This window comes from Pogona vitticeps, chromosome 3 (genome assembly GCF_051106095.1).
Source record: "Pogona vitticeps strain Pit_001003342236 chromosome 3, PviZW2.1, whole genome shotgun sequence".
Taxonomy (NCBI): Eukaryota; Metazoa; Chordata; class Lepidosauria; order Squamata; family Agamidae; genus Pogona; species Pogona vitticeps.
This window is the reverse complement of record NC_135785.1, coordinates 55,324,640-55,468,818: the sequence shown is the minus strand read 5'-3', so window position 1 is coordinate 55,468,818 and position 144,179 is coordinate 55,324,640. Positions and strand designations below refer to the sequence as shown.

The following is a 144,179-nucleotide window of genomic DNA, read 5'->3' as shown; positions in this document are numbered from 1 at the left end:
CTGGACCTAAAAAGCAGTGCTCCTTAAAGCGACAGAACATTATAAAAGCATGTTAATTCTCCTGGTTATGCATCTTGTATTTTTCTTGTTTCAGCCATATGAGACTGCAACTACATCTCAGTTTACCACAGACAGTTTGCCACAGACAGAAATGATTGTTTCAGAATCTATCAGTATATCTATGTAAGTACCTCCATCATTCTTTGTTGGGTGTGGAAAAGGAAAATTCTTTCGTTGGTGCCCAGATGGAATAAAATTGTGTTTTGCTGAAAGTGATGGAAAGAAAAGACAGGTACATGCAGATTCTATATTCCACTCCCCCCCCCCTTTTTAGCACAGTTCTCCTTTGTAATAGAAAGCATCTTTTTCCTGGCAGACAGCTGGTTGCGACACAGGCATTGTATGACAGCAATAGAGAGGGATACAGACAGAGGGAGAAAAAGAATTGAACAATGGAATCTTGAGGAATATTGCCAACACGCAAGCAATTGATAACTGAAATGTAAACACTGGCTTCCATTGTAGGTCTGACTGCATATGCATACATCACAAAGACAAAGCTGCTGGAGTTCAAAACTTTGTAAGAACAGGAAATGTTTGCTTTGAACAGCTGCTTCCAGCCTTGCCTCTGAAAGACACATCCAGGATGAGACCATAGACCACCAAGGATAAAATGTTTTAAATACAGATGAACAGCATATACTGTTTTAAGTAAAAGTCCCCTCTAACATTGGAGAAGGCTTTCTCCATGCAATGCCCAACTATTGGTTGTTTACATTTCTGTTTATGTGCAGGAATGTAGTAAGAGCTTAGGACAAATAGACCTGGCCAGCAACCCCTTGGAATGGAGAATGTGCTTGAGAATTCCAAGCAGAATTTCAGGGAGCCGGTCGTAAATAAGTCAGCATATAAAGCATGTAATACCAATTGTTCTGCATTTGGAGACAAACTAAGATTTGCTTACTGCCAGCTGTTCTGGTGATGAATTTATCAGTGTCTGGATTGTGCTGTTCAATCACAGAGAGATGAGGGACATGCGGTATTCCTAAGGAAAAAATGGGCAACAAGGAATGGATAGAAGATTCTGTAGTAAATTCCGAAACTAGGACTAATGGTTCAGTGGCAGAAACTATATCATGCAGCTATGTTTAGGGTTATGGGAAGGGGAACAGGGGAAAATACACTTACCATGTGCCATTATGCTCTTCACATGTCGAGTACAGGTACACAAACATTATCTGCTTTCAGATAAAAATTAATATGCTGCAGAATTGAATCATGAATTTCTTGCATCTCATTTCCTGCAGCTCTGCTGCTGTAAACTTGTTTTCCATTGTCTCCTGTTCATTAACTACTCTATATAGAAAGATAATAAATCTCTTTTGTATTCAAACAAATGTGGAATTAGCACAACACTAAAAACATTATCTAAAAATAGTTTCTAAGATACGTAACCTGTATTTCTCACAGAGGTAATACAGATTCCTTTCAGAGAATCCCTATACATTTTCTAAAATGTAATTGTTTATATTAAAGTACAGTGTACATCCCCTTTTTAGATTAACAGAGCCAGTATGGTAGAGTAGATAGAATGTTTGACTAGGACTTAAGAGATCTGAGATCAATCCCTGTTTGTCCATGGAAACTGTTGGCAGTGGAAGCAGTAAGACCACTCCTTAAATATCTCACCTACCTTGGAAATATTATTGAAGTTACCATAATTCGAAAACAGCTTGATAGCGTATAGCACACAATAGTTTACTTGGTGGAGAGAAACCACTGATTGTTGTACCCTATGAACTAAATTTCTATCCTGGTATCCTGATTACAGATGCCTCACTGTTTCTAACAGAACAATCAAGGACACAAGTGATTTTACAATCATAGACTCAAAGTGCCTCTAAAACGGGAGTTGATATATGATATATCATAATCATTATCTATGTTGTACCTAGTGCACTACTTACTATAGTGTACTACTTACGATTACCTGCTTAGGGTTCAACTATATAGCCAGGAAAATATGCTTGGACCCACTGTGATCTAGTTTTTCAAACTGAATTTCTAGGGTAAAATTTCTGTAGCTGCCCAAATGACAAATAATTAATAGGAGTCAACAGGAACAGAGGCAGAGAGCTGTGATTGCAAGGAGCTCCAGGAGAAGAAGTTGCCTTGACAAGATGCTAATTGCCGATTTCCACTTCTTAATGTTTATTTTGTCCCAGTGTCAACTTGAAAATGTCCCAGTGTCAACTTGAAAGCCTAAAGAAACCACCAAACCCACAAATACTTTTACTTACTTACTTACTTACTTACTTACTTACTTACTTACTTACTTACTTACTTACTTACTTACTTACTTACGTAAGCAAGCAAGCAAGCAAGCAAGCAAGCAAGCAAGCAAGCAAGCAAGCAAGCAAGTAAGTAAGTAAGTAAGTAAGTAAGTAAGTAAGTAAGTAAGTAAGTAAGTAATGTGTATATATATACATTCCATCTAGAATGTGTCTACTCTGGGAGGTTTACACATAACATAAAAATAAAATCCTGATTGATGACAGAGTCCAAGATGGGAAAGGAAGAAAAGAAGAAAAAGAAGAAGGAGAGAGAGAAAAGAAAAGGGGATATAGGCTAGGTAATGGCTGTAGAGAATACCTGCCTGTATAGCCATGTCTTCAAGTTAGTCTTGAAGGCCCTCAGTGAGGGAGCCAGGCAGATCTGTACAGGTAAGTTGTTCCAGAAGCAAGGAGCCACTGCCGAGAAGGCCCAGTTTATAGTTTTTTCCCAAGGGGCCTGTCTTGGCGTTAGGCCCCTCAGCCACCCGGCCTGACTGGAGCGGGTGATACTGGGTGGAAGAAAGCGCTCTGCCAGGTATTGAGGGCCTAAACCATTATGTAATTGTTAACACCTTGAAATCAATGCAGAAGCGGATAGGTAGCCAGTGTAAGGTGGCCAAGGTGGGGGAAATATGGTGAAATATTTTTACCCCTGTTAATAGCCTGGCCACTGTGTTCTGGACCATCTGGAGCTTCCGCATCAGTCTCAAAGGAAGCCCCACATAGAGAGTGTTACACTAGTCTATTCCTGAGATAATGAGCGCATGGACCAGCGTGGTGAGCGTCCATACATGTAGATAGGGATGCAGCTGGGCAATCCGCTGAGGATGTAAATGGGCAGCCATAACCACAGACGCTACCTGGGTTTCCATGGTAAGCGCCGGGTCAAGATGGACCACCAGACAGCGAACAGAATTCTTTGTGGTGAGAGTCACACACACCCCAAAAGAGAGGGAGTTCCCCAAACCACTGACATTTGGGCCACCCACCCGCAGAACCTCCATCTTGTCCGGGTTCAACCTTAGTCCATTTGACTGAGTCCATTGCAGAACAGCCTCCAGGCAGTGCCCAAGGGATGGAATGGCATCCACTGCAGATAGAAAAAAGGAGATGTAGAGCTGGTGTCATCAGCATACTGGTTACACGAAGCTCCACATCCATGGATGACTCCCCCCAACAGCCTCATATTGATGTTAAACAGCATTGGGGAGATGACTGAACCCTGCGGGACCCCACAACTGAGGGACCACAGTGCCGACACATTCTCTTCGAGCTGAACTCTCCAGGGACAGCCCTCCAAGAAGGACTGAAGCCAAGTGGGGGCAAGCCCACCAATCGCCAACTCAGAGAGCCTCCCCATGAGGATACTGTGGTCAACGGTATCAAAGGTGGCTGATATACAAGACCCCACTGTATCAAGGAGGCCAAGCAAGGACATTTTGCCGCTGTCGGCCTCCCTACGTAGGTCATCCAGCAGGGCGACTAATGCCGTTTCTGTGCTGTGGCGTGGCCTGAAGCCCGACTGAAGCAGATCCAGTGCATCAGTTTCATCACAAGAGTGTAAAGCTGGTTGGCCACCACCCTCTCAACTACTTTGCTAAGAAAAGAAACATTGGCTACGGGCCTATAATTGCCAATGTCCGCTGCCAAGCTCAGTTTCTTTCTAATGGGCATAATGAGCGTTTCCTTAAGGCCTCAAGAAGAGACCCATTTATTATTTCAGTGGCCCATTCAGTTATCACTGGCCTGGCAGCTATGATTAGCCAGGCCGGGCAAGGGTCAAGGGAGGAGGTGATGGCTTGGCAGCGATCAAGAACCTTGTCCACCTCTGCAGATGTCACAGGTTGAAACTAAATAATTTTCAGCGGATAAGGCGCTGTGCTGGACGTCTCAGCTCAATCCACTTTCAAATAGGGTGCAAGATCCCGGCGGATGGCCTCCACTTTTGATTTTAAAAATGCTGCAAATTGGTCACAAGAAATGTTAGATGGAGGCCAATAGTTGTGGCCAATTCCAGATATGTTGCGTACTATGCGGAAAAGTTCCACCTGCTGATTGGATGCTTCACTTCTCCGGACAGCAAAGTATGCTCTTCTAGGAGCCTCTACCTTAGCAAGGTAGAGGTTAGATGTGACCTTGGCAGCTTTTAAGTTATTTTCCGTCGGGTTCCGCCTCAAGACACTCTGTAGCCTTCTCCTATTCCGCTTCTTAGCCCGCAGCTGCTTGTTAAACCAAGGTGTTGATTGGGCTCTGCGGTGGAGAGGGTGTTTCAAAGCGATTGTGTCTACAGCCCTGGCAGTGGCGGCATACCAGCCATCCTGGACAGGTCCTCAACAGGAGCGCCAGCCATGTCATTTGGAAACCCATGCATGGCATCCTGGAATCCAATAGGATTCAGTAGCCTGTAAGGGCGGACCATGGTCTCTGCCGCCCATGGAAGGGAGGGCCACTGTGAGATTGCAGTTTATCAGGTGGTGGTTTGACCACGACAAGGGGACCAACCAAAGGTCAGTCACCATCAGGCCACGCGCTCTCTGCTCAGTGGAGAAAACCAGGTCCAAAGTGTGGCCACCCACATGTGTGGAGCCGTTAACATATTGGGACATGTCCAAGGAAGCCATGGTTTCCAAGAACTCAAGAGCCGGACCACTAACTTCTGTCCCTGCATGGATGTTGAAATAACCCAAGACAATCAGTCTCGGGGATCCCAACAGAGCCGCAGAGTCGAAGTTGGTTAGCTGCGGTGGGGAGGTGTCTGGATCGCGAGGAGTTTGGTATCACAGCAAGATCCCAGTACTGTCTCTGGCCCCAATCAACACGTGGAGGGCCTCTAGGCCCAGCATCACCACAGCGGAGAGCCTGAAAACCTCAAGGGTGTCCTTATAAACAATGGCAACTCCCCCTCCAACCCTCCAGTCTACCCTGGTGCTGAACAGCATAACTGGGGGGACAGGCAAGAGACAGGGTTACACCCCCTTCACTACCCATCCACATCTTGGTTATGTCTTCTGGAGACAAGGGGTGTTTGGTTGAGGAAAACCAACACCCTCACAAGCACCCCTTTGCCTTTGAATCAGGTGATCGCACATAGCAGGAAGCAGAGAAACATTATGCCAATCAACGGACGCAAATTTAAACCACCTCTGCTGGCTGAACAAACAAAAAAAAAAGATAATCCCCCACTTTAAAAATACAATTCCACAATGGACTTGCATCTATTGATCTTTACATTGGGTAGTCACTGGGTTTTAATCAAGATTAATTTTTAAAAGACATTTCCAGTTCAAACCTCACTTTTGCTATGAATTAATTAGATGACATTGTCAGTCTGTCAGCCTTAGACCTCCCCATCTACTATTTGGAGATAACAACTCTGTAAGGGAGAACAGTTATGACTCAGTATTTACAGATTTCTACCTGTAATTGATTTGTACCTGAATTTGTCCAGCTTTGTATTTGAGTTCTTGAAGAAATGTTCTTGTCATCTACTACTACCAACAATGAAACCATACTTTGCCAGGTTTCTGTAAACAAGCTAGCTAATCAGTCTCATGCAACCTGGAGATTGGCACATCAGCTTGAAATAACATTGGCACACACTGTATGTTTCAAGCAGTGTCTTGTTAATGATGGGTTGTTCATTCCCCTTTGCATGTGAGTACAGATGCAGCTTGTACATACAATTCCATGCTTGGCTTGGGTTGGCTGTTTTTCATATGCGGATCAGTGTCATTAATAAAACAAAAAAAGCCTTTGTGCAGGAAGCCAGAAATTAAAGGAAGGGCTTTGTCTGTTCTTTGGTCTTCACCCCATCAACATTCAGTGGAACCTGTTTGCTCTCCAAAGCTGACTTGTGTCAGAAGCAAAACTAAGACTGACGCTTCTATTCCAGTTTAGTTGAAAGTTCTGGGAGATATAGCCCAGATGAAATGCATTTTCCAAGGTCTAGATGGGACATAGACGGACTGAGTAAACACGTGTCAGATTGACCTGGACCTTATTTCTAAGAAAACACACTTTATTTGTCAACTTGCCTGCTCATTCTTTGAGTCTGCCTTACATGTTTTATAACACTACATTTTAAATACATATTTGTTAAATGGGTGTACTCTTTTTTTCCTCCCACAGTTTTTGACATATTATGTAAGATCCGCCCACAAATCTGATGAAGCAGTTTTGTTTCTACATGTAAACAGGGCAGTAGGTGGTGAACTAGAAAGGAGAAGGAGGGAGGGGAGGGATATTGTTCTGAGCATGCCCAGAAGGATGGCGAGGAGAGGGGACTCATGAAAGAAAGCAGGAGACAAGTCGAGAACTGTATAGATTGCAAATAATGTGTTAACAGACAAGGCACAATCAGAAGAGGAGGCTCTCTGTTTGGACAGATACTGTGACTTCAACTGCATTGTTTGGTGATGAAAGACTGGGTGATGAAATGGAACAAGGGTGAGCATGGGAACTTTCTCAATATGTGAATATCTTTTCTGACAAATGAATGAACAAAAGACAAAAACATTGTGACATCTTAAAACCTAGCTGCTATCAGTCTATGAGGTAACAATAGCATAGCAGACACAAGTGAAAAACAGTATCAGTTATGCTATTGTTACCTTGCAGACTGATAACTGAAATTATTTTCAGCCTGATACCTATTTCATTATTAACAAACCATTGTCACTTTTGTCCATTCTGTATCCCCACCTGGTCAAGGGGCCATGTACAGTGGTGCCTCGCTTAATGACGATAATTCATTCCAGGAAAATCGCTGTTAAGCAAAAACATCATAAAGCGAAATTTAAAAACCCATTGAAATGCATTGAAAACTGTTCAATGTGTTCCAATGGGCTAAAAACTTACCGTCCAGTGAAGATCCTCCATACGGCTGTCATTTTCGGTGCCTTTATAGTGAGGAATCCGTCCCTAAGCACAGCGGGGAGTCATTTTAAGCACCTGGCGGCCATTTTGAAAACCTGATGATCAGCTGTTTTTGATCGTCGTAAAGTGAAAATTGGTTCCTGAAGCAGGGAACCGATCATCGCTAAGCGAAATTCCCCCATTTAGACCATCGTTTTGCAATCGCAATTGCAACATTCATCCACCACCATTTTGTATTCCCAGGTGTAATTTGGGCAGGGCATCAAGTCTTAGAAGTCTGTTACTGTGGTGTCCGCCCAGGTCATTAATATTAATGTGAACAGTGTTCTGTGTCTAAGTCACATTGGCCATGTGACCATGGAAAATTGTCTTCGGACAAAACACTGGCTCTATGGCTTGGAAACGGGGATGAGCACCGTCCCCTAGAGCTGAACACGACTGGACAAAAATTGTCAAGGGGAACCTTTACATTTATCTTTACATATATCAATGGGAGTGCTGGAGGGGCGGAGTCACGAGATATAAGAGACACAGCAAGAGAGGGGAGGAAAAACATCGGCGTAAAGCGTCGCAAAAACATTGCCATACAGCAGATCCATCGTAATGCGGGATAATTGTTAAGCAGGGCACGACTGTATAAATATGACTTTCATATTATCTCACACTTATGTTTGAGGAAGTAGACTTGGTCCAGGAAAGCTCATATTAAAATATAGCAGTTAGCCTTTATGGTGCCAGAGCATTTTGATCTCTTGTGTGTTTTGTCTGGTTTTATCTGATATACTTGCACAGATAAACAGAACTATTTTTTTGAAAACTACCTTTTCTGAGTATTTTAGAATGAGCATCTTGGTGTTTGAATTTCACAATTCCTAAGGAACACTTTATTCTCTAGACTAGATGTCTTCAATCTTTTTGCAGTGAGGGCCACACTGGATATTTTCAAAGTTTTTGAGGGTCGAAGGAAGAGGAATGTCCGTGTGCATGTGAACATGTAAACTCATATATGCAGCCACCTGCATGCATGCATGCACCTGCCCGCCCCCCCACACACATGCAATGCCCGCCTGCATGTGCAGACACCCCCCTCTGCCCGCACATACACACATGCATACACACAAGCCCCCATACCCGCACCCTGCACACACAGACAGATGGATGCATGCACCCCCCATGGCTGAAGGGAATGAGCCAGACAAAATGGCAATGAGGGCCTGATGTGGCCCATGGGCCATAGTTTCGAGACCTTTCCTCTAGACCAGTGGTGTCGAACTGTGGCCCTCCAGATGTTCTTGGACTTCAACTCCCAGAAGCCTTCACCACCACCTCTGCTGGCCAGGATTTCTGGGAGTTGAAGGCCAAGAACATCTGGAGGGCCACAGTTCGACACCACTGCTCTAGACAATGGCCTGTGATCTACAATATATTTTACTGTGTGTTTGATAATAAGAAAGTCTCTGTGCCACTGTAATCTAGAGCAGCTTTCTCTGACATTGTCCTGTAGATGTACTATACCAGTGGTTCTTAACCTGGGCGATAATGCCCCCCAGGGGGCGATTTCATTTTTCAGGGGGGCGGTAGAACGAAAAAGGGCGGCGTGGGGGCGCTGGAGCAGAAGGGGGGCGGTAGGGGGGCACTGGAGCAAACCAAACCTGTTAAGATGGCTGCAGCCTTTTTACAGTGTGCATGAATATATATTTTCCTCCAATCTTAATTTAGTTTCAGGATTTTCATCTTGAAATTTTTAGTTCCTGTATTGTGGTTTGTTTTTATGCCCTTTTTATATTTCTTTTTGCGTCTTAAAATTCGCCTGCAACTAAATCATTAAATGTTACTTTTTGGGGCCTTTCATTTTCTTGGAATTGAATTTTGTTTTCAGGGGTCATTGGATTTAAGTGTCATAAACAAACAAACAAACAAACAAACAAATAAGAAAGATATCATCACCGCGGGGAGGGGGGCGATGATAACTTCCTCAATGGCTCAAGGGGGCGTTTCTTTCAAAAAGGTTAAGAACCACTGTACTATACTATTTATTTTATTTTATTTGTTCGATTTATATCCCGCCCATCTGGTATATTCTACCACTCTGGGCGGCTTACAGAATATCAAAAACAATTTTAAAAAAACATAAAAACATTAGCATACAACAATAACAAATAGTACAGGAATAAATAAATAATAAATAGCAAAGCAATCAGTAGTTGACAGGAGGGAAGGCCTGTATGTACATCCATGTTTTCAGTTGGCATTTGAAAGTACCCAGCGTTGGGGCCTCGCGAATTTCCAGAGGAAGGTTGTTCCAAAGGCGAGGAGCCACTGCTGAGAAGGCCCGGCTTCGTGTCTTTTCCCTCTGGGCCTCCCTCAGCGTCAGGCTCCTCAGCCTCACCTCCTGACTCATATGGGTGATCCGAGTAGATCTTGGTGGGAGCAGGCGCTCCACCAAGTATTGAGGTCCTAAACCGTTTAGGGCCTTATAGGTAAGCATTAGAGCTTTGAAGTCAATGCGGAAACGGATGGGCAGCCAGTGCAGTTTGGCCAGAACAGGAGAAATATATTGGTGTTTTCTCACTCCAGTAAGGAGTCTGGCAGCTGCATTCTGCACCACCTGAAGTTTCCACATTAGCCTCAAAGGTAGCCCCATGTAGATCGCATTACAGTGGTCTAGTCTTGAGATTACGAGCGCATGTACCAAGGTAGTGAGCGCCCCCATGTCAAGGTACGGTCGCAGCCGGGCAATCCGCCAAAGGTGGAAAAAGGCGGTGCAAACTACCGACACCATTTGGGTTTCCATGGTGAGCGTCAAGTCCAGGTGTACACCCAGGCTGCGAAACCCATTCTTAGCAGCCAGGGCCACACCCCCCCCAAATGTGAGAGAGCCACCCAGGCCACCAACTCCAAGGGCACCCACCCTCAGAACTTCCATCTTGTCCGGGTTCAGCCTCAGCCCATTTTCCTGCATCCACTGCAGTACGGCCCCCAGGCAGTGCTGGAGGGACAGGACGACATCATCTGCAGTTGGTGAAAAGGAGATGTAAAGCTGGTTGTCATCAGCATACTGATGACACGAGGCTCCACACCCCCTGATGACCCCACCCAGCGGTCTCATATAGATGTTAAACAGCATTGGGGAGATAATCAACCCCTGTGGGACCCCACAATTGAGATTCCACGGGGCCGAGACACTCTCCCCAAGCTGTACTCTCTGGGGTTAGTCCCCCAGGAAGAAATGGAGCCAGGCTAATGCCAAGCCACCAATTCCCAACTCGGAGAGTCTCCCCAGGAGGATACCGTGGCCAATGGTATCAAAGGCCGCCGAGATGTCGAGGAGGACCAACAGAGACACTTTGCCCCTGTCGGCCTCCCTCAATAAGTCATCACACAGGGCGACCAATGCTGTTTCTGTACCGTGGCGCAGCCTGAAGCCCGACTGGAATGGATCCAGGGCATCTGTCTCATCCAAGTGGGCCTGAAGCTGATCAGCGACCACCCTCTCGACCACTTTGCTCATGAAAGGAACATTGGCGATGGGCCTATAATTGCCAATCTCGTCCGCCGCCATATTAAGTTTCTTTCTAATGGGCCTAATGAGTGTCTCCTTGAGGGCAGATGGAAACCTGCCCTCGAGGAAAGACTCATTTATTATTGCTGTGGCCCATTCTGTTGTTGTCGGCCTGGCTGCTTTGATTAGCCAGGCCGAGCAAGGGTAAAGGGAGGAGGTGGTGGCTCAACAGCGCTCAAGCACCTTGGCTACAGAATCAGGCGTGACAGGCTGAAAGGTGTCGAAAGTTACCGGGCAAGACGGAGCGCTGGACATCTCTGCTCGACTCACTGTATTCAAATAAGGAGAGAGCTCCCGGCGGATGGCCTCCACTTTAGATTTTAAAAAGGCTGCAAATTGGTCAGGTGAGAAACTAGGGGGAGGCCTATCACCCGAACCAGTTCCGGATAGGTCACAAACTATATGGAATAATTCCGCGTGCTGATTTGACGCTTCACTTATCCTGTTAGTGAAGAAAGATTGACATGCAGCCTTTACCTTAGTCAGGTAAAGGTTAGTTGTGACCTTAACAGCTATCCAGTTATAATCCGTCGGGTTCTTCCTCCATCTACGCTCTAGCCTTCTCCTCATACGCTTCAGCGCTTGGAGGTCCTGGTTAAACCAGGGCGCTGGCTGAGCTCTATGACGGAGAGGGCATTTAGGCACGATCGTGTCTATGGCCCTGGTGGCAGCGGTGGACCAGCTGTCAACCAGAGCCTCGACAGTAGCGCTAGCCAGGTTAGCCGTAACACCTCTCATGGCATCCTGGAATCCAACAGGATCCAGTAGCCTTCAAGGGCGGACCATAACAATAGGTCCCTGCTCCCTGCGAGGGGGGAGAGCCACTGTGAGGTTACATTTTATTAGGTGGTGATCTGACCATGATAAGGGGACTGACACGAGGTCTGTCACCACCAGATCACATTCGCTCCAACTGGAGGAAAAGACCAGGTTCACGTGGGTGGGGCCGTTGACATGTTGGGACATGTTCAAGGAAGCCATGGTTTCCAAGAACTCAAGAGCTGACCCATATGCCTCTGCTCCCACATGCACATTGAAATCACCCAAGACCAAAAGCCTCAGGGATTCCAATAGTGCCGCGGAGATAGTCGGTCAACTCCGGAAGGGAAGTGGCTGGATCACGGGGAGCTCGGTAACCCAGCAAAATCCCAATACCATCCCTGGCCCCAATCGACAAGTGGAGTGCCTCTAGACCCAGCTTTACCACCGAGGAGCGTCTAGTAACCTCCAAGTTGGATTTATAAACAATAGCTACTCCCCCCCCGCCCCTGCAGTCTACCTGGTGTTGGACAGCATAACCGGACGGACAGACAAGAGCCAGGGGAGGACCCCCCTCCCCACTGATCCATGTCTCGCTTATGCATGCCAGGTCTGCATTCTCCTCCAGGATAAGATCGTGAATCAATACTACAATGTCCATCACTCTCAGGTAGCATGGCCTTTGCACCAAAGTCACAGCAAAGGCTGCAATTCCTGCTGAAGCTTCTTTGGAAAAAAAATCCTACTGAACTAAGTGGTCCTGCACTGTCTTGGAATGATGCGGAACGATGTAGTCAAACACATCTAGAAGGCACTGAGTTATAGAATCCTGATCCAGAAGTAAGGACTTCACAGTTGTGTCGCATTTCATGTGAAAATCAGAATGATGGGATCATGTGCATTCCAATCCTGTCCAGGATTATCCAGAAGTTACATTTCTATAACAAGATGCAAAAATGATGTGGCATCTTAAAGACTAACAGCGATATTACTGTCTACTTCCTGAGACATTAGAATGGACTTGACCCATGAACTATCGCAGTGGTTCTTAACCTTGGGTTACTCAGGAGCTTTGGACTGCAACTCCCAGAACCCTTCACCACCAGCTGTCCTGACTGGGGTTTCTGGGAGTTGCAGTTCAAAAACATCCGAGTAACAAAGGTTAAGAACCACTGAACTATCACATGGAGATTTACATATCCAAATGTCCAACATGATACAAATCATGAAGTATATGCAAGTGGGCACTCTTAAACATGTTTTGGGAAATCCCAAATCATACATCCCATGAAGAGAGAGATTCCCCTTTTGATATATGCTGGCATTGTCTCTAGTTCAAAGTATGGTTTTATGTGTAACTGTCATGATCCCATGTGGCCCTTGCTTGTTTCACCAAACTAAGAGCTCACACTATGTGTCTTTCAGATGCCACCAGTTGATTACATCAACATTATCTATTATTAATGATAGAGGTCCAGGCCATATGTCATTTTAAAAGAACCAAATAGAAATTGTTTATTGTTACAGGTGTTGATAGAACAAGCAATGTTGGTAAGTCTTAAACAAACATTTTCCTTTATCCACTCTCAACCACCACTCTCCTGCCCAAACTCCCAAAACTCTCTTCAAACTCTCAATCTCCCTGACTTCCCCTCCTCCCCTGTCTCTTATATCTTGTGACTTCGCCCCTCCAGCACTCCCATTGGTCTATGTAGATATCACATTAATATTAATGACCTGGGCGGACACCACAGTAACCGACTTCTAAGACTTGATGCCCTGCCCAAATTACACCTGGGAATACAAAATGGTGGTGGTTGAATTTTGTACCATTGATTGAGAACCAATGCACAAGGAGACTGTGAGATTACCCGGATTGAAGTTTTCTTCTTCAGTGTCAGGGTGCTGGGATCTCTGTTCCCACAAAAGAAATAGAAGTCTTACTTCTCTAAACCAGAATTTAAAAAATCTGCTTATCACAGATACCTGAAAGATGCTGTACAAACCCAACACATGTGGGAACATTCCTTTCTAGATCTCATAGCTAGAAAAAAAAGTGTGCTAGTGACTCGGTTTTTCCCAATAATTCAGGTTTCTCCTTGCTATAAAAAAAGAACAGTTCATTATTGTGAAAAGAGGTATTTATTTAATCCCTTTGACAAATCTGCTTAAATTTGAATGCTTCAGTTTCATAATTTGCAAGTGAATATGAAATTTATTGTAATTTAAGACTAAACAGCAGTCAGTTAGAACACAGAAAACTGAGTCAGACGGTTGCTCCATCTTGCTCTGTATCGTGCATACAAAGGACGTGGAATACACGGCCTCTCAGATGTTGTTGGACTTCAACTACCAACAACCCTGACAACATGGACAAACGTCATGTATGGGAGGAGGTGGAGTTCAGCAATATCTGGAGTACCAGAGGTTCCTTACTTTGATCTATACAGGTAGGTAGCAGCTTTGCAGACATTCAGAGAGTTCTCTCTCTAGTCCTGCCTGGAGATATCATAAATAGAATGTAGAACCCTCTACATGCAGAACAAGTGCTTCACCATTAGCTATAGCCTTTTTCAGGATTGGCACAACAATTTGGAAAGGAAAAGAAATAAATCAGATCCAAATTCTGACATTTAATATATTTGGATATACTTACTTTTCCCCATAAGGTAATACTACTATGGTAGTGTAGACTAATAAAATGTATTTGTCCATATTGTCTGTCATAACTCTAAGTATGTGAAACCTAAACACCTCAAATTTGAAATGCCTATTAAGGGAGCCTGGAAGTATGCACTTTGAAATTATTAGGATTTTTCATAGTTTGATTAGTTTTACATAATTTAAATCTCTTGTGGCCTGCAGCATCACCTTCAATCACTAGGTGGCAGATTTCTATATGGAGTGGGAGGAAATGAGATAAAGATGGTTTGAGGAGTGGGGAAGAGGAAAACATCTGGCTGATAGAAGAAGAGAAAGAGTATGTATCTCAATAAGAGGGAGGAAGAACAGCTGGGCATGTAAGGACAAAGAACATATAAGTCCATGGGAGAAAACAGCAATAGAATAGAAGAGAGAGGACTATATAACTAGGAGGGAAGGAACACCTGAAAAGCAACACATACAACAAACAAACAAACAAACAAACAAACACACACACACACACACACACACACACACATACATGCATGCATGCATGCATACACACACACACACACAAAGAATGCATTTTTCCAATCCAGAACACACAGATTAGATTGGAAAAGCTAGGGTTTTTAGACCACATTTCCCAGAATCCCGCCAGTCAGCATGGCCATGGATGTACTGGAAAGGGAATTCTGGAAATTGTAGTCCAAAATAGTAGAACTTGCAAGATTTGGTCAGTTAACCTGTACCCATTATATTGGGTACACTAATCTACAAGAGTGTGCTTTCAGGAATATCCAGTATACATGAGGTGATGGTTTGGCATTCAAATAGTAACATTTTAAGATGATGAATCACTTATGAACACTACCATGGAATTCCTGCAACTACAGTTTCAGGACCGTGATGTAAACTGCTGAATGTAAATTTGTATAAAGGATCCCCAGTCTTTTTGGACCCATAAGCATATCTAGAGCTTTGAAAAACTTGTAGGAATATCCATCAGACAAGTCTACCTGGTAAGTATAAACAGCAAGCAAATGGCTTAAGAAAACTGAGTTCAAGACAGGGATGGGGTTTGACTTTCACAACACACAATAATTATTTCAAATTCTGTTTTCTGTTCCAGCAGAATACACACTTCACAGAATTATCTTTCTTTGTGTTCAAATCAGTTCATCCCCAAATTTCTGCCTCTGGGCTGAAACAGACCCAGTAAGCCTATCATAAGAAGTAAAGCTCCCTGAAGTGTTTCAATGTTCTGAAATATATTTAGTTACCTTAGTATGAGGTTATTCAGCTCTGGAAGTTGATATTTTGTTTAGTGATTGGTCATTAGAAAATAAGCACAAGTCTAATTTGTTGTTTAACATCTATATGAGGCCGCTGGGTGGGGTCATCAGGGGGTGTGGAGCTCGGTGTCATCAGTATGCTGATGATACTCAGCTCTACATCTCATTTCCACCTTCCACAGGAGATGCCGTTCTGTCCCTCCAGTGCTGCCTGGGGACCGTACTGCAATGGATGCAGGAGAACGGGCTGAGGCTAAAGACGGAGGTACTAAGGGTGGGCGCCCCCACAGTCGGGAGCTTGGGAAACTCCCTCTCTTTTGGGGGGGTGACCCTTCCTGCTAAGGATGGGGTCCGCAGCTTGGGGATCCATCTGGACCCGGCGCTCACTATGGAATCCCAGGTGGTGTCGGTGGTCCGAACCGCCTTCTACCATCTTAGGCGGGTAGCCCAGCTGCGGCCCCATCTCGATGTTGGGGCGCTCACCACTTTGGTGCATGCGCTCGTAATCTCAAGATTAGACTACTGTAATGCGCTCTACGTGGGGCTGCCTTTGAGGCTGTTGCGGAAACTTCAGGTGGTGCAGAATGCAGCGGCCAGACTCCTCAGCGGGGTGAAAAAATTCCAACACATCTCACCCACTCTGGCCGCATTGCATTGGCTGCCCATCAGATTCCGCATCGACTTCAAAGTGTTGACGCTTACGTACAAAGCCCTAAACGGTTTAGGGCCTCGATACTTGGCGGAACGCCTTCTACCACCAAGATCTACCCGTGTCACTCGCGCGAGCCAGGAGGTGAGGCTGAGGAGCCTAACGCCGAGGGAGGCCCGGAAGGAAAAGACAAGAAATCGGGCCTTCTCGGCGGTGGCTCCTCGCCTCTGGAACAACCTTCCCCCTGATATTCGCGTGGCCCCCTCGCTCGGTATTTTCAAAAAGCAATTAAAAACATTGATGTTTCGGCAGGCCTTCCCTCCTAGTTAATTCCTGATCCCCTTCTCTTTTCTTTCCTAATGTTTTAACCCAATGGTTGAAAGTTTTCTATTATGTAACTCTTTTGTTTTTATAGTGTTATTCCATGTTGTAAGCCGCCTAGAGTGGTCTATCGACTAGATAGGCGGGATATAAATAAAATAAATAAATAATAATTTGCAAGTTGTGCCAATAAGTTTTTTTTTGGGGGGGGAAGGGTCTTTGGAAAGAAAATAGTTTATCATCTAATAGTAAAGCTGGCATCTTGTCTCATTTGTCCCTCTGTCAGTGTGGTGTGCCAATCAACTCGCCAGTCTCTGTATACTGGCCAGTTCACACCCCAGAACTCTGGTTCTCGTTTTGTGCGCCAGCCTACTTGCAAGCCGTGGGGACTATTAGTAACTTTAATTGTTCTCCTCCTCCTCCTAACATCAATTTGGCATACTAGGGAGTAGATGGTATGCTGGGCATTACTGCAGGTCTCTGTGGGCTTAGCATGAGCCAGGATAGCCATGAGATGACACATTGGAACTCACAGCATTATGTATGAAAATGCATTGAGAAATGTAGAAGCATGAGTCATTCATCAAGATGTACAGATGCTCACATGAAATGTGGAGGCACAAGAATGTCAATCCATTTATATGCTTAATAGATGATCAATTACACTTTAGGGCAACCAAAGTGAGAGTCATGACAAAAAGAATGGGTGGAGAAAGAGGGAAGACATTACTCAATTAGGGCTTTAATAAAAGATTACCTCATCCTCCCTAGTCAGATTTAGAATTGTTGTGAGATGTGAACTAGGAAAGGGAATAATTAGCTCTGGGAAAGAGACTGGAACATTGGAAGGAAAAGTCTTTGTAAACAACCATAGCAAGAACAAGAGGCCTGACATTTGCAGAGAAGTGGGTGGAAAGAATAATCAGAAGTTGAATATTCTGGAAAGGAAAAACGGCAGAGACAGACTTTGTATGAAAAAAAATCTGAAACAGACATCTTCGGTCTGCAGTTTTCCAGATTTGCTTGAAAGCTTTGGATTTTAGACTTTCCATTTAAAGAACAAAGCATGTATTGCATGTTAGCAGTTAATATATACATTAAACAAAAATTCACTATCTGCTAAAAGAACTGGGACCATGACAAGGAGGGAGGCAGGCATTAACTTTTCCTTGTCATTGTTGCTTTGAAAATCCCTCCACCTCTCCTCAGAGTCTGTTGTTATCTCCAGCAGGGAAACTCCTATTGCTTTCTATCTATGCCCTGCTTAATACAGATTTGGAATAACCTATTTGGACTCAGTGATCCATAGGGTCCTTTCTAGCTCTGCAGTTCTAAGATGATAATGAATTCTGATCACTTAAATGGGGGGAGGGAGATTAGGGCAAGATGAATGACAGAATGAGCTCTTAGTTTAACATCAATATGTTTTCTGTGTGATACTATTTGGGCAGTGTGTTTTTCCTGTTTGCATGAAAACTCTTTAGGGGCAGTTGTGACGGGAAGACTAACCAATTTCAAAACACAAACATAGGCAGCATGGATATACTCCACCACAAGATATACTGCACACTGAGGTCATGAAAATATGTGGGGTTGGGTAGTATTGGATATTTTCCCACGAAACCTGAGTGGGTCAACCACCTCACCACAAAAGTGGGAAAAGAAGAGGGATGAGAGGTAGATAAGCATGCAAATCAGCCACCAGGCCAGAAGGAGCCAGAGTCTGTTTACTGGAATTTGGGAACACCACTACTCTTGCAACATTCATTTAGAATGGAACAACAGTCTAGCCAATCCAAGGTAAATATTGAGATTGAGGTAAAGCTTTGCTCCTGGAAAACTGCTGATCTGTGGTATGTTCGTTCGTAATCTGCTGTTACAGCGCAGAAACACAGCAAACATATCTGTAAACTACCGTTCATTGCAACACTGAGAACAGATATGTCTTGGCCAGGATCCAAGGGAGTCTTAATAACCATCCTGCCTTGTTCTTTCCTATAATGCTCTGGCTGCTGTTTGTAGATCCTCCTAGAATGGTGTTCTGATCCACCGAGATAGTTCAGTGGAAGGACAGAAAGATGGTCAGTGCTTTGTAGAAAAAAGCAAAACAGCCCCCATTTGATCAGAGATCATTCCATGTGACTTTGGATCTTACACCTTGCTTTTCAGAGGATAAGAGGCTGGTCAAGTCACTGGACTATCATCCCAGGCGTGCTTCAAACAGATACAGGGAAATGAAAAAAAAAAAAAAAACAGACACAAGACCAAGAGCTGGTCTATAAAGTATTGTGAGGGGACGGGATATTATAGCTTCATTACATGCAGATGAAAGAACCTGTTTAGAATATTCTGGAATACGAGTAGTGACATTTACTCCACACCTATCCTTCAAGAACTTCCTCGCCTTCTACACAAACAGCACAATTTGTTCCTATCCCATCACAAATGCTGCAAGTTAAAAGCTTTAAGTGTAACCCTAGTAAAAGTCTCCACAACGTCACTCAGGAACCTTCATGACTTGAGAGAAATGACTGACTTTTCTGGCATCACTCAGCATCAGAACTTAGACGTCTGCACCAGCATTCTCCAACCCAGTGCAATCCAGATGTGTTAGGCCACACCTTACACTACCCAATAACAGGAATGGGCAACTAACTCGGGAAGGTGGTGACTGTAACCAAAGACATCTGAAAAACACCAGGTTAGGGAAAGTGAAATTAACTTTTCTTTGTTAATAAGCCATTGCATGAGAGGAATATAGCATCACAGCATGGATGACTTGTACTGAGCCTTTGGTGAGCATTTAAACCTATGCTTCTAGTACCCTTTGTATAATGCAGAGTAGGATTATTAAAGAAGAACAAACAAGCATAACATCTAGGACTGGAGCCCCACATTTCTTATGACAACCCTTTCCAGGGTTTTATGCACCGAAATGGGTTACCATCCCCTTCTTCTGAGAGTGCTCTGGGACTGTGCATCTTGCCCATGCCCATACAGGCTGGCTCTTATCATAGGAGGCACAGCGGGGATTCAAACTCCCAACCCCTGGCTCCACAGCCAGATGCCCAGCTTCAACAATTATACTGCTTGCAAAAAAAGCCAGTCCCATCTTGAAACACAATTTGCTTTTATTCACATGCACTTCTACTCTATTTTTGCTCATTCCTCTCCATAGTAAAATATAACTAGTTGCATCCCTGTTGGGAAGGCAAGTCTCAGGTTTGCACCCAGACTTGAAAAATTTATCTCCACACATAAGGAGTTTATTCTGTCAACAAATGTCTACAAACCTACCACATTGGGTAATTGTTTCTTCCACTGTTTTTGGATTAGAAAATGATATTCTTGGATTACAATTCCCAGAAATCCTAGCCAGCAGAGCAAATGGTGAATACTTTGGGGAGTTTTAGTCCAAGAGCATCTGGGGACTCAAGGTCAGGAAACACTGCCCTACACCTATGCTTACTTCCCAATTTGGAAAAGAAATTTTCCGCCTATGATTGTCCTAAACCTTCCACTGGTGTCGAGAGATAATTCCTTCTACTGGATAGGTAGAGAGTTCTCCCCTTTTATATTTAAGAACTGTTTCTTTTAAGAAGTCTAACCATTTGTTTACCTCACCTCATCCACCTGACAGAGGACAAGAAGTTTTTACTCAAACCATTTCTAGAAGGATTGTGCAGATTTGTCTTGCCTACTAATTGGATAGGCAGCCTATTCCGGACTACATTCCACCGAGCCGATCATGGCATCCATGACCTTTCTAAGAGGTGTTCTGGTCCAAGATACATACAGGACCGCCACCTGGTCAACTCCATCCACTTTGCATCCTACTATAGCCTGCTTGTGTGTGCCAAGACGGATGCATAAGTTGGATGCACTGTTCTAGCTTCACTGTGGCTGTGACGTCCCTTCACCTTTCAGGTAAGTTTGTTAATCACCCATTAGTGTGCATTCAGAGAGATCACAAAGAAGAAAGAGAGGTTACTTACCTGTAACTGGTTCTTCGAGTGGTCATCTGTGAATTCACACTTCCCACCCATCCTCCCCTCTATCCATCACGTCTGTCTCTCTTTTGAGGAGCAGCGGAATTGGGGAACTGACGTAACCGCTAGGGTGGGCGGATCACGTGAGGTGCAGAGTGGTGGTCCTAGCAAACTTTCAGCTGCAGAATATCAGAGGCCTCTGCGCACACACAGGCTAAACTACTATGAAGAGGAATGGTAAAGAAGGGGTAACCTCTCTATTTCCTGAGCCCAAGGAAATGTTCCAAAAAACCTAGATGGATCTTTAGTAGTAACTCTGGCTTCACTGCTAAGACGAAATCATTCTAAAAATCCAGAGCTATCATTATTCAGTGGGAAAACATTTCTGTCTTTGTATATTTATCAGAAAAGATACAATGGGAACAATGCAGAGTAGAAAGGCAATATTCATTGCAGAAAGGACAACAGCACAGCTATGCCTGTATAACTCAAAATTGCACAAGTGGTTGTGAAATTTGTACCATGGTAGATGCCTGGCATGCTCTGGTCCTTGGTGTCATGAAGAGTCGGACATGACTTAACTAAACAACAACAAAAAGATGCCATATTCAGTATGATGTTCTACATGCGCAGTTGTGCAACTGCTTGCACACTCAATAGTTCAGACAGTTGTGCAATCAGGCAGACAGTGAAGACTGGCTAGTCACAATTCCCTGCAGGTGTAAATTTATGCTATGCCAAGTGTACATCAGCCAAAACCATGCTCCTCAAACTGAGCATAACAGCTGATCGTCGGGTTTCAAAATGGCTGCCCACTGTGTAAAATGGCTCCCTGCTGTGCTGTAGGATGGATGTTTCGCTGCACAGGCATCACAAAATGGCTGCCCTATGGAGGATCTTTGCTGGACGCTGAGGTATTTAGCCCATTGGAATGCATTGAGTGGTTTTCAATGCGTTTCAATGGGTTTTTTTATTTTGCTTGATGAGGATTTCGTTCTACAGCAATTTTGCTGGAACAGATTATCCTCGTCAAACGAGGCACCACTGTATGCTATAATATCATTAATTACTACACATTGGAAGATGTAGCCTGCGTGCTTCATGACACAGTGGTTAAACTTCAATACTGCAGTGAAAACTCTGTTTACAACCTGAATTTGATCCCAGGCTCAGGTAGCTGGCTCAACGGTGACTCCGTCTTCCAAGACCGGTAAATTGAGAATCTACCTTGCTGGGGACAGCCAATGTGTACTCTATATAATTAAATTGTAAACTGCCCAGAGAGAGCTTTAATCACTATGAGGTAATATATAAGCACCACACTTTGTTTTGTGTGTGTCAAGGAAAGCAACAGAAACTTAAGACTACTTTCCTCCAAACCTTTTTGTTGTTGTTGTTCAGTTGTTAAGTCGTGTCCGACTCTTCATGACCCCATGGACCAGAGCACGCCAGGCCCTCCTGTCTTCCACTGCCTCCCGGAGTTGGGTCAGATTCATGTTGGTTGCTTCAATGACACTGTCCAGCCATCTCGTCCTCTGTCGTCCCCTTCTCCTCTTGCCTTCGCTCTTTCCCAACATCAGGGTCTTTTCCAGGGCGATTTCTCTTCTCATGAGATGGCCAAAGTACTGAAGCCTCAGCTTCAGGATCTATCCTTTCAGTGAGCACTGAGGGTTGATTTCCTTCAGAATGGATAGGTTTGTTCTCCTTGCAGTCCAGGGGACTCTCAAGAGTCTCCTCCAGCAACACAATCAAAAGCATCCAAACTTTTGTATTCTAAGGTTAATCTGAACGTTGTCTCCTCCCAAGTTCTACTGTTTTAGCACCTCCCCACAATTGTCCACCACTGTGTCACTAATAACTCCTTGAGCAATTCTCAGCATACATGTACCGTACGGTGATTACCAGGAATCGATACATAGTTTCCTTTATTTGTATAACCATGTCAGATCACAAGAAAGTCAGCTATGTCACAGTGCATTATATAGGTCTCATACTGAACATGTGGTTTCCTATGGAAGAACTGATCTGTACATTTGTGTGGTGCCAAACTCACAAAAGTCTTAATGGATTCACAAAATCTACTCTACCCACATGAGTCCCAAACTGCACACAGTTCAGCAGGTTATCAAATAAAGAATCCATTGAAATTGGTTGAATGCATGCCATTTACAAGATAAGAGTCAGCACAGATTTTAAAATCACAGTGTTTTTATTTTGCCTTCTTTTTTTCCATGTAAAGAAACTTTCTGTTACAGGCTTACTATAATTAGATTTGCTTTGCAGAACAACAACACTAAACACTAGTTCATCTCAGCCAAAAGCAAGAATGACTAATCTCAAAACATCTTTCAGTATCATTATCCAATATGCCAGTTTGGCTAGCACCAACATAAAGAAGCAGTAATCACATGCCCACAGCTTTTCTAGAAAATTATTTGGTGAACTTAAAGAAAAAAAAATGAAGGAATGCAGATTGATTGTTTTGACTGAATACAGAAATTCACCAATCCCAGTACAAGAAAAATTAAAGGCTTAAGCAAATTTGCTCCCTAAAATAATTACTAACAAGGCAGAACCAACCTACTAATGAGAGAGCTGTTTTAGTTGTGCTGCACTGAAACCACAATCTTTATTGCGGCACCTTAAATATGAAGAAGGTCCAGTTGGCACAGTTTAACATTTGTGGACTTTAACCCACTAGATAAGGCACAGACTCACATCATAATCTAGTCCATGTGGACCAAATGAGCACCTTTGCAAAGGTGGCTATGGAGGTAGACCAAGTTGCTTCATGCTCTGTAAAGTATGTGCCTCTCATTATCTGTATGATTTTTTTATATTTAGTAATAAATACAAAGCTTAACGTAGTAAACTGTCATTTTACTTGTTATATAATTTAACTGTTGACCTACTGCTTTCTCCCACAATTCTCAAAATCACATTTACACCATTCCCCGTCTCACCTTAAAGAAATATCAACCAACAATCTAAATGCTCCAAATTGTTTTCCAAACCACGTCTCGAGATTTATTTTATTGGCATATTTTAATAAAGGCTTCCAATTTTCGGTGAATTGACTGTCCCTTATTTCTCCGCTATATAGTCTAACGTTATTAGTCACGGATGGAAAAAAATCACTTCTGTATGTAAGTAATTGTTTGCATAACAATATTATTAAAACTTAATTTTATAGCACATTTCTGGCATTCAAAACATTTCATATACATAATTTCAATAAACATTATTCCTAATTTTAAGATATGCATTTGCTGTTGCCTCTGTGTTGCCGATAGGGCACTAACACTGAGAAGGTAACTAATTTGCTTAAAGCCACCTCATGATTTCAAGAGAGGGTGGTAGTCAAAGCTTTCCTTTCTGTGTAGGGGAAGGGGATGTGATTCTTCATCTGCCTCTCTCCTGTTGTAAAGCATGCATAGACAGAAGTTACATATCCAAAACAAAATGACACATTCATCCATCCAGGCTTTGACTGTTTAACTCAGTGGTTCTTAACCTTTGTTACTCGGATGCTTTTGAACTGCAACTCCCAGAAACCCCAGTCAGGACAGCTGGTGGTGAAGGCTTCTGGGAGTTGCAGTCCAAAACTCCTGAGTAAACCAAGGTTAAGAACCAGTGGTTTAACTGATACAATTCTGTCTCCAAATTCTCATGTATTCAACCACAGTAGGGCTGAATTAAGGTAACAACCTGGTTTTTCTAAAGGGCTGGCAACAGCTTACCCTTTTGAACTTGCTGGAGCAATTAGAAGATTTTACTTATTTATTTACTTAGCTTTGTTTTCAAACTTACTAAAATTCACACATTCCATCACACTCAGGATGAAAAGAACTGAAAATGAGCTTCATCATTTTAATTACTGGATGGCCTGAATCTAAAATACATTGGTGCCTCGCACAGCGAGGTTAATCCGTCCCGGTAAGAAAAAAGCCATTGGAATGCATTAAACTTAGTTTAATGTGTTCCAATCGGCTGATTTACTCACCTTTCAGCGAAGTTTTTCAATGGCCAGCAGCCATTTTCGCGCCCTCCCCTCGCTGAACGAGGGCGCGAAAACCCTGCGATCAGCTGTCCCGCGGGTCCAAAATGGCCGCCGGAACAGCCGAAAGGGCCAGGCGCAGCATTTTCGCGCCCTTGGTAAGCGAGGAGAGGGCGCGAAAACGCTGCGCGCAGCCCTTTCGGCTGTTCCAGCAGCGTTTTCGCGCCCTCCCCTTGCTTACCAAGGGCGCGAAAATGCTGCGCCCGGCCCTTTCGGCTGTTCTGGCGGCCATTTTGAAGCCGCGGAACAGCTGATCGGTGGGTCGCAAAGCGAAGGTTAGTAAGTAAACCACTTACCGACCTTCACTCTGCGATTTTCGCCCATTGGGGCCATCGCTCTGCAATCGCATTAGCGATCGAAAAAGCGTCACCGTAGAGCGAATTCATCGCTCTACGGTGCTCTCGTTCTACGAGGCACCACTGTACAGCAATGCCTGATTGTAAGAAATTAGACCTAAAGTTCTCCACAAACTCTTAATTATCACATTTGTAAGAATTCTAAGCACCAGATACCTACTCAGAATTTAAAGACACAGTACACAACATTTTACTTCCCTTTCTACCTTGAAACATGATCATATGGAACATAATAAATATAACTGTCTTTAGCATGCTTTCTGGAATATAATTTGAATTCAAGTATGAACTACTTTCATGATGGGCAATGTAAAGTAGATAGGATGAGGACTTGACAGGACAATTCTAGCATTTTTACTCAGAAGTAAGCCCAACAGAGTTCAACAGGCCTGATTTTCAAATACATATTATTAGACTGCAGCCCACATCTCAATTTTTTAGATTATCTTCATTAGTACAAAGAGTTATTATCTGTTCCTTTACAATTTCCAGATGTACCATGCAAGATATAAACTTGAGATCTTGTTGCTATATGCTGAGCGTGACTCTAGGGTCAATGGAAAGCAACTGGCTAGGCTCTGTCTTAGATCAGGCAGAGGTAATGCAATGTGGCCTTCAGAACAGATAGGGATATCACTCCACAGAATCGAGTCTTGGATCAGCTGCTGCTTAATAAAGATTAATTCTATTTCTGAACATGATTGGCAATAAAAAAAATTCCCCTCCATTGCCATAATGTTGACTAAACCAATGACTAACTCCATCTCTCAGCATAATAGCAAGACCACAAGAGGAACAGATAAAGATAACTGCCCTCCCACCCACAAATCACAAATGTGCCCATCTACATAGCTACATCCATCAACAAGAACTCTGGAGAACAAAGGGGGTAGAGTGGCTTTCTTGATAGGACATCTTGAACTCATTTCATGACCACATCTTCTAAGGGCTTCTCCCAGTAAAATATTTCAAAGTGGGAGGATGTACCAAGTCCAGGCAATTATTTCATAGTCCCTTGTTAAAATAGGCATAAGGCACTTTGTCCCCATGTTTGGCCACAATCGACTCTCTGAGATCAGGTTCCAGGTGTGAAAGGGCAATTGAACTGCAAAGGAAAAGATGAAGACACCTAAGTCATTTATGTCACTCAAAGCTGCCTGGCCTAATGTGCCTAGGAGAGACAAGCCTGACTAGGTTTCAAAAACTCAAGCAAGATTTCCTATCTTATCACAGACTACTTTTATGTGAAACTGGACTAATGGCTTTATCTTGACATGTCTTCCTTCCTTCCCATGTAACAGTCTAGTAGGAGAGGAGGATGGCAAAGAAACAGGAATAGTAACCTTACATATTCGTATTAGCTGATACTATACAGTATCCTGTATTTTAAACCTGACCCATCTTAGAAACAGGGAGCTTGTTTGTTTGATTGATTTGTATACTGTTCCATAGTGCATGCACTAGCTAAAATCTATTTTTAAATAGAATTAAACAAAGGAAAATATATTCAAACATCTTAGGTACTAAAAGCACTAAAAGTAAAAGGTGACTCTAAATAATACTTTTAAAAACTAATTTCTTAAGAATTAGTCTTAAAAACTAAGAGGAAAGGTGTCTGATGAACCCGTTGGTAGCTTGTGCTAAAGGGAAGAGGCCATGACTGAAAAAGCATGATTTCTGATCTTAACTTTTTTTTCCTCCTTAGGTGTTAAGGAGCACTGTGTTGCAACTGCACTTAAGTACTAGCTCCACTATCATCTGCCTAGAGAAGAGGCCAGACAATATGGAGCAGAAGCTGTCAGCAAATGGGGTTATCTCCTGAGCAAGTTTGCCTTTGTCTTTCTTCTCCTGAAGAGCGAAAAGGAACAGATGGAGGCAGAAGCTGAATCAATATAAAATGCCTATTCTCTCTTGTAAGGCCACATGTGGACATCATAATATGCTTATCCACAGAATGCCATATTGGTGGGGATGCTTTGCAAGGCTGCTTCTAGGGGCATTATTTATTTATTTAAAATACTTGTACCCCATCTTTCTCCTTACCCTGAACAATACAGTGAAGCCAACATATAAGTTCTAGTCAAAAATTAAGTACTATTGGTGAATTTCCATAGACCACATCTGGAAACCAATGATTTAGTAGACAATGTCACATGCACATATGGAGTCCATTATTTTGTTTGTGTATGAATGGGTGGAGGTAGCATCATGATCTTAAAAGCCACACAAAACCAGATCAATGGTTTAGTAAGCTAAGAGATCTGAGAACCAGTCAGAAAGCCAATACCAGGTCATTTTTTCCATCAGATTTAGCACTGGGACCATTAGGGCTTTAGGCAGAGTAATACAGGAATGCTTCTTAGAAATTTCTTTTAATTTAGTGGGATTTATTTCACAGGACATATAACCAGGAGTGGGTTATAATTTGGTCACATTTCTGTGCGGTTCATTCCTGTGTGAAAAAGAGTGGATCTTTAAAAAAAACTGTACTTCCTCACCCTAAAATGATGGCTAAATGGCTTATCTCCCAAAGATACTTGATAACACCAGCCCAGAAGATAGACAAGCACAGTTAAATATAAAGAGAAGGAGGAGGAGGAAAAGAGATGAATACATTTTGTACCTCCTTTGTGGGAAGAGTGCACAGCCTATTGGGACCATGAAGACGAGGCTGCAAGACAAAGTAAAGCTGTTACTAAGAAAGATCAGTATTTGTTTTCTATACAGTGAACTCAGCTTTGTTATCCCTAGTTCCAAAATAGCCAACAGAGAGGCATTGATGGTGTCAGAATTCTTTATGCTGATATATTTACATGCTGTCTTGGTTGCTCTCCTTTCCGGAATGTCAAATGACATTCACCGAAATATTTTTTGCACTTCTAAACCGGATGCAACCTATAATGGCTCTTAATGACTGCCTATGGAATGGATCTAAGGCAACTCAGCCCACTAAGCTGGTTTCTAAGTTCACTTCTAGTCCTCTGCTCATTCAGTTCTATACAGGGCATATTCAAAAAACTACATCTCCCAGGAAGCACTGGGCATTTTTCTTTTTTCTTTAGGAGGTATGTTTGAGGCAACCAGGAAGACAGAGCCTGTTCCAGGTGAATGAAATGTAGGTGTATGTCTACAGGCAGGAATTCCCAGAACTTTGACTGGGAAATTATTGGGAAATTCTGGGAACTGGAGTAAAACACACACACATACACACACCCCAAATGACACACCCTTACTTGTTATTACCATGCCAAGGGATTCTAATATTCACCATTTCCTCTTTCTCACACAGCGCACCTCATTCACATATGAATTAGATGTTGGCCCGAAGTTTCAGTTTGTTACAGACTATTAATTAATTAATTTACAAACATGTATAGACTATCTTTCATTTTTAAAAAAATCCAAAGCATTCTACAAAATGAAGACGTATTCGATTTTACTGTATTGTAACATGCAGTAAAACAATATGCAAAAGCAACAATAAAAAAAGCAAAATATATCAAGTGAATGGAAGTTGACCACAATGAGGAAAATACCCAGGCAAACAACTGTTTCCAGCAACAGAGAACATGCTCTACAACAGAACCCCCCCTAATTTCAATGAAGAAATCATTTCATACGATGGGAAAGCCCTTCTCTACTCCATAACCAAACAAGCAACAGCAAGCAAGATAGCCTTCTCAAAAGCTAAAGGATTGGGAGAAAGCAATCTCTTTAAGATGACCTAATAAGAGCTGTCTAAGGCCTTACAGCGCCACCACGTCCTAAGGGACGTGGTGGCGCTGCGGGCTAAACCGCAGAAGCCTTTGTGCTGCAGGGTCAGAAGACTAAGCAGTCGTAAGATCGAATCCACGCGACGGAGTGAGCGCCCGTCGCTTTTCCCAGCTCCTGCCAACCTAGCGATTCGAAAGCATGCAAATGCAAGAAGATAAATAGGGACCACCTTGGTGGGAAGGTAACAGCGTTCCGCGTCTAAGTCGCACTGGCCATGTGACCACGGAAGATTGTCTTCGGACAAAACGCTGGCTCTATGGCTTGGAAACGGGGATGAGCACCGCCCCCTAGAGTCAATCACGACTGGAAAAAACTGTCAAGGGGAACCTTTACCTTTAAGGCCTTACAAAGGGACCTTAATGCCTTGAACCTGGGCTGACCGTTAACTAGCAGTGACTGCAAAGCTTTCAACACAGTTCAGTCTTGAAGTTACCAAAGCATGGGATGGTTCAGTGCTCTTTGAATCCTCTGCATCCATAATTAGCACTGGGAATGTAATATTTCTCAGTCTGAAACTAAATACTCCACACAAAGGTACAATAAATAAATATTTTGAAAATGTTCTACTTCCAACTTTGAAGACAACTGTATAAAGATTATCTCAAAAAATCTAGCAGCTTGTATCTATGGCCAGAGCGGTACTGATGAAGGTGACATAAGCCAAGCAACATCATACTTACAACCCTCCAACGAGTATTGTTTGCAGTGGAGCATGGAAAACCCGGATTTTCTGTCAAGAAAGCACCATATGAGTAAGAACTCAAACTTAAAGTGCCAAGCTTTTCTCTGGAGAGAAAGTGGGATCGGTGAATTTTAGACTCAGTAAAGGAATTTAAATCTACTGAGTTGTATAAACTAGGTTAAAAAAACGACCATTTTGAATAATATTCAACTATTGGTACCTGGACCACTATAAAACAAGAGTTGTGGGAAATTATTGGATTTTTATATCTTAGATTTGAACTCATCCAGCAACCTACAGATTCAGGAATGTCTAGAATTAATCTAACACATGGTTGACCAAATCTCCTGGAAAAAAGAATTCTAAGTCTGCAATGTTACACTGGAACATTATAATGGAAACTTGTTCTGTTGTCCAGTTCTCTTTTATCTTTTCCTAGCACTCAAACTAAATCTGTGCTCTTGCAAGCAGATCCATTTTCTCTTGGTCCTTCAACAATGACCCCGTTGTTCTATTCACTGTCATGTGGCCTGCTTATACATGTACTTACTCCAGTACAGCAAATCTGCAACTTAGTTTATATACAGCTTCTCCATTTCTTTCAGCCATAGTAGCTTGTGTGTTAAATCAAGGATTGGAAGAGATCTGTGGTACATTGGTTAAGCCTTCAAACACCTGATTGTTTCAACAACTGCATGAAAAAAGTCAATACTGAACAAAAAATCTTGGTTCCAAATTATATTGCTAGAATGAAAGGCTCCTAATTCTACCAGTCAAAGTACACTATGCAACTCTTCCCTCTTTCCTTTTTCATGGCTCTCCTCTGATAAGAAGAAGAATGCAGGGAAATGAGACCATAGGAGGTTACAAATTTGTCATGAGACTATTTACTCTCTTGTAAAATTCTGTGAATGAAGCTGGGCACCTGAATAATAAAGCCCCACTAGGAAACACTCAAACAAAACAGACCAAGAAAGACGGGATTTTGTGTGGAAGTACTCTGAGTTCCATTCACAACACATTCCCGGACTTGGAATGCATTACATTTCAATGTCTGCCTTTTATATTAAGTTTTACTTTGTGGATCTTTGGGTTCTAACCAAAACAAGAAAACAAAACAAAAGTATGTTCCATAAAACTGGGGCACCACCACTCCCATCCTAACAGTAGAAAAAGATACAAAATAAACTTTTGCCATATAATTTTCCAAACTTCTCAAGATATCCAATATAAAAAGAATTACTCAAGAGTTGTGGGAAGACAACACTTCCACAGCTACTTACACTCATAAAAGGGTATTTTTCAAGTTTCTCCATGATGACAGGCAACAAAACTGTAAAGAGATAAACTATGTGAGTTATGCCCATACATCTTAACCACTCAATTGAATGCTATACAAAATGCAGTCATTGGATGCAGTCACACACACTAGCAAACCCTCTCTCACTCTCATACACACAATGCCTCTTCCTGCATCATTGTGGGGAACCTCTGATCCTCCTGATGGTAAGATAGTAATGACTCCCACAAACCTTTGCCACTGGCCACTCTGATTAAGCTTTCTGGGAACTGAAGTCCAAAGCATGTAGAGAGTCAAACGTTCTGCATTCCTGTCCTAGATTTGACCAGGAGCTTGATAATGCTCATGTATCTTGTTCAGGAGAAACTAACTGCAACATGCTAGCAAGACACGGGAAAAAATTGAAACTGCCTCTTTTCTATGAGAAGGAGAAAATAACTTTTTCATTCACCTCTGACCACTGTTGCAAGTGTTCATAACAGCATTTCAAATGGTTCATCAGCTATATGTATATACAGTTGTGTTCAAAATTATTCAACCCCCACTGAAATTGAATGTTTTGGCCATTTTGACATTGATTTTGATCATTCAGTCATCTTGCTTACATTTACATGAAAGAGGCACTTGTAGGTCAGAGAAATATAACCTTAAGTTTATAATGAAATAACCACAAATGTCTTTTCTGTGCTCACATCATTATTAGTTTTTATTCAACCCCCAAGTGACATTCAATCTTAGTACTTAGTACAACATCCTTTTACAGTTATAACAGCTTTTAAACGTGAAGCATAGCTTGACACAAGTGTCTTGCAGCGATCTACGGGTATCTTCACCCATTCTTCATGGGCAAAAGCCTCCAGTTCAGTCAAATTCTTAGGCTTGCGCACTGCAACTGCTTTCTTTAAGTCCCACCAGAGGTTCTCAATCGGATTTAAGTCTGATGACTGCGATGGCCACTCCAAAATGTTCCAGCATTTCCTCTGCAACCATGCTCTAGTGGACTTGGAGGTATGCTTGGGATCATTGTCCTGTTGAAAGGTCCAACGTCTCCCAAGCCTCAGGTGTGTGACGGACTGCATCACATTTTCATCCAATATCTCCTGGTACTGAAGAGAATTCATGGTACCTTGTACACGCTGAAGCTTCCCTGTACCTGCAGAAGCAAAACAGCCCCAAAGCATTATTGACCCTCCGCCATGCTTCACAGTAGGCAAGGTGTTCTTTTCGTCATATGCCTTGTTCTTCCTCCTCCAAACATAGCGTTGATCCATGGGCCCAAACAGTTCTAATTTTGTTTCATCAGTCCACAGAACACTATCCCACAACTTTTGTGGTTTGCCCACATGACTTTTGGCATACTTCAGTCGACTCTTCTTATTCTTGGGAGACAGCAAGGGGGTGCGCCTGGGGGTTCTGGCATGGAGACCTTCATTACGCAGTGTGCGCCTTATTGTCTGAGCTGAAACTTCTATACCCACATCTGACAAATCTTTTTTCAGTTCCTCAGCAGTCACACGGGGACTTTTCACCAATCTACGCTTTAGGTAGCGCACAGCAGTCGAAGTCAGCATCTTCTTTCTTCCACGACCAGGTAGCATTTCAACAGTGCCCTTTGCCTTGAATTTGTGAATGATGCTTCCTATGGTGTCTCTTGGTATGTTTAACTTCTTTGCAATCTTCTTATAGCCATTGCCCTTCCTGTGAAGACAAATCACCTCTTCTCTTGTCTTCCTGGACCATTCTCTTGACTTCACCATGTTTGTAACCACACCAGTAAATGTCTAGAAGGAGCTGAGTATCACAGTCATTTTAAAGCTGCCTAATTGGTGCTTATTATGCTTAATTGGTGCTCGGTGACATCCACAGGTGTTTTCAATACCTGATCGAAAACACCTGAATAAACCTCTCTTCTTCAGAGTGGTAGTCTTTAAGGGGTTGAATAATTGTGGCAATGAAGAAACCACAAAAGAAACATTTACTACTGTATTACATAAACAATTGATGTTATTTTAGTTGCATTTGGTTCTTTAAAACGTCCTTGTAGGATTTCATTCTGAATACAATTCCAAATGTACACTATAGTCCCTAAACCCCTTTACAGCATTGGGGGTTGAATAATTTTGAACACAACTGTATGCACTAAGGCTTTTTCCATGGCCGTAGGCATTTCTTAGTGTACACATACACACATGCCACCCCTTCTGTTAAGATAATGTAAATAGATTTTAGCACAGAATGGGTAAAAAGCATAGTTTTAGGAAATCTGAATAAAACGATACTATAATTCGCAGTAAAATTAAAACCACATGGGAGAGTAATTTCTAGACAACAGAACTGGTCCATCTCTAGAGGATATCAGACCACTTGGAACAAGATGAAAGACAATCTGTTCCACAATACAGGTGCAACACCCTGTTATGATTAAATGTATTGTTTACATGGCAAAAGTAAGTGTATTGTTTTGAAATGTATTGGTTTGTTAAGTATGTGATGGGAGGGAGGGAGGGGCATGGAACATTGGTCAGAATAGTACTTGTTGGCTGGGAGAAACTAGGGGAGTAGACTCTTGGGTTAGATTTTTGGAGCAGCCTGTGAGGTAAAGAGAGATTGGGCAGAGGGAAGTATATAAAAAAAGAGCTGAATGTTTGGGGTGGGGGAAGAGGTGACAGGGAGAGTAAAGAACTGCACTAAATAAATATAAATCCTAGGAATAAATAACACCCCTTAGACAATGTTATTTTAATAAACATCTTATTAAGTTAAGAGGTGTAGAGCTCAACATATACAAAGGGCTTGAGTGAAGGAGCAAATACAAACTCATAGGTGCAACTAAAGGCTAGTGGCAGTGAAAGAAGAAAAGAGGAAATAAGTGAAGATGGCTGTAGAAAAGACATTTATTCCTGTTGTTATTTAAAGAAACCATCATATAAATAGTTAAGTGACAAGACAAAGGAAGTTCTGACATCAGTATATGAGAAAGGGCACACAGAATGACATATGATATACAGATAAATACTGTAGCTAAATACAACAGAAATATTATTTTGCAACATCTGGTAATTAAAAATGAAATGGCATTAACATCATGAAGCTGGGGAAAGGGAGTACAGTCAGCCCTCGACTTACGAACAGCTCTACTTGCGAACAATTCAACTTACAAACCGCCTGATAGGGAAATAACATACTCAACATACAAACTTCCCTTGAGTTACGAACAGAAAAAAAGGGCCCCCTCCTCTCCCCACCTGAGCAAGCCTCCAGAAGCCTCTTAAGAGCCAGCCGATCAGCAGTTAGGCGGGGAGAGGAGGGAGTAGGAGCGGAGAGCACGAAATGGCTGCCAGCTCCCTGCTGAATGTCAGCTTTTAGCTGTTTGGTGCTCTTTTTCCTGCAGTTCGGGGGCTACCAAGGCCTGGTAAGTGACTTTCTTTTATTTATTTTTAAGTTTCTGACCTTCCCCCCCCCATAGGAACACATTAATTAATTTTCAATGCTTTCCTATGGGAAATTTGGTTTCGACTTGCAAACGTTTCAACTTACGAACATTAAGTTTGTAAGTCGAGGCCTCACTGTATATTATACAGAGCCTATGGGACAGAACAAAACCTTCTTGGTGTTAATACAAGTTGGGTGTCTTGGCAAAGAAGCTGCTCTGTGAAGACCAAAGCAAAAGCCAGAGCTTTTGGCACGTACATACTAATGCATCCTTGTGTACCACAGAGCCTTGCAAGACTACAGGGCAGAAAGTTCATTTCACTTCTGGAAGGAAATTAAGAAAGGAAGAATTGAGAGATGCCTGCTATGATTTTGGCAGCTTGGATGCCAGCACATTGGCAAGGAGAGGGAAGGAGGATGCAACACAAAGGTGCATGACCTCCATTTAGCCCAGAAGATCCACATTGCTCACCCTGTATTTGAGGTCCCATCTTAAGACACTTGCCTTACATAAAGCTGAAAGCCACTCATTCTCCTCCACATTTTTTAATCTTTTTTTAAAATAATTATGAAATCTCCATACTTAAAACAGAAAATTCAAAACAAAAAACAATTATACAAAAAAGTATTCCCTTCCACAGGGACCATTTGGAGATAAAATCGTTTTTTCCTCCATTTACGGAGCCTCATTCTCTTTCCAAAAATGTACTGATTCTTGCTAAAGTGCACAACCCCTTCCCCATTATTAATACAAAATCTATAAATTGTCCCCAAATATCTATATTATTTATCAAGCTCTTCTTTATCTTCAACTTATCATTAATAGCTATATTTCAAACTTCTTTATATCACTCATTTAAATGGAAATCAAGTTTTGTTTTCCAATTCCTTACCACCAATAACCTTGCCACTGCTAACAAACTTAAGATCAATTCCTGCCTTGCACGATTCCATTGCTCCTTCTCAAATATTTTTTTTTATTCTGAGCTCATGCTCAGTTGCTTAGCAACCCGCATGGCATCTCTGGCAGCCATCCCTGGAGGTGATGCTAAAAAAGGGAAAAATACTAAGTGCTTACTCATCCCAGGAGCAGCCATGACAATACGGGAAACCACCACTTGGGTTATCCCCTTGATTGCAGCTTTCTGGAAAAAAGAAAAACAAAGGTGTCATGCTTGTTCTTCAAATGGTGATACACAGCACAGAAATAATATTGGAATACTTGGCACTGGCAAGTAGGGCTGGTTTGAGAAACTGCAGAAACCTAGCCCTCGTTTAATTAAAAGCAGCAACATGACTTTGAAGAACTTAAAAACCCCGGTGAAGACATGCAGCCCTAAGATCCGATCTCAGTTCTGTACGATTTCAGTACTCAAATTGTCTCAGTACTGTACTATTGCATGGCAGAGAGGGAGTGTTTGGTTAGTTCATAACATCAACTGGCTGACTCTAAATTTTCCCCTCAGAGATAAGAGTCCATCCAAAGACAAAAGAATCTCACCCACTTCTAACAGAAGAGAGATTTGGACATATGATAATGGTGGAAGAGAAGACCTGGATGAGCATGGAGAAAATGGCTTCACGAAAGGCTTTGTGGAGTATTCTAACTTGGCTTTCTTCTCCTCAGTTCCAACTTATCTATTTATTTGAAATATTTATACCCCACCGTCTCCTCAAGAGGACCTCATGGCAGCTTATAATATTAGAACAAACAACATTTAACAATTAAAAACAATTACAAAATAAAAAAGAATTAAACATATATCAAAGAAAATTAGTAGATTAAAAAAAGTTTTAAACCATTCTAAAGATATGTTAATGATAACAAGGCAACAATCCCATTTTTTTTTTTAAAAAAAAAACCTCTTAGGGAGCCAGATACAGTACTGAGAAAGAGCCTACCGAAAGAAGAAAGGTCTTCCCTGTCAATGGAAGGATAGCAAAGAAGGGGCCTCCCACAGAACAGCAATAGAGAAGGCCCACTCTCATATCCTTACTCAATGCACCTGTGAGAGAGACCGGGCTAAGACAAAGGCCTCCTAGATTACCTTAAAACCTGAGCAGGCTCATGAAGAGAGGCGCAGTCCTTCAGAAAGCTTAGACCCAAGTTGTTTACACCTTTATAGATCAAAACTAGCACTTTGAACTGTGCCCAGAAATTGACTGGTAGTGAGGGGAGCTGTTGCAACAAGTGAGTTATGTGATTCCCTTAACCAGCTATAGTTCACCTGCTGAAGATCCAAACACTTTCCAAAGGCCGCCCTGTATAGATTGCACTACAGTAATCCAAATAAGATTTAACTAAGGCATGTGTCGCGATGACCATATCAGACATCTCCAGGTACAGGCTCAGCTGCCACTCTAATTTTAACTGGTCAAATACACTCCTGGTGGCTGCTGAGGCCTGGGCGTCCAGGTTCAGGGATGTATCCAGGAGCACATCCAAGCTGTGAACCTGTAACTTCAAGGGGCCAGAAACACTGTCCAACTTGCTATATCATCGTCGTCATTGTTTAGTCATTTAGTCGTGTCCGACTCTTCGTGACTCCATGGACCAGAGCACGCCAGGCCCTCCTGTCTTCCACTGTCTCCCGGAGTTGTGTCAAATTCATGTCGGTTGCTTCGATGACATTGTCCAGCCATCTCATCCTCTGTCGTCCCCTTCTCCTTTTGCCTTCACACTTTCCCAGCATCAAGGTCTTTTCCAAGGAGTCTTCTCTTCTCATGAGATGGGCAAAGTACTGGAGCCTCAACTTCAGGATCTGTCCTTCCAGTGAGCACTCAGGGTTGATTTCCTTTGGAATGGATAGGTTTGTTCTCTTTGCAGTCCAGGGTACTCTCAAGAGCCTCCTCCAGCACCATAATTCAAAGGCATCAATTCTTCGGCGGTCAGCTTTCTTTATGGTCCAGCTCTCACTTCCATACATCACTACAGGAAAAACCATAACTGTGACTATTCGGACTTTTGTTGGCAAGGTGATGTCTCTGCTTTTTAAGATGCTGTTGAGGTTTGTCATCGCTTTCCTCCCAAGAAGCTGGCATCTTTTAATTTTGTGGCTGCTGCCACCATCTGCAGTGATCATAGAGCCCAAGAAAGTAAAATCTGTCACTGCCTCCATATCTTCCCCTTCTATTTCCCAGGAGGTGATGGGACCAGTGGCCATGATCTTAGTTTTTTTGATGTTGGGTTTCAGACCTTTTTTGCACTCTCCTCTTTCACCCTCATTACAAGGTCCTTTAGTTCCTCCTCACTTTCTGCCATCAAAGTGGTATCATCTGCATATTGGAGGTTATTGATATTTCTTCCAGCAATCTTAATTCCAGTTTGGGATTCCTCCAGTCCAGCCTTCCGCATGATGTGCTATATCATATAGCTTGTTTTTCTGTGAGGTTTTGAACTGGGTTCAGATTGAGATGGTGAATTAAAAGAAATATCAATGCAGTGACTGCCAGACAGGTAAGGACAGTCAATGGCAACCTGAAAGCTTGCGAGGGGAGTGGGCAAAGAGGCAGATGGCACTCCTTGAACCAGTTGCCATTGGAGCAGCCATAGTCTAAGGTACCTTTTAAAAAACACCTTTAAAAAGTTCAATGAAGGCTGAGGGGGGATAAATATGGCATAATATTTGCAGCCTGGAGGGTCTTCTCACAAATATAGGCTCTAAAGCCAAAGAAGTAGGTTGTGGTTGGTTTTAAGGATGAAAACCTGATACAATGAACCAGCTTCAACCTTCAACCTCTTGGCCAAGCAGAGAAGGTAAAGGGTATGTCAACTGGAAGGTGACATCTTACTTCTGCAAGAATCACACTTGTAAGAAGGGGCTTAAACTGAATGAAACAAAGAGAAAACGGCAATGGGACTAGGTATAGTAGGAAATTAAGAAAACAAAAGGAGAGAATGAAAGAAAAGGAATGCCTTAAAAGCAAAAGAAAAATATTTTGAGACATGGAAAGGAAGTTCCTATGAGGCTAACTAGCGCAGTGGTCAAAGAAGAACTAAGGGGAATTGGGCCAAGGTACCTAAGCATGTGTAGTAAGATGCAGAGCTGCCACCAAAATACTCAGCTTAGGGGATTTCCAAATAGAACTTTGTAGAGACCGCAATGAAGAACTCAACTTCTGCAACCAAAAATTGAAAAACACTTTCCCCAAATCTTTGCAATGCTTGAGGATTGCAAATAACAAGGCACTCAAGACTGCCAATAAAGAATCTTCACTACATTTGAATTATCTTTTTTTCCTTTTAGTGCAATGGTTCCCAACCTTGAGTAATCTAGGTGTCCTTGGGAAGAAAGAAGGCCAGGTCTGCCAAGGAAAGTTAACTGTTGAATCTTGATGCATCTCTAGGTTCCTTGGAGGACCAGTCATGTAGGTAAGACCAATTTCAAATGCCCTACCCACCAAAACAAAAAAGTAACAATGATTTTCCTATTCTCTCATCTCCCTGAAATAAAGGTACTTACCCTGGACTTGCCCAGAGTGTTGTCATTCTCATCTGTCACTGTGATCCCATTAATGAGTTCTCTAATGCAGAGAAAAGAAATAACCCCAAGCGTTATGACTAAATGGCTCGATTTTGTAACATAAACATTTCTCCAAGCCAACCGCGCCCAATGTCTCAAGAATGTTACTTCCTTTATACAGCACAGCTTGTGAAGACCAGAACACTGAACCTTCAATCCCATTGTAGCAATTTCCCAAGAGCTAGTCAGCTAGTCTGTATCAATATTTACAACAACAACAAACAAAAGAATTATTGTACCTGAAAGACTAATAATGTCTAAGGAACTGGACTGGACTCATATTGAATTAAGCCTGTTAATCTGCAGGTTGTTTTTATTTTACCACCAATCATATGTTTCTCACACTGATGGCAAGAGTAGATGATACCATCAAAAAAATTACAAACTAAAAAATTACAAACATAAACTAGCTTTCAATCTCACATGGGTCTTCATAAAGCTAGGCACCACAGAGTTGGGATGGTGGAGATGAAATACAGAAGTTCTATACATCATGACCAGATGTGCAGGCCAGTCTTTTCTGTTAAAGCAAGTTTCAAAATGGAGGGCTCTAAACGCAGGTGAGAGCTCTAGGTTTCCGACTTGGTCTCTGGTGGTTCAGATTAAAATGGCTCTCCCATTCCCTTCCTGCTTTTAAGAGGATGCAAAAAACTAGGCTGTTTAGGGGCATCCTCAGTTAAATGTTCTCTTAGATTTTGCCACTGCCTTGCTATTATTTAAGTCTATTATTCTCAATTATTTTGCTTTATTTGAAGATTTGATGTCTTCAGTTTGTTCTATTTATTGTTTCTTTTATGTAAACTGTTGGGAATAGTGCCTAGCACTAATTTGTGTTGTACACGTTTTTGAAACAAAACAAAACAAAACAAGACAAAAGGGTTGCCAGTTACTCAGTATCTCCCTCCCCTACAAGATTTTTAGAACTTCTGTTTTTCCTCTATTTTTGACTTCTAAAGGTTTCTTCCTCCCAGTGTCCCAAGACCCTCAAAAACTTTCCAACAGCAAAAGAGCTTCAGTAGGGAGATAGGGAGATTCAGAACCCAAAACAGGGAGAGAATAAGCCTTTAATTGGCGTAAATTAAATGGCTCAGGTGCCTAATCCAGAGTACAATGCACTAAATTACAGGATTTCCACCACCGAGTCAACATCATAATCACACGACATCGGCAGAGCACCATAAGGAAAATAGAAGGCGGATCAGGATCTACTGCAGTATCTTTGTAAACAGGAGCTTCTAACTCCCAGCTGTAAAGAAAGAAAAAGTTCCCTCTCATTCTAAATTAGACTGCTAATTAGACAAAGAAAGGAAAAACCGGATAAGATTTCTTTACATAATGTTGTAGAGAAACAAATACTTCCGAGCATGTGTTCAAAAGGATTCTTGTTTCGTTAATTTTAAGAGTATATCTACTCCCCCATTCAACAACCACAATTTTTAAAAATTCTACCTGGCCAATCCCAGGTTCTAGTTGAAAAGAGTATTAATCCCAGAGTAGATCCCACAAGCTCAACATCATCATAATCTGCAGCTATAGTGACTCCTGTGCCTCTCAATCAAACTGCTGGTTTTCAAGGCTTCTCTTTTTACTACTGAATTAACAAGAAGAAACCTGTTAACTTCGTGATATGTAATTGAGATCTAGCAACTTTGTTAAAGCCTTTGTATGCCATGCTGTAAATCTATCCTTAAATTACTGAGCATTTGAAACAAACAGGATGGTGCACTGCTGCCGTCTGGTGGCCCTAGTGAAGAACTTAAAAGGCATATCTGCAAAAGAGCCATGGGGTTTATTTAAAGTAGCCAAAGGTTACTCATCTGAATGTTAAAAGGGGTATTAGAATAAATGTGGAGTTAAAAGGGAAAACAGACAGCATATCTGCACTGTGACAGTTAACTCTCCCTTTTCCTGAAAAAAAAATCTCAGCACGCATCACTTTCAATATTTACATGCATGTGGATTTCAACGTGCAGAAGCTGCCATCAAAATGTGACACACAATATCTCATCAGATCCCTGCAACAGCTTCTACCGCTGGGTTCCCCACATATGCTTATGAAACAGGATTCTGGTCAAGGTGATCGCTCTTGTTACTTCCTTAAATTGATTTTAAAAGTGTTTGTACAGAGCCTCTCGCACTGTAGGATAGGCACATTTAAAGGGAAAATCTCCAACACAAATGCAGAAAAGTACTTTAAACATTTTCAAGCTTGAATAGAAGGTGGTATCTGAGAAAAGATACTGAAGGCAGGCAATGTTTCCTTTTTAATCCTCCATCAATAAAATAAAAAACCCATGCTATATCTGTTCCTATAAATAGAGCCATATCTTGATTTGAAATAGCTAAGCTCAAATCATAGCAGCTAAAGAAAAGAGGTTTCTAATCAGGATTATTCTCTGCTGTCTTTAAAGACATCTTGTAACATGCACCATTCATAAGGGAATCTATCCCAGAAGAATATCAGCTGCTTGGAAGGTACAGTACATATAGCACAATATTGTTAACTGAGGCAGATGCATACAGCACAGCACATTAGAGTAAGATTTGCAGACTATGTTCATACAGTATCTACGTACTTGTAATTCTGTCTTTGGAACACAGAAGACTGTGCCTTGTCAAAAATACTGCCCCCCCCCCGAGTAACTTCTGCATCTATTCAGAGATCCCACAAAGGATGTCCATGTGGTTGTAGTGGTGCATTTCTTAAAATTCACAGCATAAGCACTATCCTAGGTTCAGACGCATATAGCAAAATCCATGGTGTGCTGAAAGAACTCAGCAGAAAGGACAGGAGAAGTGATAAATTTACAGAGTAAGCCCAGTCAGTGGAGCACATTTAAAGCAGGAGCTCTAAAGCTCAATCCTTGCCCAGCAGCAACAGATTTGAATTTGATACCATTCAAGGGAGCTTTTCAAGAACAAAGGAGGGTGTGTGCTAGTGTCTGTCCTCAGCCATGTGGCAAATATGACTTGCAACTGAAATTTAGGTGGCATCTCCAGTTACATTAACACAATCATGTATGTGATTATTTTATTTTTGCAGAAAGAGGAAGACAACATATAGAATTTTATGGTAACACAGTGGAATCAGGAAAAGGTTTCTCTGAGACATACTGGGTCAAAATGCATACCTCAAGCCAGTGAAAAATTCCTTCCACAGCACACTGTATGTATAGCTACTCAAAATTAATTTAAAACAAATTATATGAACAGTAATAACCAGAAGTGAATTTTAAACCATCTCCACCAGATTCAGTGGTTATCGTTTTATCTTTTTTTAAAAAATTAGTAGGTGTCATCAGGCTTCTGTAATTTTGATGTTACACGGGACCTGGCTCTAGACAGTAGTGGACATTGAATCCTATCCTTTCCTGCACATCTTTATATCTCCTGTTTCAACTGAAGTTTGTCTTGACTGTTCCACACTTTAGTATTCAACTATGCTTTTAACTATGTTGTTACATATGGATGGGTACTGAAATTAAGCTCACCACAGGCCACTGCATGTACATAAAATGAAAATGTGATCATGGACACAGTTTAATGGGCATTTTGTATAACCGGGATACCTTAAATATATATCAAACATAATAAAAAAGAGTACTAGAATTGATTTTCCATCTGAATTACCTATGTCCTAATTTCCCTCCTGATCCACTCCTTATCTTATCTCAGACTTAGAATAAGCCAAAAAAAAAAAAAAAAAAGATATAGCCAGTTGCCTGCAGCTACCTGCCCCCTAGTCACTGGTTGTACTATTGTGATGTCATGGAACTTTTAATTAACTTTGTAACTGTATAAGCAAAGATGTCAGCAAAAGAATGTTGACAATGCAACTTCTGTGAGAATAACTAAAGGTCACCTGGCTGGGAGGAAAAACATAACATGAGGGCCAAGAACAGACAGAAGAGGGAACATCTGTTCTTGGCTAAAAGAAGCAATAGAAAGAGATAAGTTAAAAAGCACTTTTAGGAGGGGAGTTCCAGGGAAGGATGTAAAAATAAGGAGTACATCAAGGATCAGATGCCTAAGAATGAGGGACAGTTTAAATGGATAAAAGGGGCAGAGAGAAAGGCAACATTCTGAGCAAAATCCTATTCGTATAGGTCCTATGTAACATTACATCTGCATAAATGTGCCAAGAGTCCCACAATCTGTTGCACGGTTCCCATTTAGACTGACTGCACAGTGCACTTATGGAAATGCTTTGTGCATGATACTTTCACCTTGGTGCAACGAGCATTTTATCTCTTGCATAACACTGAGTTACACAAGCACAGTTACTGAACAGGACTTCAGCCACTGAGAAAAATACGGTCTAAGAAGGAAAGGCAGGTACGGAATCTACACCAGGACATGTGAAAAGTTCTTGGCCCTCAGTTTTCATCAACTCTTATTGCTGACTATGTTGTTTAGGGTTGAGAGGATTCACATTCCAATATCTGGAGGATACACATTCACCACTCTAGATCCAAAGAAACCAATGGTGGTTGGATCTTGACAGGAAGGGGGAGAGCACGTAACTGCTACAAAGTATAGGAAGCTGTGCACCAGGGAGAGAGGAGCCATTAGGCTGAAGCAGTGGTGTAGCTGAATTTCTCACACAACTGGATAGGTATTATAAGCCACATCCTCAGTATCATCTGTCATTTTTCCCCCTATATGACAGCATTTAAACCATCACCTTACCAGCTCAGGATTAACGTCTGTACATGTCTTTTAAATGTGCGTATTTCTTTTCCCTGGAATTCTGGCTCAGTTTTTTAGTTTTCTGTCACTGATCACCACAAATGCTGGGTTTGTGACATTTGATACAGAGCTGATAAATGTAATTAAATTTGCTGTACAAAATGTTTGCAGTCTTTTGATAGAGAAACAAATTCCTGGGCTTAACATGTGCTCAGAAGTACAGTACTGTACTCTTATTCCTTTGAGCATTGCAATGAGATTACAGAGTAGCTAGACTGTGGGATTATGAAATATTCTGGTCTAGTGTTGGACAAGAAGACAATAGGTATAATTAACTGAGTGTACAGGCAACAAGTAACAATCAACATGGTGTAGTAAAACACTCTTAACCACTACTGGGACTTGAGAAACATATGCCAGTCACCTTCTTTTGGTCTGACCTACAGTGGGGTCTTGACTTAAGAATGGCCCGAGTTAAGAACATTTTGACTTACAAACCACTCTCATAGGAAAATATTGACTTGACTTACATACTTAGATTTGAGTTACAAACTGAAAAAAACCCACGTGGGAGGCAGGGAAAGTGCAAAATGTGAACTTTCAGTTAACTGTTGGCCAGTGAAAAGGGTGCCTGTCTGCTTCCTCACTCCTCCCAGCGTTTAGAGAGTGGATTGGGAGACAGTCTTCGGACTGCCTGGTACTGAACTGCCTGGACTGTATTTTCCCTGCCTTCCCTGAACCTTTCTTGACCTAAGAAAAAGAGAAACAAAATATCCCCCTCTAGTGGTCAAAGGCGGAATAGCAACTTCCCATTAGTTTCTATGGACGGAAAAGAGCAGATACGGATCAAATGGTTTTCAATGCATTCCTATGGGAAATGCAGATTTGACCTGCGGACTTTTTGACTTGAGAACTGCCTTCCAATATGGATTAAGTTCTCAAGTCAAGACCCCACTGTACTTCACTGGGCTGTTGCAGTAAGAGCAATGCATGACACCTTAAATTCATTGGATGAAAGGTGGAATAGAGGGATACTGAATAAAGAAACAAATGTATTGATTCAATTCTACCTTGGGGAGGAATCAAAATGCAATTTTTAAATTTTATTTATTTATTTATTGTATTTATACCCCGCCTATCTAGTCATTTCGACCACTCTACAGGGAGAGAGTCAGTATAAGACTTCTGGCTCTACCAGCCATGCAAAGAGGTACAGGGTTGTGTTTAAGTGCTTTAAAAAGCTACTAAAATAGCAAGTGCAAACAGCAACAAACAGTAGGGATTACTCACTTTGACAATATCTCCAGCTAAGCCTGGGAAAAAAACCTCTCTTTGAATGTACCCCATCACAAAAGCTGTGCAAATTCCAGCTTCCATCTATCAATCAAGATGATCTAATCAAAGATATTATCCATCACTTTTTGACTTGACACATACCATTCCTTGACCTGATGTTCAATCTCAGATTTTAGAACTACCGGCTGAAATGGAGGCCCACAATAAGGAATTCTTCAGAAGCAAAGATGCTTTTGGAAGGAACAGAGAAGGAATGTAACCCTCTGGTGTTTTTATTCCACTATATTTTTTTTAGTTTTCTAGTGACACTGGAAAATATGTGTCTCAATCAACTACTATTAGGTACAGACTAAAGAATGCAGGTGCTCTCATTCCCAGGCAGTTATTCTTCCCACTAGATATAGCTGATTTGCTCATTTTAACCAAAATCTTGTGCCATTTATCATTAGCAAAATATGTCATCATCACATAAGGGATGGGTGATACATAGCCCAAGCCACTTGGCTCTACCTAGAAACTTACTGCTGCCTCATTAAAGGGATATTCACACAGTTGGCAGCAGCTACTGCTGCAAAGGGGACCCAGCGTGCCACAAGACTTGGGGCTCTCTGTAGGGAGAAAGAGAATGAGGTTAGGACTAAGAACTAGACATATCTGTAACAATGAAGAAGTAAGAGCACATGGCACTGTGGATGCTGCAGTGCTGTGCCCTAAGAAAGAAGAATATTCTGCTTTCTTTGATTTCTCATAATCTTATCTTAAATAAATACTCCATTGCTTACACAAATGCTACTTTACAGCTAAAGCCACAAGGAAGGGCATAAACATACAGCAGAAACAAGGGGCACACAGGGATGGAAAACCTTTCCCATATTCTGTGCCGCAGTGCCCAGGGCCAGCTGATAAAGCAGAAAAAGTCCTTAGTCATGCTGCCCCCTTGTGGTTAGAAGAATTAGACTTCTACAACAGTACCTTAGTGTAAAGGTTGAGTCCCACAGCAGTTGCCAAGGCAGTGCTGGTTGCAGTGAAATAAGCCACTCCAATTTGCCTAGAATTGTCCAAAGGGGATACAAAATAGTCCCATCAACAGTCAATTTCAGCTCAATGTCAGTTATGCAAGAAAGTAATAACTCACATCACCATTTGTGGGAAATGTATTCACTTGTTTATACTGCTGGGTTTTAGGTTCTTCTTTCTCCACACGCCTACCTTGGAAAATCAGCAGCTTCTCTCCAGCACCCCTACACTAGTGGCTCTTTAGTACAGAAGAAAAGGAAACAACTCTTCAACTCTTCCAGGTCTAGCTCTATGATATAAGGCTGGCTGGGAATGCTTGGCCCTCCAAAGGTTCTTGAGTTGTCATTCCCATCAGCCCTCAGAACTGGCTGTGCCAACTACAGATGGCAGAAATGGCATCTGAGCAATAACTAGAGGGCCAAACATCCCCAAATTATGATCTAAGAAGTTTGAAAGCAAAGAATGGATATGAAGTGGCTGTGAAGTACCACAGAGTGAGCATCAAATCATTCAAAAACAGCCATTCTGCCAATTCAGCTGAGCATCAGATTCCACATATTCAACCCACTAGATACAAAGATGTGAATAGGTCACACACGGAAGCAAGACCATAAGGCCCTCATCCATCTGGATTTTGTTCTTCCAAGACTACTGCCAGCCCTGTCTCATAAGGAGACTGTGTCGGAAGCACTATAATGTACATCGTACTGATACCTTATAATGACTAACAAGCACATGTCAGTTTCCCCCGATGGGTTCCAAATATACCATCCCCTCATGATTTATCTAAACTGCTGCAGATGATAAAAGCACACTCCAGTTCCAGCCAACCTGGCATACTAGGTAGCATAAGCAGAAGAGACTATGTCATTGCAAATACTCACTTCAGTGAGATAGGATTGGCAGCATTCCTGTTGGTGTAGTTCACAATGGCATTGAAAGACTGGTTCACCCACTGCCAGAAAACGACAGCTGGAACTGTCCTGTAGGGTGAAGAAAAGAAGATCCAGACCCTAGAACAGGTCCTGACATTCATCTATATAGGTGGAGATTATACAGCTTGCGTGATCTTCTGTTCTGGTCTAGAGTGTTCACTAGTAGTTCTCTCTTTTTAGAACTAGACTAAATTCAGATCATCATATTGTTTATTACTGAAATGCGAAATGTGAATCTACTATTGAAATATCAGAAATAAACTCTCCATACACACACATACAAACATACATATACACATACTTTTTCTTTTATATATGTTTATATATACTTTTTTCTTTTGCTTGTGTGTGCATAAACATATATAAAAATATGAACTGAAGTATCAGAAACAAACCATATGATGGTGTACGTTCAACACAAAACTTTTATATATGAGCCAGAATCCTATTAGTTAGTTATGCTGGTATAAATGCAATTGCATAAACTACAGTGGCATTTTCCACCAGCTGACAATCCACCCCTTGTATTTTTTGTCCTGTGCCAGTTGCACGAGTCAGAGCATAGTGAGAATTACATGCAGCAACTCATTATTCATTCATTCATTCATTTATCCATTCATTTATTTATATACTGCCCATCTGGCAGCCAAGGCCACTCTGGGCAGTTTACAAGTAACATAAAACAACAAAGTAGCAAAATAACAAATAACAACATCAATACATTAGGGGCACAAATCAAAAGTCATAAAGTGCGGTGAGGATAAAATTACAAAACAATAAATACAGTTAGAAGTGTAGAAAAACATTTGGCAGTAATTCTCCACTGCAATTTACATCACTTCACAGATGATGGCATAACTAACCAATAATCAAGTAAAACAAAAGAAGAACAATAGGACGGACACCTCATTTATAAGCATTACTCAAAAAAAGGCCTGTTGAAATACAACAGCCTTCACTGCCTGGCAAGAAATGATTAGCAATGCAGCCAGGAAAAATTACAGTATTTTGAGATGCGGTTCAGAATTGTGGGGCGCCCTCTAAGTGATCATTCTTTTGGGCCCAGACAGTCGAGAGTGCTCAGGTGGATTCTTATGGGTGAGGTAATTCTTGAAGTTCCATGATTTCACAGCACTTGGGATCACATACCACAATCAAGCATGGATACCAATCTCCGTTTAAAATACAGTGGGGTCTTGACTTAAGAACGGCTCGAGTTAAGAACATTTTGACTTAAGAACCACTCTCACAGGAAAATATTGACTTGACTTAGATTTGAGTTAAGAACTAAAAAAAACCATGTGGGAGGCAGGGAAAGTGCAAAATGTGAACTTTCAGTTAACTGTTGACCAGTGAAAAGGGTGCCTGCCTGCTTCCTCACTCCTCCCAGTGTTTAGAGAGTGGATTGGGAGACAGTCTTCAGACTGCCTGGTACTGAACTGCCTGGACTGTATGTTCCCTGCCTTCCCTGAACCTTTCTTGACCTAAGAAAAAAAAAGAAACAAAATATCCCCCTCTAGTGGTCGAAGGCAGAATAGCAGCTTCCCATTAGTTTCTATGGACGGAAAAGAGCAAATACGGATCAAATGGTTTTCAATGCATTCCTATGGGAAATGCAGATTTGACTTGAGAACATTTTGACTTGAGAACCGCCTTCCAATACGGATTAAGTTCTCAAGTCAAGACCCCACTGTAATCCAGATAATCAGCTCTTAACAGATAACCCAGTCCAGTGCAGATAATCACCCAGATAATTAGGACCAGTACATTTGCTGTGTAACTGGAGACAATTTGCAGGATAAATGCATTTAGATGAAACTACTTTTAGCAGTGAATGCACAAACATGCACACATCTGGTGAACGACTGATAATGCAACTAGCAGGTAGTAGAACGGATAGGGTCCCAGATCTTTAAATTCCTGAGTTAGGGAGATCTTGTGCCCAAGGACTCAGCTATGGCACAACGATGAGCAGTCCCAGTTATTTGTTTTTTGGGGTTTTTTCCTTCCACTTTTTTCACTAATCCCAAAATTCTTAAAGGAACAAGAATCCCATTTGGAAAAAGAAAAAGGGAGACCTGCTGTCATACAGCCATTTTTGTTTTCAACTAAAACAACATGTGTAGGGCAAGGAGTGCAGTCCTATAGCATCATCAGAAGACTTGTCCTGATAAACAACTACTGAATACTGTATATCTAGGAAACCCTGGCAAAAGTCACCATAAATTGGAATCAAGCTGAGGCCCAAGATTATTATTAAGAACACACATATTTCTGGACTGGTGGTGAAGACTTTATATTTTATTCAGGATCCTAATTTATTATTCATCTGTGGTTATTTTATATGCTTCCTAATTTTGTTGTGTATAGTATTTTTAGAATACATTCTAGTGATTTTAGATAAACTGCATTATAGACATATCAAAAATACATAAAGAGTGCCAGAACATTTAGTTTTGCTTCAAGTTCATAAATACACCCAGATTCTGTGTTATATAACCACCTTCTACTCAACTCTATGCCTCTTCATCAGGCAGTAAATGATTCAGATAATTCCTGCATAATTACAATATAATTATTTAAAATAATTACATATCTTGCCCTTTCAGCAAAGCAATGAAGCTGGCTTCTCCAAAGCGGAGTTTTCCAGGGAAGAATCAGCAGTGGTGGGATTCAAATAAATTAACAACAGGTTCTATGTCCTAATGACCATACAATCAATCAATCAATGCCCAGGACAGTGGGATCTGATGAGGGTTTCTTCCACAGTGGTCTCCCTACTGCCTATTATCACAACTACTTCTCACATGATTAAGATATCTGGATAAGTGTATCTGTTTGAGCATACCGCTGCTGTTACCCTCACCGTGGGCATGTGCCAAAAACACACACACAAAAACACACCTCACTGTGGGTGTTTATGACCATGTTTGACTGAGAACTGACACATCTCTCCTTCCTTTTACCTCCTATTTCGCCCTATAGTTCACCAGTAAAAAATGCTTCACTCCCCTTTCCTGCTCCTGAAATGACTGATAGCCCTGTTTGCTGTTACCTGGAGGCCGCCTTTGCACACCTGTTGAGGAGTTATCCCTCCCCCCGCTTCCTTCTGGCTTGGAAGGTATGGTATCTTTTCAGTCTGTTGGCACTCCACCTCAACCCCACCACCTCAATCGGTCCTTCAGTTACCGACTCCTCTGAGGTCTCCTCCTCCTCCATCTTTCCCCTCCACCCCACGCCCACCGCTTCTCCTCGCCAGTCGCTTTGAGGGGTGTTGGTGTTGGTGTTGGCACTGGTGGTGGTGATGGTTTCCCTCAGAGCCATGGCAGGCTCCCCCTCCCCCACTCACGCCTTGTTAATCACCCCCGCTCTCTGCCATGGGCTTTCATCCAGTGACGTCAAGGACTCATCCCCCCCTTTCCCCCAGTGATGCCTCTGCTCTTTCCAGGGCTTTATCTCTCTCACCCACACCCCACCTCCGAGGAGGCAGTTAATTGTGCCCTCCCCCCCCCGCTCGTTGCTGGTCACCTGGCCCTTCCTCCTTCATTCATCATAGGCCAGCAAACGGTTCTAGGAACCAATAGTACATTTAGGAATCGGTTCTATAGAACAGGTGCGAACTGGTTGAATCCCACCTATGGAAGAATGCATCAGTTCAATATCATAGATGTTTCCATTTCTTAAAAAAGCTTCCTGAACTATTTTTGCCATTACAAAAACTGCCCCCAAAACATAAAAATCAAAACCTTGAGGAAGAAACGAAACAATGCTAGTTGTCTGTGGCGTGACTTCAGTGTCTGAATCAGGTTCTTTCCCCAAGTAAAAAGCAGACCGTGGTTTTAATTATTGCTAATTCACATGAGACACACTTCACAGTAATTGAAGTATGATGTTAGAAAGTATATTTTATGTTTTAAAAGCCTAGCTGCTTTCCAAATTTACTGGCCTGTTCATCTGTTGTGCAACTCAGTTATATAATTCACCTATTTTCCTATCTCCCTAGATGTCTCCCTTAATGTGTCAGCTTCTAGTTTTGGTTTTAAACAACAGAGGACACTTTGCTCAATATGAAAGTCTTAACATATACTTGAATGTTCATGTAATAGGCATTCCAGAAGCTTTTGGCAACCATCAGTCACCTTTATTAACAAAAAAGATGAATGATACAAGGAACAATATGGTACACTCTATAGCAATGTGGTGCCCTCTGAATGTGTTAGATTACTATTTTCATAACCCCCTAGCATCTTTGAACATGAATAACCAGAGGTTGGAACATTACTTTGTAGATGTCTGTTACTCATCTCTTTGATAGCACCATCTTTCTAAGTGACTTGGATGATGGCACGGAGAGGATGGTCATCAAATTCACAGAGAACAGCAAACTGGGAGGGGTAGATAATATTTCAGAAAACAGAACCAGGATTTATGATGCTCTTGAAAAGGTAAAGGTAAAGGTTCCCCTTGACAGTTTTTGTCCAGTCGTGTCTGAGTCTAGGGGGCAGTGCTCATCCCCGTTTCCAAGCCACAGAGCCAGTGTTTTGTCTGAAGACAATCTTCCGTGGTCACATGGCCAGTGCGACTTCGACACAGAATGCTGTTACCTTCCCACCGAGGTGGTCCCTATTGATCTACTCGCATTTGCATGCTTTCGAACCACTGGGTTGGCGGGAGCTGGGACAAGCGATGGGCGCTCACTCCATCACGTGGATTCGATCTTACAGCTGAAGATCTACAGACCTTACAGCACAGAGGCTTCTGCGGTTTAACTCGCAGCGCCACCACGCTTAACAGACTGCAAAACTGGGTCTAAACAAAATTAGTTGCAAAATGTGAAGTTTTACTTTAGGCAAGAAAAAACAGATGCACAAATATGAGATGGGAAACAACTGGCTTAGCCAGCTGTACATGTGCAAAGGACTGAAAGATCTTAGTAGATCACAAACTAAACATGGGTCAGTACTGTAATGTGGTAGACAAAAAGTGAATACATCAACAGAAATATACTGTCTATAAGAAAGGAAAGTAATAGCACCATTCTACTCTGCCTTTGTCAGATATGTCCTCGGCAACTGTGTTCATTTCTGGGCACCACAGTTTAAGGAGGAGATCAACAAGCTACAATGTGTACAGAACAGGGGCCCAGAATGTTAAAAGGTCTGGAAACCAAGCTCTCTAAGGAATGGTTGAGAGAGCTGAGTACCTTTAGCCTAGAAAAGAGAAATCTAGAAGCAATATGACATCTATTTTTAAATACTTAGAGGGCTGCTATTTGGAAGATGGGGCCAGCTTGCATTTGTTGTTCCAGAGGGTAAGGCATGAAGTAATGAATTCAAATTATGGACATTTTATTTTATTTTATTTTATTTTATTTTATTTTATTTATATGCCGCCCACACTACCCAAAGGTCTCTGGGTGGCTAAGCATTAGGAAGAACTTTCTGACAATAAGAGCTCTTCCAACAATTCAGTGCACTGATTGCAAGGTCATAGATTCTCCTTTTAAAAAGAGGTTGGATGGCCATCTGTCATGGATATTTTGGCTGTTGACTTCCTGCATCAGCAGGTGCTACAACTTAGTGCCTCTTCGGATCGCTTCCAGGTCTATCATTCTACGAGTCTATGAAAGCACTACTCAAATACTTGGAAGACAAGCATATAAAGGAATGGCAGGATCTGTTCTTGATCATCCCAGAGTGTAATAATGGGCTCAAGTTACAGGAAGCCAGTTTTCAGTTGAATGTTACCCAAAAGTAATATATAACTTGTAAATGCATCATTCCACATTCTGAGGATAAGAAAAGCTTACAAGATTATGTTTAGATCACAAATACCTGACAGGAACACACACCCCAAATTCTTTGTCTCATGAGGAAAGTAGTCCAAGAGAAGTAAATTCAAGATAGCAGGAAGGGAAGTAAAGAGCCCTCTAAACTTCAGCAAGAGTATCCTTCCATACCTGTAAAACTGCAGCATGCAACCAGTGATGGCCATTCCTCCAGGGACCTGAAATGACATTCTCCCTATTAAATTCATCTTCTCCCCTGAATCAGGGTGGAAAGCTGAGTCATAAAGCTTCTTGGCATAATAAAGCTTCTCCTCATTGGTTCCTGGGGGCACCACACCTACTCTGTAAGTATGAGAAAAAAAATTATCCCAGTTTTTATTGTTTCAATTCTTCTGGCCACTCAGTTGAGTAGCACCCACCTGCTGGCCCGCCTCTGTAGACTATACATTGCGAACTGGGAAAAGCTCTTTCTAGAAGCAAGTGTACTTGCAGACAGAGGACTTGGACAGCATCCATATTCTCTGTAGATGTGAATACACAATGTAGACCATGACTACTTCCCTCCAAGAACTTTTCTGTAACTCTACGTGGAGCTTGCATACCCTCTTACCACCCGTGTAGTAAAAGAAGTGGCAATCATTCAAAGGGCTGCTATTTTTACACATTTTAATGTGCATGCAGCTGTTTTTAATGCATTTTTAATGTTCCTAAATCTTCTGCACTGGGGATCCCCTGCTGTCCCTCCCTGAGCAGAATCATCACCATTTTAAGAAAGCAGCCAGCTACAGTGGTGCCTCACATAGCGTCGTTAATCCGTGCAGCAAAAATCGCTGCTAAGCGATTTCGTCGCTATGCGATTTTAAAAAGCCCATAGCAAAGCATTAAAACCTGTTTAATGCATTCCTATGGGCAAAAAACTGACCTTAAAGCAAAGATCCTCCATGCAGCAGCCATTTTCGCTGCCTCTTAAGTGAGGAATCCATGCGAAAACACAGCAGGCAGCCATTTTTTTTACCCGCGGCCATTTTGGAACCGCCGATCAGCTGTTAAAAAATCATTGCTTTGCGATGATCAGTAAGCGAAACAGGGAACCGATCATCGCAATGCGAAAAAACCCATTTAAAACATTGCAATACGATCGCTTTTGCGATCGCAAAATCTTCATCGCTATGCAGTTTCGTCACTAAACGGAGCACCCATTAAGCGAGGCACCACTGTATTTTACCAATAAGACACACATTACAGTCTGTATTCACAGGGCTCAATGGTGGAAGAATGCATTCTTTCAAAATTTCAAACCATACACTGGCCATAGACTGAGTCTGAGTTTGAAGCCTCCTTCCCAACTCAATGACCTAGAGCAGCATCAGTACTGGAGGGGGGCTTTAATGCTAACCACCATCATTAGTTTGTAATTTACTTGTTTGTGAATGACTGAATTATATGACATAGTATTAATTCCTACAGGTTGTTACATAAATAGGATTACTGCAAAGGATTGAGAAAGGGCAATGTGGAGGTAGGTGGATTTGAGATATTGTTATTTTACTGTAACTCAAACTAATAAGAAAATTAAACAAAAAAATAAGAAAGAAGTGACATGCTAAAGCCATCATGAGCCGCAGAACATCATCCTACTTCGGTAGGATGGCTTCAACCTTTTACTATATTCATTTGTTTAAAAGGTATTTTCCAAGCTCTGCTTTAACCTTGCCCCTAAACCTTTTCCCAGGTGAGCTGTAGTATGACGGGTATGTATGTATATATGTGTGTATGTGTTTTACCATTTAGTAGCATCCTTGCTGGTTACCTGCAGCTCTCCACCAATGTCTGTGCCATGTCTAGCTCATGCTCTGACACAAACAAAGTCCTAGGGTCTGTGATGTTGAAAAAATGTTTCACACGCCCTGTAAACGTGCTCTGGTCCCAGCGAGGGGCATCAATGTTAAACGTGGTGACACCGGCAGTCATCTTCCTGCAGAATGGGGAGGACAAGGACACAAAGAGCAAGTCACAGGTCAGAATAGTAATTCTGCGATTTCCCCCAACAGACCAAGCATTAGAAGTATCAGCTGTTCATTCTGAGGAGGTAACTTACTACCCTTTAGAAGGTGTGAGACACTGAGAAAAGGTGTATTTATTATTAAGTTTTGCCTTGTGGATTTATCTGTCCTTCTGCCCACCTTCCTCTCCTATGTGTCATGGGGGAAAACAAGAGTTCTGCTCAAAGACAGCAACTGGGGAAAGAGACTGGTGGGCAATGGAGCTGTGGCATGTTCTATTTTTCTTAAAGGATCATCTCCAAAGGAAGACCTCACCACCTTAGTCAATACACATGAAACATTTTCAAATGTTGTGACCGACCCAGAAACAATAGAGCAGCCTTATTTTCAACATATTAATAACCTCACTTTTCCTGAATTCAAGACAATACCTGGACCTTTCGTCACACCTCTCTGCAAAATGGTAGGGGTGCAACACGGAGGAAACTCAGGAAGAACAAGCTCTTCAGGGACCAGATTTGCTGACTGAGTGATCTGAGCCGGGGTGACCAATGTACTGCTAGACAGCTTTCCAAGAATACAAGTGGTAATACTCATTGTGATAAAGAAGAATAAAGAATAAATGTTGATATAGGGACTTGTAGTTAAGTGGATATCCAAACCATACTTTATATGCTAGCAATGGATGACAGTTACATTTATAACCTGCTTTTCTTCCAATAAGCATAAGGTGACAAGGTTTTCTTTTAAAGTATGCAGCTGGATGCAAAAATGCCCAGTTGGAAAAAATGTGAATACTTGGAAAAACAAAGAAAATATAAGAAAGGTTATGCAGACTGATTTATTAAGAAACAGAAAAACAGGCAGTGTCATATATAGCACATTTTGTGCTCATACTGTGTCCAATTGCATAGTTCAAAAAAATCCTGCAAGGCCATGTACATGGCTCTGCTTCTCTGCGCTAGTCCTATAACAACTCCTCGAGTTTCATGGATCACTGGGGTGTAGAATCTGGAGTGAGAAAGGGGGTGAGAGGAATCCACCAGCTGCCCATGATGTGCCATCCCATCCACCCTGGAAAAGGGAAGGTCAAATGGAGAAACAGGAGCTAGAACGCACCAATAGGGAACAGAATGAACAGACATTTTAAGAGTGAAAAAATGTGGAAAATGAGGAGAACAGGTGGGGGGAGGGGAAGATTCGGGAGGAAGGCTAGAAAGGCAGGATAAAAGGAGGAGGGGCAGAGAAGTCAGGAAGGATGGAGAGTAAAAAGAAGGGAGAGAAGGTCCAGCCAGAAGGGTGGGAATGAACAGAGTTAGAGAACCCCTGAACTGGGGAATAGGAATAAACTGATAATTCCTGGGGTAGAAACAGAGAAGAAGAGAAGGAAGCGAGTACCTCAGAAACCCTCATACTGGAGGGAGAGAGAAAGGAGGGAAAGAGGGAACAAGTGTTGGCCCAGGAGGGGGTGGTGAGAGGCAAATGGAAGAATGATGGCTGAGGAACTCCTTTGTTGGGACCCACTCCAAGTCAGAATTGAAAGCTTCAGAGAACCCTGGGGGACCACAGAGGGTGATGAGTGATGGAGGCATGAGTTAATGCCATTGTTGCTGATGCTGCTGTCACCGGGAACCACACTGGGACTAAAGACAGAGAATAAAGGCCTTTGGGTTGGTGAACAGGAAAAGATCCCCTGAGATGGACAAAAATGCTTAGAGTGCTTTCCTCTCCCCATTGAAGGTGGAAAAAGCTTTACTTGTTGAAGATGTGCCTGCTGACTATTTCTTAATAAATGTTAACTGAAGCAAGATGACTCCTGAGAGACTTTTTTAGAAGGGGAGCTAGGGGAGAGCTACCCAAGATCCTTCACAACTAGATCTCCCAAGTTCCAGCTCTCTTACCTTTGTGTGTTGTTCAGATTTTATAGCACTAGCTCCCAGTTCTGGATGTTCAAATGTTGTTGGGCAGCAACTCCCAGACCCTATAACCACAGACTATTGGCTATTGGCCTCCCCTGCCAGTTAATTTCTAATATTCTTCTCCTTTTCTGTTATGATTTATTTTGTCTTTCTTTCCATCTTGGAGAAAATTTTTCTAGTTGTGTAAACTATATATTGTGTTGTAAACTGCCTAGAGTGGTCGCAATGACCAGATAGGAGGGGTATAAATGGAATGAATGAATGAATGAATGAATGAATGAATGAATGAATGAATGAATGAATGAATAAATAAATAAATAAATAAATAAATAAATAAATAAATATGCTAGCATTGTATCCTGAGAAGTAAAGTCTCACAACCTCTGGAAGCCCAAGTCTGAGCTATTGGTACTATTGCACTGCATTACTGTAGGATGTTTGTGAAAGTATTTCTGGTAATAAAACTAAACCAAAACTCTCCAATGTAGTGTTACATGTGTCTATACCAAAGTAAATCACTTTACTTTCAGTGTGACATACTAATAAGCAGTTACTGTACAGACCTGCACCCTTAATTAAATTCCATCCTATCATATGATACCACAAAGTCAATGAATCTGAAGTGGGGCTATATGAGGCCTTCAGATTTGACAGTGGGACTGCAACCACATCTGATCTTATCAGCATAGTTAATTAGGACAAGTGAAGAGAATTGTGAAGTCCAAGATCATCTGGATGGCCATAATTCCCCATCCTAATACTGTACAACTTATCCAGGGGTTCACAAACTGCTAGACTCAATGGTTTCACAGCATATAACTGCCGACTCATAATGTATGAAGAAGTCATCATCCAACGGTTTATTCAAATTTATAAATACATTTGTTGCTTTTCTGTTAAATCATCAAAAGAAGCTGGAATGAGAAGGAAATATATACTGACTTAACAGATTAATTGTTTTGGATACACAGAGCACAGATGGACAGTAAGCTAAACAGGAGACAACATACACTCTCTGCTGTATCCCAGTTTCACAGTTCTCCTCTTGAAGTATTTAAGAATGCTAATGAACTAGTCCTAAAGAAATTTTATGTGAATGAATAATATAAGGTTCTGAATGCTATGCACTGCAGTTTTTTCTACCCACATTCAGCATCACAAACAGTATATGGTATAGGCATTCCCTATACCATAAAACAAGAAAAGTAGTAGATGAAACAGGTGGAAAATGTTGGTCTTCTTTTTGAAGGGGTTAAATCAGCAGTAAGGTCTAGAATGGTGAAGGTGGACACCATGCCCTCCAGATGTTTTGGACTACTACTCCCATAATCCTGATACATTGGGAATGCTAGGGCTGGCTTTTATACTTTGGAAGTAGACTCCAGAACATCTGGAGGGCATCAAGTTAACTTTCTTTGTCAAAACACATAGATGAACCAAATTAAATTCACTGTTGCAAAAAGCAGAACTCCCTCCTACTTGGAAGACATTCAGTCATCTAGCTCTGAAATTCTGGATTTTTTCTAAAGCATTCATATCCCAAACACATAAAAGCTTCCTTTTAAAGTTCTTTCTTTCACCAGATACTGTCATCATAGGTGGGAGAGAAAAGAGTATAAAATGAAAGATATTCAAGATGCTTAAAAATATAACAGTAGAGATGGGGGCATGAATATTCATATACTGTACAAATACCAGCACCCAGGTAGAAATAATGAAGGTCTGGCTCCCTGGGACTGGACTGTCCACTCACCCATCCGCCGCCGCTGCGGCTCTGCACTCACTCCAATTGCTCCAGAGCTCGTGGACAGCTAGCCACTCATCAGCCTGGCAGGGAGGTTCATCTTCCCTCCTTCTGCCAGGAGTGGCTAGTCAAGCATGAGCTCCAGACCAAGTGGAGGGAGCACGGAGCCCACGGCAGCAGCAGATGGGTGAGTGGACCCTCATTATGTCCACCTGTACAGGGGTATTCATATACAAATATGAATACCCCCATCTCTAATTAATAGTCAAGAAGTGTACCATATTTTAGTTGCAACTTTGTCATGTCAAGTTATCTTGCTCAGCAAGAATATAGATTACCCTTGTGGTTACAGAATAATTAGATCTCTAAAGACACGTCTAAGGCAAAACAGAATTAAATGCATGTAACCATACACTGCCCTTGACCTCTGAATAAATATTCAACTGCTTCTGTTAATGGACAGCATCCTCTGTTAAGCACAAGACAGTCATCTAAAATTCCAGCCTGCCCAATAATTTCCTGAAATAAATGAAGTTATACTAAAAGTGATTTTGAGGCTGTAAGCAGAAGAAACTGCTTATGGGTAAAAGCATGGCTAGGAGAAGTGCAAGGAATTGAAAGGAAAACTGTTTTGTTTATTCCTTTAAATTTTTCTTAAGTGTTTGGAGAAGAGATTCTCTTGAGAAAGTAACTGAAGCCTATTTAAAACAAAGATATAGATACATAAATGATTCTTTTAGAGCAGATGCAGGACCTAACTCAACAGTATTATGAATATATATTCTAAACATCACTTCTAACATTATCTATATGTGATATTAAATATACTACATTGTCCTCCAAATATAAATTTTCCTACCAGTAAGGGAAACACTGTCAAGGAAGAAGAGCAAGAGAATAATAAAATGTCTAATATCAAACTCAAGATACTGGCATTAGTAGCCAGCAGGTACAAAGAACAGAAAAAAAGTTTGGAGAGCCAGAGGCCTTCCTCCACAATACTGAGTAAATCCTGTGTTTCAGATATCCCTATGGGCAGTAATATAATTGCTGCACCCAATGAAGAGCAGCACTCAAAGCAGTATTTTACGTATCATCCTTAAAAAGCATTAGCAGAATTGCCTGTAGAAACATTCTGTACAAACCTTAAATTTATAAGAGCCTCGTGGCGCAGTGGTTAAAATGCTGTACTGCAGCTAAAACTGTGCTCACGACCTGGGGTTCAAATCCCAGGTAGCCGGCTCAAGGTTGACTCAGCCTTCCATCCTTCCGAGGTCGGTAAAATGAGTACCCAGCTTGCTGGGGGGGCAATGTGTAGCCTTTATAATTAAAATTGTAAACCGCCCGGAGAGTGCTTGTAGCGCTATGGGGCGGTATATAAATCCAATAAATAAATAAATAAATAAATAAATTTAGTATTTTGGGAAGAAAGGGCAATGTGGGGGTGAGGTGGATATGATTGGTTTCACATTGAAAATGATGTTGCAGCTACCAGGGCTAGGAAAAGATAAGTGTTTGAACATGTTGACAGCACCTGGTAAAGTATCAGACGTCAGGAGTAAAATGAAGCCACTATGGTGCCAAGCAGGAATTCTAGTCAATGAAGAATGAGCGTTCAGTGCTCTGGAATAACTGGCTTTCAGAATATGGCCAGGATTATAATGCTTCAAAGACCTGCAAATGCACACAAAATCCATTTAACAGGTCACTGTTGCCTTTTCATGATCTTATTAGATCACAAGCTCTTCTTTCAAATCACATTTGAAAGTCAGCACTGATGTACCAAAAATGAACACCACACACCTTGTTTGGCTTCACTCACCTCTTTTCAGTTAGATACACATTTGTCTTCAAAAGTCCTAACTCAGCAGCCACTAGTCCAAAGGTTGACAGCAGTGAATCCCATGTAATGAATTACTGTTTGGGATAAGGAAAGGGAAATATGTTACTTTGAAAAATATTGTATGGATTATTCACATTCCTAAATTCTCCCCCACCCCAGTTCACTTGCTGTTACAAGATCATTAATTGAAGGTATTTTCAGGAGGTTTTTGGAAAGCGAATTTCTAAGAAACAATTTGAAAGGAATGTGCAAACTAAGTACAGTAATGTTAACCCTCACTTGCATAATAACATTTCTAGGCTTCTGTTTTCTGCAGGAGCTACTCTGCAGAATGTCAGTTGACTGGCGTATCAGACAATTATGAAGATTCCCACACATTTTGCATGAAACAATGCTGTATCTCAAGTAGGGGGGAAAATAATACCAGGATTGCTTTTTCTTTCTTTCTCTGGCCCTTGGTTTTTTGTTACAATGCAAAAATATATATATGATGAGCAACAAGAGTTTAAAAAACTAAAAAGTGTAATTTTAAAAGGACCAAATAAATATTTAACTACATAAATATGACAGTTACTTTACTTTTTTTAAAACCCAAACATGTTTGTGGTTTAGGGCCGGACTGAAGTAGGTACAGTATGTGTATGATTAGAGGACAACAGGCAGCAGGGAGAGAGGGCAGAATTCATGAGGCAGCAGAAACAATTACTATGGCTCTTGTATATTCACTTGCACCAGTAGCACAATGCAACGCCCAACTCAGCTACCCCTGAAATGCCCGAGGCCAGAGCTGCTTCATGTAGTCAAACCACATTTTGTTTGGTCATTTTTGCATGTGTCACCTAACATGGTTAGCTCATGTTTCTAAACACTGTTCTGTTTGAACAGACCACTAACAGTAACCCTTTTGGAAATGTCTGCCTCAGCAACAACATCCCACCTCAAGATGTCTCTTTGCCAGTGCAAGTCTCTTTGATATATCCGCGATAATTTGTGTTGTGGTTTCTACAGCACTTGTCAGAGTCATTTCTGAAGGGCTATAATCCAAAATACAAGATGAGAACAGTTAGACTAAGTTATCCTATTTGTTCACCTAATATTTTGTTTGGGCTAACACTTCATTAGGTTTTGAAGAGTCTTCCCATGTTCCATCACACTACCTAAGTGAGTAATCTTCACCCCTGAAAAAGAGGGAGGAACAAAATAGTAGAGAAGCCCTAGCAATGGAATAACATAGAGGTCTATGGAATGAACTATAGTTGTAGGAGTAGCAGTAGAGGTGCCTCATAGTGTATGTGGTAGGTTTTGATGCAGGACATTCTCAGGATATCTGTGAAGATTCTCAGTCATCCAAGTGAGGTTATCTGGAAGTTGAGTCATGGCAACTGGATTTCTTTCTTATTAGGTTGAGCTAAACTTTCATCTGTCCCCAGAAAGATCAAACCACTGTTAACAACCCATGACAATGAGTGGACAAGGACTGCAGAAGTGAGATTTTCACTCACTCACCCCCAGTCCTTTGTCCTTCTAAGGAGCGAATTCAGACCAGGGGGAAGTGAAACCAAAGTGGGGGATATATCAGGGGTCTCCTACCAACTCCTCAGACTGAAGAAACTACTTGGATGAGTAGCGAAATGTTTCAGTCTAATAAGATAGGGATCTGATTAAAAATACAAAGCAATAATGATACACATTTTTTTCCAATGGAAACAAAAATAACAGCTTCCATCAAACTATATTAGAACCAGTTCTATTTAAAGTGTTCATATCTTTATTTTAATATTTAAAAACCTCTAAGAAAATCTCACTGGAACGACAGATCCTGAAGCTGAGGCTCCAATACTTTGGCCATCTCATGAGGAGAGAAGACTCCTTGGAAAAGACCCTGATGTTGGGAAAGTGTGAAGGCAAGAGGAGAAGGGGACGACAGAGGACGTGATGGTCGGACAGTGTCATTGAAGCTGCCAACATGAATTTGACCCAACTCCAGGAGGCAGTGGAAGACAAGAGGATCTGGCGTGCTCTGGTCCATGGAGTCACGAAGAGTCGGACATGACTGAATGACTAAATAACAACAAGAAGAAAATCTATTCATAAAACCTACAACTAATAGATACTTGAACAAGAGTCAGACATGATACCAAATTCCTCAAAAGTTTCTAGTAGTATAGGCATGTTACTCTGTCACAACAAAGCAAACAAACATGCCTTGGAAAAAGTGGACTACAGACTGCAAAGGCTTATGCCAAGGAAGACTTTTCAAATTAGTGAAGATAAAATACAAACTGGGAAGCATTATCAAACTAGCTCCTTTAAATACATGTTTAGACAAAATAGTAGCCCACCAGTGCAAAATGGGATTAAAAAACACTGCAACTACTGTATTCAGATAAGGTCTCAATTGGCTGTAACCATCAGGAAAAGTTACCTTGGCATCACAACTGAAAATTATGCATAAGAAATTATATCCTGGGGATGGGAAGATGTGCAACAAAAGTATCTGTCACAGCCAGAGCCCTGCTTACTTGCCAGGAGCCAGGAAAGCTTTCCCACTCCCCCCCCCCGCCCAAGTGCATTAAAGCCTGGCTGGTCCAATTACACTTAATAGCAGAACAGGGAATACAGGTTAAAAGCTGCAGTATCTACATACATTTGGTGTATCTACAAAACTTCAGTGTACAGCCTGAAATCATACAAGAATTTTGCTGTGGCTCAATGAAGCACGATAACTACTCTGGAATTCCAAACAGCACAAAAGTAATTGTCACACAGTACAATGCTATGGATTAGTCTAGTTGGCTCTTAATGATGACCAGATACATTCATAAAGAACTATCTGAGCTGTAACAGCTACATAGGACCTCCCTGCTCAGATGGTGTGTACAGTGGTGCCTTGCAAGACGAAAGTAATTCATTCCGCGAGTAGTACAGTCTTGTGAAAAGCGGTTTCCCATAGGAATACATTGCAATTCATTCCTATGGGAAACCTCGCAAGAAGAATTGAATTATTTTCGTCTTGCAAGGCATCGGTCTTGTGGGGAAAAAATCATCTTGCAAAGCACGCCCATAGAAGAAGCCATCTTGCAAGTCACCAACACGATCACAAAAACCATTCCTTTTGCGAGGCACCACTGTACTTCTTACCAGAGGGAATGGAAAATAATAGAAAATAATGGAAAATAATCCCACCAACATTTAGCATTCTGTGCCTATATTCAGTATTAAGTTCCTTCATACTTGTTTGCACTACAGGTCATAGCACCTTAAGAAGCTGCTGTATCCAAAGTCACACATTGAGACCAGTAGTGACAATAGAGCACCAGCAGCTTTCAAGAACTCTATGTAGGATTCCTTCCTATTTTAACTGGAAATGCCAGGTCAGCATAGTGGAAAGAAAAGATAAAAGGCAGAGGTCTCTCTCACTTTTGAATCCAGAAGGATAAACTGCATCATCGCCACAATGCAGTTACCTAACTTTGGATCCTCACCCTTATTAGTCTTAAGGACTCTGTTCTTAACGGGCCATTTCTTTAGATAGCAGTAACTACAGGCATTATTGCAATTACCTGTACTCCAAAAAGTGGTTAACACTGGCCCAGTGCATTAGGGAGCCCACCTCCGCATTCTAGATCATTTGCCCTCAAATTCTGCCCTGATTTTCCTTTAAAGCCTTTCAAAATATGCCCATTTATTAAAACGGAACCAAGTGGCCAACGATTTTTTTTCAGGACCAGCAATAATCTCACAAGGCTGTGCCAAAATGGGCAAGCAAAGACTCGAGCGGAATGATCGCTCGCTTCTTTTTCTTTTTAAAGTAGTCTGGATTCTGGATTCCGCTAGCTTTTTGCAGTACAAAAGTACTCTATGCTATTATGCACCATGGTTTCTGCATCAGTTTAAAACCACCTTAAAACAGCTTTGATGCCCCACTGCTGAGGGGCTGCCCAGGGCGACTGTCCCACCCATGCTATCAGGAACGGTCTTCCAGCGAAGATCACACGCCCGACTTTTCCGCCTCCGAAAGAAGTTCTTCTCTTTTCACCTCTCAGCCTGCCCTCCTTTCCTTTCCCTCCCCTTCCTCCCTCAAGGGCTGTTCACTTTTCTTCAAAGGAACCCTAATTCTGAAACTTCCCAAGACAGCTCCTACCGTCGCCTCGCCAAGCGCCGCCTCGCTCGCGCCTCCCCTTTCTAGAGCACATGAGTAGCCCCGCCCCCTCCCGCCGCCTGCGACGCGTGGCCCTCCGAAGCCAATGAGAGCGGGCGCGTCCAAGAACGAGCCAAAGCCGCGTGATACATAGCCCGCATGCGCGAGAAGCGAGTGGGCGGTCTTCAGTCTAGGAGCGGGTAGGGCTCCTCGCCTTCGCTCTCTGGCCGCTTTGAGTCTCCTCTTGGGCTGACGTTATACGTGGAAGGAATGCAGCGCGCGTGCGCCTGACGCAGTTGCCCATGGTAACCGGGAGCCGCGTAGAGGATGGTGAGTAGGAGATTGGGAAGGAGGGGGAAAGAACGGGTACCCCCCCAAATGGGGTTGGGGTGGCGGGAGAACAGGGTGCCCTTTACCCTCTTTTTCTTTCTCACTACAGAGCAGTGCCCGAGGGGGGTCGTTCTGCCGGAGCGTTTTGCTTGATGTAAACGAGGAGAGTACAGTAGTCTAATGGGATGGATGAGGAGATGGGCCTGATTTAGGAGAAGGCGTGAGCCGTGTGCCTGATGCTGAGGGAACATCCCAGGATGGTGGTCGCGATGAAAGTGTATGGGGTTGTCAGATAACATTTCAGTGGGGAAAAGTGGATCCCTAAATCATTTTACTTTTGAGAAATGCTATATTGTTTGCTGGCATTTAGAACTATGGCGTATGCTAAGTCATATTCACTGTGTTAAAAATATCTTTTTTGTACAGCAATCAGATGTAATCTTATGTAGAAAATAATGTAGCTATTCTTGGGGAAATGCATTAAGAAATATTTTAGGGACATCTCATTGCAGCAGTCCTGGACAGGAAGCAAATTGGGTCATGATGTCCCATGGCTTTTCCACAAGTGTCAGTAAAATAGAGGGTAACTCAATTTTGTCCATTATCTTTATATAGTAGCAACAGAAAAACACTGTTGCATTTTCTGATAAAATTGGTAAGATCACTATTTAATCGTGTGTGCAACTTCCTTTTCTGATAAGCCATCTTACCAGTTTCCTTCCCTGTGAGAAGCTCTGTAATCGCTTTTCTAGTGTGTACCTGCAAGGTGTTGTTCAAAATGCCATATACTTTGGCCAGATAAGGGGAGATTTGCTTCACATAGAGTTCAGTCTAAAGTTTTCAAAAATGCAAATCTCTTTGCTGTCAGGCCTGTTGATCACAGCAGAATAAGTAGGCTCACCTTTTCTATGCAGACACTTTTCCGATATACTGGACTACAATTCCCATCATGACAGTCATCATGGTTGATCGCATGAGCAGGGGGTGATAGGGACTGCAACTCAACTCACTGGGATATTGTAGATTAAGGAAGGCTGATTTAAGTCAGTAGTAGCCAGTCAGCAGTACCTCCCCACACAGGTCTATAATAGGCAATCTTAGTAGCACCAGAAGAAGCTGGAGAAAAAGAAAAAAAAATAGACACAGCAAAAATGAAGAAGATTTAACTATGTTTATTCCTGTGAGTTCCTTTGGTGGCATATGAGTAATTAGAAATAACATAAATTAAGCATATGCTATAAAGGCTGGGTGAAATAGCTGCTGGTGAATAGGCACACACTGCCGAATGGCTAAGGGAGTAGGTAGGATTGTGCAGTTCAGTAGCTTTGGATAACAGTTCCTGTTACTTCTGGCCATTGGTCATACATGATGGGACTTGTAATCCAAAACATATAGAAGGCAGTTGGCTTACATAATTTTTATGTCCAGTACAGCATTTGGACTAGATTTATGAATAGCATGTTGACTAAAACAGTAGCTCTATGTGAACTGCTGATATCATTTTGATGGAACCTAACATGCTGTGTTAGCATTAAACTGTAGTGCCAGTTTAATATAGGAAAAATATTCTATAAGAAATGATGTGTTGTATTGTAGATAGAAGGTCAGCTTAAGACTTAGGAGGCCTAGGTTCAAATCCTTGTTTGAGCATGTGCAATGTTCAAGGAAGTTTCCCATTGATGGGGAGCAATGGGAAATTATTCCTTTAACATTTCACATACCTTGAAAACTCCGTTAGGTTTACTGTAAGTCTGAAGCAACCTAATGACATGTAACAACAGCTCTGTGTTTAAAAAAGTATAGTCATTGGCTTTGTATCTCGGATTGAGAAACACAGGATCGCTGTCTTGTAGGATTTTCTATGCTTTTAGCATCTTCATAATAAACAACAAATCCAAGATCTGCAGATTTCATCAGCATAATTTTACAAAATGTAAATAAAAGTTATATATTAGCAAAGGAAAATGAACTAATATTTGGCAATAGAAAGAGATCAATACTAAGAGATCAGTGAAACAAACAATTCAGTCAGCCAGAAACTCCCATAGGCTTGATGCCTATTTTTGATTTTAAAAAATTGAAAGTAAACTATACCATAAAGCCGTTGAATCATTTGGGGTCTGCATGAGGTAATCACTACAGGTGTTAATTAGCTACCAATATCATGATGTTCTTGATATCAACTCTCATTTCTCCATGATAACTGTAACCATTTTGCAAAGGTTTGATTTTTAATAGAATTTTCACTATTTGGTGTGGTTGAGTTTTTTCTTGTTAATTCGCCTAGCATCATATATAATCCTCCCATATCATCAAAGCATATATTAGGGTAACATTGCATGTTTCTGATAAAGTGGAGTGTAATCTGTAAGAATTTATTATACTGTATACTATTTTTTTTAGTTTTTCAAGTACTGTACCACAGGATTTTGCTGCAACAACAACAAAAAAACTACTCCTTTGGGAAGTGATTAGTGAACATATTGCAGAAACATTGTTAACAAAATGTGAAATGGATACATTTGACAAGTAACAGGTTCCATGAGCAGCTTTGAAAACAAAAGCTATAATAAACAGCTTGCCTGATGGAGCCACACAGTACAGTATGTAGAAGCAGTATTCAGAATGATTAGTCATACTTTGTACAATATTTTTCAAGAGCTGTGGCTGAAATGCTGTTGTAAAATGCACAAGAATAGGCCCATTTGCATCAATGGCATTTACAGAGGAGTTGACTCACAAAATCCCCAGAATTATGTTAAGGCCAATGGTTGTGGGGCAAGGGAAAACACTAGTGCTGTGGTTGTGTATTACCATGGTAGCAACCTAAGTGGCTCTGTTACATGACAGCTGTACTTGATTGTTAGACAAATGCCACATCAACTAAGTAAACATTTGCTTTGCACCAAAGGCAGATATCTTTGGATTTACATTCTAAATTCATTATCAAAGCTTTATGGCTAATCCAGCTAAACAGCAGATATTTACTTCTCTCTTCTAATGGGATTCTGCTCTCTGCTCTTCAGTGATTGGCAGGCCCTCCTTAGTGCTAGCCAATAGCACATTTGGTAGTTCTCTCCATGGCATTGCTTATATGGGTCAGCCTGGTAGGGTACAGAGATTGATTATTACCATTTCCCTTGGTGTGTGGCCCTAATGAACTGCTTAAAATCTTTTGCATTTGGTCTATAAGTGTAGCTTTTAATCTCAGCAGTTATGTGGCACTGAGTAGAATTTAAAAAACCAAATTCAGCATGAATAGTTGAACTATAGACATTTACTAGTATTAATATAGGATTATTACACATAGAGATTTTTTTGCAAACAGAGTGTCAGACTTGCGTTTTGAAAAAAAAATAAGTTCTATAAGCATTAGGGACATTATCTTCAACCCCAGTGACAGAACCTGAGAAAAGGAAAGGAACAGGCTCCATTTCAGATCGAATGAAGCTTATTATGTAGCAGATTCCAGTTTGGTGGTTGTGAAATATCTGTTGCTCTCCAGTTATGTGTCTATAACCAAAGAGTTTAGACCAGTTTAAGCTTCAGCAGTGAAAATCTCTCTTACTATTTGTTTGGCATGTACAATTTCCTGTAATATCGGTAAATATCTAACACTGTTGTTGATTACATCACAATATATTTTCATTTTGAAATATATAAATGTTAAAACATTCTAAATAGTTTTTGTTAGATGTGTGTTTTTCTGGACTACAACTCTCAAAATTCCCTGGGCAGCTTGCTTACTCATGTCCCAGAAGTCTCCTGTAAGGCAAATCTACTTATAAACAGAGCACACAATTTAAAGGGGAAAGGCCACATTTATTGCTGATTTTCTTGCCATCATGCCACAAATTTCAGTAGCATATATGTTGTCCTCCTTCTCTTGCTGGTTTAAGCAGTTGGACCTGAGAAAAATGTCCATTCCACCCTTTATGCAGTATGCAAGCTCAGATACATTATAACAGGTTTATTATTTCTCTGCCTTTATGACAAATTGTTCCTCATACTGAACTACAATCTGTGTTTTGCCTTAGTCTGTTCCAGTCAGACCATTGTGTTGAAAGGATAAAAAATTCAAAACTGTCAGCTAAGCAACACAGCATGATAATAATAGCCACTGATTAGCTCTCACTAGCTAGCCCATAAGAAATAACAGAATTGTGGGAAATCCATTGTATTCTTAGAGGCTTTCACGGCCAGGATCCGGTGGTGGTTCTAGGTTTTTTTGCATGTTTGGCCATGTTCTGGAGAAGGTGTGCTCTTTTGCTTCGAAGTGTTTCCAGTCTCCAGGTCTGTCTGACCATTTCTTCCCTGTAGAGCAGGGGTCTCAAACATGCGGCCTGGGGGCCAGATGATAGTTTGTGGCCCCCGCCTTGCCTTCCCCCCCCCGAAGCGCCCATATGGCCTCTGCTGTCAAGAGTCAAAAAAAGCCTCGCCTCACTCGCCGGCTCTCCCCCAAGACAGCACCTCTTGCACCCTCCATCCGGAACTGCTGCCTGCCAGTCAACCCGCCTGTCTGCCAGTTGGGAGGCTGCAGTTCCAGAAGGAGGGTGCAAGTGGCACTGTCTTGGGAGAGAGCCGGCGAGCGAGGTGCGCTGCCAGCCCTTTTCCCCGAGCACCCAAGCCGTCACCGAGCGATGCCTGAGAGGGGAGCTCACTCCCAGCACATCCTCGAAGAGCGCCTGCTACAGCACCATCAACAGCAGCTGCCACCACTGCTACTCTTGCTACCTCTTCCAGCTAAGCGGCTCTCTGGCTCTCTTTCTCTCTTGGCACCCCCAGCACCAGCCTGGCCAGCAGCTGCCTCAGCACCTACTGGTGCTTCCTCCTCCTCCTCTTTGTCCTGCTTCAGCCGCCTCTGCTCTGGAGGCTGCCTGGGCTTGCCTCGCAAAATTTGCTCCTCTGTCGTGGTGGGGGTAGCTGCTGCTGAGTGCGCCTTTTTTTGAGGGGGCCCTCAGAGGAAGGTTGCCAGACCTCCATGTGTGTGTGTGTGCGCGCGCGCGTGCGTGCACCTGTGGGGGCCCCTGCCCCATTCTGTTTTATTTCGCGGGTACCAATGGGGGCTTTTCTCCTTTGGCAAGGTGATTCTGTGAGGATTTTTTAAAAAAAATTATGTCGTGCCCTCCCCCCCCCCCGGCTAGGCAGTTGCCGGCATTCCCTCCCTTCTCCATCCTGATGCTGATGCTGGTGGTGGTTGTAGTAGTGAAGAAGGAGCCAGAGAAGGTTGTGGCCAGCGACAAGGGCTCGTGCACCCCTCCTCCTTCTCAGAGCCCCAGCCGGGCTAAGGAAACTCCTGGGCTGCTTCCTTGGGCTCTTGCTCTGCTTGGCGGAAAAACTGATGTGGCCCAGCCTCACCCAGACTCTGCCTCCAGCGGCCCCTAGATAAATTGAGTTTGAGACTCCTGCTGTAGAGGCATTCAATGTATTTTTGAAGGCTTTAATGGATGGGATCTGATGGTTGTTGTAGGTTTTTCAGGGCCCGAAAAACAGCCCCAAAACCCACAACAACAATCTATTAATTGTTTGTGTTTGCTGTTGAAAGACTGGTCTTTGGACTCTTTAACCTTTCTACCATGCAACTAGGAAAAAGCAGTTTGCACCTGTCTCCTTAGAATAATGGACTGGTATAGTATAGAGTTTAATACTAAAGATTTTGTTATCTGTATTGTGTGTACTGCTACCAAAGTTTGGAGAAAACTATAGCAGTATATTTTACTGTGTCTGAACCTATTGAGCTGAAATATTTATTGCTGGAGTAAACTACTGTTGTCCGGAAGAACACCTTAGATCAATTGGACTGCACATTTAAAAGAAGAGGTAACAAGGAACCTTTCTTAAAGCCTTATTTTCAAATGTATTAGCTATTGTGTAATCAGCAATGCAATTATTAACAAACTTTCAGTCATTTACAATTTGTAATTTCCAGTTAGAGTATTACATAGATGAACAATAATCTTTACCTGTCATCCTAGGAATATAACTACCAAGTAAATATGCTTGGGAATAGAGTGTCAATTTGTCAATAATTATTGAACATATTCATGTCGTCTTTATATTCTGAAATTGTCGAAGCAAGATTTTTCGATTAGGCCTGCATGAATAAATACTTGAATAACCACCCATTTTACATAATTAAGTGATCCCAAGTGCCTGCTAACAATTGAACTAGACAAAGAAAGTACAGCAGAAGTATATAGATGAATAAAGAAAAACCCTCCATAAGGAAGCCACATTTATAAAAGGTCTGTTCACATGACCATCTCAATATGTGGCAGATGTTTTCGATTAGCCCATCTTGACTTACAGCCTGTAGTGAGATAGTCTTGCTCATGCTGTTGCAATGCATTAGAGCAGTTGTCTCCAACCTTGGGCCTCCAGATGTTCTTGGACTACCACTCCCAGAAGCCTTCACCACCACCTCTGCTGGCCAGGATTTCTGGGAGTTGAAGTCCAAGAACATCTGGAGGCCCAAGGTTGGGGACCACTGCATTAGAGCATTTGTTGTTTTGGGCAGTTTGTGATGATACTGTAACATATGAGAGTCATACTGGTCCAATTTAGCAAGTGTTTGCTATAGATTGTGCAACTTGAAGTCTGCACATACTGAAACAGGCATAGTTTTAGAAAAGTCAATTGTGTTAGTCTGTGCTAGGATATCAGTCAAGAAACAAAAGAGAAATAAAAAATAAAGAAGACAAAAGTGTTGTGGCCCCTTAAAGACCAATTGTATATTATACAAAAGCTCACATTAAAATATGGTAGTTAGTCTTTAAGTGCCACAACATTTTTGAAATAGGTATATCATTAATAGGCAAAATAACATATATATCTTGTGTTATTTTGTTGATTGCAAAGAATGTGCCTTCTACTCACAGAACAGGACTGAACTGAGGTTTCCTTTAGTTGTATTATTGGTTTCTTAATATGTATTTTTAGCTTCCAAAAAATATCATTGTGGTTGAAAATTCCTGTCTGCCTGCAATTAGAAATACTTTTGTAAATAATTCCTCCTATCAGACTACTCCCTCTCTCCCAAGCCAGCAACTTAATATGATTTCATGATAAATCAGATTATGGAATTGACCTCTGGCAAAATAGCTAACCAGTGGGAAGCGAAGATGTGGTATAATGGAATGCTGGTTTTTCTCCAGCTTATATAAGAAGAGCATTAAAACTATTCAAACCAGGTAAAATAAATGCTATCAGAAAAAGTAATTTCCAAGGTGTGGTGTGCTAAAACTGGAGTACTGCATAAATATGGGGAAAGATTACTAGGATATTAAGCTGTTTTACCTTGGATATTAAAGCTCTCTTATGAAGTATGCAAGAATTTCCTGTTTGGACAAGCATTTGAGGTTGAGTGGAAGGTTGTGTGATTTTCAATATACTATATCATTTTTGTATGTTTTTAAATATGTACTGCTTCCAGAGTAGTATGTTATAATATTTAAAAGTATTCAAAACAAAAACATTTTTAAAAATATTTATAATGCTATCCAAAAAGCAGTTTAAAAACCCTAGCCCTAGAGGAAAAAAGCCCTACCAGTTTAGTACAGATTTAGCTGCTCATTGAAAGATGAACAGAGCCAGAACAAGCTTAGCTTCCTTTAGAAGAAATTTCCATAGCTGAGGTCCTGCTACTGAAAAAGCCTGGCTTACATATCTATAAGTCTAACTTACTGGGGTGATGGTATATGTTGCAGAGTCCTTATGCACTTGTCAGACTCCAGACAAGTGCATAAGGAAGTAGATAGTCCTTCAGCCCTCCTAGCCCCAAGCTATTTATAGCTCTATAGAGCAAAACCAATACAGTAACTTGAATTGAACTTGGAAGCAAATGGGAAAACACTGCAGTTGGTTCATGACTGATGTAATGTGGTCTCTAAAATGAATGCCAGGGTGGGTGTTACATTTTATACTACTATTGTGTCTGGACACTTTTCAAGGAGGCCCCACATAGAGCTTGTTGTAAAGGCCTTATCAGGAGATAGTTAAGGCATGGGTAACTGTGGCCAAATCTACCTTCCCTCAGAAGAGGTACAGCTAACATGCCAGATGAAGCTCAGGAAAAGCACTCCTGAGCATAGCAGTTACCTGCTCTTCCAGGAACAATGGTGAAATATTAGTATGTTCCTAACAATCTGAGTTAAAATTTAAATGGGGCAGTTTATATTAATGTTTTATCTGTTCTTGCCAATGTATAGTATGGGATCATAATTCATATCATTTTGTTGTATCGGTTAGACACCAAGAATGCCATAACTTAAATATGACATTACATCTGAAACTTAAAGGCTCCAGCACACTGTGCCCTACTGAATTATCCAGTGGAAGTGGCTGTTCGAAAAAATGTCTCCCAGTGTCTCCAGCAGTGAAAATTTTCATACTGCGCCAGTCCTGCTGATCCTGCAAATACATGAGATTTGTATATAGGGCTTTACAACTTAATTAGAAAGTTTGTAGAAACACTAGGATTTTTTTAATCTATTCAGCAGAAGTAAGAGGTTGACTATACAGGCATTTAGCCTGATGTTTGGTTGCATACAGGGATGAACTCGTTTGCTCCTAAAGACAGTGATCAGATGATGTTTTCACTGGAGTAAACCAGCTCACCCCCACAGCAGTCTTACCTACGCCTTTCCGGACCCTGTCGGGGGCTTTTAGTTTTTTTGTGTGTGGACAGAATCGCTCTAATTTTTTTGTCCATTTCCAGTGCATGTGATCACTACTTCATGATATTGGCAGTCAGTATTATCTCTGTGAAGGAGCTGAGGAAGTTAAAAAAATTAAGTATGTATTAATATGGTCATATGTGCAGCATCACTTTAAAAATAGCAATAGGTATCCATATTACAAGTTAGGTATGTGTATTAGGTAGATATACCCAGAAGTGGAAAAAAATATTATCTGTTAAGATGAGGCTTGGTAATGTGATGTCATAGACGTAACTTGGAGTAGCCCTGGCATTACAGTTAGAGTTTTGAATCCGGTGTTAAGATCACTTCAGAATTAGGAACCAAATGAATGAACAAGAACGTTAAGACAGAAAAATGCAGATCTCTTGGTCTGAAATGGGAATTTATATATTATGTTGGTACTTAAAAATAGTATTTTCCTAACTTTTACTAATGTCATTTTTCCCCCAGAGGTAGTAGCCATTACTAAAGTTTTCTAAATGTTCCCAGTAACGCTGTTCCTCCTGTTTGTATATTATTACTGTTATTTTTTTCAAATATTCTTAAATTATTATCTTGGCTAGTAGAAAGTCACCACTTCTTTAGCTGAATAGCCATTCTAATTCAACCAAGAAATAAAACATTTATCCTAATATTAATAATTAACTAATTATAAAAGTTAATAATTATTTAAAATTTATTTTTTGCCCTTCTGAGATTTAGAGTGGTATATAAGGTTACTCAACAGCCCATCCCAAAAAACCCTTAGCAGTTTAAAGAATAAATATAAATAATTAGCTGAACCAGAAACTAAACTACTGTATGTAATGAAATGTGTTGGCAGGAAAACCTACCAAATGATTGCAGTTTATGGGGGAGGAATGTTCATTCCACAGCTTTTGGATAATAAAGTAAAAGCATTGCTGTAGCCATTCCTCATGTAGTGGGGTGGAACCATTGGGTATAGTGCTTAGAAAGCTGAATCAAAATCTGTGCCACTTAGCCATGAAGCTTGCTGTGCAGTCTTAAGCTAGTGACCCACACTATATCTGACCTATGTCACAGATTTGTTGTGAGAATATAGTAGGAAGGAAGAGCACTATATATGCCACCTTGAGGTTTAAAAGATGGGATATAAATGCACCAAATAAATAACACATTAGTGTGGATTTGGAAGTGAGATGATCAAAGCTGGTCTGGGGCACAATATACAAAGAGCCTAAAAGTTGAGTCATGACAACTGGACTTCTTTTTTTATTAGGTTGAAACGTTTCACTACTCATCCAAGTAACTTCTTGAGTCTGAGGAGAGCTGGTAGGCGATCCCTGATATATCCTTCACATTGGAGGATATATTGAGGATCTCCTATCAACTCTCTTCAAACTGAAGAAGCTACTTGGATGAGTAGCGAAACATTTCAACCTAATAAGAAAGAAGTCCAGTTGCCATGATCCAACTTCCAGATAACCTCATCTGGATGACTGAGAATCTTCATAGAAATATACAAAGAGGTAGTCTCTAGTAGATTTTGGTTTTGGAGAGTGTTAAAGGTAAACATCTTGAATTTAATCCCAAAACACATTGGTAGCCACTGTAGCTAAAATAAGATTAACAGAATATGTTGTCCAACACCCATAAGGAGATGTGTGACCCTATTTAGCACTAGCAAAAGCTGGTGAATTTTCTTTAAGGATGGCAGATTGTAGAACACAGTGAAGTTAGTATGGAGATTGCAAAAGCGTGGAGTAGCATTACAAGATCCTTTCTGTCTCCAAAGGGACAGAGTCAGTGCAATTGATATTGCTGCTGGGAAGCTACTGCAGCACCTTGCTTATAAAAAGTAGATATGTAACAATACAGCTTGCAGGTTTCCACACTCGTTCTGATAGGATAACTCATAGACAGGAAAACATGCCTTCATGACATATCTTACTAGCACTTCATCTGACTTGTCTGGATTCAATTCCAAACATTTTGACCTTTGTCTGTTTACTAGAGAATAGTAGCATTTCCAAGTATCAGAAGAAGACTGATACTTGGAAATGCAGCTATGATGAAATTAGAAAAGGACCTTAAGAGCAAGTATGCATCATTGGAGACCAAGGTCAGAATCATCCCCATTACTGTGTATGGATGTGAAACTTCAACAATAAGGATTACTGACAAAAAAAGAGATGAATTTGAAATTTGGTGAAGGAGATCTTTACAGATACCATATACAGTGGTGCCTCGTATAACGAGCGCCCCGTTTAACGAAGAAATCGCATAGCGATGGCTTTTTTGCCATCGCTTTTGCGATCGCACTATGATCTTGCCTATGGGGAAAAATCGCTTTGCGATTTTTCCCCATAGGCACCATTTTCCCTCAGCTGAGCGGCGGGAGCTTTGAAGCCCCGCCGCTCAGCTGGGGGAAAATGTCGGCAGTGGGCTGCGGCCTCGGAAGGACCCTGAAGCCACCGTCCCCTGCCAACGATTCCCTTCCGAGCTTTCAAAGGGCCCCCTCCGATATTGGAGAAAGCCCTTTGAGAGCTCGGAAGGCTCTCAGCGGCGGTGGGGGAGGGGTACGGGGGTGTCGAAGGCTTCCAGGCCTTTGCCTGGAAGCCTCCTGGACACCCCCCACCCTGTCCCCGCCGCCGGCAGCCTCCCCGCGCCACCTTCCTCGACCGTTCTCGGACTTCTGGAAGTCCGAGAACGGCTGGGGAAAGCGGCACGAGGAGGCTTCAAGCCTTCCCGATCCCCCCCACCCTGTCCCCGATGCCGGTAGCCTCCCCGCGCCGCCTACCCAGGCCGTTCTCGGACACCTAGGTGTCCGAGAACGGCCGGGGTAGGCAGCGCAAGGAGGCTTCAAGCATCAAGGACAGGGTGGGGGGGATCGGGAAGCTTGAAGCCTCCCCGCACCGCTTACCCAGGCCGTTTTCGGAATTCTGGAAGTCCGAGAACGGCTGGGGAAAGCGACACGGGGAGGCTTCAAGCGGCGGCTGCAGGGTGGGGGGTGTCCGCACCCAGCCTCCCCCCACGGCTTGGATCCAAGCCGTGGGGGGAGGCTGGGAGGTTGGTGGGATTGGGATGCCTTTCAGACATCCCGGGCTTGGATCCCACCCGCCGCCGGTTACCCTTGGGTAACCTGCGGCGGGTGGGATCCAAGCCCGGGATGCCTGAAAGGCATTCCAATCCCACCACCCTCCCCCCACGGCTTGGATCCGAGCCGCGGCGGCTACCCCAGCCATGGCCGGACTCTAGGGAGTCCAGCCATGGCTGAGGTAGCCGCCGTGGGTCAGATCCAAGCCGCGGGGGGAGGGAGAACACCAGATAATCCATTCCAATTGGAACGGATTAACCGGTTTTCAATGCATTCCTATGGGAAATGGTGCTTCACATAACGATGTTTTCACATAACTTTTTTTTTTCGGAACCAATTAACATCGTTATGCGAGGCACCACTGTACTGCTAGAAAGACAACTGGGTGCAAAATCAAATGATGCCTGGACACTCTCTAGCAGTAAAAATGACTAAAATGAGCCACTTTTGGCATGATGTGAGGCTTAGTGGAAAAGACAATTTCCAGTGCTGGAAAGAGTTGAAAGTACAGTGGTGCCCCGCTTGACAACGATAATCCATTCCAGGAAAATCGCTGTTAAGCGAAATTGTTGTCAAGCAAAAAAAAAAAAAAAAAAACCATTGGAATGCATTGAAAACCGGTCAATGCGTTCCAATGGAGAAATACCTCATTGTCCAGCGAAGATTGCCCATAGAGAACCACCGATCAGCTGTTAAAAATTGCTGTTTTCTGAAGCAGGGGTCCGGAAAGCAGCCACTTTGCCAAGGGAGGGAAGCCATTTTGCGGAACCGGAAAAATAATCGTATAGTGAACAAACGGTTCGTGAAGCAAGCTCCTAATCAACGTAATGCGAAAAAACCCATTGGAGCCATCGTTTTGCGATTGCAATAGCGATCGCAAAAATGTCATAGTTAAGCAATTTCAACGTCATGCAGGGTAAGCGTCTAGCGGGGCACCACTGTATCACGAAAAGAAGAAAAGTGAATATAAGACAATTGATAATTGAAGCCACACCATTGAGTTTGCAAGACCTGAACAGGACTGTTAACAATCTTTTGGAGATCACAAATGTTGCAGTAAGTTGGAAACAGCCTATCTGCATATAGCAACTATACCAGATCTTTAGTAACCGAAATATAAAATAGTGCATCAGCATGCTGATGTTACATCACTTCAGATTATCTCTGCCAGTGGCTTCATGTCAAGCAGCATTGGTGCCAACATCTATCCCTGTGGGACTTCACGGTCCAGTATTCAACCTGGCCTTTTGATTTCATTTTCCAAACTATTAACTAAATGTAACATTAATTTGCAAATGACAGCTCCCCTAGACACTTTTGTTTTCAACTTGTCGGTCAAAACACTTGGGATGTGGTGGCGCTGCGGGCTAAACCACAGAGGCGTTTGTGTGCTGCAGGATCAGAAGACCAGCAGTCATAAGATCAAATCCACGCGACAGAGTGAGCTCCCGTTGCTCTGTCCCAGCTCCTTGCCAACCTAGCAGTTCGAAAGCATGTAAATGTGAGTAGATAAATAGGTACCACCTCGGTGGGAAGGTAAACAGCGTTCCGGGTCTAAGTCGCGCTAGCCACGTGACAACGGAAACTGTCTTTGGACAAACGCTGGCACTGCAGCTTGGAAACGGGGATGAGCACTGCCCCCTAGAGTCGAACACGACTGACTAAAATGTCAAGGGGAACCTTTACCTTTTTTGTCGGTCAAAAAGCCTGTGGGTATATAAAGCAAACCCTTCATGGATTGCTGCCTTGTTGTGGCAAAGGGGCTTGAGTAATTCAGAGAAGCTATGGGCTATGTCGTGCAGGGGCACCCAAGACGGACAGATCATAGTGGAGAGTTTGGACTAAACGCGATCTACCTGGAGCAGGACTTGACAAACCACTCCAGTATCTTTGCCAAGAACACCCCATGATCAGAAATAAAAGGCTAAAAGATATGATGCTGGTAGATGAGACCCTCAAGTTGGAAGGCATCCAACATGCTACTGAGGAAGAGCGGAGGACAAGTACCAGTAGCTCCAGAGTTAATGAAGTGGTTGGGCCAAAGCCGAAAGGACGCTCAGCTGTGGATTCGGCTGGAAGTGAAAGGAAAGTCCGATGTTGCAAAGAAAAAGACTGTGTAGGAACCAGGAATGTAAGATCTATGAACCTTGGAAGCTGGATGTGGTCAAACAGGAGATGGCAAGAATAAACATTGATATTTTGGGCGTCAGTGAACTAAAATGGATGGGAATGGGTGAATTCAATTCAGACGATTATCATATCTACTATTGTGGGCAAGAATCCCGTAGAAGAAATGGAGTGGCCTTCATAGTCACCAAAAGAGTGGGAAAAGCTGTATTGGCATACAATTTCAGAAATGATAGAATGATTTCAATATGAATCCAAGGCAGACCTTTCAAAATCACAGTAATCCAAGTTTATGCACCAACCACCCATGCTGAAGAGGTGGAAATTGACAAATTCTATGAAGATTTACAACCACCTCGTAGAACTGACACCAACGAAAGATGTTCTTCTCATTATAGGGGATTAGAATGCAGGGAGTCAAGAGATAAAAGGAACAACAGGTAAGTTTGGCCTTGGAGTTCAAAACAAAGGAGGGCAACGGCTAATAGAGTTTTGTCAAGAGAACAAGCTCATTATCACAAACACTTTTCCAACAACACAAGAGGTGACTCTACACATGGACATCACCAGATGGGCAATACCGAAATCAGATTGATTATATTCTCTGCAGCCAAAGATGGAGAAGCTCTATACAGTCAGCAAAAACAAGACCTGGAGCTGATTGTGGCTCTGATCATGAGCTTCTTGTTGCAAAATTCAAACTTAAACTGAAGAAAGTACCCAACTGGGCTAGTCAGGTATAATGTAAACCAAATCCCTTATGAATATATAGTGGAAGTGAAGAAGAGATTTAAGGAACTAGATTTGGTGGACAGAGTGCCTGAAGAACTATGGATGGAGGTTCGTAACATTGTACAGGACGCAGCAACAAAAACCATACCAAAAAAAGGGAAATGCAAGAAAGCAAAGTGGCTGTCCAACAAGACATTACAAATAGTAGAGAAGAGAAGGGAGACAAAGGTTGGCCTCATCTTGAGTACTTTGTCCAGTTCTGGACACTGCACTTTAACCAGGATGCTGACAGGATGAAGAAAGACTCAGAGTTTTGTTATATATTAATTGTTTTTATTACACATTTTGTGAGCCGCCCAGAGGAGATATGTCTAAATGGGCGGCATATAAGCTCAACAAATAAAAAAATAAATGAAATGAGCAGTGCAAAGATACAGAGGAAAATAATACGAAGGAAAAAACAGAGATCTGTTCAGGAAAAGATGGACATGATAAAGGACAAAAATGGTAGTGATAAACGACAAAAATGGTAGTGACCTCACAGAAGCAGAAGACATCAAGAAGAGATGGCAAGAATACACAGAGGAATTATATCAGAAAGATCTGGACATCCCGGACAACCCAGATAGTGCGGTTGCTGAGCTTGAGCGTGGAGAGTGAAGTCAAGTGGGTCTTAGAAAACATGGCCAGTGGAGGTGATGGCATTCCAGTGGAACTATTTAAAATCTTAAGAGATGATGCTGTTAAGGTGCTACGCTACAGCAAGTTTGGAAAACTCAGTAGTGACCAAAGGATTGGAAAAAATCAGTCTACATCCCAATCCCAAAGAAGGGTACTGCCAAAGAATTCTCCAACTACCATAAAATTGCACTAATTTCACATGCTAGCAAGGTTATGCTCAAAATCCTACAAGGTACGCTTCAGCAGTACGTGGACCGAGAACTCCCAGAAGTACAAGCTGGATTTCGAGGGGGCAGAGGAACTAGAGACCAAATTGCTAACATGTGCTGGATTATGGAGAAAGCCAGAGTTCCAATTTTTTTTTTTACTTCTGCTTCATTGATTATGCAAAAGCGTTTGACTGTGTGGACCACAGCAAACTATGGCAAGTTCTTAAAGAAATGGGAGTGCCTGACCACCTTATCTATCTCCTGAGAAATCTATATGTGGGACAGAAAGCAACAGTTAGAACTGGATATGGAACAACTGATTGGTTCAAAATTGGGAAAGGAGTACAACAAGGCTGTTTATTGTCCCCCGGCTTATTTAACTTATAAGCAGAATACATCATGGGAAAGGCAGGGCTGGATGAATCCCAAGCCGGAATTAAGATTGCTGGAAGAAATAACAACAACCTCAGATATGCAGATGATACTACTCGGATGGCAGAAATTGAGGAGGAATTAAAGAACCTCTTAATGAGGATGAAAGAGGAGAGCGCAAAAATGGTCTGAAGCTCAACATCAAAAACTAAGATCATAGCCACTGGTCCCATCACCTCCTGGCAAATAGAAGGGGAAGACATGGAGGCAGTGACAGATTTTACTTTCTTGGGCTCCATGATCACTGCAGATGGTGACAGCAGCCATGAAATTAAAAGATGCCTGCTTCTTGGGAGGAAAGCGTTGACAAACCTAGACAATATCCTAAAAAAACAGACATCATCTTGCCAACAAAGGTCCACATAGTCAAAGGTATGTTTTTTTTTTCTGTAGTGATATATAGAAGAAGTGAGAGCTGGACCATAAAGAAGGCTGACTGCCGAAGAATTGATGTTTTTGAATTGTGGTTCTGGAGGAGACTTTTGAGAGTCCCCTGGACTGCAAGGAGAACAAACCTATCCATTTTGAAGGAAATCAACCATGAGTGCTCACTGGAAGGACAGATCCTGAAACTGAAGCTCCAGTACTTTGCCCATCTCATGAGAAGAGAATACTGCCTGAAAAAGACCTTGATGTTGGGAAAGTATGAAGGCAAGAGGAGATGTGGACGACAGAGGACAAGATGGTTGGACAGTATCACCGAAGCTACCAATATGAATTTGACCCAACTCCAGGAGGCATGGGGTCACAAAGAGTTGGACACGACTTCATGACTAAACAACAAGAAATACACAGGTTGTCCAGTTTCAATTATGAGTAAATCTATAGGCAACTTTAAAGGTAGTCCTTCAAAAAGAGTGTAATTATAAAATGAAATGGTTGATTACCAATGTGGGAAATCACTCATAAATCATGAAAATTGTGACTGAAAGTCACACTTTCAGTCATTACTGCTGCTGGAGCTGAAACAGCATCCATCTATATCTGACTGAGCAAGAAGTGACGGAATCAGTGCTGGTCCCAAATCCATTATTTATTTATTTATTTATTTATTTATTTATTTATTTATTTATTTATTTATTTATTTATTTATTTAATACCCCGCCTCTCTGGCCCACCGGACCACTCTGAAATGGTGGTATAAAATAATGAAGCATCCCACTGAAACCTCAAGCTTAAATCAGCAGAACTGCCTTATTTTGATGCTATATTACCCCATACAGTATACTGTAACTTCTACCAGGTCTGAACCAAATGGAAATACAGTACTGTAGTGAATATAGTCCATGTTATATGTGAAACTGCTTTGGCATGTAAACTTTTCTGAAGAAATGAAAGTAACATAAGTAAAGTGAACATAAGCCTAAAGCTGATCACATCTTTTTATAATTGTGCCTTCTTGAGAAGGAGATAAATATCCAATTACCAGATTCTGCTTAAACTGTGGCATCCAATTTACAGTGGATTTGACTAATCCTGAAGCAAGGTCTCAAGCAAAAAAGAAAGCAAAAGCAAAAAACAACACAGCAGGCAATTAACAATTTTTCTTCTAGAGGAGAATTTAAAGTATCAAAGATCCTTTTTTACCAAGGAAGTACAGTAGTTGTTTCATTTGATATAGTGCTAGCAATACTTAGAAATTTTGATTTGACTCGTCTTAAGAAAATCTGTTATCTGATTGCACTAGTACCATCTGATAGTCATCCAGGAAGCTTCAGATTTCTTCAAAGCACAATTAGTGTGTTGATGAAACTGAAGTTGTCTAACCTTGGGGGGAAAAACTACTTGTTGACCACATGTTAACATTGGCATTTTTTTTCATGGGTTTTAACGATTTTTTTTTCAAATCAAAGGTTTTGTTTTAATCTTTGTTGTGATTTTTGAAATGGAAATGCCTGACTCCTAATAATAATAATAATAATAATAATAATAATAATAATAATAATAATAATAATAATAATAATAATAATAATAATAATAATAATAATAAAATTTATTGTCATTGTAAGTATATACACAGTATACCATACAACGAAATTCACATAATAGCATGATGAATCAGAACAGATTATTATACAATATATTATTGAAACATAATCTGTCTGATGCTCAAAGAAATGATTGACAGTGTAATCCTATATATTTCAGAAATTCCACATTTTGAGTTTAGTGGCTCTATAACTAGGTTAGTGTGTAGAGATTATAACATACAAGTATTGGGATGGGGTTGATAGTTACAAGGTTTTATGTGTAGAGGCCTGAAGTAAAAAGTAAAAAATCTGAAAGTCCATGGGCGTTTATACATTTCTATTCTCAATAAGAGATTTGGAGAAAGGAAAAATGGAAAATCTGAGTCTTGTTTATTGTCCATCTGTCTTGTAGAAATAATATGGTGCTTGAATGCTGGCTGGTAGTCAGCTGCTACTCTCTATTATGAACTACAGTATTTCATATGCTTCCTGTGCCCTTTGAAGCTCTTCATTCAGTTCTTGTAATGTTGGTGCTCATGGGATCTCTTTAAGTGACACCATTAGTGTTTTCATGTGGAAATGCTTCATCTGAATCAAATGCAAACAAACCAGAAGGAACCTTAGACTTTTCTCACAGATCAGTCTGAGAAGAGCAACGTGGATAGTGTAATGTGTTCATAATTGCAGATAGATAATGCATGTCTTCAAAAACTAACTTTGGCAGGCTATATAACTCTTGTTGGCTAGCTGGAAAGGGAGAGACAGCAGTTAAACCTTATAACTTCACTTCTGTTTCTGTTTTTTCAGTCATATTCTTACTGACAAATTCCCTTATTCGGTGCTTCCATCTATTAAAATAATCTGCGATTAGTAGCCCAATGCTCAAGTCCAGTTCCTATGCTTGTGATTTATTTTGCATGAAAAACCTTAACTTGGAGAATTTATTTTGTTAAGCATGGTCTTGTCATTTTGCAAGAATTAGTTTGATTTCAGAATATATTACATAATTTACATGAAGGATATGAAACAAGCATGACATGGCATAGCTATGGGTCGTCGTCATTTAGTTGTGTCCGACTCTTCGTGACCACATGGACCAGAGCATGCCAGGCCCTCCTATCTTCCACTGCTTCCTGTAGTTGTGTCAAATTCATCTTGGTTGCTTCAATGACACTGTCCAGCCATCTCATCCTCTGTCGTCCGCTTCTCCTCTTGCTGTCACACTTTCCTAACATCAAGGTCTTTTTCAAGGAGTCTTCTCTTCTCATGAGATGGCCAAAGTACTGGAGCCTCAGCTTCAGGATCTGTCCTTCCAGTGAGCACTCAGGGTTGATTTCCTTTAGAATTGATAGGTTAGTTCTCCTTGCAGTCCAGGGGACTCTCAAGAGCCTCCTCCAGCACCACAATTCAAGGGCATCAATTCTTCGGCGGTCTGCTTTCTTTATGGTCCAGCTCTCACTTCCATACATCACGACAGGAAAAACCATAGCTTTGACTATTTGGACTTTTGTTGGCAAGGTGATGTCTCTGCTTTTTAAGATGCTGTCGAGGTTTGTCATCATTTTCCTCCTAAGAAGCAGGCGTCTTTTAATTTCGTGGCTGCTGTCTCCATCTGCAGTGATCATGGAGCCCGAGAAAGTAAAATCTGTCACTGCCTCCATATCTTCCCCTTCAATTTCCCAGGAGATGATGGGCCCAGTGGCCATGATCTTAGTTTTTTTTGATGTTGAGTTTCAGGCCGTTTTTTGCACTCTCCTCTTTCACCCTCATTACAAGGTTCTTTAATTCCTCCTCACTTTCTGCCATCAGAGTGGTATCATCTGCATATCGGAGGTTGTTGGTATTTCTTCCGGCAATCTTAATTCCGGCTTGGGATTCCTCCAGTCCAGCCTTCCGCATGATGTATTCTGCATATAAATTAAATAAGCCGGGGGACAATATACAGCCTTGTCGTACTCCTTTCCCAATTTTGGACCAATCAGTTGTTCCATATCCAGTTCTAACTGTTGCTTCCTATCCCACATATAGGTTTCTCAGGAGATAGATAAGGTGGTCAGATACTCCCATTTCTTTAAGGACTTGACATAATTTGCTGTGGTTCACACAGTCAAAGGCTTTTGCATAGTCAATGAAGCAGAAGTAGATGTTTTTCTGGAACTCTCTGGCTTTCTCTATAATCCAGCGCATGTTAGCAATTTGGTCTCTAGTTGGAATCCAGCTTGTACTTCTGAGAGTTCTCGGTCCACATACTGCTGGAGCCTACCTTGGAGGATTTTGAGCATAACCTTGCTAGCGTGTGAAATGAGTGCAATTGTACGGTAGTTGGAGCATTCTTTGGTACTGCCCTTCTTTGGGATTGGGATTTAGATTGATCTTTTCCAGTTTTCTGGCCACTGTTGAGTTTTGCAAACTTGCTGGCATATTGAATGTAGCACCTTAACAGAGTTATCTTTTAAGATTTTAAATAGTTCGATTGGAATGCCATCACCTCCACTGGCCTTGTTGTTAGCCATGCTTTCTAAGGCCCAGTTGACTTCACTCTCCAGGATGTCTGGCTCAAGCTCAGCAACTACATTGTCTGGGTTGTCTGGGACATCCAAATCTTTCTGGTATAATTCCTCTGTGTATTCTTGCCACCTCTTCTTGATGTCTTCTGCTTCTGTGAGATCTCTCCCATTTTTGTCCTTTATCATGTCCATCTTTGCACAAAATGTTCCTTTAATATCTCCAGTTTTCCTGAACAGATCTCTGGTTTTTCCTTTTCTGTTATTTTCCTCTATTTCTTTGCATTGTTCATTTAAGAAGGGCCTCTTGTCTCTCCTTGCTATTCTTTGGAAGTCTGCATTCAATTTTCTGTAGCTTTCCCTATCTCCCTTGCATTTTGTTTCCCTTCTCTCTGCTATTTCTAAGGCCTCGTTGGACAGCCACTTTGCTTTCTTGCATTTCGTTTTCTTTGGGATGGTTTTTGTTGCTGCCTCCTGTACAATGTTACGAGCCTCTATCCAAAGTTCTTCAGGCACTCTGTCCACCAAATCGAGTTCCTTAAATCTCTTCTTCACTTCCACTATATATTCATAAGGGATTTGGTTTAGATTATACCTCACTAGCCCAGTGGTTTTTCCTATTCTCTTCAGTTTAAGCTTGAATTTTGCTATGAGAAAGTAATGATCAGAGCCACAGGTCTTGTTTTTGCTGATGGAGCTTCTCCATCTTTGGCTGCAGAGAATATAATCAATCTGATTTCGGTATTGCCCATCTGGTGATTTCCATGTATAGAGTCGCCTCTTGTGTTGTTGGAAAAGAGTGTTTGTGATGACCAGCTTGTTCTCTTGACAAAACTCTATTAGCCTTTACCCTGCTTTGTTTTGAACTCCAAGGCCAAACTTCCCTGTTGTTCCTTTTATCTCTTGGCTCCCTGCATTCTAATCCCCTATAATGAGAAGAACATCTTTCGTTGGTGTCAGTTCTAGGAGGTGGTTGTAAATCTTCATAGAATTTGTCAATTTCCACCTCTTCAGCATGGGTGGTTGGTGCATAAACTTGGATTATTGTGATGTTGAAAGATCTGCCTTGGATTCGTATTGACATCATTCTATCATTTTTGAGATTGTATCCCATTACAGCTTTTCCCACTCTTTTGTTGACTATGAAGGCTACTCCATTCCTTCTACGGGATTCTTGCACACAATAGTAGATATGATAATCATTTGAGCTGAATTCGCCCATTCCTGTCCATTTTAGCTCACTGATGCCCAGGATGTCGATGTTTATTCTTGCCATGTCCTGTTTGACCACCTCCATCTTCCCGAGGTTCATAGATCTTACATTCCTGGTTCCTATGCAGTATTTTTCTTTGCAGCATTGGACTTTCCTTTCACTTCCAGGCACGTCCACAGCTGAGCGTCCTTTTGGCTTTGGCCCAACCACTTCATTAGCTCTGGAGCTACTGGTACTTGTCCTCCGCTCTTCCTCAGTAGCATGTTGGACACCTTTTGACCTGAGGGGCCCTCTTCCAGTGTCATATCTTTTAGCCTTTTGTTTCTGATCATGGGGCATTCTTGGCAAAGATACTGGAGTGGCATTGCCATTTCCTACTCCAGGTGGATTGCGTTTAGTCGGAACTCTCCACTATGTCCTGTCCGTCTTGGGTGTCCCTGCACGGCATAGCCCATAGCTTCTCTGAGTTACTCAAGCCTCTTCACCACGACAAGGCAGCAATCCATGAAGGGGTAGCTATGGGTAGACCAGGCCATTAATAAAGCTGGATCTATGAAAAAGGTCTTCTGACTTTGTAGCATTTTTTCTCATCCAATGGCAGGTGCTTCTGTTTCTTATTTGGTTGTAATAAGCATTTCAAACATACTTACATATTAATATCCAGCCTGCCCTTCCAGCTGATACTTAAAAGCAGCACAGGTGTTTGAGTGAGTATACTACTAATATACACTCTTATTTCTAGCATTTTTTGCACTGTAGAAAAACTCATAGGCAAATTCTTTTCTGAAACTCTCAAAACCTCTCTCAGCATTAGGGTCTAGTTGTCTGAAAGCTATTGAACTTTCTTGGCCACACAATGCCAAGAATTGAGAGTCTTGCAATAAATGTATTCCAAGAGCACTAACAGAAAAATGTCTCATTTGTGCAAAATGTGAGTTATCAGACTCATTCTGAGGTAGGAATTCATGGTATCTGAATCAAGCTGAGAGAAAGATTCAGATAACAGGTTTTTATACGAAAGGGGTTTGGCTGGTGATAATGCTAACTAACAAAACTCCTTCAACAGCTTAACTGAAATTCTTTATTGCACCAATCTTTAGACCTAATACTTGACAAAAATGATTTAGTACTATGCTTTTTCGAATCTTATCCTAACGGCAGTTCCTCACTTTAGTGGGAACTGCAAGAAGAGGGAAGCACCTGCAAGATGGAAGAAGTGACAGGAAGTTGACAAAACAGAGCACCCAATTTGAGCTGTCAGCCAGACATAAAGAAATCTGGAAGTGTTAAAACACTCTTGTACCAGCAAGCATGAGATTTGACCATACACAGACTCAAGAGAGAACAAGCGCTGTTTATTTTCGAATGGCCATTCGGGTCCCCCAGGCACGAGGGACCCCGATCAAACAATGCAAAGAACTTTTATTACTTCTAACCACAAGGAAATAAGGTTACAAAAAAAATCTATTGGCAGACAATTAGGTAAGGGGGTTTGACTACAGAGTCTTCTACCTATAGGAGTTCAAGAGGGGCTGGTTTTTCTAAGTATTACTCTTGAGCGGTTCCCCCGCCCTGGGTTATTCTAATTTTGATAGCAAACCGTTACTTTTCAAGAGGAAACAAAATACACAGGATATCTATGGTTTGGCCGATATTAACCACAAACTCAGCCATCTGGGCTGCAAACCGTTACTCGATAAGCATCAAACCTGCACACGAAAAACACGTGGTTTTTACAGAAGCAGGTGTTTCAAAAGAAAGATAAGGAAGTTCCCAACCCAACTGACACAAAGAAATTCATTTTCTGTTAATTTTTAGAAGAATTGGGGTCTGGGGTCTTTGTGAAGCGTTCTATAATCAATATTATCAGCTCACAGCTTCCCCCCTTTAGGACGCTTCACTAGACCCCTTAGGTTGTCAGAGAGCAAGTTCAATAGATTCATGGTGCAATCTATCAGTTGGCTTATAAACTTTGTTGGGAATGCAGTTCCTGAATAGAGGCAATAACTGAATACAGCAGCAAGAAGCTAACACACAAATGATCAGGAATGTGACTCCCACCAATACTGTCTGCAACCACCCTAAGTTAGGGATCCAGCTGGTCAGCCAACTCCAGTCTAGACCTTTGTCCTAGGTAACATGAATAGCCAATTCATGCAATTTGTCAATGTGGCAGGAGATTGCTTTGGAATATGTTAAAGCAGCAAAATCCCTGAATTTCCTCACATCCTACATGAAGTCTCAATAGGAGGAAGTCAATGGCCGCTCGGTTCCAACAAGGCAACCGAAGTATGATTTATAGTTTTGACCAGATTACAGGTTAATCAGTTGATGGATTTGGAATCCAGACCACTAGGCCAGGGGGGCATAATTGCAGTTAAACGACTGAGACAACAAACCCCAGTTGCATTTCCAGGAATGTATGTATAGGATCTGTCTCCACAGGTAAAGAACCAACCTCTCGGGAGAAGCCTATGATACTTAACGGATTTTACTTTTATAATAGAGCTGCAATTCATGTGTTCTCCTGCATCAACTGGGCCTAGAGCGATGCAATGGTGATGTTTGTCCCTTTGGCATGATGTAGTATTGACACAGGGCTGTCCTCCCCCTACACTTGTATTTCCTAGAACAACCATATACTTAGTCTTTTTATCCTGATGGGTGCCCCAACTTTGGCTATTTGATTCCAGTGGCGTTCAGGGTATCTGGGGACACACACACTGGGACCAGACAGCTGGTTAACATGTGACTTGTATCGATTCCACCTTCCAGGCAGAAGTCCTGCTGATCCCCCACTAAGGCAGCCACTCGCAGCCAAATGTTATCGTCCCCCTCTAAGAGTCCCCATTCCGGGCCTGAGAGATGCTTTGGGGTAGCAGTGCCTTCCACCTTCACCATTTGGGTGGCGTTGGTAGTATCAAGGCCCGACCTTACTATTCCTTTTTCTGTCGCTGCTCCCCTCAGGAATTCAGCTCCACTCAGGGATACTCTAGGAGGTGACCGGGACTTCAACTTCTTCATCATGGGACCCATCAGTTCCATAACCCTCTTTCCCATCGGCCGGTCTGGGTCTAGACATATTTGCACAGCCAGCTGCTTGGCAGTTAGGACAATTTCATGCCGTGGGCAGCCTTTTATAGGTGCTGTCCACTCAATCTGCTTAATCTTGTCAAACCTGAATGCCTTGAGAAGGGTCTTTTAACCTGTTATCATGAACCTCCTGCATGAGCAGCCTGGGTTGAGTGGTATCCCTTGAGACTGGCTCACTCTTAGCACCAGGAGAAAGACCATCATCCACGCTCTCATAGCCCTCATCCTTGGTTTTGGATGATTTAAAGGTACAAGCCCAACACCCAGATCCATGTACTCGGTAGCAGGGGAAACAATCATGCATCCACAATACGATTATTCCCACCCCACCAAAGGATTGGGGCAATTTGGCATCCAATATAGATCCAACTTGTATCCATGCAAGCTACCTGTACCCCCTTACTGTGTCCAGATCAGGACTATCGTAAACTTACACACCACCTTGAATCAGGTGGTGGCACTTGGAGCGTATCAGGAACACAATGACTATAGAAACAGACCTTATGGGTTCAGGGTCACCTGGCAATCGAGGCTCTGGCAACAGAAAAGTTCCTACAGGTGGGACTGGTTCACTTGACATCAGGGATTTCCTGTTCCCAACACCATTTGAATTGCTGTACCCAACAACAGAAGAAAAACAGAGCAACAAGAACACCTAATACAATGACAATGCATAATCCACCTCCCAAAAGTCAAGAGTCTTTACTGAACAGAAGCTTTAGTCCTTCCTCTGGGTCTCCGTCCTTGTTCCGGAACTCTACGGACGTTCCAGGTGTCCGGAGTTGTCACCTTCTTCACTTGGGTGTGATGGATCCATGACCTTAATCCCTCCACCTTCAGTGCTGTGTCAGAAGTGAGTAGGACTACCGCTGGCTCCGACCATTTGGGCTCCAACGGGCGTGGTTCCAGACCCTGACCACTATGTAGTCCCCTGGCTGGATCTCATGCATGGGCCCACCCACATTAAAGTGTCAGCCCTGCTGAATGAAGAGAAGACAAAAAAACGCGAGAGAAACTGCACACAATTTTGGATCACTGCATCACTTATCACATTTGCATCTACAGTTTGTTCCAAATCTGTGAGGGGCCAGGCTCTACCCTAGACTCTCTCAAAAGGAGACAACTTAAGCTTTCCCTGGGGACAGGTCCTGACACTAGTAAGGGCCATAGGAAAGGGCCTGTGGCCACTTAATGTTGCTATCCTGAATAATTTTTTTTTTCCATTGCTGTCTTAAGTTGCCCATTCATTCATTCAGCCATTTCTGAAGTTTGTGTTCAATAGGATGTATGAATCTTTTACTGAATTTCCAAGGGCTGATGCCTTTTTCTGGGTGACAGATGATGTGACCCTTGTGCTGCATTAGTTCTCTGGCATTTCAAACATGGTGTTACAGTTCCTTTTAAGATGGGCCATACTGGTGCCTGGGTGAGAAAATACTTTTTCTATTGTACTATCAAGTTGTCCTCCCCTAAGTGCTGTTGTTCATGCTGTTTCCTGACCAAGGAGGGGATCATCGCTTTGGGGACCAGCAATCAGGCATTGCTGTCTGCCCACCACTGATCTTGATGGATCAGGCGTCCCTCCTGTGTCCACTGTTGCTCTTCCTTGCTATACTGTACAAAGGGAATTCTGGGAGGTCCAGGCCTACAAACAGGACCAGGGATTCTACCTTCTCTCCAGCTGCTGCTTGCCTTGCTTCCACATCAGCAGCATGGTTTCCAAGTGCTATGGTAGAGTTCCTATTCTGGTGTTCTTTACAGTGTGTATCAACTAAATGACTAGGATAACAAACAGCATCTAGGAGACATTGCATGAGGTTGCCGTGTTTGACTGGGGTACCTGCAGCGGTGAGGAGACCTCTCTCTCCTTCCACAGCTGATCATAGGTATGCAAAATACTCCAGAGGTATTTGCTGTCTGTATAGGGGGTCAGAGCTCTTCCTTCGTCAGCCTCTAGGGCCCTGACATAGCTCTGCTGCTTGTGCTGGGAGAGCTCCTGACAGCATCACCTCCCCCCTTTTGTCAACCACCGCCCAACCTGTCTTCCTTATCCCATCTTCCACAAAGCTGTTGCCATCAGAGAACCAGACATAGTCACTGAAATCTAACTCCTCGTCTCTGAGGTCAGGCTGTGCTTTGGTCTGCAGATCCACTGCTCCAAGACAATCCTCTGGGGTTCGGACAATGGCTTTCTCACAGAGTCTATGGGCTTGTAGGTAGGTGGCTGGGTTCCACCTCTCTGTCCCACTCAAGGAGACCTTTCCTGTTTCTAGCAGCAAAGCTTGGATTTTGAGCAGCCTCCCTGAGGTGATCCATACATGGCCATGGGATTATAGCAAATTTCAGATGGCATGGTGTGACACAACTTCCAACTTGCCTCCAATAGTCAACTTTAATTACTTGGTGACCAGGATGAATACAACAGCTACAATTCATAGGAACGCTGACCATCCCCTGGCTGTGCCACCAAGCTGCTTGCTGAGACATCCCACCACTCCCGGTCCTGCTGATTTGAGGAGGACTAAGATGCCAAGCACCACGCCCTGTTTTTCCTATGTAGAATCAATAGGATCCTCCAATTTCTGAAAGCCAGAGCTCTGGGGGCTCTGTAAGGCATGCTTTCAGCTTCCTTACTCCAGCTGTCATTTCTTTCTGGCTAGGCAGAGTGGGAGCCCGGGCTTCTGCTGCTTGCAATATTCTGCAGGGGTTGGATGTATGTCCCATACTCCCAGATCCAGAGGCAGCAATCCTAGAAAGGACCTTTCTTTCCACAATCTGTGCCTTTTTCTTTGAGACCAGATAGTCCCTTTCAGCTAAGAAATTCAAGAGAACCACAGCCAAATCCCGACACTGTTCTTTATCCGAATAGGCTCCTTGGGGTACAGGGGCATTTTCTCCTGTATTACATCTGGATATGAGGACAGCAAACTTGGTCCTAGTGCGGCTAGGAGAACTTTTGACTTGGGGACTGCTTCTTTGGCAACTAATCCTACAAAATCTGGGACCTGTACCTTTCCATCCCCATTACCTGAACCTCCTTCTCTCTCTTCAGGAGAGCCTGCCCCCTTTACATGCTGAACCACATCTAAGATCATTTTCATGTAAAATGTATCATAGTCCCTTTTTGGGACCTACGTATCTGAAAAAAAAATCTAGATAGTTACTAATGATCAGCTCATCAAAGGTTCCCTCTGGCAACCGGTTGGCCATGCCCTGGAACCTGTCTAATGGCCACGTTGTTTGGCACATCCATACCAATTCCTTCTTTTTCCTCCCTTTACCTAACACATCCCAATGTTTCAAGGCTATTTCCAAGGGAATCTGACCGTCATTAGAGGCCCTGCGGGAAGAATACTCATTTCCCTGGCTGGACTTTCTCTATTGTCCTTACTCTAATGAATTCCAAATGCGACTATCACACCACAATCACACACTCACACTGCGGGTAGCCCAGCTGTCGCCCTTCCCAATACCAAGACAGAGGAACCCTGGGCCACCCCGGGAACAGTTGTGGAACACACAGTCTCACATTCAAGCCGCCAAAACAAGTTCTTTTCAGGCCTCAGAATACTCACCAAAACCACCACCACCTTTGAAGATCCGATGGTCCCTCAGGCAGGTGGGATGTCTGTTGAGTCTGGGAAGGAGATCCTGAGCCAGGCTGTTTGGCAGACCAGACACGGCAGGAGACCTCCACGTTCAAAAAGGAACGATGCCGGCTGGAGGTCTGCAACTCCCTTGTCTCTCCCCGATGATCAGCCACGACTTGAGAATCTCATTCAGTCAATTCTCAGAGAGGTGATAGAAAATGGTTTTTGAAATCACCTCCTTAAGCCAATTTAAGTGATGCCCGCATTCTCCACCATTCTGTCAGCCAGACATAAAGAAATCTGGAAGTGTTAAAACACTCTTGTACCAGCAAGCATGAGATTTGACCATACACAGACTCAAGAGAGAACAAGCGCTGTTTATTTTCGAATGGCCATTCGGGTCCCCCAGGCACGAGGGACCCCGATCAAACAATGCAAAGAACTTTTATTACTTCTAACCACAAGGAAATAAGGTTACAAAAAAAATCTATTGGCAGACAATTAGGTAAGGGGGTTTGACTACAGAGTCTTCTACCTATAGGAGTTCAAGAGGGGCTGGTTTTTCTAAGTATTACTCTTGAGCGGTTCCCCCGCCCTGGGTTATTCTAATTTTGATAGCAAACCGTTACTTTTCAAGAGGAAACAAAATACACAGGATATCTATGGTTTGGCCGATATTAACCACAAACTCAGCCATCTGGGCTGCAAACCGTTACTCGATAAGCATCAAACCTGCACACGAAAAACACGTGGTTTTTACAGAAGCAGGTGTTTCAAAAGAAAGATAAGGAAGTTCCCAACCCAACTGACACAAAGAAATTCATTTTCTGTTAATTTTTAGAAGAATTGGGGTCTGGGGTCTTTGTGAAGCGTTCTATAATCAATATTATCAGCTCACAGAGCATTTGTTCTTATTTCTTGCTATAGCACCTTCTAGTTTAGTTCATGAATGTACCAAGAGAGAGTGCAAATCTAATTGCTAGACAAGTGCAGAGAATGTTTGACTAATGCCCTAGGCATAATCTGTGATCCTTTTCTTTCTTTGTGTGTGTTACTGTCCTGGCTAAATTTTGTATGTTTTCTGCATGGTATTTTGAAAATGAATCCTGATTCTACTAGAACTCTCATTCTGTATTGATTGTTGTAATGTTTTGTTTGCAAGCTTTCTTGTGTTAGCTAATGCCTGTTCCCTTTGTTCTTTGTTTTCAACCCTTGGTTTTACAGCTCCACATATTTCTATTTCTCATCTACCATGGGTAGAGATGGGCACAAACCTCGGTTCAGAAATTTGTGCTGGTTTCTATGTATGGCACCACAAATGCTGCACATTCCCTTTCCCCACCTCCTCAGCTGGATCCCCACTCACCAGCCGGTGTGCAAACTTCTCCTCCTCCTCTTTGGCTGTTCAGTCTCCAGCAGGAGCAGGGGCCTCGCTGCCGTGCCTCCTTGGCTGATCACCCACTCAGACAAGGAAGCAGGATAGGCAAGCCCATGCTCCTGCCATGGACTGGTCGAATAGCCAGAGGAGGAAGAGAGGAGCGTGCTACGGCTGCTGAATGGATCATCCGTTGGGGAGGCAGGGAAGGGAACTTGCAGCATTTGTTGTGCCACATGTACAAACCAGTACAAACCTCCTAACTGAGTTGTGTGCCCATCTTTATCCATGGGGCTTAGTCTCCTTTACTCTTTTCCCTATATATTTCCCCATGTTAGCCAGCTAATTCACTCCCTTTACCTCTCTTTTTTTGCTAATTATACTAATTTTTTTTGCTAATTATACTAATTTTTCCTTTGCGTCAGCATTCTGTTGTTCTTACAATGATTAACTGTAACATTATCTCAGATGCCCCAACACAATTTAAAATTAAAAATGGGCAAAACTAAATTCATCATATCTTCGCATATTCTGTGGCAACAAATTGAACCTTATTAACAAAGAGCCAGTGATATGCCTGGTTACATGCCAGTCACATGATCAGGTGTGCAACCAGATGCATGACTGGCAGCTTGTTAATGAGTTGCTATTTACCATAGTAATTTATACAATTAAATTTACCCCAGACTAAAATCCTGAAAGGATTCTGGCCAGTGTATCTTTAACTGCTGCTTGGTTAATTGCAGTGCTGGTATGTTATCGAACACTGATTTCTATTTTTTCATCAGTACAATAGCTACAATAAGTGTTTTTAATTCAATTTATTTTAAAAATCCTGCTTTTTGGATAGCTAAGACTTCAATTTTCTTTCTTTCTCAGAGTCATTATGCTAATATTTTTTCTTGGTGAGATCCAATTGTGCTGCTTATTTTCTATTGCACTGTTCTGAACTTATATACCCATTTTTTTTCCTTTATGGCTACTCTTTTCTGCCTGAGTGTACTCCAAGACTATTCATGGTCTTGCTTCTTGATTTCTCCATGTGTGCTTCTTATTCATTACAATGTGCTCAATTTAACATTCTGGTTAGTCTTGTAGTTTTGTTAGCATTCTCTTTATTCATTCCCTGTGATTTTTTGCCCTGCTCTTGGAATTTTTTCTTCTCGAAAACCGCCGTCTTCTTTTTCCAATTCATTGTCTTCTATAAACCCTGTGTCTCAAATTTTGCTTCAGAATACATATTTCCTAATATTGCCTTTGATTTCCTCCCTCCCCCATATTCCATATCCTTTCTTCTAGTCTTCCTTTTATTTCAGTTGATTTTAAGTTATGTACTTGCAGGCAGTACTTAAGAAATTACAGTGAAAATAACATTAATAAGTTTTCCACCATTTGAACTGACACAGGGTTTGCTGTCAATTCTGCGTAAATTGAAGAGTGCACCAGACCAGGAGGTCAGAATCCTCCTCCTGGGATTGGATAATGCAGGGAAGACCACACTTTTGAAACAACTAGCATCAGAAGATATTACCCACATCACTCCAACACAGGTAAGAAAGGTACTTCTGCTTCACCAGATTGTACATGTTTGAGTACACCAATAACACTTGGAATATGGTTTGTGAGGAAACAAAACAAACGGTCTAAACTTGTATGGGTAAGACTTCAGCTTTGAGTTTCCCATAACATAATGAAAATAATTGTGAAATGGTGTCAAGCTACTAAATGTGTTTATTTTTTTCAGAATTATGCCTAGACTCTGATCTCAGAGCACTATTGTAAATAATTCTGTTTGCAATTATGTTTCTTACATGGTCATATAACCATGAGCTGAGTATTATCCTAAAACTAGATGACATGAGGGAGAAAGCTACAGATATCATCACTCTAGTGTAATTTTCTGTTTTCCTAGACATGACCATAGTTCTTAGATCCATGCGACTTGTACTATGGAGCTCTTCACCTGTTAAGATAATAACAGCTAGAATCCTACCGGTATTCGTACAAGTTTGTAATAACTTGCCCTGTCTAATTGTAGTTGGCTGATAAAGTGTAAGGGCACATCTTGGTTGTGCATTTGGACTCTTGATGAGGCACACAGCCAAGATCTGCTTAGGCACATAGTTAATTAATTGCAGTGAGCTGCAGCTAGTATGCAAACCTTATGCAAACACCACTAGGATTCTGACCAACATGCATATGTTGCAGGCCCAACATGTGTACCCATTAGAATAAAGTATATAAGCTTCTCTTGAAAAAGGAATTTGCTTACCCTACAGACACACATTAGAGAGCCATGATCAATTTCAAGTTCAATAGACTGAATCAAATTACATGTTATGTGATTCAAATGTTACTCTTCTACGGATTCATGACACAGAACTTCAACCTGCTATTCGTTAAAGTAATAACATATCTCCCTTTCAGTATACTGTATTGGTACCATCCCAAAGCTGGCCATTGGGTGGCGATAGAGATTGTACAAGGTTGTGTTCCTTCTCCACCCCCAGTTGTAGACTGTGAGCACATTCCTTGTGAGATGCTCCCATGCCTCAGAGCAAAAGCCCACCCTTAAATTCCATGCTGGGAGCCAATCCCCTGTAATGTATGGCAGCTTTTTGCCAGCCTGCGCCACATCCTGTTTTTCCAGTTGCACACTCCTTTCAACTGGAGCTTTAGTTGATGAAATGGGTTCTTCAGAAGTTCAGCTACTTCTAGTTTTCTCATATCAACTCACATACATACTTCTGCTTCTCATTAGCCTGCACATTGGACTCAGCCTTCAGAAGCAGAGACTTCCCTGCATGCAGAGCTTTGTGTTTTCTCCTTATCTGCATTGTTCTCTCACCTCCCACTGCACCCTTCTTCCTTGTTATGAGCTGCAACATACATCTTTATAACTCGGACAGTAAAATACCCTGATCTGTGCAAGCCTGCTGTATCCTTCACCTTGCCCACAGCATAGTAGCACAGGCCTTATCTTGTTAGGACTTGCAGATTGTGATTTATAAGCTGTGAATAATGTATGCCTGTGAGTCTGGGGCCAGGTGTCAGTTTAATAGTAGTTGTCCTTTGCTTGCTTTTTGTTTGCCACAGGGATTTAACATTAAAAGTGTGCAAGCGCAAGGCTTCAAGCTAAATGTGTGGGACATTGGTGGACAGAGGAAGATCAGGCCGTACTGGAGGAATTATTTTGAGAATACTGATATCCTGGTAAGCATCAGCCATGGTCATATGCTACAGTAAATAATACTAATAAGTATGTGCCATCAGGTTAATTTTAACCTAAGGCCACCCTTTCCTGGGTGTCTTAGGTATAAAGTGCTCAGAAGTGGTTTGCCAGTGCCTTTCTTTCCCCTGGGACTTTATTTTCCCATTGGCCAGAATCCTTTCAGGATTTTCCCTGGGACTGACTACACAGGCTGGCTCTTCTCCTGGGAAGCAGTGGGGAATTGAATTCCCAACTTCCAGCTCCTCAGTCAGGAACTCAGCTCACTGAGTTATAGTAAATAGCACAGTGGGTTTAACAGTTAAGAAATGCTGCTTTCTTAATCACAATCAAGGCATTGGTTTTGTAGCAGCTAGGCAATCTAAATGCATGCAGGTTCAAAGTGCTTATATGAATAGGAAAAAATATTTTAACCAGTCTCTCAGATGTGAGTTCCATTTGATGTTGCTCTTCCTTTGAAACCTCTTGCTGTTTCAGACTGGAAAATGTGAATCAAATTACAAGGTGGCTTCTTTCCATTCCTGTTCTTTTTCTCTCCACGATGCTGTACAAATTACAGAAAAAGGATGTTACCAGTGTACAGCCACATTGCACAAAAAGAAATCCCATTTTAAAAACCTAATCCCCATTGGCATTTTTTGAAGGATGCATACAAATCCCATTGCTTGATGCAATTGACTTTTTGAATGTATGATCAGCTTTACATTCATTGCTTTGGTGATGTTCGTGACTGTAACCCTGTAAGTTAACACAGCATTTATATTCCCATATTGTTAGATCTTGGACAGCAGGTTGGGGAGCTGTCTCAACAAGTTAGTCCTGTGATCTTGCTGTCCAAAATCTAACAGTAACAGCAGGGTAACTGTAATGGTGTGTACTCATAGCAGATGGAGTAATATCAAGGCAATAGTGGAAGAAACAAAAGTTAGTATGGTAAGAAGTACTACAGATAATCCATAGCATCCATGGAAACTGCTGCCATCTAACAATCATGAGGTCATTCTCTGAGGCCTCCCCTACAAAAAGTGTCAAATGTACCAGTCAAGACGCAGTGATTGTCAAGGAAACCTGTGATGTTATTTTTCATAGTACAAACACACACAAAAGCAACCAAGCAGGCAAAAAGTGACCAGATTATCCTGCTCATTATGAACTACTACAGTATAGTAAACAAGAGGGCAGCAACTGGAATCTTTCTTTGTAGAGCTAAGTGCACACAGTGGCCAGACTTTCTGCACACAAAATGTTAGTTCTCTAAGCAAACATGGTAAGACATAAAGGGAAAGGAGATGTGCCATTCCTGTCATAACAGCTAACCAGTTTCATTGCCCAAGGGAGAGGAGGCATGTATGAAGAACTCACGTGTTTCCTGGAAGAATGATTCAGATTCTATTGTAAGAACAGTACTCCCAAGAGGAAGGCAGTAGATCACTCCAGACAATACTGTTGTATCATTATCTGTGGGAGGGGAACAGCATTTTTCTTGCAAAAGGAAAGAATATATGCACAGGACAACACAGAACTGCAAGAGGAGCAGCCTCAACAACAACAACAACAACAACAACAGTCCTAGATCTGCAGAGCTGGAAGGGACCTTATGGATCATTGAGTCCAGCCCCTTTCAAGGAGGCACAGTGAGGAATCGAAACTCCAGTTTTTGGCTCCACAGCCTGATGCCTAAACTATTGAGCTGTCCAGAATACTGCTATAACATTAGCAGGTAGATATTCCTGCCCTGTCATCTGAAGGAACTGAGAGGACAACAGAAAAGGAAAGTTTACTGTTTGATGTTCTGACAGTTGCAGTGATGTCAGACGCAAAAGTAAAGGCAGCAGAGAAGTATAAGAGCTGACCTGGCTTGCAAGCCTCCCACTACATAGAACCATTGTCTTTAACCACTGTACCATAACCATGGCTTCATGCCTTTTGCTCTGTACACCAGCACAGTTTCTGCAACATAAGGGTTCTGTGGGTTGTACCATCTGATAAACAGAGAATATACTGTTGTTGGTATAATTTCTTCCCCAGTAGTATTGGGGGTAGCAGCCATTACATGTTTGCTCCCTGGATATCACAAACACACAAAATAGAATTGTGCCCCGTATCCATCCGATCAGCTGATAAGCACTGTGAAATTTAAAGTGTGGACTTTGTGGCTTATAGTTCTTATTCTGAGCCATTACACTACACCAGCTGAGTCAGGTGACTATTTGAAGCATAGCGAAGAAAGCAAAGACCAAAAGATGAAAGAAGGCAAGTTTATATAGCATACTGTCAAGTACCAATATCTATGAGTTGTATCCAAACATCATCCAAGGAATGCAGCTCAAATAAGAGCGAAACTTTCTTACCTCTGTTGCCTCTCTGTTTCAGTATCCTGTGCCCAACTGGCTTGTGATATAGTAAGGGGATTTTAGTGGGAGTGAGCAAACATTGAAAATCAGATAGAATCATCTTATATGTGTGTTTGTTGTTGAGAGATAGCATGGGAACCCCTGCTGGGTGAGCAACCTTCCACAATAATATAAAAAGAACATTTTTTAAAAGTAACATATTTATATCCTGCCTTTCAATTTCTAAATCATTTTGCTATTTAAAAACCCCTGTCCAATTAAAACAATAAAATGTGTCCCTAAAAATTAGAAAGCTGGGTAGGACAATCAAAATTCAATTAAATTAGTGCAGAAAGTGCTCATTTAAATGTCTTGCAGAATAAATTGATCTTGATATGACAACAGTATGAGTGCTTCACAAACATGCCTAGAGAGGGAGTTCCACACACACAGCAAAGTTATTGAAAAGAAACCTTCTTCTATTACCACCTGCTTAGTGTCTGACAGTAAGAGCACCTAGGAACAACTGACAAAGCAGGTCTTAAAGATAAACACCAATCTGACAAGTAACTCTGTTGCCAGGGAAGTTCTGTAGGAGTTAGTTGCAGATTTCAGGGCTTTCCAGATTTCTCCAATAAACTTGGAGCAGCAGTATGAACTGCATCTATTCAAGTAAGTATAGATTTTAGTTAGAATAATTAGTGCTAAATTATCACATGGATAAATTAGAATAAGCTGCCTGATGACTATAAGTCCTGTATAGAGATGGGGGTATTCATATATAAATACTGTATGAATATCCCCGCAAAGGTGACATTAACGAGGGTCCAGCCCCATGGGGCCGGATGGTCCACTCACCGATCTGCCGTGGACATGGATGGCACAATTCTACGAATGGCTCCGCAGCATGATCCGCTCTCCACTCTTCGACCTTGCATTGAGGCTTGTCCTCCTGCCAGGAGTGGCGAGTGGCTCGCGTGCTATGGAGCCATTCATAGAATCATACCGTCTTCATCCGCGGCGGATCGGTGAGTGGACCCTTGTTAACACCACCTGTATGGGGATATTCATATTCGTATATGAATACCCCCATCTCTATACAGGATATTCATATTTGTGTATGAGTACAAATACCCCTATCTCTAGTGGCAGACTTACCTAACAAATAAAAATACTTATATGACTAATAAACTATAAAACTTTAATCTGTCTCTTATATAGATAGTTAGAGCAAAGGAATGTCTGTTTTTAAGCTCAGGTGAATTATTACAAATCTTATCAACTCAATTGTGGCCCCTCCAGTTCAGACAATTGAACAAAAAAACCCAACTACCGTATTGCCTAAACAGAGTAATCAGAGTCACGAAAAAACCAGTCCTGTTATTCCTGTTTTCTCCCTCTCTTCTGCATCCATTTGTTCAAACTTTCTTAATAGCTTGTCTGCTTGATGCATCATTCTGATTGGTTTTCAGAAACAAACATTAATCCATGAGCAGAGTTGCTTAGGTTCACACCATTTTGACCCACAACATACTGTGAGGAAAATCTGGAGTGCAGAGCACAAGCTAGCTTAGTCTGCCTTGAAAGTACTTCTTGTAAGTAGATGATATGCTAGCTAAGATATCTGAATTTGCCCCAAACTGAAGAGTATTACACAAGTGAGAGAGGCTCCTCCAAGAATATTTTTAAAACATGAAGTGATTGCACATTCATAAACATGCAGGTGTGCTTGAATAGGAGATACTCCAACCACTCACACCTGTGCTATTTGGAAGCTAGGCAGAGTCAAATAAAGGTGTGTATATTTGAATGATTGCATATTCAGACACACACCTGCCGCTGTTTGGCGTGGGTCCTTTCAGTTATGGGAAGTAGGCACTTGATGTATGCATATCTTGGTGCAGTGGTGTTGGTCTGCAGTCTTAAGTTGGGAGTGTGATGTCTCCAGTACAGCTTGAATGAAAACTCCTTACAGAACAGCCAGATGCTGCAGGGATCTGGTGGTTGGTTTTGTAAGCACGACCTTCTTTGTTGAGGATTTAGCCTGTGTTGGAACTACTGAATTTAGGAGGTCAGGAGTCCTAAGCCTCATCACCAGGAAATTTTTGTTAAAAGACTCTGACCCTGATGTATTCTGAAGCTGGTAGTTTCCTAGTTCAGATAAAATACGAGAGACTTCATAGCTGACTTGCCATTTGTGTGAAAGGAGGTATACAGGGGCATTTATGAGATAAAATACTTTAACCTTTGAACTGCAGAGCCAGAAGGGACCCTGTGGATCATTGTGTCATAATTTGGCTTCATAAGTCAACATAGAATTGTTTTGAACAAGGCCACAATGTACTGTAAATTTCCAACATTCAGTTGGATGAACTGACATAATTGGGAAATAAAAGTATAAAGGTAACTGGCTGGATTTCTGGAATCCATTCCATTATACTTTGTATAATTTTTGTTAGATAGTTTATAAGAGCTAACAACACATAAACATCAGGAAATTCCATATCAGATATGTAAAGGAAATTTAAGACATTCAGAGACGCTGGGCAGGGACAGGAGCAAAATGTAAAAGATACTTGTATCACATACACACACTACTCCCTGTTCAGTGACTACAGGCATACTTGTAAACTGTCATTTGGTCCATGAATATCTATATTCACATACATGAAGGTACACATGATAGCAACTAATCTGCTAAGCTAAAATCTTTCATTATCAGAAAACTATGCTTGTTTCAGATAGCATATACAGAGGAGTAAAAGTCCCTTTTTTGTTTGTTTATTTTTTGTTTGTTTGTTTTAGTGAAAAGGGCAAAAATCCTGATCCTGGATGACTTTTCCCTGAGTTTAAGGGCCACTGATGTAAACAGGAATTAATTTTAACTATACAGGCTTCGGAGAAGGTGTTGGTGTAAAGTTTTGTTTCAGTTTAATTATCTCTTGAATACAATGTCATGCATTTCAGTTTTGTCTCTTTTATATTCTTTACAGATTTATGTCATTGACAGTGCAGATAGAAAGCGATTTGAAGAAACAGGCCAGGTAAGCAGTGCATTACTTTGAAAAATAAATGTATCTGTTCTTCTAGAATCTGCAGTACATTTATCATTTTCAGACATTTAAGATGGAACTCTGGTTGTTCTTTTTTTGGAGGGGAAATAAGGAATTTCTTTTTAATTCAATAGGTTTTTTGCTAGACTACTGAAGGAACTAGTCATAATCATAGAAGAATCATAATTATAATTCATAAATCATAATTATAGAAGAATAGCACTTCTAAAGACCTTTTTATTTTTCCTCAGGTGTGTTTCTAAGACCAAATGAAAAAATATACTCTTTACAGCTTTTCACTGAAGTTCTAAGTAGTTTATCTGTCTAGTTTAAAGTACAACTTTATAACAAAAACAGTTTTCTAATAATTTAATGTGGACAGTTTATCCTGAAACTGCCTCTTAGGAATTAAACTCATTTAACCCAAGATCTCTAGGTTATGTTCAGCAATGGTTAGAAATACTAGGCCACTATCATAAGAGAATGTTAAAACTGCTAAAGCTGTGTTGTTCTTTCTTTATATCAGAGTGTTGCACAATTTAAAATTGTGAACATATATTAGACTATTTTTGACTGGTAGTGGGCTACTTCAATATCATTATTTTGGCAATTTCATAGATCTTTTGTACACATGGTGGAGTATAAATTGCATGCACATAAATGCTGCATTGATTGATTTTTTCCACTGCATTGTTGTTATGTGGTGTTCAAGTCACGACAGACTCATGGTGACTCTATGAATGAATGATCTCCACAATATTTTATCAATAACAGTCCTGTTCAGCTCTTGCAAAGTCAAGCCTGTGATTTCCTGTCTTCCCATAGTGTGCCCAAAGTACAATAGCATCAGGTCCATCATTTTCACTTCTAGATAGAGTTCACACTCAATTTGATCTAGGACCGACTTGTTCATTTTTCTGGCAAAGCTCCCCTCCAGCACTACATTTTGGATGAAATAATTTCTTTTCCTGTCAGCTTTTTTCACTGTCTAGCTTTCATGTCCATATATAGCAATTGGTAATACAGTGATGTAGATCCGTGGTTCTTAACCTTGGGTTACTCAGGTGTTTTTGAACTGCAGCTCCCAGAAACCCCAGCCAGCACAGCTGGTGGTGAAGACTTCTGGGAGTTGCAGTCCAAAAACACCTGAGTAACCCAAGGTTAAGAACCACTGATGTAGATGATCTTGGGCTTCATGCCAAGTGGCCTGTCCTTATATTTGATTGTCTTTTCTGAGCCTCAGTCTTCTTCTAATGCTTAAGCTGTATCCAAGGACATAGTGGTTAGTTACAGATTCAGTAGATCTGGAACTGTCCAAATATATTAAACACCAGAATTCTGTTGCATAGCCACACCAGTACATGAAAATTGATGTCACTGGCAGTGGGAAGTTGGCAGTAATTAAATAGTCTCTGCTTTGAGTTCATGATGCATATGACTTTGTCTCATATACGAATCACACACAACCAACAATTAAAGCAGGGATTATTCAGGTAGCAGCAGTCTTCTAATGGTGGTGATGTTATTCTACCTGCACTGGCATAACTATATTCACACATAGTCTGAGAAGTAATCTTGCATACGTAGTCTTCATAATCGTGTCACTAACCACCATGTTGTATTTTGTGCTTCCTCTGCTAGGATCTTTTCTTTCTGGTATTACTTACTGCAAGTTTGGGACTGGAGAATTTTGTCTTCCAGGCATCTAATCATTAAGTATAGATGTGTTGCCTTCAGTTTGAAGGTTGATTTTACAGTGAATTTTGTCACAGAGAAAGATTAGTAGGTTCCATTTCTTTTTGTCTTGAAGAATATAATCCCAATAGTTGTGTACAAGAGCTCATTGCACAAAGATGCTCAGCATCTCTCTTAGTAGCTACAACAGCTGCCTTCTTTGAAGATGAGTTTTGTTTCTGAAATGAGATTTTATCAGTGCTGTCCTATTCATGAATGACAGTTGATTAAACTGGACCAAAGTTCAAAGCTTACATTTAGCATTCCTGCAGAATTTGAAGCATATGCAGGATGAAACCACCTGTTTTCAGGAGCTGCTGCACACCATGTGGACAAATCTGGTTATAATAGTGCCAGTATTTTATTTTTGCTGTGTCATTGGTGCAGGTCTTCAGAGGACTAGGATTGGTAATGTATAAATTTAATGCCCTAAAGAGAACCCATTACATCAGACAGAATGAAAACCTCTGTAATATAGATTCGGAAAAACTGAGTTTAAAATCCTGGTTTTAGTAATTGAATAACTCACTTATTTTACTATAGCATCTATGCTTCACCAAAGCATTAAACTCTAGTATTTGTCCTAAATGCCTAGCTACTTAGCAACAAAATATCAGCTGTCTATTCCCAATTATTTTAAGAAAATTTATTTGTGATTACAGGAGCTAGCAGAGCTTGTAGATGAAGAGAAGCTAAGTGGTGTTCCTGTGCTCATCTTTGCGAATAAACAGGATTTGCTGACAGCAGCCCCTGCTGCAGAAATTGCAGAAGGCCTGAATTTGCACACCATCCGTGACAGAGTGTGGCAGATTCAGTCTTGTTCAGCCCTCACAGGAGAGGGTGTGTCGGTGAGAAGATAATGCTTATTTTCACACAATACCCTTTTCTCTAGTTTCAACAAGAAAGGCATTTCTCTTATTCTGGATCATAAACTACAGTATATTTGTTGTACAACAGAAAGCAACTGAACAAAAGGAAACAAGGGATATAAGGTTTCTAGTAGAACCTTAGTGAAAAAACACAAAGACAAAGAGTAATAATAGAAACATCCCCCCTGCTCTGGTAGCTTTCCCATCACATGGTCAGTTAGGAGAACAGGCATGGATGCAGCAACCTGCCAGAGTGGGAGGGATACTTACACAGTTGCATATACACACTCTGATATTGGCCTTCATTTATATAATCAAGCTGTCTCATGAGATTCTTGTTCCCTTTTAAACTTACATACTCTGGTACCTCCTGTCCTCCTAGCTAAGGCCTGTTGGATTTCTTGCTTCCATTTATTTATTGCCATTGACTGCCTGGTAGATATACATGCTTGACAACTGCATTACACTGGCAGTTCCTTTTAGAAATTAAAGACCATTCCCCTTCCACCATCCTATGACCTACAACAGCTTCCCCACAATGAAAGGAATCCAATAGGAGCCCTAGGAACTTTGGGGATGGTGGAATTGGAAATGTTTTATTTCTGAAAAATCTCCATGGCTTATGACATCATTCTTACAAACAGGATTTCAGCTGTTATGTGATAAACTAGTACTGCTGCATCAGAGGCTTTTTGCGCCTTCTGCTCAGTGGGTACTCCAAGTCTTATCCTGAGAGGAATACTCGTTACATTTTAGTCTCTTAAAGTCAGTTTTACTTAATTTGTTGTACTCCGTTTGGACCTGCTATCATAATAAGCCTTTATAGTTTAAAAACAAAAACACGCAGACGTGTTCTTGCTTACCTGAAAAGTAAGCCCTATCAAACTCAGTAGGACTTATTTTGAATAAACAGGTAGAGTTGATTCTGGTTCACAGCACTAAGGAATCACCCCAGAGACTGGTGACAGAGCATCAGATAGCTAGAAAGCTACAGTAAGATAGTAAGTATGCCAGCAAAAGTAGAGGATAAAGTGCCCAGGAGACCCATTGCATCAGTAACAAGAGCACAAGATAGTAACCATGCTTTTGAGAAGAAAAGAGGACTTTCTTTGGAATTGAAGCATATATGGAATGAGTTAATAGGGAAGGGTTTATGACAGCCCCAGGGCAGAGTAACAAAAAAGGATAAATAATGACAGCAAATGAAGAAGAAATAGTATGAAGGTCATTTTAATTAGTTTCTTAGGTGATGCTATAATGTGTATTAAGGCTGGGGATTTCAAGGTTAATGAGATTACATTATGGTTAATAAATTATATACATTTAGAGAATTTAACTATTATTTGAAATGGGTTCCTTTAAATAAAAACTTTAATTAAGAATAGAATCTTCTGTGACCTTGTCTTGGTACGTTTCCAATATCAGCGAAAGGTTGCAGGCAAGAGGCTTTGGATGTAGAGCATGCTTCTCATTTATCGTTTGAGTTTCACTGTACAGTTTCATGAAGAAACAGTTTTGTTGTCCCCTGTTCTCCTTCATTACACCAGTCAAGTTTCCTAGCATTGTTCAGAAAAGATTTTTTTAAACCCCACAAAGAGATTTCTACCAGGCCTTTTGTTGTTCTTATTAAACAAGTTGGAGAAAGATAGAAACATATTGGTTCAAAATCTGTCTTATATTTTGCAAAAAGGATTCAGTTAGTTGAGCATTTCTATTTGTCACTACATAGTTTTGGTTTCTAAGATGAATTGAAAAGTATGAAATGTGAATAAGCGGAAGCTTATGGCATTAAAGCTTTCTGAGAGGACTTTTCTTTATATCCACATGTGTATTTAGCATATACAAACACACTGTGAGTGGGTTTGTGAAAATATCAAGCAGTGTTCTGAAAAATTATGTTTTATCATCATTTGGTATTTTTACATGGAGAAGGCACAAGGCAGTACTAAGGCATGCCAGCACTTCACATTAAAATGTCACAGTTTCATATAACCACCTAGGAAGGTAAATATCATTATTTGTGTTCTCGTGACCATTTCCACAAAACAGTTAGTTCCCTTAAAGGAGTGGCTTTTGTGCTGGCACTTCTCAAGATAATGGGGGGTATATTTGTAGTATTGAATCTTACGTGATTAGTTCTAGTAAAATCCATTATGTAGTATATACAACCCATGGCTAGTTCTGTGTTTGCAGTTCCTTGTGATGTTTCTCTAATCTGTAGGTTTTGAACACTAAAATTTGCACCTTAAAAGATGGCTAGTAACTGGAAAGCTGTAAATAATGTCATTGGTAGATGTAGCTGTTTTTCTCTTTTTAACTTCATTTACCTTTTCCCATGAAACCATTTCAAAAGCAATTTCCTGTAAGAACACAATTTACTTACTGCCTCTGATTGATCAATAGGACCAATGGCAATAAAAGGGGGGGAGCCAAGATACTCGACAGCACATTACATGTGCCACCACATAATTTATTTACTCACCTGATCTGAAATATGTAAGATTGGCTACCTGTTTGCTTCTGGGCCCAACTCGGGATTCTGGTCCTCATCTTTGAAACACATTGGAATGAAGAAGAAAGGGCATCTCATTCCATATCAATCTGCCAGTCTTTTGAGGACTTTCAGTGAGACCTCCTTCGGGTATCTTCCTACCTTTATCAGACATAGTAGTCGGTCACTAAAGAGAGCGATTTAAAGTATCACCTCTATTTTGGAACATGTGTAGCCTGCCTGGCACCTACACTGCAATCCTTCCAGTGCCTGGTAAAAGCATTTTTGTTTGCCCCAACACTTTAATTTATTCTGAACTGGTTGTATAGATTTTAATAATGATGAATTGTCAATCCAAAAAACAATGAAAGGTGATGTAAATGTTTTAATAATATACAGTAAATCTTTAACAATTACTGCAATTATTCCAGTTCCCGCTTACTTGTGCTATATTTAATAGAGAGGCAAGTCTTGAAGAAGGTAAAGGGTGTAATTTCAGTATATTCGCGAAGGCTTTCATGGCCAGGATCTAATGGTTGTTGTGGGTTTTTCAGGCTCTTTGGCCGTGTTCTGAAGGTTGTTCTTCCTAATGTTTTGCCAGTCTCTGTGGCCAGCATCTTCAGAGGACAGCACTCTGTCCTCTAGTGACTCTGTGGTCCTCTGAAGATGCCGGCCACAGAGACTGGCGAAACGTTAGGAAGAACAACCTTCAGAACATGGCCAAAGAGCCCAAAAAACCCAGAACAACCACGAGATAATTTCACCTTAATGAAATCTGGAACCCTTGCCTTCCAATATTCCCCATTTTACCAAAGCCACTGATCTCCTACAGACAACAACAGAGGGGGCTTCATAAAAGATAAAAGGGCAGGCCTCCCCTGGCCCCATTTGCAATGTACTCAGCATTAAAAGGGAAAAAAATACCATCTAAATCGATCATACATTTATTGCTTTAACATAGTTAATACCACATATCAGGACTAGGGCATTGCATTTTGCCTTTGGCAAAAAGGATTATGAACAAATGAAGTTGACAGACTTCAGCTGAAATCACTGTCAATATATATTCTGAATTTCAATCTTTTATAGCTAAGTTAGGATTCAAATGTGACTTATTGGTTTGAAGTCATAGCTCTACAGAACCAAGATAAAAATATCCAAAAATACTATAAAAGACTGATCTCCAACTACTACTTCTTCAAAAGGAAAATGGCCTAGCAAACTATTTTATTTTTATTATTGTTATTAAATGGAATTGTTTTCATTGGGATCCCTGTTTAATATTAAAGGAATAAACAAACTCAAGTTTTGGACTTACACAGATGAACAATCTGCTTCCATTTGCAGATTTTGATGAACCACTATCTACCATTTCACCATAGTTTGCTGGGTTTAGCCAAACCAGAAAAACCAGCTGCTGCTTTAAATCTCCATCTATAATCTCAGTTTTTATGTCTGCTTATAACCATATTGCTAAATAATACTTCTTCGTGGCCTCTGTGAATGCACACAAATGGGTTCAGTCTGCACCTGCTCTGGACTCCTCGGAATGTTCTAGAGCTTTAAAAGTAACAAAAGTTGACCATTGCCCCTTATAGCGCATGCTCCGCCTGTCTTATGCCTCAGTTCCATTTTACTGCCTTGGCGTTAGGAACTTCTCGTGCTAGAGCTTAAATTATTGCTATTTAGGATTGACAGACTGGTTCTTGACTTCAGACTGTTTTCGGACTATGACTTGCTCTTGTTGCCTCTTGTTTTGACTTCAGATTGTAAAAGTTTCTTCTTTGATACATGAATTGGTTTTGGTATTCTGTTTTTGCTGTTGCCAATCTTGGTCTGTCATCGACTCCCGCTTTCGTGTGGTGATTTAGTTTTTCATCTTCAATAATTGGACTGTTTTTATTGGATCTTGACTCGGACTGTTTTTGACCATCACTTTCTGGACGTGAGTCTTTTCCTGACCCCCTTTTTTTCTTGGGAAAATAACTAGTGCTTCATGTCCCCATCAGGCCCCTTCAGCAGGTACGTTTCGTGCTCCTGTAAACGTCCATTCTCAGATGGGCATGACTGCTGTCTTTTTTGTTTAGGAAAAGGACATAAGCCCCAGTCCTGTAAAGAGTGCAAAAATTTACAAAACCTGTTCTGAAGGCTCGCCAACAAAGATTAAAATTATCTTTGGGACAAGACCCTTTCATCTTCTAAACCGGACACGATGGAGTCTACCATGACACCATCTTCTACATCTTGCCCTGATGAGCAGGCAGGGGAGAAGCATCTTTAGGGGATGCTTTTATGGTACAGTGGACAACCAATCTCCTCTACCTCTTCCCCCGATTCCGCTTATTCAAAGGACATTGGTAAAAATTCATCAAACAAAGGCCAACACCATCTTCATAGCACCGTGGCGGCCTCAACAGCCATGGTTTACAATGCTCAAGTATGTGGCAGCCAATTTCCTCAAACTACCACTACTGCCGCATCTGCTTACACAGAATGCAGGAAAAATTGCCACCCGGATTTGGACTCCCTACCTCTGACAGCGTGGAGAATTCTTCCATGATTAGGGAAGTCCTAGACAAAGCCAGGAAACCATCTACCAAGCTTCTGTATTCTTACAAATGGAAAAGTTTTGTACACTTTGCTCGTTTAAGGAACCTACAGCCTCTGCCAGTATTCCTGGATACTCTCCTCATGTACCTACGATATTTGTTTGATCAAGGTTTAGCTTTCTTAAAAGTCTATACCTCAGCAATTGTATCCTACCAGCCCCTTGGCTCAGAATCATCACGTTTGTTCTCGCACCCTACTATAAAGTTATTCTTAAAGGGTCTTCACAATCTTCGTCCGCCTACAAGACCTCCTTTACCACAGTGGTCATTACAGATAGTTTTGCATGCCCTTACCTATCCACCCTTTGAGCCCATGACTTCTTCTGATCTTCGCTTATTATCTTTCAAAACAATCACCTCAGCTAGAAGAGAAAGTGAATTAGCCGCACTTAGAGTTGATCCACCCTACTTATTCTTCAAAGACAAGGTGACTCTACCCTGACATCTCCTTCCTTCCTAAGGTTGTGTCCAGCTTCCATGTTAACCAACCTTAATCTTACCAACGTTATTTCCAAATCTTACGTCGCAAGTTGAGCGTATGCTCCATTGTTTAGATGTGCGTTGTGCCTTGTCCTTTTATACGTCAAGAACTAAGGACTTCCGTAACTCCCCCAAGTTGTTTGTTTGCTTCCATGGCTCACATAAAGGCTCTCCTGCGTCTTCTCAGATGATTTCAAGATGGATCGTGTCCACTATTGTCCTGGCATTTGAACTGGCTGGTAAAGCCCTACCGGACACATTGAAAGGACACTCAACAAGAAATATGGCTACATCTGCTGCCTTGTTACATGGTGTGGACATTGAGGACGTTTGCTGAGCGGCCACATGGTCCATTCCATTGACATTTGTGTCACATTATCGGTTGGACCTCAGAGCCAAAAGGGAAGAAAGTTTTGGGAGAGTAGTTCTTACTTCGTTGTTGGCGTGACGTCCCTCCATCCAGTAAGTGAGCTTCCTAGTCACCCATTTGTGTGCATTCAGAGGCCATGAAGAAGAAAGAGAGGTTACTTACCTGTAACCATGGTTCTTCAAGTGGACCTCTGTGAATTCACACATCCTGCCCAGCCTACCTACTGTCTGTCACTTTTTATTAGCTTTATGAAGTTCAGAGCTTGTTTAGTGGTGGATAAAAGGAAACTGAGGCATAGGGCGGGTGGAGCATGCACTATAAGGGGCAACGTTCAACTTTTGTTACTTTTAAAGCGCTAGAATATTCTGAGGAGTCCAGTGCAGGCACAGACTGAACCCATTTGTGTGAATTCAGAGGTCCACTTGAAGAACCATAGTTATAGGTAAGTAACCTCTCTTTTTATGCTATGTGTTGTTCTACATGTGATAGTGTGATTCTATCACATAATGGAATTTCTTAAACCATTTCTTTAAAGGTTATTTCCTTGAGATATTTTGCTTATTTTTTAAACTTTTTCACTAGTCATTTTATAAGAGACCTTTACACACAAGCCACAGTAGGGAAAAAGGCTATTTAAAATGTGAATAGATTATTTCAGAGCATTATTTTAACAAAATAAAAGCTTGTGGGGTGGAAAAGAGGTGAATTAAAATAAGCAAATTGTATTCCTTAATTTTTAAAAAGAATGGGTTTTTAAAAGTGCTACAAAATGGGAGCTGATTTCCTCACAACAATTTTTTTTTGCATTGTACGTACTGTATAAAATAACAAGAGGAGTATTTGGTCCATCTCATTTTCATATTGTATTTTGTATATTTGTGCTTTCATCATTAAACTCTTCAACTAGAATGGTGTAGATCAAGAGGAGGCAGACCATTTTAAATGTTAGAAAACTGTTCAGAGTACCTCTGAATAGTTCCTTCTTATTACTCAAGGGGATTTTTGCAGCCACTTTATTCTGGGTTTTTTTTAATAGAAAGGGAAGTATTTCAGTATTGGAGGGATCCCAGGCTTATAGGAGGGACGTGGTGGTGCTGCGGGCTAAACTGCAGAAGCCTGTACTGCAGGGTCAGAAGACCAGCAGTCGTAAGATCGAATCCACGCAACGGAGTGAGCACCTGTCGCTTGTCCCAGCTCCCGCCAACCTAGCGGTTCGAAAGCATGCAAATGCAAGTAGATAAATAGGGACCACCTTGGTGGGGAGGTAACAGCGTTCCGTGTCTAAGTCGCGCTGGCCATGTGACCACGGAAGATTGTCTTCGGACCAACGCTGGCTCTATGGCTTGGAAACGGGGATGAGCACCGCCCCCTAGAGTCGAACACGACTGGACAAAAATTGTCAAGGGGAAACTTTACCTTTACCTAGGCTTATATTAGTGGTAGTAGTACTGAAATGTTCCTATATCACCATGAGTGAGGAAGTTTTTTTAAAATTCTATCCACCTAACTCTCCACCATTCACTTTATTTTAGCACTGTTTTCACTCAATTTTGTTTACTGGAACAAATTAACTATCTTGGCAAATACAGAAACATTCATTAAAGTTTTAAGAAGAGAAGGGAGGGCAAGGATCCTTGAAAACTATGGTACAGGAGATCTGATTTCTTAATGTCAGCAAATAAATGAATACATAGCAAAACTATATAGGTTCCAAGAAAAAGCAAAGACCTTAGTCATCCTGCTGCTGTGAACATACTTACGCCTAGCCCTGCCTCTTCAATCTTCCGTGTCTTCTTGGTAAAGCATTGGGTTTGAAGAAAGAGGCTGTTACTCACTTGTAGGCTTTATATGTCAACAAAAATCCTGGAAAATCTGGATGGTTGCTCATAGATAGAGTCTACATGCAAGCAGACTGTGAACAGCATGATGACAGAGGGGATGGCACAAGACACTTCCCTTTTAGACATGTTCACAGAACTGGATTGACTAGCACTTGAACAAAGAACCAGTGTCAAGATTATAGTAGTAATGTCATCAGGTACATAAAAGAGGGACACAGCACGATGATTTGCATTTGTGGTTCTGAACCATTTTTGTCCTCAAAAGTTGGAGTGCCAGACTCCATCTTTTGAGGACAATTTCAACCTGCAGTGATTGTAAGTCAGGGTTTGAGATCTTACCTGATTTCTAGTCTGTGCCATAGTTTACTCCTAGAAGCTTCTTTTAGAGCAGTGGTTCCCAACCTTGGGCCCCCAGATGTTCTTAGACTACAACTCCCAGAAAGTCTGGCCAGTATAGCTAGTGGTGAAGCCTTCTGGGAGTTTTAGTCCAAGAACATCTGGGGATCCAAGGCTGGGTACCATTATTTTAGAGACTGCTTGAGCTTTTTATTGCAGTTCTTTTTATTGCAATTCTTTTGAAGCAATGTTGTTGGCAGACCTATGTTTTTAAATGAGTACATACCTAATGGAGGTTGATAGCTCTTTAAAACCCAAATTTCCCTTCTGAGGTTCCAGACATTCCCTAGAGCCTTCAATATGCCCTATCTCTTCTCAGATGTGCATCATCACTGACTGCACCTGGGATTGATTGCTGTTGGAATTCTGTTGAGCATTCACAGCCAGAAGAGTGAAAAGTGCACTTAAAGTCAGCTAGTGACACTGAGGGAGAGCAGGTTGAGAAGAAATAAAACTGTATACATTTTGAGCACATAGCACAATTCACTTCTGGAATGAATTGCTTCTGTAGGTGGTGATTGTCACCTGATTAGATGTCTTCCAAAAGGATATAGACAAATGCATGGTGGATAAGATTATCAGCAGTTTATACCTACAGTAGCTAAATGCATTGTGTAGTTGTAATATGCCTCTGAATGGCAGGTGATTTGGACTGTCAGACCGATTGAGACAGTTGCATCAGGCAGCAGATGCTGGGTGGTATATAGGGAGCAGTATGACTTTTTGTCCTCGTTTTGGAGGACTGAAATGTGTGTTCCAGGCAGCTGCCCACACACCCAAAGCCAGAGCCACAGCCATAGTATAGATCAGCTTCCAGTCTTGTTGGTTATGTGATAGAGGGATGTGATGAATAGTCTTGCTGACTTTGCAAATCTCTCTTGTTTCTGTAATAACCAATTTCCTTTTCTCATCATTAAATAGTGACGCTGATTAATTTTTTTTTGTTTGGAATGAATGCAGAAACTACTTTACCTATACAGTACATAAAATGTGGGTGGGTGTTTCTTTCTAATCCAAGCAAATTTACACTTTTTTTCTTTGAGACTTTTAGTTTCACACACTCATTTTCTTCACCACTCTACCTCAAAGCCAATTAGAGAGCATCACAGTTCTCTTTCTAAATCAACTTGTGCTATGAAAATGAGTTTTTGGATCATTTCTTAGTGTCACAGTAAAGTGACCTAGATTCAAAGTGAAAAGCCATTCAGAGTTCACCTTTCTTCCTGTATATTGCCTTGTCATTCTTTTGCCCTTGCTATACAGTCAGGCTTGCAAACACAGTTAATCCCAACATAAACTCTGCTTTATGAGCCTCCCTTGTGCAATTTGGGTAGCCCAGGATCTTTAGGCTGAAGTCTCTTGTGGCATTGGGCAGTGTCTGCATCTACCTATATAGTTCTGGTCTGCTTTGCCTGGGAAACAAGATGCCTGGTGGTTGTTTTGAAGGGAGGATTTATTGTTTATGAGATGGTTGTGCTGAATATCAAATGTACTGTATGTCAGCAGATATTTATTACTGAAAGCTATCTCAGCTGTTCTGCTTTAACAAAGAAAGGCACACTGAAAATGACTGAGGAATGCTGCTTACCTTGTACATAATTATGTGTGCAAATATGATCATTTCACTTTGATAGGAATTGCAGAACTAGTTACAGAAAGGCTCTTCTTGTTCTTTGCTACCGGATTTCTGAAACATGTGGTAAAACAAAGTGAGTTGGCATGACTGTTGCAAGCACTGGAAAATGCAAATACATTGACTGTAGGTCACAAAACAGTTGCAGAATTCAGAACACCTCAAGAAGTAATACATATTAGATGGGAAGGAGGTGCAGGTTCTTGTGACAGTGGTGGGGCAGGGGAAACAGAAAACAGTGTCATGTCCAAAATTCTTTTATAATTACTTTTGGAAGCGCTCCTCAAACTTTTTCCTGGAATGTTGTCCACAGTGACCACTGAATCAGCTACATAGGAACTTAGAGTGTTACATCCCTTGATGGACTCCATGTAGCTGAGTAACCACAGGTTGCCCAGCAGGATACACTGATCGCTCATATATTTAAAAGTAAAGTGAAAGATTGTAAAAATTAACCTGTTGCTCAAATCCTCCTTGAAAGCAGAGTGGTTTTGTGGACTTGACTAAGAATGTAATACAGTGTTGCCTCGCTTAACGGCGATAATCCGTTCCAGGAAAATCGCTGTTAAGGGAAAACGTCATAAATCAAAAATAAAAAGCCAATTGAAACGCATTGAAAACCATTCAATGCATTCCAGTGGGCTAAAAACTCACCATCCAGCGAAGATCTTCCATACGGCGGCCATTTTCGCTGCCTGTATAGTGAGGAATCCGTCCCTAAACACAGCAGGGAGCCATTTTAATTACCCGGTGGCCATTTTGAAACCGCTGATCAGCTGTTAAAAAAACATCATTTTGTGAAGAATCGGTTCCCGAAGCAGGGAACCGATCATCACAAAGCAAAAAAACCCTATTTAGACCATCGCAAAAATGTCATCATGAAGCGGATTCGTCGTAATGCGGAGTAATCGTAAAGCGGGGCACGACTGTACAACAGTGCAGTTTGCATATCATTTCCTGGACTTCCATTATGTGTAAGTGTGAATCTCCTTGATACATTATTGGCCTATGTTGCCCAATCCCAAACTTCCCACTTAGAAGAACATTAGCTAGTGTGGAAAGATCACGACTGGGAATCTTGAAGGGTCATTGGCCAGTTTTCCTTTCGTTTCACTGTTTCGTTTCATAAGGCAGCTTCATATGTTTCTACAATCCCACTTCCTGGCTATTACTTGATTACCCATACTACTGGTGAGCAGGGCCAAGGACAAAACGGAGATTTGAAAATACCATATTTCAGCTTAAAGTTTTTACTGATAGTAACACAGCCCTGGCAGAGGCATTACAGAGTTTCAGAATTGGGAAGGAGGGAGAGAGGGATGGCACTTCTATGCCACCTTTCTACTGATGGAGAGACTTAGGTCAGCTCATAAATCATTAAACCAAAACAAATTGTGGCAAGATACATGAAGCACTAAAAAGTTATTAAACATGGAAATATGAAGAGTATAATATACAAACAATTACAACTGTAAAAGCATTAAAAATTAAAATGATATAATAGTAGCAAGCATAGGGTATTTAGTATGTTAAATATTAAAGATCTGTCTGGATAAAAGTGGTTTCAATTGTCACCAAAAGCAAAGGAGAGATGGGACCCAGTTTAGCCACATGGGAGAGGACATTCTGTAATCTGGACCAGCCATCAAGAAGGCCCTTTCTCAGGTCCCTGTCAAATGTTCCTGTAAAGGTGACCAGAGTGGGAGGAGAGTTCCCCAGAAGAGCTTAAAACCTGAGGAGGTTTATATGTGAACATACAGTCAAATTAGATTGCCTGGACCCATGCCATATAAGGCTTTGTAGCTCATAACCAGCACTGTGGGCTTGGAAAGGGACCAGTAGCCAGTGAAGTTGCTGTAACAGGAGAGTTACATGCTCTCTATAACCAACCCCAGTCAACAGTCCAGCTGCAACATTTTGCATCAGTTGAAGTTTCTAAATTGTCTTCAAATGCAGTCCCACACAGAGTGCATTGCAATAATCCAAAGAGGATATAATTAAGACATGTGTCCCTGTAGCCAAATTGGCCGTTTCAAGGAATGGCTCAGCTAGTGCAGTAGCTTTAACTTGTAGAAGTATTTTTCACCACAGCTTGAGACCTGGATTACCAGGCTCAAAAGTGAGTCAAGGAGTATAGTACTCCCGTTCCTAGAGATGTCTGATTTGGCCATGATGACATATGCCTTTAGTTACATCCCAGCAAACACATTCTACATGAGGCTGCCTATGGAAAGTGTTGGGAAACTTTGTGGAGGGGGGGAGTCCAAAACACAGCAGCCAGATAGCTAACTAGAGGTGGACACAGGGATCACACAACCTCCCTGTTACAGCAGCTCCAGTGGCTGCCGATCTGTTTCCAGGCAGAATTAGAAGTGATGGTTCTAACCTATAAAGCCCTAAATAGCTTGGGCCCAAGCTGTCTTGCACAGAGGAGGCTCAAGAATTGCATCTCCCTTTATGAATCTGCTTGAGTGTTAAGATCATCAGGAAAGGCTTTCCTCTTGGTTCCGCCATCTTTACATGTGCACTTGGTGGGGACACAGGAGAGGACCTCTGTTGCTGCTCCCAGATTCTGAAACTCTGTTCCACAGGAGGCTAACCAGCCCCATCTTTGGTGTCCTTATGCAAGCAGGCAAAGACCTTTCTCTTCAGCCAAGCTCTCCCTGAGCTTGCCAAGTGGGGTTTTAAATGGATTGTTGTACCTTACTGCATTGAATGTGTTTTGGTGTTGCTAATGTTTTTGGTATAGTGTTCATTGGTCCTTTTAGTATTATGTAATTACTGCTGCTAACGTAAATACAGTATTTTAATTGTTCTAAACTGCCTTTGGCCTTTTTTGAGGAGAAAGGCAGTTAAAATATTTTAAATAAATAAATACTCTCAAACTGTGAACCTGGATTTTCAGTGGAAGTGTTACCCCCATCTAGCATAGGTTGAATCCCTATTCCCTGATTTATCTTTTGATTGACCAGGAGTGCCTTTGTCTTATCCAAATTAAGTTTCAATCTTTTTGCCCCCATCCCATCCACTAGCATAAGAAACTGGTTTAGAACAGGAATGGCTTCATTGTAAATAGAAAAAAATTGTGTTTCCTCAGAGTATGGGGTCACACCAAGCTCCAGAACTCTGGACAACCTCTTCTGGCAGTTTCATGTAACTATTAAAAGGGAAAACTGGAAAACTACTAAACAGTGCCCCAAATCCTATTCATTATGTTTGCAAGCATAACCCAAATGGTGTATCTTTTGGAGGTGAATTACATCAGGATAAGAAATCGCTGTAGACATTATCTGTTGTGTTTTAAGTCACAAGACTTGGTGTACAACAAATAATTTCTAAGGTGATTTCTTAATTTGAGGCAATTCACTTTCAAAAGCTATGCTATTTGCATTACACTAGTATAAAATCCCAATAGCTTTTGGCCAAGGAGAAACGAAACCTCAGAGGGCCAAATTAGATGCCAAGAAGCCTGGCGTGTATCATTTATACAGGGTAAGAAACAGAGAGAGTGAACAAGCAAACAGAAAAGGTGTGGTCATAAAGCAACACAGAAAGAGATTGTTGGGATCTGGGTATAGCTTGTTCTTTTTTCATCATCTAATGTTTCCTTACTTTCTGTTTCCTCTCTTTTGTGTTTTTGTTTGTTTTTGAAGGATGGCATGAACTGGGTCTGCAGAAATGTCAATGCAAAGAAGAAGTAAATTGAACTGCGTTGTATGGAATTGGAGAGGCTCCAAGAGCCAAACACACTAACTGGCTGCTAGTGTCTGACCAAATATTTTTCCATCTGTGTGCAGCTACAGCTGCTAGGAATGGGAACAGCAGCTAAGTCCACTGCTCATTTTGGAACCTTCTCTGCTCTCTAGTATCATTTCCCCCTTAAAAGCATTTCCCCACCCCACCCCTTTTTCATATAAATAGTATTAAACGTCTCCATACTCATCCAACTGCACAATGGGATTTGAAAACAGGAACAGAGTGCAGTCTGGAGTAAAGACTTTCAGTGGCTTCTACAAAGCTAGAATGATCATAGCAATGTGTATGGGAGTCTACCTTTCTTCTGATATTACTCAGGATGCTCACCTGGTTCTATTCAAAGGAACAGCAAATTCATGTTAGAATGTGTGCTTCAATTTTAAAATGATACATTCCTTTGTATAATGCTGCCAGAATGCTAATGCACCCTCATAAAGAGCATTTATTTTACAAATATGTCCAGGTGTGTAGGCCCTTCTCCCCACAAAGACACATGTTGTAAGTAGGCTCTTAAAATCTAAATGTAAGAAGCAGCAGGGTGCAAGGTATGCTATAATTTATTGGGGGGGGGAAGAGTGTCAGGCTACAGTGCAGTATTGCATCAATGGTTGGCACAAATAGTTTCAATAATTTTGGCTCAGTAGGGGCCAAGAGCTCCTTGGCATTCAGTCTTGTTCCACTGTATTAAATCACTCAGCAAGGACTGAGTTTAACAGCATTGTGGCAGTCAATTTAGTGCACAGAATCTTACTGCAAGCAGCTGGTAACAGTTTTCATAGTCTTGGTAGGGGGAGGCAGAATGTTTTGAAGCAGGCTTTAATTCAGTGCACATGAAGCCTACAAACCACTTAGCTTATGTGGTTACTTCAGGTAGTCAAAATAATGGTAGCCTAGGAGGTTAGCAGGGCCATTGTGATTACTCCATCCATACCCGTTGTTGCTGCAGCTATATGGTGTGGTAGAATTGGTTTTGCAAGTCTGCACTGTTTCCTACACTTCTAGTTTAGTTGTAAATTGCTGACTAAATGTATGGTAAGCTTGGATGTGTTTCAAAAGAGAGAGCCTTCATTTCAGGAAGCATTTGCTCGATGAAAGCAAGAGTTTGGGCAAGATACAGATTAGTCTCTGACAAGGAAAGCATTGTGGCATTTGTCCTAAATGCAAGAGGAGGATATCATAATGAGTCTGTAACTTAGTACTATGTGTTCTTACCATATCTTCCCAACACCAGGATGTGATGACGTAAGAGACTACTTGTCTGTCAGTCATGTGTTCAATTTGTCAAAATTCAAAGCAGTTTGGTAAAGGTAGCCCTCTGTGTAGTAATTTTAGCACACAACATGCAGATTATAGCCAGACTTTATGTCTGAAAATGTTGTGGCAACTCTAATGGGAGGGAGTCAACTTGTTTTACTAGAACTCAAACTATTTGTGTACATTGTGGGAAACCAGGGAGCATTAGTTGCTTTCAAACAGTTCCTTGAAACATTAACACTCACTGTTTTCATGGAACTTGTATATTCCATATTAATACAGACACAACAGATATAGTAATTTTTCATGCATCTAGACGTGAGTGTATTGTACTCTTTGGTGATTAACAACAGACCTAAATTCTGGATTAGATTGGATGTATTAAATCTGTCTTAGTGACTTCAGGCAGTTTATACCAGAAATAGAACCATGAACAAACACAAGAATTAAGAAGAGTACTATAAAGCACTGGTAGCAATCTCAATAAGTCATTTTAAGAACCCATGAGCATGAGAGCTAAAAATAGGTATTTTTGCAGACTACTGAAATTTCACTGGAAGCAGATACTTATATTGACATGATTCAGTTAGTAATCTATGTGTCTAAAAGAAACATGTCCTCTTTAGAAAGGTCCACTTTATAAAGGCCACTTTGAAACAGTTGCACTTTTTTCTTCTTTGCACTTGTAAATTTGGAAAAATAATGCAGCTATTTAGTCCAGATGTTCGAGAGGCCTGTCTGTTAATGAACGAATTATCTGAAACAGTGGTTCCTAACCTTGTGTCCCCAGATGTTCTTAGAATACACTGGTCTGAAAGATTATCCCCTCCCATCAACAGATATTGCTCTTTTCAGTTCAGCAAAATTCATACTTCATTTGTTTGACTAAACAAACACACCCACACATTACTTACCTTATAGTCTCTGAAGCAAACTGCCCACCCTCAACGTCAATATATGCGCATAGATATAGTTCCGTAAAACTCCAAACTGAATATAAATTGTTCAAATTTGATCTTACATTGTCACTGTATCTTTTCCTGGGGATATTTGTGTGTGTGAAGAAAAAGGGATTTCAGTGATACATTCACAGCTCATGAAGCTAGAAGGAGCCACCGTGGTCTATCAACTTCAATACACCCAAAATTCATACCTCCATCAGTCTCAGATCACTTAGAGCTAATCTGTGTTTTTCTAAGAACTATAAAATGGCACCAGCCCAGTGATCCCAGTGCCAGGATCTTGTCTCCAACAACAGTCTGTTCTGAGTGGATGCTCCACATGCAACATGGACGAAGTAGGACAGCTAAGAAACATTCTCCTCCTTCTATTCGTAACCAAGAGATAAGACTATCTTGGGTAGAAGGATTCATTTCTTCTGACTGTTTTAGTTAAAGAGCTGTTCTTAAACCAATCTTCTACTGTATCTGATCTTTTGTATTCTGGTTCTTTTGTCACCCTTAGGATATTCCTGGTCAGCATGGTATGTACTGTACAGAAAGGGTTTCTGTTACTGAAGTAGCATAAGGAGCATTGTGCTAAATCTTTGGTAACCTATTTTGCTAGTAAGATCCCTGTTTTGTAACCAAAAACAAGCTTATTTCCTATTTGAATGTCATTTTAAGATGTCTTGATACATTTAAAGGTGAGCCAATGTGGCTGAAGTGACTTGTGTAATAATTTATGTATTAGAATGAAAGGGGGCATGGTTCAGGTGAGGATTAATTACTTAATCTTTTAATTATATATGACTGGGGCTGTTCCTTAAGCAGACGTTTCTTATAGCCTCAGTTTTGTTCAGATGCTTTATAAAGCCATAGTTGTAAACTGTATCCAGTTAGTTCACCTTTTCTGCTTTTCCATTCTGTCTTACATTAGGGTACATCTAGTTTTTATGAGCTCTTACTTCTTTCCTTTCTGAAGTTAATGAAAAGGGGGTGGGCTGATATTTTGTAATGTTAAGCCTCATTGTGTATGTTTAGATGTTTGACAGACTTGAATAAAATTTGGTAGAAATGACAATTATTTTATGTTTCTGTATCATTTCAAAAGAAGATCTGAAGATCAGTTTCTGAAGCTGATTGGTCCAGGCTGGTGTGGTATTTTATTTCCTCCAGTTCCTCTCAATGCACATTTAACATTGTTTCTTGCTTTCATATGGTTTACAGCCTTGTATCCTTCCATGGGTGGCACTCCTATTAAATTTCTAGTCTCTGGATACTATTTGCACACAGATGCCTTGGTGATAAAATTAGCAGTATGTTGTCACCTCTGGCATCCTGTAGAGACCAGGTATGTTACCATTAAGTGCATGTATTCAGACACAAATCCTGATAAATCAGTTATACTCCATTTTGATGTCAAAATGCTTAGTCTGTGATACAGGGAAGCCTCTTGGCTCTTAAGACAACCATCAGGAGAAATAAATGTCCCAGCACTCAGTGAAAGTTTTTTTTAAAAAAATCTACTTGGATTATGATTAATATCATAGAAATGTTAACTATTGCTAGGTCTGCTCTCTGTGTGAAATATGTTTAATTGTAACCACTTGTAGGAAAGTTCTGCATATTGCTGGAGACATCAATAATTTTTTCCTTTATCAAGCAGCTTCAAAGCATTAAATTACAGGAAAAGTACAGGAAGTGAAGTGATCAACAGTATTATTGGAATTCACCCCCTTGACACACACATCTGGCATGATGTCAAATCAGGGAAAAGATTAGATGGTCTTACCTAATGGGTGGTGCTTTATGCCAGTCTTCAGTGTTTTAAGCCAAACTAGTACATTCTTTCACTTCTAATTTTCCTAATGGATTGAATATGAAATGTTTCCCTTTGGCAAACAAACGCCCTGGGAGTAGCTGAACTTGTCATAGTGTTATTTATCGTTTGCTTCCAGGTTTCTGCATTTTCCTCTCCTGTTGCTTTTCACCGCAGAATGGTGTATAATTTACGATGGATTTTCTGTGTGACCTTGTTTGTATGTCAGGTAGGGAGAATTACACCCAGAAGCTTTTAAATTTACATGATAAATTGGGTGCACTTAAAATGACAAGCATTTGGTTTGGCCATTTTATGTTCAAACTTTGGACTAAGGAAGAATCACCAAAGGCATATTTTATTACAGCAGTTGCTGATGCCTCTTTATTGTTTGGTCTAAAAGACTCCTGTACCCTTCACTAAGCCCTTCAGCACAACATAAGACTGCATTATGGTCATGTTTTTTTTTACCCCTGCAAACCTGTCTTCATGTTACTGTTCTCTCGACAAGATCCAGCACTTGCCACCTAGGTGCCCAGCCCCATAGTTCCCAGTTCAGAATGCAATCCATTTTCAAAACCAGGTAATTAATATGTAGTTGCTGTTTTTTTTATTATCTCTGATTTGATAGGTCAACTTTTCTTGTGTCTTGGAGACATAGCACTGAGAAAAGCTTCACGTGATTAGTGTTTTACATCCCATCTAGATCTTAAAAGAACAGGTGCTCTCCCATTACCTGATGTGCTCTCAGAGCACATGCTTGAACTCACATGTTCTAAGAAATACCTATAAGGCATCTTTGAACCTTGATAGTAGTGCACCATAAAACAGATACACCTGACAGAGAACTGTTCCACAGAGGAATTTTGTTAGACATTCAAAATTTAAAGATACACAATTATTGCATTAGGAGATAATAAAGATCACAGTAGAGCTGGAAATAAGATGCGTTTGCTTCAGGAATAACAACCAAAAAGAAGCAAACTTACAAGGTGGAGACCGAGGCTGCTAAAAGGGTGGAGTGGGATGTTGCAAAGGGAGGAGCAAAAAATATTTTTCCACAGCCACAAATATACAGTACATACACACAAAAAAGTGGGGGGGGATGGATGGGGGAGCCACTAGAATGCAAAAAAGTTACTCCAAAAATATGTTCCTGGGTGACAGAAATTACCCCTCCTAAACTGTCTTGAAGCTGAGGAGGACTGTAATTCCAGTTGGAGCAATTAAAACATTTATGAAAAGGAAAGCCATGGGCAGAGGTACCAAGCCATAGAACCAGGAATTGAGGAGAGAAAACAGGATTCTCTGTCTGTTCTTGATTCTGGTGGCTGATAATGTGACTCAGTAAGGCTGATCTCTGCTATACTTCAAGACTGATTTAAGTTGTTTCAGAAGATCTTGGCAGTGCTTCATCAGAAGGCTTCCAGAAACATGAGAAAAGGTAGCTTCAGGCAAAGATGGAAAAAACATATAAACCCACCAGAAGGAAGAATATGGCAATTCAGTGACTTTTTGTAAAATTCTTTGGTTTGCTAAACTCACTGCCCTCTTGTCCAGCTACCCCAGCTGGGTTCATTTCTTACCAATATTTTACATCTTGGACTAGTTTATAACCTTGCACAGCTGCCTGCTCCTTTTCCAAGGTTATGTTTTTTGAAGGAACAGCGAAACAGGAGAGGACACCAGAATGGCTAAATAGTCCGTTTGGCTTTTTCCAGGGGGAGGAGGTATTTCGAGTCTCTTGTATTTGAGAAAGGTCTGAGCAGACAGGGCTGATTGCTGTCCTGACCTCTGGGGCATCTTAGTGGCATAACAAAAGCAGGGGAATTCAGAGATATTCTCTTTATACCTACAACTGTGAGATAAGACTCTTTTTCTTGAGGTATTCATGACTCATTGAGCATGCAACTGCATTAGAAAATACTTTGCAGTTTGCTCCAGAATTGGCATGGGTGAATTTAAAGTATTTTTCAATTAACACCTAATGTAAAGGTCAATGCAAAACAGCCAGTTCTTTTTTCTTTCCAATCTGGACATTTTCACCTGCTGCTGGGAGCTTCTGCTTTCTTTTAACCATAATGGTTCTAACAGGGTTTTGCCAGTATGATTGTTTCATCATACAAAATGACTGAACGACATGACTTGAGGTGGTTTTCTGGTGACACAGTAAATTGGGGCATAATGTTTTGGAACAGCAGGAACACCCATCTCCACAATCTCTCTCCCTAGTTGCCCTGACATATTTTTTTGTTTATTTTTTAAAAACAAACAAGTCTAGTGCTAGATCAGCTTATCACTGCATTGCTACATTTTTTAGCACTAGATTACTTCCACAAAGACAAAAAAAAAAATTAATTTAAAAAGTCAAAATAACTCTGATGAATTCCAGCAGACTATAGTATTTCCATGGTGTGTTTATATGTGTATAGAGAACTTTCTTTGTTTTCCCCTACCACCGGAACCCTTTAAACAGTTCCAGTGGCTTGATTGCAAACCATAAAAGAGAGCAAGGAATCAGCGGGAGGTGGCATCAAAAGAAGGAAGGATTTGGGCATGGATTGAACCACATCAGATTGAGAAGCCAGTGTGAACACTGGCACTGAAAGAACCTGGGGTCTTTGTATTGTCACTTAAACTGAATACAGTTGCAAAAGAAACTCTGAATCTAGCCAAATCACTCTAGTGTTCTCTGCATTTTGGGAGCAGACTATATTGAATGGGACTGTTGAGAGTTATATTTCCTATTATTTTGTTTGTCTTTGAGGCATATTTGATCACATGAATAGATGTTTTTTTCCCATTTTCTGGTCAATTTTTCCTGTTTTGTGAATGTGGCTTCTAAAACAGCCTCTATTTCAAACAAGTTACAGGTTATTCATTTGGTAACTATCATTACATCTACTTACTGCCATTGTGGGCAACCTTTCTTTCCATGGTCTTGATGATGATGCACAACTTAGTTCTAATGCCCAAAGAAAATGGTTACCAAGGATAGAGAGACACTTCACTAGGGGACCTGGCCAAGCCCATGAACACATGGGAAGGTCTTGTGGCAACCATAATGTTTGCCTTCTGCCTTTCTGTAGCTCCTTTCCAATTTCATATACTGAACAACAGGAATAGAAAGGAAGAAGAACAGCAGCAATTGGAGTGTGGTTTTGCCTCCTCTTTCCTGCCCTCTGATACTTCTGCCTTCAGACAGGTGCAAGCCACAGAGAATTTAAGTTATGCTCAGCAGAATGAGCATCTACACAGCTGGGCAAACATGGCCAAAGCTGTCTAGGACCACAGCAGCTGTCTTATTTTTACTCCAACTGTAAATTTCTGGAAGTCACACCCACCAGCTGTGAAGCAAGAGACAGCTGAGTGATAAGTTAAAGTGCTGTGAGATTCAGGGGATTAAGCTGAAAGCTGATGGAGCGGGGAAAAGATTTGATTCTTTCATGAAGTGGGGAGCAGAAGACAGAGTTAGTCTTGGTTTGAAATGTTTTGGAATAAAATTTTCATGGGCAGAAGAATACTAGTTTAAACCCTTTTAAACTAAATATTGTACCCAAATTTCCAGCTGTCCACCCAGAGATCATATCGATCCTTTTGAAAAACCCTCAAAATTGACAAGAAAAAATGCCCCTGCCATAATGGCTGTACAGCTGCTGCTATACGTTTTCCATGGGCCTCTCCAACTTGTTGTAACAAGCAGCATTTTAGGTTTGTCCTGCAGTATATGCACGTGGCCCACAAAACAGTGTTGGGGAGACAAAGGGGCAAGTGAAAAAATGGAGCAAGAGTAGTAAATCTCTTGCTCCTTTTAAACAGGGACAGAGATCACCTTCGCTTAACAGTTGGCAGAAGGGCATCTGCAGGAATAATTGTAATGATGCCTAAGTTTTTTAATTCTGATAATTAGGGGTTGTTGACCTGGCCACAGTTTTTACCTGTGTATATTTAAAGAAATACCATGTTTAGGACTGGTGGCGTTGGAAGAGCATCTTCCTTTCCCTGCTTCCCAGACACCTATGGCTGGCAACTTCCAAGTATTCTGAAGCTGAAATCTGCATTTTTATTCTTCTTGCTTTCACTCAGACTATACAAACAGACAAACCAAGTGTGGTTTCTCACTCACAGGAACCATTCATTCAGTCATTGGCATGATTTTATAGCTAGCACAACCTTCTGCCTCTGTGATAGATTCTTCAGTTTCCAATATCACTTTATCAATTAGCCCATGTGAAAATGAAGGCAGAGAGAAAGCTCAAACGAAGCCCCAGGAATACTTGCAGGACAAGTTTCATAATACCAATATAAATTCTCCAGCCAGAACGGTCCACCCCAAATGACACAAGAGAAGGGAAAGACTGGCCTATCACTGCTCTAAGGGAAAATGCCTTCCATCTCCAAATACAGCAGTCAGCCTTAGCCATAGAAGGGGAACCTGCTGGCTGAGTCTCTCCTAACATTCTGGTGTTTAGCTCTCCACTCCACCCTGTACTTCACCTCAAATTCCTGCCTTCAAGTGCCATCGCTGAGGTATTCGCTTAAAACTCAAACTGTATCACTTCAGAGCACACACAAACACTCAAAACTATTTCTTCTACTCTTACTCTTGGGAGACTGTTCTAAAAATTAATTCCTGTGCCTTCCTGACAATAAACCACAAGATCGTATTCACATAACTATTTCTGAGACCAAAAAGTCACACAAGAGGAGCACAGGAAGCTGTTTTCTATCAAGGCAAAGAATTTTATCAACTAGCACAGTATTATCTGCTCCAGGAGTGGGAAACTAGACCCCAAGAACTGTAATGACTTGACAGCACAGAGCACTCACATAGTTGATGCATATCCCTTGATTAGCGTAGGGCAGCTCCAGGAACACTCAGGCTGACTACCTATAGTCATTTCAAACCATGTTTTTGTTTAAAAACTGCTTTTGTCACTCCAGTGTGTAACTTGATCTGAGAGAGGAACACAAGTACTGTACAGCATTCCTGTTGGCTCTCCTAGACCAACCAATGGCTTTTGATCTATTGATCAGGGTTTTCTTATAGATATGTTTTCTAGGCAGAGATTCCAGCATCGGGAGGCACAATTTCAAGATTTCATTCCTACCTTAGAGAGCCAGTTTTGGAGGTACCATGGAACTAGTGTTCAATCTTGTGACATTTCTGCTATGCTGTCCTCTAATATCCTATCTTACTGTCTGTGCTATATGTCATCTACATGAAATCACACACACACGCATACACATAGAGAGATCATCCAAAAGTATGGACTCCGAAGAGGTGTCATATGACGATACCCAGCTCTGTTTAGTATTTCTGTCTCAAACAGATGTGGCAGCGGAAGTGATAGCTCAGTTTCTGGGAATAGTAGTGGACTAGATGAGGGCCAATATGCTTATGCTTACAGCCATAACAGACATGTGCTTTTAAAAAGCCATCGCAGAGGAGAATTCTAAGGTTGAGGGAGTTATCTATTTATTCTCCAGTTAGATACTTTACACGGTAGCTCTCCCACTCATACAAGTAGAACCACAACAAGAATACGATGGGAAGATCAAACTTGCATATCACTGTTTCTCTCATTTCTGGAAGAGAATAACATGATCATGTTTATTGTCACTCTTCACATAATGTCATAGGCGGCCCAGGTACTATTCAAGATTGGCATTTTCAGATTTTGAATCATAAGTGGCACAAATCATGACATTGCAATGACACCAGGCCACCTTCAAGGGTATGCATGAATCTATTGTCTCTACCACACACAAAACACCACTTATCTGGCACAGCCAGCAAAATGGCTCATTTGCGATGCTAATTGCCCTTGATGCCTACAGGAAGGGGAATGGTGGGGGCTAATGTTTTTTATCATTCATTTTATTGGTATCTGTTCCAAGTTGCAATTTCATTTGTTGAACATGGTCTGGCATGATGCTAAGAACTTCCTGTTATAAAAATAATCAAGCTGAGTACTGGAAACAGGCACATAATGAAGGTCAAAGTCCCAGGTGTTCTCCAAAGTGTATTCTTCAGACACGGCAAGTGTGTGGTCATCTGTTGTGCTCATGCTCTGGTGTCTCCAAGCTCTAATCTCAATAACTAGGGACAACCAAGTCTCATTCTGTTCCACAGACTAGATGGACTACCTCCCAAGTAACTAGAGAAGAGGATAAGTAGGAACAGTGTATATGTTTATTTGTACAATTCAAAAACCCCAAGGTTTTTGTATTTGTATACTTACCATGGTTCTTTTATATTTGTATACTTACCATTGTTAGTGTTAAATATCGTCTTTTAATTATGTAAGCCACCTTTTCAAGGAGAAAGGGGGCTAAAATATCTTAAATAAATAATAAATAAATATGGGTATGTATCTGTTGTTTTAAGGATTTTGTGGTGATTTGTAATAATGAATTAAAATAGTTCTGAACAATGCACTTTAAGAAGGATGACAATGAACTGGAACAAGTTCAGAGGAGGACAGCAAAAGTGATTAGGAGACTAAAAATCAAGACTTAGGAGGAAAGACTGAAATATCTGGGTATGTTTAATCTTGTGGAAAGAGTACTGAGGGGAGATATGACAGCACTTTTCAAATACCTGAAAGGCTGTCATACAGAGAGGGGCAGGATCTGTTCTTGATCACCTCAGAGTGCAAGACACATAATAATGGCCTCAAATTACAGGAAGCCATATTTCAGTTGAATACCAGGAAAAACTTTGTAACTGTTAGAGCAGTACGACAATGGAACAGATTATCTCAGGAGACAGTGAGCACTATAAAGCTGGAGGCATTCAAGAGAAAATTGGACAAGCATCTGTCAGATCTGCTTTGATTTGGATTCCTGCATTCAGCAAGGGGTTGGACTTGATGGCTTTATGGGACCCTTCAACTCAACTATTCTATGATTCTACGATAATTCTTTTGGATAGCGCTAACTCTTTTATACAATTGTCCTTTGCAGTTTTGAAGAAAGTGTGAGGTAACTTTCTACTTAAAAACCAAGTTACGATTGGCAGCAGAAGAACTGATTCTTTAGTATTCCTTCCCTTCTGCTAAAGTAACAAACCAGAATCAAAACAATGCCAAGAACCAAGTAAACAAAAAACACTCTGATCACCACAATCACCCATCTCCTGAAAAGGACAAAAGCAGATCCCACAGCTATAAATACTCAACTATCCAAACAAACTGCACCAGAGCACAGACAGAGTTCTGATTCCTGTCCTCTGAAGATGCCAGCCAGACTGGCAAAACGTTAGGATGAACAACCTTCAGAACATGGCCAAAGAGCATGAAAAACCCACAACAACCATCAAACTTTTCCTTCACTCTTAGAAACAGCAAGTAAAACTTCCCTTTGCTAAGCACTGATTTTAATGATTAATCTACCAGGACCTCACAGAAGCAGAAGCCATCAAGAAGAAGTGGCAGGAATACACACAGAAATTATACCAGAAAGATTTGGATGTCCCAGACAACCCAGATAGTGCGGTTGCTGAGCTTGAGCCAGACATCCTGGAGAGTGAAGTCAAGTGGGCCTTAGAAAGCATGGCTAACAACAAGGCCGGTGGAGGTGATGGCATTCCAGCTGAACTATTTAAAATCTTAAAAGATGATGCTGTTAAGGTGCTACACTCAATATGCCAGCAAGTTTGGAAACCTCAGCAGTGGCCAGAGGACTGGAAAGGATCAGTCTACATCCCAATCACAAAGCAGGGCAGTGCCAGAGAATACTCCAACTACAGTACAATTGCACTCATTTCACACGCTAGCAAGGTTATGCTCAAAATCTTCCAAGGTAGGCTTCAGCAGTATGTGGATCGAGGACTCCCAGAAGTACAAGCTGTATTTGGAAGGGGTAGAGGAACGCCAGACCAAATTGCTAACATGCGCTGGATTATGGAGAAAGTCAGAGAATTCCAGAAAAACATCTACTTCTGCTTCCTTGACTACGCAAAAGCCTTTGACTGTGTGGACCACAACAAACTATAGCAAGTTCTTAAAGAAATGGGAGTGCCTGACCACCTTATCTATCTCCTGAGAAATCTATATGTGGGACAGGGAGCAACAGTTAGAACTGGATATGAAACAACTGATTGGTTCATAATTGGGAAAGGAGTATGACAAGGCTGTATATTGTCTCCCTGCTTATTTAACTTATATGCAGAACACATCATGTGGATGTATTCTGCATATAAGCTGGATGAATCCCAAGCCAGAATTAAAATTGCCGGAAGAAATATCAACAACCTCAGATATGCATGGAAGAAAGTGAGGAGGAATTAAAGAACCTTGTAATCAGGGTGAAAGAGGAGAGTGCAAAAAATGGTCTGAAGCTCAATAACAAAGTAAGATCATGGTCATTAGTCCCATCACCTTCTGGGAAATAGAAGGGGAATATATGGAGGCAGTGACAGATTTTACTTTCTTGGTCTCCATGATCACTGTAGATGGGGACAGCAGCCACGAAATTAAAAGACACCTGTTTCTTGGGAGGAAAGTGATGACAAACCTAGACAGCATCTTAAAAAGGAGAGACATCACCTTGCCGACAAACGTCCGCATAGTCAAAACTATGGTTTTTCCAGTAGCGATGTATGGAAGTGAGAGCTGGACTGTAAAGAAGGCTGACTGCTGAAGAACTGATGCTTTTGAACTGTGGTGCTGGAGGAGACTCTTGAGAGGCCCCTGGACTGCAAAGAGAATAAACCTATCCATTTTAAAGGAAACCGACCCCGAGTGCTCACGGGAAGGACAGATCCTGAAATTGAAGCTCCAGTACTTTGGCCATCTCATGAGAAGACTCCCTGGAAAAGACCCTGATGTTGGAAAAGAGTGAAGGCAAGAGGAGAAGGGGGCAACAGAGGATGAGATGGTTGGACAGTGTCACCGAAGCTACCAACATGAATTTGACCAAACCCGGGGACGCAGCAAAAGACAGAAGTGCCTGGCTGCAGCTTTTTAGTCCAATAGCAGAGTATTTACAGCAGTGTCATCCTTTTTCAGGCATACATATACTGTTTGCAGTTAATTTAGAAACACAACCTTGGTGCTTTTTCATCAGATGACAGTAGAGTACAGAATAATAATGTGTCATCAAGTCAATTCTGACTTATGGCCACCCTTTCCAGGGATTTCCAGGTAGAAAATACTCAGAAGTAGTTTACCATTCCCTACATCTGGGTCTGTGCAGCTTGCCCAAGGCCACACAGGCTGGCTCTACTCACAGGGGGCATAGTGGGGAATCTGACTTCCAACCTCTGGCTCCACAGCCAGAATCCTAAACCAGTACAGAAAGTCAGGACTAAATGGGAGACCATTCAGGGTTTGGGTGTGGCAATGATGATAAAGAGGTCATCAGATATCATGACTTGAAGGCAGGCAAAAGCTGCTGAATCAAGAGCAATCAACAGCACCACAGCTGCTGCAGGTGGAAGACAGGGAGGGGGCTGCAGTTGGTGGTGGCGCTTTTGTTTCTGTATATGCCAACAAATTCTCCTGTGTTCATCTTCTATACCATTCCCTCTGGCTCCCAAACAGTTGCTCCTAATGAGCAGAAGGTGTGACAGCTGTAAACAGCTATACATATGCATGGAGATCTATATTATCCCCACAACCATATATAAATGGGGAACACAGCTGCTGCAATTCTTCTGCCGCCAGCATGGCTCAGGCGTGTGCTCCCCCCCTCTCTTTGGAGGGCTACTTGACCTAGTTTACAGAGACAAGTTGTTTGTGCAATGATGAGTTTATTCAGTTGGTGCTTTTGATTTGGGCTGAATCATTCTGATTGAACAAGGGCACCTCCTCAAGCTCTGTGACTTTGCTGACATTGCAGAAATGTGCTGTGATATAGGAATGTGCATTGGATAGAGGTGAAAGTGAAGGTGGGTGGGAAAAGTTGCAAAGAAGTGCACTGCCACTGCTTCATTACTCAAAAGGGACCGGATCTTCGTCCAACCTGAACATCAGACTTGATTACCTTGATTCTCCCCCTTACCCCTAGATACACGTGGCCTACCTGTGGCTGCTAAAGCTAATTTTCTCATGCCAAGTCAGTCGGTCTGACTTGCTTGGTATTTTTCACACTGAAAGACAGTGGTTCTACAGGGTTTCTGACAGGCATAGTTCCAAGCACTAGGTAAAGGTAAAGGTTCCCCTTGACAATTTTTGTCCAGTCGTGTTCGACTCTAGGGGGCGGTGCTCATCCCCGTTTCCAAGCCATAGAGCCAGCGTTTGTCCGAAGACAATCTTCCGTGGTCACATGGCCAGTGCGACTTAGACACGGAACGCTGTTACCTTCCCAACAAAGTGGTCCCTATTTATCTACTTGCATTTGCATGCTTTCGAACCGCTAGGTTGGCGGGAGCTGGGACAAGCGATGGGAGCTCACTCCGTCGCGTGGATTCGATCTTACGACTGCTTGGTCTTCTGACCCTGCAGCACAGGCTTCTGCGGTTTAGCCCGCAGCGCCACCATGTCCCAAGCACTACCTGAGAGTAAAACTGCGATTTTCTGTATGCAAAGGATGAACTTTTCTACTGCAACACCTCAGAATTTTCAAGACAGATATTCTTCCTATTCTATGTCTGGATCTTCAGCCTTAGCATTCAAAAGACTCTGACTGTGACCTATTAAGAACACAGTGATCCTCTCCAGATGACAACTTCTGAAGCAAAATAAATGACTAATATTTCTACTGACTATGTTGGAAACTTCAGTGCCCTTCAACTTCAGCTTTGATTTTTCAGTGCATTTCTTTCTGTTCTTCTTTCTGTTGAACAGCAATGGGAAAAAGTATACAGGCCAAATAAAAGAAAATTAATGTCTTCAGCATAATATATGTGTAATTTCCAAGAGTCTAGCTTTTCTTAGTGCAGGATCTGAGATATCTTCATGCACATACAATTAATGCAAAGACTAGTATATATGAGAGTCATATATTCTATATGCATACTGTCCATATCTTGACTTGCACATATTCTGCATTATTCCACTAAACTGCGTAGGGTTGTCTTATTGTTCCACCCCAATTGTAGTTTCTGCAAGAAGCTTTGTAATAAGAATGCAGTGTCAAGTCAGTTCCAACTTATGGTTGGCCCTCTTTCTAAGTATAGAATGCTCAAAAGTGGTTTACTAGTCCTTCCTTCTGATGGCAGATGGGGACTGTGCAAATAACCCAACACTGCACATCAACCACACGTACTTCAGGTCATGTCTGCTGGCCTGTCTCCTGGCAGGCATAGTGGGAGAGTCAGACTCCCAGCCCCTGGCTGCACAGCTGGGTACTCTTTGTTCTAATAGGGATGGGTGAAGAGGGACCTCTAACAGGGGCAATGTTATCTGCTGTCAAATCACATCCAGCTTATAGCAACCCTAATAAGAAGTGGCTCAGAGTGATTTTCTGTGGTTGAGCCAAGATTTGAATCCAGGTCTTTGGAATTCTAATTCACTCTGTCCACTATATCCCATTGCCACTCGTTAACAGTAGCAAAACTACTGATATCTGTAATAAAAAGTGAAATGCAAGTAATACTCTGCAAGGGATCTTGAGATTCCCTATGCTTTCTTTCATTAGTCATATAAAGATACAGACTTCCAGGAAATAAGCTAGAGAGAGGTCAAAGCTCGGCCTAGTTGAAACCCCCCCTTTATGTAAATATGATTTGTACATGTTCTCTCTGATGGGAACAGCCGGGAATTTTTCTTCTGCATTGTATCAGATTCTCTTATCAAACTACTACCCACAAAGTTTTAAAAAAATAAGCATGGATTAGAAATGCTAACAGATTCAACAGCAGTGAGGAATCTAACACAGATCTCTAGAGTTTATTACTATGTCAACTAAAAGAGTACAGCAGGAAGATATGCCAGGGACATGCCACTGCAAAGTGAAATGGGAATGAAGTTGTTAGTGGCCAAGGCAGTTCACAGATTTTAAAGCAACCACCAGAGGGCCCCAGTCTGATACCTTCAATTCCATGGGGAGGGTTGAGAGAAAAAATGCTTTCATTTTAAAATGGAGCTCAAATAAACATTTTAGCCACTACACTTCATTTGTGGAAATGAGCTGTGAGATGAAGAAAGTTGATTTACTGGGCAGCTGTGATAGGTCATTATGTTCAAAACAGTGGTATGAGTGAGGTGGTTATTGAGATTATTCATTGTCTCCTTTTATGAGTTCATTCTGGGCTATTCTTCTGAGGTGATGATCTAAAACCTAAGGTACACCAAGAAGTACTGCAGAAACAGTTTAAGTCTGGAGATGTGAAGCAACAACAAAGCTTGTCACAATATGTGCAGAATGTCATTCTCAGGTAAAGACTGGTAAGAACACACATGCCAGTTTGATTGTGCCTCTGAGCTTGATTTGAACCCTGGCATACATATGATTCTGAAAGTGAACTACCAGTTGCTTAACAGAGAACCACTGTAATGATATAAATCAAAAGTATACGCACAGTAAGATTTCAGGGAAAACCATGTAGGAGTCTCAATTTTGATTGCCATTTCTAAAGCAACTAGCTACGTTTATCTGATGTAGCTGAAACAACAGAGTTCTGCAGCACCTTGAAGGCTAACCAACATTCCACAGCCTACTATTTTTGTGAACTACTGCCTCAGGATCATAGTGTATAATCTAAAGGGTCTACACAGCTGTGCAAGTGTGAGTGGCTCTGCTCTGGGTCTTTGTCAACTCTGTGCATTCATGGTCTTACTGCCAGGATGTTCATCTTCACTGCCAACAATTTTGTGGATAGCCAGTGTTCATAATGTAATTTTCACTGTCCCTTGTCCCTGAATCTGTGTGCGCTTTGACCTCAGTGTCAACATTCCACCCCTAAATATAGGACATATATATTTACTTAAATCTCTAGGTTATACTCCATGCATCTGAGGAAGTGGGCTGTAACCCACCATGGTTAAATGTTAAAATAATCCTGTTAGTTTTAAAGGTGCCATACTACTCTTTTATCAGTGTAACTAATTTGATTGGCAACTCATCCTTTTCAAGATATAGTGGGTGCATAACATTATTACACACATGTAAGATAACAAGGGATTGCTAATTACATTAATAAAACAATATTGATCACCACTTCCCATGACTGTGTGCTGTACCGAAATCAATCTAAGGAAAAAAGCACACAGATGTTTCCAGATCAGCTCCTCACATTTGGGAGGTGGGGGGTGGGGGTGGCAAAAGATCATCACATTGTGCCATCAAATCAATTCTGATTTAGGGCAACCCTTTTCAGGGTTTTTCCTGAAAAGAGAATACTCAGAAGTGGTTTTCCATTCCCTTCTTCCAGGGGTGCTCTGGGACTATGCCGAAGATAGCTGTCTTCAAATATCTGAAGGCAGCCACATACAAAGAAGGTGAAGCAGACTTGTCCTCTGTTGTTTCAAAGATGAGGACTAAAATTAGGGAGTAAAAATTCAAAGGGGTAGATTTTGGCTAAACATTAAGAAAAAAATATATTCTAACACTACAAATTAGCATTTGACAATGGAACTCATTGCCCCCAGAAGTGCTGAGCTGTCCTTCACTTGAAGCAGGGGATTGAAGCATATTTGTCAGTAATGGTGTTCTATAGTTCCAAGATTTTTTTCAAGGCCTAGGTTAAATGAACTCAATTAGCATGCGAGGGGGATGGTGGCAAAGAGATGGCTCTGTAGCTACTACAGGGCAATAGCAGGTACATCCCTATGCCTCCTTATTCCATACTACTTCTGCACTGAGCAGCAAAAATTAAAGAGACAGCCTCTTCAGGTTCACTTAAAGGCAAGTACAGCCCTCTTCCTGATTGGAGAACCTGTTTTATCATATTCCCTGACTGACTAGAGATTTCTACTCAGGTTTAAGCAGATATGACTTTCAGATGTCTCTCCTCAGTGCAGACAGAGAGAGATGAGGAAGAACAGAGTAAGTGGTGGGGAGCTGATGTGAGGAACCAGCATGTACAGTGCTTTCCTTTTATATACATCTTTCCAAGAAAAGGCTACAGTGAATCTATTAATCTGGGATTGACCTGAGATCATCTCCCATTATTCCTGCCCACCAGCCACATTTGTTTAAGCCTCCAGATGTTAGCAAGACATCCTGGGATCCAGCCATAGAGGAGGAGGTGCTACACCTCTTCAGTAACATAAGAACAGGCCCAGGATTTCAATTTTGTCCTCTTCCAGAAGTTTGCAGAACAAGAGTCCAAAGAATAGGAAACATAGCATGAGAGAGGAAAAAGAGCCGACCACATGAATATGTATCTCCAGTGGAACAGCAAGAGCAATTTCCTACAGGGCTCTTTGGGTTTACAGCAAGCAGCCAGGTTCTGTCAAGTCCAAACAAACAGATGAAGAAAAAAAATGTCATGCTATAGTGATTGCAATGTAATTTTCATATAATGCTAAAGCCTCCACAGAAAAATCCGCAGGCCGTGCCCCTTTACATGTTGGCCTCCTCCTCCTCCTCTGTCCTGAAAGCAAGAGGCTCTCATCTGTCTACGCACGACAACATGACAAAGGAAAATTCTTGCTCAAGCACACAATTGTTCATTGTTGCATTTGTGGAACTTATAACCACAGAATGATGCCAACTCTTACTAGTTCAGTGTTGCAATTCAAGAACTTAAGATAGAACTAAAACACAAAGAAACGAGAGCTCAGAGGTTTCCTAGATTTCCCCCAGGATCACAGACAGGCAAACTCCCACATATTGGAAAAGGAGAGAGAGAGAGATATGAAATTTCAACCTTAACGTTGCAGATGCCTATATATGTGTATATATATGGTATTAACTTTATATATATATATACTTTATTTATATATATACTGTATATATATTCACTTTTAAGGTTTAAATTTCATCTTCTGGGTGCGTAAGGGGGTGGATGAAGATTATCCACATTCCAGAGGGTTGGGTGGGCCTCTCCCTTTTCACAAGGCCCTGGAATCTCAGCTTCCCACCCACCCCCACCCACCCCCCTTTTTAAATGGAGCAAACAATTTCCGCAGCTGTCAAACAAAAGCATGTTAGAGGAAGACCCTATGGGGGCAAACAGAGATTCAAAGCCCCCAGGCAGTTTCAAGCTCTCAGTGCAACCATGCCCTTTTAACAAGCCCAGATCAAGGGGGAATCATGCGCTGGCTTGGTGTCTCATCAGACAAAAACTCTGGGCTTTTATCTCCTCTGGACAGAATGGCTCCAATATTGCCACATCAACGGTATCTGCAAAACAAGTCACGCTGCACCCTCAGTATCTGTATAACAAGTTCCCCTTCCAATCCCTTGGGGAGACAAAGTCAGCCCCTCCTGCCATTTTCAGGGGCTACATTCCAAACTGAAAAGGCATCTGGGAAATCTCAGCTCAGGATTTTCATGCTTATACTATACGCAGCTTCCAGGAAGCCAACCTCTGCATTTGGGTGCTAGATCCATACCTGGGGAGGTGTTTATTTTATTGTACAGCTAGGAGAGCAGGCTATATAGTTATTTATTATTTATGTTTATTATATACTTGAGAGTACATTAAATATGATGCTACACACACATACACCCACAAATGAAGAGAGAGACACAGAGAAAGATAAAGCAGAAAGGAATATATATACACATCAAAAAAAGAGAAAGAATACCAAAAGATCAAGAAATATTGATGAATAATATCAAATTAAAATTAATATCAGTTTGAAAAACATTGGGATGTGACAGATTGCAGAGCAGCTTTTAAGCAAATTCAGAGTGTTGGGGGATGAGAAGAGAACTCAGGTTGGATTAAAAAGAAGGACTGTCAGTCAAATGAATAGATCTCTTGTGGACACTGGGCAGGGTTGTCAGTATCAGGGTCCCATTGAGCTGCTGCTGAGTGGAAGGTCTGGCCAGCACAGAAACATGGGATCTGCCACTTGTGCAGATGTTGCCATTGTGCAAGAGGTGGGTGAGTTCTCTTCTTGGAGGTCAGTCTTGTGCACTAGCACAAGGGGATAACCACACTGCCAAATAATATGGGAAATGCTCTGGACTGGAATGGTCAGAGTCATATTATTTTCTGTTGAATACACAAGGTCAAATCAATGTGATTCAGCCCAGAGTTTTTCCCCGCCGGCCACATTTTTTCCTTTGCCACTGGGCCTTCTACCTTTTTTTCTTTTTTCTTTTGCAAGTGATTGCTTTTGCATCACTTCAGATGAACTGATCATTTATACTGATGCAGAAAAACAAGTGCAGAGATGCCACCACATCTTCCTCTTTCTCTCTAAAGAGAAAAAAGAAGGTGTAGTGGCTTAATGCCACTTAATGATCTTGAGAGGTGGAAAGCTTCCTGCTCAACTGCAAAGGGGAAGGGAGAGAAAGCTTTGCATTTCTTTTAAATTGTTGCCAACTGACACAGCACATCAGTGATGCATTGAAAGGGCATTAACAAAAAAAAAAGCCTTTTCAAAACATCACTGATATTAGCAACAATTAAAAAGAAACGGAAAACTTCCTCTCCCTTTCCCCTTTGCAAGCAAGCAGGAAGGAAGCTTTTCATTTCTCAAGACGTTAAATGACTTCATTGCTTAAGCCATACACTTTAATTCAATCCCAGGGATCACACATGCTGGAACCAAGCCAAAATGGACTGATCTTAAAAGCACCAAAACGGTAGCATCAGACAGGGACCCAAAAAGGTGCATCAATAAGGGGCAAGCTGGTACATGATGCCATCTATATTGTGTGGCCACCAGGAAAAGGAGACAACCAGCCCATCTCCAACCCAATCCAAACCATGCAACAAATGCATGCCTGACCACATCCATACAATCATAATAAAATGTGAACAAGGTGGGGAAAGCTTTAGTTTGAAATACTATATACATTTAATCATTTATTGTTTAGTCGTTAAGTCGTGTCCAACTTCATGACCCCATCGATCAGAGCACGCCAGGCCCTCCTATCTTCCACTGCCTCCTGGAGTTGGGTCAAATTCATGTTGGTAGCTTCGATGACACTGTCCAACCATCTCATCCTCTGTCATCCCCTTCTCCTCTTGCCTTCACACTTTCCCAACATCAGGGTCTTTTCCAGTGAGTCTTCTCTTCTCATGAGATGGCCAAAGTATTGGAGCTTCAGTTTCAGGATCTGTCCTTCCAGTGAGCACTCAGAGTCAATTTCCTTTAAAATTGATAGGTTTGTTCTCTTTGCAGTCCAGGGGACTCTCAAGGGTCTCCTCCAGCACCACAATTCAAAAAGTTCAGTTCTTCAGCAGTCAGCCTTCTTTACAGTCCAGCTCTCACTTCCATACATCGCTACTGGAAAAACCATAGTTTTGACTATGCACACTTTTGTCGGAAATGTGATGTCTCTGCTTTTTAAGATGCTGTCTAGGTTTGTCATCACTTTCCTCCCAAGAAGCAGGCATCTTTTAATTTCGTGGCTGCTGTCCCCATCTGCAGTGATCATGGAGCCCAAGAAAGTAAAATCTGTCACTGCCTCCATATCTTCCCCTTCTATTTGCCAGGAGGTGATGGGACCAATGACCATGATCTTAATTTTTTTGTTATTGAGCTTCAGACCATTTTTTGCACTCTCCTCTTTCACCCTCATTACAAGGTTCTTTAATTCCTCCTCACTTTCTGCCATCAGAGTGGTATCATCTGCATACCTGATGTTGTTGATACTTTTTCCGGCAATCTTAATTCCGGCTTGGGATTCCTCCAGTCCGGCCTTTCGCATGATGTATTCTGCATATAAGTTAAATAAGCCGGGGGACAATATACAGCCTTGTCATACTCCTTTCCCAATTTTGAAACAGTCAGTTGTTCTATATCCAGTTCTAACTGTTGCTTCCTATCCCACATATAGATTTCTCAGGAGATAGATAAGGTGGTCAGGCACTCCCATTTCTTTAAGAACTTGCTATAGTTTGTTGTGGTCCACACAGTCAAAGGCTTTTGCGTAGTCAAGGAAACAGAAGTACATGTTTTTCTGGAACTTTCTGGCTTTCTCCATAATCCAGCGCATGTTAGCAATTTGGTCTCTAGTTCCTCTGCCCCTTCGAAATCCAGCTTGTACTTCTGGGAATTCTTGGCCCACATACTGCTGAAGCCTACCTTGGAGGATTTTAAGCATAACCTTGCTAGCATGTGAAATGAGTGCAACTGTACAGTACTTGGAGCATTCTTTGGCACTGCCCTTTTTTGGGATTGGGATGCAGACTGATCTTTTCCAATCCTCTGGCCACTGCTGAGTATTCCAAACTTCCTGGCATATTGAGTGTAGCACCTTAACAGCATCATCTTTTAAGATTTTAAATAGTTCATCTGGAATGCCATCACCTCCACTGGCCTTGTTGTTAGCCATCCTTTCTAAGGCCCACTTGACTTCACTCTCCAGGATGTCTGGCTCAAGCTCAGCAACCGCACTATCTGGGTTGTCCGGGACATCCAAATCTTTCTGGTATACTTCCTCTGTGTATTCTTGCCACCTCTTCTTGATGTCTTCTGCTTCTGTGAGGTCCCTACCATTTTTGTCCTTAATCATGTCCATCTTTGCACAAAATGTTCCTTTAATATCTCCAATTTTCGTGAACAGATCTCTGGTTTTTCCCTTTCTATTATTTTCCTCTATTTCTTTGCACTGTTCATTTAAGAAGGCCCACTTGTCTCTCCTTGCTATTCTTTGGAAATCTGCATTCCATTTTCTGTAACTTTCCCTATCTCCCTTGCATTTTGTTTCCCTTCTCTGCTATTTGTAAGGCCTCCTTGGACAGCCACTTTTTTCTTGCATTTCGTTTTCTTTGGGATGGTTTTTGTTGCTGCCTTCTGTACAATGTTAAGAGCCTCTATCCATAGTTCTTCAGGCAATTTAATCACAGAACCAGTCTATTAAATGAATAGTACATCTATCATGTTTGTGGGCCTCTAGAGTAATATCCCCATTATTCTTGAGGGTTGTCAGTTGCATGACTTTGAAACAAAATCATATTGGTGCAGAAAACTGTGTTAAAATGTACCTCTGATCATTTCGACAGAAATTAGGCATAAATTTAACAGAGGAGCTTCAGTCATGGGAGCCAGATGTTATTATATAGTGTAATTTAATTGTTGTTAGAACAGTTATTTTGCATTTAAAGTTGGCTCAGTTTGCATATGAGTAGATTTCAGAAATAATAATGAATTTATTTTTGTATTTTGTCTATCAATCTGATAATGGATGCATTTTGCATAGCTGGAATTCTGAGATTTGACAGAGAGTTAATAATAATCCTTATCATTACTGATCAAAGGAAAGGGCATGTATGTCCAGTATTGGTGCTGCCCTGAACTCTAGTTCCATCCTTCTGACCCACCAACAGCTTGACATACATTACATTCAAGTTTGATTTTTTTAAATTCTTCTCTTTGCCTCATTTTTTCTTTCTTTCTCTAAATTTATTATCTCTTCTGCATTCCACTGTTACTATTAATGAAAAGTGTCTTTAAAAGTGGCTTAAATCCTACATAAGATTTGTGTAATTTTCTGCCGCTAATTGTGGCTAATTGCCCACATGCTAGAGAACATCTCTGCTGCACATGATTAGGCACATAACTGAGGCGCACACTGGTGCCTCCTCAATTAGCTGCCATTAGCTGAGGCAATTTATGTAGATCTTATGCAAATACAAGTAGAATTCTGGCCATAAAAATACAAAATTGAACTGGCAGCTGTCAATTTCTGAGCACAAAGTACAGGCTCAGTCTTTGTGAAATAGGTTTGGAGCCAGAGCAATTGAACTCATGTCCTGCTTGAAGGTTTCTCATGGACATCTGGTCAGCCACTGAATTAAGATAATGTTGGACTAGACAGGCTTTGCAGCATGGCTTTTCTTATATTCCTTATATAAGGACCATTTCTCCTGAATAAACCTGTTTATTGAGATAAGTATGGCAAAACTCAATGCTTCCTTCCTGTGGCTTTTCATTTCACCAATCATTCCCAAACTATAGAGGTTCTGGTTTAGCAGTCCTACTTCAGAATGTATTATTGGTTCCCATTAGTCCCTTATGCCTCAAATTCCTCTTGCCATCATAAAAAACTCAAATACAATATTCTTCTTAGTACTAACCATATTGCAACAATGGAGCATTAGGTTTTAGACAATGGAGGTGTAGAGATAAAGGATTTTTTAGAAAATAAACATGTAGTTGTTTTGAATTCTTATTTACTTACAATCTACATTAACATTAGCCAAAGTCTTGTTGTGCCGTTATATGAAGAGCATAATTTGTAGAGGTGAATTGCTATAAATTAAGAAATTTCCATAATCATTAGTTCTATGCCAAGTCACATGACCCCAGTATGCAACAAACAATGTCTACAGAGATTTTTTAACTCATGTCAATTTGCTTTCAAAAGTTATGCTGTTTTCATCACTGTGCAACAGGATTTCAGCTGTTGTATAAGACTGAGTTTTATCAATAGTTAATTTTAAGCTTTACAGTGACTTTAAGGAAGCTGATACAGTATATTCTTTAAAAAGTTCACTTCCCTGAATAAAGCTCATATGTTAGTTAACTTTTCTCTCACCATTTTTTGCAGAGAATCAGAATTAAAGTTTTTTCCTGTGATCTAGGACACCCTAGAAGTCAACCATCATTCATAGTAGAATTTTAATTTGAGACTAACATTGTTTTTCTTGGCAGGCTTACTTTTAGCAACCCCTGAAGTCTTCCTCCTAGCCAGAAAGTAGAGGACCAGGACACAGACAAGAAGATGTCATCGTTGTGTGCTCTGAAGTCTTCCTGCTTCCTGACACCAACTGCCTTCTGCTGTCACTAACCAGAAGCTATCCTGCAGAATTGCCTCTGGAGTCTTCCTCTCCCATCTAGCTGTCACTAGCTAGCTTCTACTTTTAGTAATCTTGGCTTGTCATCAGCTTCTTTCTAGCTTCTTCCTCAACTGCTTTTTTTTTAAACTGAACTCCAGATAACATTGCCCCCAGAAATTGCTGTGTCTGCCATTTTATGCAGTTTCAGTTAGGGCCTTCTGACTAATGGCTGACAATTATTTCAATATTTGTCAGCTCATTGGCTGATAAAAATGAACCAGTGAGAGCCCATATGATGTTCAAAACTTGTTTACAGAAATTTGATTTTGGCCATTTGAATCCCCTGTCAAGTATATAAGCAGGTAGCTTCAGCTGGGAATCATCAAATTATAACAGCTGCTATGTAGCAACTCACAGATTTAAACAGCCTTGCCCACAGTGAAAGTAGAACAAAATAGCCATGTTTTAAATTGAGTTGATCAGGTCATCTCACACTAGTACTGCTCATAAATGGATATTACCTTTCAAAACACATTTATATTTTTATATTTACATTTTAATTATATCTTAATTTAGATTCTGATCTCCACTGTAATCCTCAGGAGTCCAAGTGACCTCTACCCTCAGAAATAAAGA

The 144,179-nt window shown here is 41.4% G+C and overlaps 2 protein-coding genes across 12 annotated transcripts; one reads left to right on the top strand and one right to left on the bottom strand.

The window, feature by feature from the left end:
• Window positions 1–24,702: 24,702 nt before the first annotated feature.
• Window positions 24,703–64,061, bottom strand: SFXN2 (sideroflexin 2). Of its 11 annotated transcripts, none has more exons than XM_072995619.2 (14): window positions 63,348–64,056; window positions 60,722–60,818; window positions 59,764–59,858; window positions 54,086–54,250; window positions 52,447–52,617; window positions 46,437–46,535; window positions 45,508–45,583; window positions 45,058–45,143; window positions 38,491–38,551; window positions 35,106–35,172; window positions 30,579–30,628; window positions 29,294–29,343; window positions 27,463–27,510; window positions 24,703–25,944 (listed from the first exon to the last, which is right to left on the bottom strand). In XM_072995619.2, exons 4-14 carry the CDS (start codon window positions 54,244–54,246, stop codon window positions 25,845–25,847), a joined length of 969 nt encoding a protein of 322 aa, XP_072851720.2. In that variant the 5' UTR covers window positions 54,247–54,250; window positions 59,764–59,858; window positions 60,722–60,818; window positions 63,348–64,056; the 3' UTR covers window positions 24,703–25,844. The 11 variants fall into 11 exon arrangements, with proteins under 11 accessions (XP_072851720.2, XP_078245583.1, XP_020646511.3 ...); XM_078389457.1 differs by having other exon boundaries at window positions 63,744–64,056; XM_020790852.3 differs by having other exon boundaries at window positions 63,688–64,054.
• Window positions 64,062–64,079: 18 nt separating this feature from the next.
• On the top strand, window positions 64,080–122,008 carry ARL3 (ARF like GTPase 3). Its single transcript, XM_020790823.3, has 6 exons — window positions 64,080–64,255; window positions 95,345–95,488; window positions 97,035–97,151; window positions 102,494–102,544; window positions 104,950–105,135; window positions 118,630–122,008. Exons 1-6 carry the CDS (start codon window positions 64,253–64,255, stop codon window positions 118,675–118,677), a joined length of 549 nt encoding a protein of 182 aa, XP_020646482.1. The 5' UTR covers window positions 64,080–64,252; the 3' UTR covers window positions 118,678–122,008.
• Window positions 122,009–144,179: the final 22,171 nt, after the last annotated feature.

Coding starts and splice junctions, on each gene's coding strand:
- SFXN2 (XM_072995619.2), bottom strand. CDS start 54,246: ATGACTGCCGGTGTCACCACGTTTAACATTGATGCCCCTCGCTGGGAC. Junction 46,536..52,446: donor TGCATGCTGCAGTTTTACAG/GTATGGAAGGAT, acceptor TTCACCCTACAG/GACAGTTCCAGCTGTCGTTT. Junction 45,144..45,507: donor GACTCAACCTTTACACTAAG/GTACTGTTGTAG, acceptor TTCTCCCTACAG/AGAGCCCCAAGTCTTGTGGC.
- ARL3 (XM_020790823.3), top strand. Junction 95,489..97,034: donor CCCACATCACTCCAACACAG/GTAAGAAAGGTA, acceptor TGTTTGCCACAG/GGATTTAACATTAAAAGTGT. Junction 97,152..102,493: donor TTGAGAATACTGATATCCTG/GTAAGCATCAGC, acceptor TATTCTTTACAG/ATTTATGTCATTGACAGTGC.